At 38.0% G+C, this 144,179-nt stretch overlaps 8 protein-coding genes across 8 annotated transcripts in view; 7 read left to right on the top strand and 1 right to left on the bottom strand.

Annotated features, from left to right (window-relative positions):
- The window catches only part of LOC139727307 (receptor-transporting protein 4-like), a 65,110-nt gene extending 27,492 nt beyond the window's left edge, over positions 1–37,618 (bottom strand). Inside the window, exon 1 of the mRNA XM_071638262.1 lies at positions 36,740–37,618. Within this exon, the coding sequence (XP_071494363.1) occupies positions 36,740–36,846 (107 nt within the window). The 5' untranslated portion in view covers positions 36,847–37,618. The remainder of the gene's footprint in view (positions 1–36,739) is intronic.
- Positions 37,619–50,581: 12,963 nt separating this feature from the next.
- Positions 50,582–52,928, top strand: LOC139727281 (solute carrier family 25 member 35-like). Its single transcript, XM_071638236.1, has 3 exons — positions 50,582–50,971; positions 51,985–52,203; positions 52,608–52,928. Exons 1-3 carry the CDS (start codon positions 50,582–50,584, stop codon positions 52,926–52,928), a joined length of 930 nt encoding a protein of 309 aa, XP_071494337.1.
- A 14,162-nt stretch (positions 52,929–67,090) lies between these two features.
- On the top strand, positions 67,091–80,191 carry LOC139727280 (solute carrier family 25 member 35-like). Its single transcript, XM_071638235.1, has 4 exons — positions 67,091–67,483; positions 68,912–69,130; positions 70,119–70,434; positions 80,139–80,191. The coding sequence occupies exons 1-4, from the start codon at positions 67,091–67,093 to the stop codon at positions 80,189–80,191; spliced, it is 981 nt and encodes a 326-aa protein (XP_071494336.1).
- A 2,789-nt stretch (positions 80,192–82,980) lies between these two features.
- LOC139727279 (uncharacterized) lies at positions 82,981–97,821 on the top strand. The gene is made up of 8 exons (XM_071638234.1): positions 82,981–83,243; positions 85,108–85,246; positions 86,734–86,796; positions 92,652–92,772; positions 94,232–94,379; positions 95,286–95,554; positions 96,768–97,011; positions 97,614–97,821. The coding sequence occupies exons 1-8, from the start codon at positions 82,981–82,983 to the stop codon at positions 97,819–97,821; spliced, it is 1,455 nt and encodes a 484-aa protein (XP_071494335.1).
- An 11,591-nt stretch (positions 97,822–109,412) lies between these two features.
- Positions 109,413–111,465, top strand: LOC139727278 (uncharacterized). The gene is made up of 3 exons (XM_071638233.1): positions 109,413–110,157; positions 110,239–110,428; positions 111,075–111,465. The coding sequence occupies exons 1-3, from the start codon at positions 109,413–109,415 to the stop codon at positions 111,463–111,465; spliced, it is 1,326 nt and encodes a 441-aa protein (XP_071494334.1).
- Positions 111,466–114,719: 3,254 nt separating this feature from the next.
- Positions 114,720–134,719, top strand: LOC139727277 (beta-lactamase domain-containing protein 2-like). The gene is made up of 9 exons (XM_071638232.1): positions 114,720–114,822; positions 120,286–120,379; positions 121,457–121,620; positions 124,256–124,392; positions 124,801–125,032; positions 127,228–127,418; positions 132,168–132,251; positions 133,673–133,840; positions 134,534–134,719. The coding sequence occupies exons 1-9, from the start codon at positions 114,720–114,722 to the stop codon at positions 134,717–134,719; spliced, it is 1,359 nt and encodes a 452-aa protein (XP_071494333.1).
- A 4,172-nt stretch (positions 134,720–138,891) lies between these two features.
- LOC139727276 (beta-lactamase domain-containing protein 2-like) lies at positions 138,892–140,943 on the top strand. The gene is made up of 3 exons (XM_071638231.1): positions 138,892–139,034; positions 139,810–139,973; positions 140,759–140,943. Exons 1-3 carry the CDS (start codon positions 138,892–138,894, stop codon positions 140,941–140,943), a joined length of 492 nt encoding a protein of 163 aa, XP_071494332.1.
- Positions 140,944–141,236: 293 nt separating this feature from the next.
- The window catches only part of LOC139727274 (beta-lactamase domain-containing protein 2-like), a 4,696-nt gene continuing 1,753 nt past the window's right edge, over positions 141,237–144,179 (top strand). Inside the window, exons 1-3 of the mRNA XM_071638230.1 lie at positions 141,237–141,511; positions 142,422–142,612; positions 144,153–144,179. The exon at positions 144,153–144,179 is cut by the window's right edge and continues 57 nt beyond it. Of these exons, the coding sequence (XP_071494331.1) occupies positions 141,355–141,511; positions 142,422–142,612; positions 144,153–144,179 (375 nt within the window). The 5' untranslated portion in view covers positions 141,237–141,354. The remainder of the gene's footprint in view (positions 141,512–142,421; positions 142,613–144,152) is intronic.

The following is a 144,179-nucleotide window of genomic DNA, read 5'->3' as shown; positions in this document are numbered from 1 at the left end:
GAAAAAAAGAAGGAAATCTCAAGACATTATAGGCGCGCTGGTTTGGTAGATATTTTATGAGACGCACTTTCAAAAGAGAAAACAGAATGGTTGTGTTTGGTTGTGTTTATTATTATTATCTACCATCCTTACTTCTACTTCTTTACTGCTTTTATTTCTTTCATCTTTACTGCAGTAATCATATTTTATATTGTTCCTAGAGTATTGACTACGCGACAGATTTCCGTAATTGGATATTCGATTCGTTGTTTTTTTTTTTCATTTCCAACACATATGATTGCAACATTTGAATACACATACTAAAAATACAAAAATGAAAAAATGGAGAAAAAAAAACTATGAACAGTAATACAATTTTGTAACTTTCAAGACAAATACAGACAAATATGGTTGAAAATTTTTTAATTGAAATCTTAGTAAATTTTGCTCTTCGTATAATTTTGTTTCATATTGGTATTTTTTCATACGTCAAAGCGATAGATAAATGAATATGCTGGAACTGTCCACCAAGTCGTTATAATGTATAGACAGGTGGAGGTTCAGTGATCAAATCAAATCAAAAAGATAAAAGGTGTGATGATGATTATTTTCATCCAAAATTGTAATAAATGTTATCATGGCTAACGTTTTCAAAATCGTCTGCAATATCATCATTGGTATCACCATTAACTCTACAATGCAGGGTGCGTGCATGCAACCATAATCAGGATTACCGGGACTTATGCGCACACTTCTTTGACATATGTGACGTCCTATGGATTTTAACGCCGTACTCTCACTGCATTACTCATAAAAATTGATAAATCCCAACCGACAAGCGTCCTTTTGAACTTACTAAGTGTCCAGCAACTGCTGTCATACTTGGCCTAATTTTTATAAATATCCCAAACACTATAAAAACTAATAGGACACACGGGACGGGGGGGGGGGGGGGGGGGGGGGGGGGGGCAAGTCGAATAAAGCTACTCTGCAGGCCATGCTTGCCCCTCTCTATTTAGAGTTCATAGGATCTCTAATTCATGATGACGTCACACTGGTCAATTTTTGTCGGGTAACCTGGGAAGGCATAGGGTGACTAATCATATGGATTATTGCCGCGCGCTGAAGGCAGGAAAACCACGATTATGCCAACAAGGCTGTGTGGGGTTACGTGCTATATCACCGCTGCCACCTTGGTATTGATATGAGAGCTCATTTCGTACAGGTGGATGGATGGTATAATATGGTCGTTACCATCTCTCTTTTTCCTCATGCATGTCATGGTGGGAGAGACCCTCTTGTTGAACTCAAAGAACCGGTTGCGTGAACTCTGTAAAAGTACAAGCCCTATATACTTCTATTCCGTTCGTTGCAGGTGTTTGCGGGAGGAAGGTGCATACGGATGTCTGCCGGTTGTTGCGCGCCGATCTGTGGCGTAGATGAGGACCGATGTTTGGTTGGGAGAACTCGCCGCTTTACATGCTTTCTTCACTTTGAGCTGGTTCAGCGTCTCCAGTCGGACGCTGGACAGCTTATAATGTTCAGACGGTAGAATGCCTTGATCTATAATCCTGATCTAGTCCTTATCTAAATCCATAATGAATTATCTGTATTAGATCCAGGATCCTGGTATATTCTGGTACTCTATATGTTTCTATATGTTGATATATATATATATATATATATATATATATATATATATATACATATTCATATCTATATTACGTTAAGCATATGTATAATATCTGTCTGTAAATATATATAACATCAGATAACGTAAATAGACTTATTTCACCAAACTAATTTTATTTATTCTCATCATGTTGACCAGCTATAGCCTATTATTCCAAGATCAATGAAAACTCATAATTTCCAACAGTTTTTACACAGGTCATGGCGATTACTTAAAAAAGAATAATGAATTGAGTGTATGACCCAATGCAGAGACTGGTTGTTTGTCCTGTGGCAGTGTCTATATGAGCAAAGAAATGAGCTGATCAACAGTGATGATATTAGGCTGTAGGGTTCATTCAGTTTAGTACTTTCAACAAAGACGTGAGGCTGTAAGAGACATACAATTACATGCTTCACCGGCACCGACGTTTGGATGTCTTAACACATGATATCGGAGGAGACGAGACATGAGACAATGTCAACAAAAGTCGCAATTCCACACCCGGATATGGTACGACAATCTGCTCGTCAATAATGTCTCAGTATCGGCACATCATCTGCATGCTACAGGAAGTATGAAAACAAGCAAACTTCCTGCGCATACTTAAATCAATATTTCCCCCGTTTAAATTTGTATGACAGGGTGATTTGTTGCGGAGGCTCAGACAAGCGTCTACCAATCTTCAGCTGTACAACTTCATTAACGCTTCGACTTTAATACCACTCTTTAACTTCTCGTGGCGCAACGAGTAATAACATGGCAAACACAGTACACAACAAATAAAACGTACGGGGCTGTGTATAGATCATGACTAAGAAAAACTGGCATACTGAACATTGCGAACAACTGTGAATAGCAATATTGGGGTGAGCCACATGTTGTCTCGTAATGACGGCATGAAACCGTACCAACATTAGTCACATGATGTTGTATACTTGTGAAACATTCAACTCCCTCTCGCAAACTTAATACTTTCTTTCCACTGGAAAGAAATGAAGAGTATTATTAATTTACATAGGCACATGCACTTGCGGAAGGATGTTTCCCCGTTTCTTCCCCAGTCAAACAGCCCACTGGAACCACTTATACAGCTGCCTCGTGTCTCAATCCCCTGATCACTTTAGGAGAATGAAGAGAAAACGGGAGAACCTACCTATCGGCATAGAACATCGGGCCGGTGCCAACGGGACATCCCTGGCCTGCGATGGGCTCCAAGCAGTGGCTATAATCCGGTACATATTCCATGTCTGCTTGGGGTGAGCAAAGTTGTCGCTCTCTCGTCTGTTTTTCCCTCTCAAGAGAAAGTCCAATACTTCAGTCCCACCGTTTTCCTTCTTCCCCTTTCTTACGGTACGCGTGTTTTTAACGAGTCAACAACTTTTTCAAGTGAAAGTAATGGTCACTTTTCCAGCCGTTCCTTACAAGGAATTATAACGCCGCTGTGTATCCATTCTCAGAATGGATACAGAAGAAGACGGAGAAAGGAGACGCGAACGCAAGGGGGAAGTGAACGTTACATTGACCTCGATTCAGAACAGAGAGAAATAAGTGTGGGATTTTATTGTCAATTACGTTTCGTTGTTTCTCGGCCGAATTGCTCAGTGTTGCCATAGTGAGTTCCAGATGAGAGAAAGCGGTAGAATACTCATTACACAAGAAACATCTTCATGACAGACAGGTTACTCCATCGGCAGATTCTCTCCCTGCAGAGCCTCCTACAATGTTGGCGAACGATGACCGAACCCGACTCCTCTGTTTAAGACGAAGATTTCACACACACTAACAGCTGATCATCAAGAGTAAAGTACAATACGTACAGGTGGTGTTACGCCACAGGAGTTTTGATGACACCCTGACGAACGGAATCTTGGTTCATGAGAATCTCACGCACAGGTCACCTGTGATTTGATTTGTTTTTTTAATTCCCGCCAGAACAAAGCCACTTTTGTCGAATCATTGTCAATTTTCTCCACAGACCGTAGTTACCCCAGGGGTATACAGTATTGCCACTCAGTTAGCAGGATGAATCTGGAGAGGGGGTTTGCTGCACCCTCGTAATCACGGCGATGAGTCCAAAGTGGAAAGATGTCGATTTTCGGGGAGAAAATTCGGGAATAATTTGCCCAAGCAGATTTGATTTCCAACGTCCGAGTAAAGGTTGATATTGAGTCTCGGTCGCAGTAAATTGGAACACTGTATACGGCCAATATAGGCCTGGTGTTAGCGAGAAATCAAAGATTTCCGTTTGTACGTGTCCACTTTAGCTCAGCTATGAGGTGACTAACACAGTTACTGCTTTTCTACCCCCTCCCTGCTACCCCTTCCCGACTATCCCGGCTCTTACCCCCTCCCCTTCCTCTCATTTTCTCTCTCCCTTTCTCTCTTCCTCTCTCTCCCTATCTCTCTCTCTCTCTCTCTTCGATCGTTCGCCTATAAATAGACCCTGGAAATCTTACACACATTCTACGGAGGTTACAACGCTGAACGCGCGATATAAATAGACTGAACATAAGTGTCTTCGTACTTTCATTTTTTTTTTTTTTTTTTTGCAATCAGGCGTGTGTGAAAGAGGAGGGGAAGTACACTAGCGAGCTGCACAGAAGCTTTTTTAATGGTCGACTCCACCTCGTGAGTCAAGTTCATTTATTTTGTGATACTAAATGATTCATTGGAGGACAGCACACGAAACCCTTGATCCATCCCATGATGAGAAATGATGGCCAGAGATTAAAGGAAGGATGAAGACGAAGCAAAACATGGGAGCACGTAGCATTATAGCAGCGAGAGAGAGGGGAAAAAACATAAGGGGAAAAAGAGAAAATCGAGGGAATTTTAGAGGGTAATTTGTTGGAAGATATGACGCCATGTTTGATGGATAGTTTGAAGCTGTGACGAGTGTCATCAGCTGTGCGGATGTGTCTCGTAAGCGTTGCGGGAGCGCAAGGGTGCTTCTGACGGCACTGCACCCCCTTTAGCGTCGTCGGGCCCTCCGTGCTCGGAGGCGTGCTCAAGCAATCTAACGAGGCGACCTCCAGCGTAACAGATCATGATCGTTGATATCATTCAGTCCTTACTACAAAGCCACATCACAGAATGACTAAAACAAGGCTGGATTCGTTCCCGCAGCACAACAATCAACTATACTGCACAACAAAAAAGGCCAATTGCAGGGAAGGCAAAAAAGAGCACAGAAAGTTTGTGTATCTCACACGAGGAGGGGTGGGTTAAAGGAAGGGATTTTTAAAAGGAAAGTTGTAGGGTGATCATAAATGAGCAAGGTAAAAAGATGGATTATAATACCTCTATAAAAAAGAGCGAAAGAGAGGGACAGCGTATGTGTGTGTGTGTGTGTGTGTGTGTGTGTGTGTGTGTGTGAGAGAGAAAGAGAGAGAGAGAGAGAGAGATAGAGAGAGAGAGAGTATGCGTGTACGTACGTGTATGTGTGTCTGCGTGTGTGTGATTGTTGTTGTAATCTTATGTATGTAAGTCCGCATGACAACCTTCTATGTTCCCTGAAATATGAAACAAGTGGATGGGCAGGGCCAAGTCTCTACAATGAAATGGACAAAAAGGTAGTATGTACTGGCAAAGAGCATTCTCGCTTTGAGATCCTGAATGTCGACGTAGGATGTTATGGTAGTAATTTGAATATCCTGAACAAAAACAACAATTTGCCTTTCATTCATTTCCTAATTCGTGTTTGTCGTCGTTGAATTTCATCTTCTGCTTCTTTCTTTCATTCAATCCTCCCACCTTCTTCATGTTGAGCTTTACGAATGTCAGCAGTGAAATTTTATGTTTTATCGCAACCCCTGCCATCAGTATGATTATACCATTACTTTGGAGTTGATTCTGACTGTCAACATCAATATCAATACAAATGACAAATGTTACAACAGTGTAGTTGATGAAAATATTATATAACAGTTGCGGTGATTCAAGTATTGGTGGTTGATGACGTTGTTAATGATATCATGGTGATGAATAGATAGAATTAATTCTAGAATTAATTCTTATTTTTCAAAAATAGGTGAAACGCTTGCTCATGGTATTCCGGCTACAGAACAGAATTTTACTGAATTCTTAGGCCAGTGTAACCCCAACTCTATTTTTTTAACTCCAACAAACAGATATGAGATTATCGATATTGTATCCTCTTTAAAAAACAAGCTCCGGTTATGATGATATAGATAATTGTATCCTTAAGGGTGTTATATCATCAGTCGCAGATCTCTTGGCTCACATTTTTAATCTGTCAATTTCTAATGGTATGTTTCCTGATAAACTGAAATTGGCTAAAGTAATTCCAATATTTAAAAAAGGTAATAATCTGGATGTCAGGAATTATCGTCCAATCTCTTTATTATCTTCATTATCGAAAGTTTTAGAAAAAATAATATACACCAGAATTATCAAATTTTTAAATGTGCACAAAATATTCACAAATTCCCAGTTTGGTTTCCGAGAAAAACATAGTACCATCCATGCAGTTCTTCATTTTATTGATAAAGTCGTTAATGCAACTGACAATCATTCCCATTTAATTAGTATATTCTTGGACTTCTCCAAGGCCTTCGATACAATTAATCACAACATTTTACTCCACAAGTTATCGCACTACGGAATACGTGGGAAGGCCTTGGAGTGGTTCAAGACTTATTTAGCTGACAGAAAACAGTTTGTTTCAATTAAAGATAATAATTCAGTTATAAGAGATGTAAAGTGTGGTGTTCCACAGGGAAGTCTTTTAGGGCCGCTGCTATTCATAATATATATCAATGATTTTTCCTCTGTTTCAGAGGTACTTTCCTTTATACACTATGCTGATGACACCAGTGTTTTTCTTGCCCATAACGATATCGATGTTCTTGTTCAACAAGCTAATACAGAATTGAAAAAAGTGACCAACTGGGTCAGAGCTAACAAGTTGTCATTGAATGTTCAAAAAACAAAATATATGCTTTTCAGCAATACTGTTGATTCTTTGAATTCAGAAATAGTTCTGGATGATTGTAATTTAGAAAGTGTGTCATATTTCAAATTTCTTGGTATTTTTGTAGATAATAAACTTTCTTGGAAAATACATATTGATCATATTTGCAAAATCATCTCTCGAAATATAGGTGTTATGAACAGACTAAAATTTTATATTCCTGAAAAGACATTACTTGTGTTATACTCCTCTTTGATACTCCCTTACCTTCATTATGGAATTTTAGCTTGGGGCAATACACATCAGACGCTGCTGAATAGAGTGTTATTATTGCAAAAGAAAGCCCTCCGTATCATTTCCAATTCTCCCACTCGTTCACATACAAATGTATTGTTTAACTGTAATAAGCTACTAAAAATTAACGAATTATTTTTATACAACTTAGGCCAATTTATGTATATGTATGACAACAGTTTACTGCCACCTATCTTTGGTTCTATGTTCCAAAAAAATCAATCATTCCATAATTACCCCACCCGACGCTCTAACGAGTTTCATTTACCACTTCTTCGAACGATTTTAGCAAAGAATACACTTATTTACACTGGACCTAATTATTGGAATTCCCTGAACCACGATATAAAATCTGCTCCCTCTATATACTCCTTTAAAAGGAGACTGAAGTTTTTTCTTTTGCAATCCTATAATGACGACCCCCTGAATCAGATTAGTTCATAGGCTTATTTTGTTTCCCGTCCGCAAAATCTTTATTGCCGTTTTTTTCATTATTGTTACCTTTGCCTTAGCTTTGATTATGATAAGATCTTCTTTAACTTATACCTCGCAGTTGAAGGGTTTGTTGTATATTCTTCTTTTCTTCTTCTTCTCTTTCTTCCTCTAACCTCCGATGATCGTTGTCTCTGTTGCTTACTCCTGTCTATTTTGTTACCTCTTCGTCGCGCTGTAGTCTTGTTTCCTGTCGTGTCGTCGAGTCAGTTTTCTTCCCTATAAGTAGTCTTGTTGCTGTCCCAGTCTTGTCTCATGCTCATTATTTCGTTTGTTATTGTTTTGTGTGTAACTGTTTGTCCGTCTGTCTCTTAGTGGGCTGCTAAACTTTTTATGCCAAACTTTTCGTGCTGCTTTGTTGCTATATTTAGTCAAATTTTGCATCAAGTTTTTAATACAAGAGGGGCCCACACTCTACAAGCATTGTCTTTTTAGTGGGTCCCTCCGTTTTTTCACACAGTGCATATTGACAATTCTTTCATTTTCGTTACTTCTGCAACAATTGCAATGTATTGATACTATTAGTGTTTCTCATTATTGTTGGTTTCTTTGTACGAATTTACATACATTGTATCTGTCACTCAAGAAAGTGAGATTTATGTCTGTATGATTTTATTGTGGAAAAACGAATAAATTCGAACTCGAAATTCGAACTCGAATCATCAGCATTATCACACTGACAATGATCTCCATATAAGAGTTGTTGTAGCTATCATAACTTACTACAAATTTTATTATGATCAACGTTACTGTCATCATTCCTGTTTTGATTCCTTTCTCTTAGTGTTTTACGGAATTTTCTTTTATCTACTACTGATAACTCCGGATCTTGTATCTACTATTAATCGGCTAGTCTTTGATATATAGAAGTAAAGAGACTGGCACGGGACCGGCCTAGTTGGAGAAATCATGTTGGTGGCCTGTGTCCCAAGAGGGACAATAGGCGTAATAAAGTGAGTAAGTATCATTTTGTTATTTGATATTATCATTACCAGGCATTTAGATACGTTGGACATAGTTCAACTACGAGCAAATACTGCGTTTACAATAGATACACTTACAACAACAACTAAAAGATATCTAATCGATCAAACTTAGGATCAGATAAGTTTGAGCAATTTTTTTTTTTTTAAGTGTGTACTGAGTTTGAAGATTTGATGAGAGTGGGGAGTTTGTTCCATTCCTGTGTTGCTGTTACAGTGAAAGTACAATCCCTAGCACACTAGCTTTACGAGTTTTGGGACGGGAAAGACACATCTTGTCATAGTCTTTTTATTATCATTTGTTATGTTTTATTCCGTTGTATTGTTACTTCTTTGGGCTCCTATTTTAGTAATCTCTTTGTAAGCAAGTGAACGTTCGGAGTCCATTGCCCCTGTGGCAGAGGGTTAAAGTCAGTGTAAGTGGATAATTGAGCAGGGGTAGTACATGTGTGTGTGGGGGGGGGGAGGGGGGGGTAAGGGGTGGGGGAGAGATTGGGACCTGATTCATCAAAGATACAGGGGGGAGCGTGCGATGACAGGGTGGTAATATTCTCATTCCTGGTAATGGGGATGCTAGGATCAACGAGCGCTGCGCCAAGTTCATCTTTAAGACGCGAGTTAATCCGCCATCGCAGTTATCGCAGGGCGCACTAATCGGTCACAAGTAGACACGGGAATTTATCTCTACGGGCAACCGGTGGCTTTGAAATAGCGACGAAAGACACTTGGCCTTTTCTGTTGGTTCCATAATGACTTCAATAGAGTTTGGAGGAAACTACAGGTCACTTACACTGGAAATGATAGAACCAAAGCGTACACGAAACACATACACACTCACATTAGTATATGAGTGTGTGTGTGCGCGCGCGCGCGTGTGTGTGTGTGTATGTGCATGTGTATACATTATACTTTGCAAATATCGACTGCTGGTCGTAGTCATGGTCAAAGATATTTGACGAGAAGTGATTTTCTGAACAGTGTCATGCCCCTCGACTTCGTCGCGGGCTTACATACTGTTGAGAAATCATGGAGGGCAAATAGTTGTAACCATGATCGGAAAAGAAGCAATCGATATTTGTTTTATATACCGCGCACCCCACTTAAATCAAGATAGTAATGCTAAAGAAAGGCATTGAAACGAAGTTCTCGCGCTAACAGTCAGACGAATTACATGAAATATAATTTCTCACCGGGCAAATACAGATACGCGCCCAAGATATATTAATGTGCGCATCTTGAAGAACGGCTGATTGCCGGGCAGTATAGTGAAAACTAAGACTGCACCTTTGACCAATCAGAATCGAGCAGTATTTCATACATATGTATGTACCCACAAATTGATTTGCCCCTCGAGCTGTTAAAAAAAATGCAAATATAAAAAAGAGGATAACATTAGAAAGTATTGCCTAATTTTGTCAACACTTTTTTTTTTTTGCTCTTTTTGTTTTTGTAGAATGACCACTAAGGAAAAATCCGAAACCAATTAGATAACATGGCATTAAGTCGTTAAAATTGTAACTCTTTCGTAAGCTGATGGTACTGAAACAAGGTAGGGAAATTATAGCACTAAGTTCTCTTAATTTTCCTCAGTGAATTCAATCCTTCTGTATGGACCCTTGAAGAGTTGTTTCTCATTTTAATCATTTATGATGTCACTATCGTTTACACTATTACTATTGTTATTATAATTATCATTGTAGCAGCTGTTAAAAAACAAACAAACAGTGCTTTGTAGGTCCTATGTAACATCGAGCATTCACGTGCGTCTGTTCTATTGTTCTACGCTGAGACGTGACAACTGCCAGGTACAGGTAAACCTCGAACTAAATTTACATTAATGAGTCATACTTTTTAAGGTAACGAAAAAAAAAAAATAACGCAATGGCTTTGCTCGGCAGAGTAGGGTATATCTCAAGTGTTTGTTTGTATTCGCTAACTACAGTTGACATGGCAAGACTCTCACCCCACAGTTCTGTTATGTTTCCAAAACATTAGACAATGTATTATATGAAGCTCAAGGCATAAAGAGTTTCACCGCCGTCACGTAATGTCATAATCTTCACGTATTATATACCCAAAGTCGGAAAATGAAAAGTATGTTACTAAAATAAAAAACCTAAAAACAAAGAACAAAAAAAAAGCAAAACGTGGAGAAGCATCTACTGATCATAACACACAGGGCACTCAAAATAGATACAAAAAGTATATAATACTATACTAATGTATTATGCATATGCTTATACGTACGCATATGGTTGGAATGGTTTCGAATGAAACGTATAAGGGGCTTATTCAGGGTCAGACCTTCGGTACGACACCTTTCGTGCATATTGGCCGCTTCCGGGAAGTCATTAGGATTTGGATTGGTCATATCAGTTAGAGAGAGCATCCGTTATTCGTCTGCCACTGATCCGTCTGGTCCTGGGGACAGCAATATCTTATCACATATTAATAGGGTATAATTGCCGACAAAGAAAGAAGCGGTGATTTAATTCAAAGTATAATGAATATTCTTTGTGTATCATAACAACGATATGCCTTATGAAAAAGACATTTACTGTATTTTGTTTCAAATTCATGAAATTCTTCCGTTGAGATGTTTTATTGCAACTGATTGACAAATTGCCCTACATCGACGTAAATAAGCACTGAATTGATCAGTGTTTTAGTAGTAGCCATAATAAAAAAAAAAGCATGGGCGTACATACTCGAGCAGGATTCGAACCTACGACCTCCTGATCACCGGACAGGCGTCATCTCCACTAGACCACCGAGCTCTCCCGACAGCAGTTTAGTGTTAGTTCTGATCCTTAGCAGCAAGCAGCGGGAACTGCGTAATTTTACGCCAATGTAGGGCAACTTGTCAATCAGTTTCAATGTATTTTGTTTGTTTGTTTAAATATCTATTATTTTCGTGCATATCTTTTCATTGGTGGGCTGTTGTTATTGATTTCTTGCGGATGGAACTGAAATAGATTGAATTCAATTCAATTCAACTAAAGTTATATGTAAAAGTGAGCTGTAGTAAGTAATGAAAGGTAAGGAGAAAGAGAAAAAAAGAGACAGAGAGATAGAGGGGAAAATTGTGTATATAGATATATAATTGTATATATGAATATTTTATTTCATCTTGGCTTAAATGTGTCTCCTGCTTAATCCAGAAGGCAACCTAGGCTTTCCATGTTACATTGTTTGTTGACATAATAATGTTGAACTACTTATGCATGGTATCGTTTTACAAAGATTTTAAGTCAAACTTGGATTTGATTGTTTGCCAATGTTTGCGTTAACGTACAATAATCATTATTTGAAAATGTCTTAGTTCTAAGATGATGCATTTTATAATAATCTATTTCAAAAATGTGTTTTCTTCTTTCTTTTTTTCTTTCTGCGACATTTACCTTTGAAAGGTGCTTGAGTTGTTCAAAAAGAGATCATCAAGATTTGCATGGTTTCGTTTTTGTGATAAAACTTAAGTCTAATGTATAGAATAGTTTGTGTTTGTGTGTGCATGTGAGACTGTGTGACACTCGTCGGCATACATACAAACAACCACTGTATGGCATCGTCGTTTGCAAAATAGAACACGGCAGGAAAAGAAAGATTGTAAGGTAAAGAATACGGCTTCGAGACAATAAACGTTTCTATTTATTTGTGTGGTTGGTGTATTCATCTGTATGTGTGGCAGGCTGGCTAATGTCCTTGGTTTTTTAACTATGTTCCTCTATCAACTTGAATTTCTACCCTGATGAGTAGCCGAAAAGTGGCAATCTATCTCGACACAAACAGATCGCAAACTTTCTATACCACCATGCATTGCATAGCACGCCGTAAAGAAACTCAACGGCGTGTCACGTCACGCGCAACCCAAAGTTTTGGTCACGTGACTGGCTGACGCGGCGCCACGCGGTAGACGGTAATTAGCCATGTCAGGCCATGACCCCTAGGCAGACGACACTTAATCTTCTCATCAATTATCGCGCCAAGTTTTGTTCCCTATCTCTCCAAACTCATTCCTTTCTTTTTGAATGTGTGTTAATGTGTGTGTATGTGTGTGTGTGATAGAGGGAGGGAGAGAGAGAGAGAGAAAGAAAGGGAGAGAGTAAAGGAGAGTAATAATATGAGAAGTGAATTACCACGCGTGGACTTATTCTTTGTTACGTGATCGGCTCGGAAGGCCTGAACTTCCAGCGGTAAATTGAGGCAAAAACATTAGCATTAGGCCAAAATAACTCGGAAGGAGGTGTACTAAATGCTTGGTACCGGTTCGTTGTTTGGCACTTCCATGTGATAATTGCTGACAAGAGATAATCTCTTCTACGACAAACCCGATTACGAAGCCATCAGATGTTGCAAAGTTACATAGTGGGAGCGTTGCATGGTTTTAAACGAGGACTAACGGGAGCCGTTCTATCTTCTTCTGCTTCCAAATTAGTACTCAGTGTGTCTGTTTGTTTGTTTTGTGTCTGTCTAACCTCTTGTATTTTCTTATCTTGACCCTCCAGGTTTCTGTGATTACCACTCTTTATAAGAATTGTAATTACTGCCCTGGCAAGAATATGTACATATGATATATTTATTAAATGTACATAATATAATAATTTATTGTTTTGTTGCTTTCGAATGTGCTGCTGTGAGTGATTTAGGAAAAAAATAACATCGAATACGTAACCAGGCTCAATGTATAATTTCTCTTTTCTGTATTTTCATAGTTTTTTTTTTCGACAACATTCTGTCCGTTCAGGCAATCGTGGTTTGAACTAATACATGGTGTAGCACAATGCATGTGTGCGATACTATCTAGAAGAACGTCTGAATTGCGTTTTAGCACACAAAGCTATATACAGTGCACTCCCGTTACAACGAACACGGTTATAACGAAATTTCGTTATAACGAAGTAAAACTTCTGGTCCCAAAATTATCGCCATTAAAGTCTATGGTAAAAATTCGCTTATAGGGAACACGGTTATAGCGAAATTTTCGTTAGAACGAAGTCTTTTCCAAGCGCCACTGACAAAGAAAAACAAAAGAAATGTGCTCCGTCATAACGAACTGAGGATCGCTTTCGAAAATACGTAGGGGAACAAGCATTTACAGCGTCTCTGCATGGGCGAACGCGTCACATCACTGTGTGTTCGTTTGGTGTGTCACGCACAGTTTCCGAGGGGAACTTGCGTTATTATGATACAATAATCTGAAATCGAATAACTATTTGTTTTATTGTTCACATTAGCTTTCCAGTGTATGACGAGGGTCTAGGGCAATTACCCCTTGGGCAATTACCCCGCACCCTTCCCCTGGCCCTAATCCTAAACCTAATCCTGAACCTAACCTTAACCCTAACCCAAACTCCTAACCCTAAACCTAACCCTAACCCTAATCTTTACTCTAACCTTACCACCAACCAGTAATTGGCCAGGGGGTAATTGCCCTCTGGGGGTAATTGCCCGGATACGGTATGACGAGTATTCAACAAACAGAATATCATATATGCTTGGCTTCCTTGATTTCCTTATATTCTGTATTTGTTCAGTTATAACGAAATTTCGGTATAACGAAAGAAAACTGCCGGTCCCGAGCTTTTTGTTATAACGGGAGTGCACTGTAGCAGGAATATTGGTACTTTGGAATCCAGTATCTATCGTACCGTATGGAAGATTTTTCGTTTACAATGGGAAAATTGTTTCAAATCGATGTTTTTAAAAGGAGATCTTTAATTTTATTTCCATGTCACTCTTGTCTTAATGTCCTTCTACATTATAGACCGAAAATGATTTCACTAGTCTAATATTTCGAACGTTAAATTGTCATTATATGACCTTATTGTTAAGATATTCTTCAAAGAGTCTAGTAGTCGTAGTAGTATAGTGGTAGTAATAGTAGTAGTAGCAGTAGTAGTAGTAGTAGTAGCATAGTTAGTATCGTCCTTCATATTATATATCCAAGGTTTAGTTCGTGTATTAATGGTACATTTGCGGTATTCACTGAGTTTGAGCAAATTGATGATGATTATAACGTGATATATAATGCAACGCGAATTGAGCTCTGCCTTTTCACCGATGGCACAGTGCATCATCTCGCGAACTCAGCGTAGATGGCGCATTTTTCCCCGTAATAGTCCCCAACGGTGAACGTCATGTTCAGCCAGTTTGCATTTCCATTTTGAGCAAAGCAATGTCATGTTTTGTAGTTTTATGGGCACGTTGTTGTTGCTTTTTATTCACTATTTAAGATAAGCATCTGTGATATAATGATTACTCATGTATCCTTTATAAATGGTGATTGCCAGCACACCAACCTGACAGCAACAACAGCAACAAAGGGGTTATTAAAGCGTATCAAATTGGCAATGTTGATGGGAAAACAAGTTTGTTAAAGGGCCATTCCAGACGATTTTCATAATTTCACATCATGTAGTACATAAATCAACGGCTCCATGCATGAGTTTGTGGAATTTATTGTGGTTCTTGAGCAGAGAAACAATACTTTGAAAAACCTTAAACAAATTACACTGAACAATGATGATGACATAGGAGGTTCACATATTTCAGAAATGTAGCAGTGTAATTCCATTACAATGTCCGCTTGTTTGCGAGTTCACCTGTGTATAATCTATGCATGCCTTCTTCTTTTGTTCTGCTTCCCTGAGCCCCAACTCATGCATTCTTATGGTGACTCTGCCATGTCATCATCCTTGTTCATTGCAATTTGTTCTAAATTTTGAAAATATTCTTATTCTTCACCCCAATTATCACATATTCCGAATCTCTGTTCTCAGTATAAGTGATTTATAGTTGTTCAAATGTAAAAATCTGAAAATCATCCGGAGGTCTCCTTTAAATCATTCGATGCAAAACACATGTACCTTGGAACACGATATGTTTTTATATACACGCAACCATTTATGTATTTCTTGAAGCACTCTTATCTATATCAAAATGATTAGAAAGTCAATGTTGATTTTTCATAGTGATTTATTGATACAAATCGAGAAATAAAACAAACTGAAACCGAAACTGTTGGAAAACAGAGTGTGTAAATAAGTTTCTCAAAATCCTACCTAATTAAAATCTGAGGTGGGGCGACCATGTGCAATGTTTACATGTAACAAGATCTTCAATATCGTAATGTTGGTGCACACTATGAATTGCAACAATATGTGGCAATGATGGCCTTGTTTATGCTAGATGATTTCTAATTTTGCAGTGAATTTCCTAGAAGTAACTACAATGTAGCATGTGTAACCTCAATCACTTGCAGTAGCAACGTCTTCTTCTCTAACAAGATAAACCTGTTTGTATAATTTTGGAGCCATGCTGGCTTTTATCACGATCACGCTGGTCCGCTGTTGATTCACAAAATTAACAAAAATGTACAGTGGATTAAAATAACCGATGTAAATTTCTTACAGAGTCTTTATTCAATATGTTTCGCATTAATGGTCGATGCATTGCTATGTCGCTGTTTGCTTTTTAAAAAAACTGAATTAATAGAGACGTCCACACCAGTCCTGTCCAATAAGACAATCCAATGAATTTTACTTTAATACATATTATGAAATTGCAACAGATTTTACGAAAATGAGACATTGGTCCAGAAGTCTGGAACGCACTACTTGCTGAAGTTAAACGATATTTACCATTTGCAGATGAAAGAAGAACCCAGCTTTAGTGGTTCAAATTCAAATAGTTCTAGAATGTGAATTAGGGACAGAAACAACTAGTGTAAAAGTATTGATCAGTATAATCGATGTTAAATATTGTTGAATATACAAAATGTGAACAATAGTTAATATGATAAAGTTGTTTCTAGAATAAACCGCCCATACAGTCATTGTTTATTGAGAAAGATAGTGATATTTCCTTATATTTGTGACTTTATTGCGAAATTTTAACATAGTACGATGTTTTATGATACAACCGACCTACACAAATGCATCAAATGTGATAACTTCCAACAATTTTTGAAATCACTGCTCCCAATCGTAAACAATATACATTATTGATATCCTCACATTTATTAATCTATAAGACAACTGTGGTGTTACAAAAATATTGTAAGAAAATTATGTTTTGACAGCTGTAAAATTATTACACCTAATTATGTTGTAAACTTAACGCAAAGTTCCTGTGTTCCCTACGCTAAAATGCTATCGAACGTTGTTAAATAAAAATATTATTTTTGTTGGGGCACTGTGGCTTAATAGATGAGACTCCTGACTCGAAATCGGAGGTTGGACCCGAGTTCGAATCCCGTCCAGTGTTTTTTTTTTTTTTTTACCAATCTCGTCCCTCTTGACCCAGGAATATAAAGGGATACCCTTCAAAGCTACAATGATAATGATGGCAAGGCCTTCTGATAGACTCGTTTAGTGGTAACACTGAAGAGGCTACCCTAGGTTAAAAAAAGGACAATAATTTTTCTCTCGAAGCAAGTCATTTTGAGTCAAGAAGACGTAATATATGCTGCATGGGTGTTTCCAGTCACATCAAAATTAGTTCAATAAAGTTTAGCGTTTCACTTCAACTTACTCCCACATTATAGTCTCATCAACTATTGTCACAATGCCCCCACTGTAGAACCTTTTGTGCATGTACGTGATGATACAGAAATCAATTAATCAATTAAACGAAATCAAATAAAATCGAATAACTCCATATTGCTAACCACTGTTTTTATCTTCCCTGGAAAAATGATGATAGGCCGTGCAACTCCGAGCTGGAAGGCAGCAAGTAATAAAACCTGATGTTTCATTGTCTTTCTTATTGTAATAACTCTTCTGCAAGACAGTGAATTTGAATAGTGTAGGGATTTGTCCAGAGTGTTTGTTTCGGGTTAGTTAGGTTTCCATATCTTAGTTTCTTTTGTAATTTCGCTTTTTATATATAACAGTAGATCAATACTATATGATTTGTTGTATTACACGCGGGGGCAATGCACCCTTCAAGCACTGCTTTTTAGCACTCTTCCCCATTTCCAGCATTTCCGTTTATTTAAATCGTTTTTGTAAACTTCTCATTTGTTACGTAATATGATGTAATATAGGTATTCAATTTCTGTAAAATATTTATATGTTTTTGTTGGAAATGGAAAAAATAAATGAAACAAAACAAAAATAAAACAGAACTATCGCGAAACTCAATTGCACGAAAAATTTCCGCTTTTACAGTACATGTATAGTACCAGTATTACCCCCTTCGTTGTCACCACCCCAAATAGTGTAAGAACGTGTAAAACCATGTGCTTTTTGATTCACTGCAACTGAGGCGGATTAGGATCGTAATGTCAAGGGATTTACCACTATACTGCCGCTGTATCGACCACTTCAAAAGCACAATATACATGTACTATAATGTAAGAACATGGTGGTTGATGGCGCTCGATCTTTTGACGCCGTGTACATAAATTCCTTTGTCAGTCCATCTAAAGAGCTTGATTTCATTATGAGGAAAAGATGGATGGCGATGATACTATTATACTACGGTTTTAGTGGTGAGTCGTTATCAATGCAATCGGCATTAATTTCCATGTATTTATTGTCCTTAAACTTCGCGTACATGCACTCTGAAACCGCATTGTATGTTATCATTTTTTTTAGAAGGGCAGACTTTTGCATTTTTATTTTTGTTTGTTCATTAGCCAAGTGATGACAAAAAATAGGTTGCTCACTTTATTCATGACCTGTCCTACAGCGTTCATGTTTTCCCTTCTCCCTTTCGTTTTCTTTTTGTTTTGTTTTTATTTGCTTTTGAGCATAGTGTGATATCGTAGGAGAGAAGTAATGTGAAATATCTGTAACGCATTTCATCATCGTTAATTCAAGTTTTTACCAAATCAATACATTTGCTATGCGCGGCAAGACTGGAATCACTGGGCAAGATGAAAATAAGAACAATTCGGGGATACTTTCACTCTACAAAATCTGCATGACTACAAAGATAAATGAATAAATCAACGAAAATGTGATACACACAGACACATAGACATATAGGCCTACATACATACATACATATATACATCATATACATATTACATACACAAGTACCTATATAGACATTAACACAGAACAAAACGACCACGAGTATACATACATGCATAATTATGATATACACGTGCATAACTAAACGGATGGATAGATGAATACTAAACAGATGGATAAGCTAATAAGAAAAAAGCAACTCATCGTTAAACTGTCTCAAATTTTATGAACGGTCAAGAGTTTTCACTTTACCATCCTCTCTTATTCTTTTGGGTTACTTTTAGAACGAAAACTGGGAAAAAATAACTCAATCACGGACACAGAATGATTGGACTGCTGCAAAGTTTCTCCTTCGTTATTTGATACGAGAACTAATGACATGGTCGTAAGAAATGTCCGCAGTCTTCTCTGAAATCAAAAGATTGTGTTTTTCATTCACGGAAATGTAAAGGAATAGTTGGAATACCACTTTCAATATACAATATTTTCAACATCTATACATTCAGAATGCGTTGTTCAATTTTTACACTGTTGTTAGTGTTGTTGTTGGTTGCAATAGATATAATTTTTGGATGAAAGCTGAAGCTTTCCATAAGTATTCTTAGTTTCTTGGGAATCCTGTGATTACATCAGATGGTATAGTAGCTCTTAGAGAGAACCGATGGGATTGAAAGAAGAGAAATAACCGGAAGAAGAATAACCGGTAGAAGAACGAACGAAATGGGACTTAAGGAAGCAATCTATATCAGGGCCAAGCAACTTTCCCTCAGCAACGATTAGTTGCGCCACAAACTTCTTATCTAAAAGTCTATGACCCGCTTATCGACGGTCACGTGATCAAGGCGCAGGCCGGTCATTCCGCTGATGAAGGCTGTATAGCGTTGACAGCTGAAAATTTCGGAAGTTAATATTTTGTATTGAGATCAAAAGTTTAACACCAATTTCCAATACAGATGGCTTTCTATTCTAATGAAAGAACAGACATTATTTTGCTAAATATTAGATCTGCGTTTAATAAATGTGCATCGGTGATGTGAAGTAAAAGGTGGACAACGGGAAAGAGACTATTTTATCTTGGAGACACTTCTGAAGAAGAAACATAGAATGTGAAAAGGAGATCAGTCTGAGCTACCGGTCGTCTCGTCAACAGTCTTCTCCTCAACCCAACAGAACTATCTTTGCACAAGTTTTAAATAATGGGGCCTCCCTCCCGGCATGTTGTCACAAAATTATATCTGGGTTTGACTCTAATTTTTCGTGTTGGTTTTCATGGCCTCTGTAATCTCAAAATTAACCCTATAAAGCCCAAGGGGGCTACCAGATTTTCATTTGCCACTCCTTCACCCTTAATCCAATTTCAACCAAATTCGGCAACTTTTCCTTAAGTGTAATATTGCGAACATTTGATTATATATTATATATATATATATATATATATATATATATATATATATATATATATAATATAGCTATATTTGATATTGCTGGTTGCCTTGGCAGCCATAAACTGACAACCATGTCAGTCAGATTTTGCTTTTTTTTTCTGTTCCAATTTCAATTAATAATATTACAGTATATGAAATGAGTGTTTCTTGGCTGAAATTCGCTGAAGAAGCAAAATGTGAAGTAATTATGTACCTGGAATGTTATTCTCATTATTTCCCTTGTTTTTCAGGTGACAAAGGCATAAAGCAATAGATATGATAGAGATAATTGAAAATAAGAGTATTTTCCAAAGATTGCCATTCTATTTTGTGTCATTTTGATTCCTTTACCCTGGTTATGCCTGTAATGTCATTACTTTATCATAATATCAATCTGCAAACTCAAAATTCCAATATTATGCAAATATGAAATGTGATAACTATACATGTATGCTATCCCAAACATTTCATCACAGGTCTCATAATGTATTTCTTTATGTTGTCATAAATAGCGCCCCCATGTGGTGACCTTGAGAAATTTAAACCACAACAAATGATAAGATTCCACTTGTTTGTCATCTGTGGCAAAGATGAAAATGACATATGTATACTGGGGATAAGGAAATTATACAGAAAAAATCATGTTTTTAGCATGTTTCCTATGTATTTCTTTACATTTTGGTAAAAAGCGCCCTCCATGGGTGACCATTAGAAAGGTCAAATGTACGTTCATGTAGAGTATGAGTTGCTCTACCTATGTGCCAAATATGATGATGATACATCAAATAATAAAAAGGTTACAAGGGGAGCACAATGTGACCCCCCCCCCCCCCCCCCGGGCCTTCGGAAGGGTCAAAATAGCGTGGGCTTAATAGGGTTAAGGTAAGGAACTGTACATTATTGAGCCAAGAATAGTGGTAAAAATTGGTATGATATTTTTAGACAGCGCTTCCCTCGTCAGTGAGTACACATGGCTTTCAACGTCTTTAACCCTTTCTTTGCAAGGGACTTTGAACAGTGTATACAAGCCTATGGGATTTCCTGTGCCAATCAACACTCTACATGTTCAAAGCACACAAAGGGCTGATATGTTATGGATGCACCAGATGCAGCACGAGTTGGAACACATGTCCCGAATACATGCTGCCGGTAGTAATTCATGTTCACTCCATTAAGTCTACAGTGATATGGTTGTTTGATTGTAAGATAAAGCAAGCAAAGGTCAAAATAACGTGAGTAGAGCGGGGAATTTGGTGAATAAATAAAACATTACAAGATACTTGTCGCTAGGTACTCTATAACGCACTTCGATGATTTATGCACACACGGATGGGTTGACGATAAAATATGACGACAAAAATAAAAGATGAAAATTGACAAGCATTAGTTTACGCATTTTCACTGTGGCATTCAGTTTGGCGTCGCCTGCACTACTTGTCCAGAACCAAACCCCGACGCAATTCTTAGTATGAGGGTCTAAGTAAATTATATACATATTCTATACATGATTTTTCTTTGTTTTGGTAATTCTATGTTTCTCCAAGAGAGCATGCAGAATATCTAATTGCAGGGAAATGTGCAAGTTATGCTCTCACTGGGGAAAGGTGCAGTCCAATGACTTTTGTCAGTTATAAAGATTAGTACGGTTATGATTTTGCACGTGACGTCATCTGTCGATCACTGTAACAGTGATCGACAGATGTGTCACGTGCAAAATCTTGATTTGGAAGCTTTTTAGTGGGCATACCTAAGTAACCTGAAGAAAAATAGTAGAAAAGTATCATAAAATATGTGGTATGTATCACGTGTTTAGATATTCATTTATCCACATTATTGATGTAGATTTGAGGGTATCCTAAATCAACAAGTTCCCATGGACTTGCTTCGCATGATTCCTTTAATCTATTCGATAAAGTCTATCGCATTGTCCTATGCTTGCATTGCCATACAGATGATGTTACAGACCCATAGAAATTAATTCAAGCATACGCATTCGATCCTGCATACTCCACCCAGAAACTAAGAGCAGGTTTGTATGTCAGTGTGTGTGTGAGCTCGAGTGTGTGTGTGTGTGTATGTGTGTGTATGTGTGTGTGTTTGTTTGTGTGTTCTGCGTGTTTGCGTATTTTCTTGTTGCTCTGGTTGTTGTTTTGTGGCTGCAAAAATGTTGACAGAGATCGCATCAAAAGCAATGCTAGAATGAGGCAGATCGAGGCATCATGGCTTTCACAAACAGCTCGACATTTGCCAAGTTTGCAATACAATACGAATATTAACACTTCGGCATTTCTTTGTTTGTAGGTATTTTGAATGACGCAGTGCAAATGTGCTTGCGTCGCATATTATATTCAAAGTCTTCATAAACAATTCCACTGTTCATGACATGTTCCATCAAAAGGAATCACGCGACACCAAGGGTTTACCGGCGTGCACACTACGTGCTCATTGTTGCCTTTTCGAGTTATGGTGGGAAAAAAATAAAAGACGAGAATGAAATCATCACGCAAACATTGTAAAACTAGAAAAGTCATGACACAGTAATAAAGCAAGGGAGCAGAGAGAGGTGGAGATGGAGGGAGAGAAAGAGAGGGAGATATGGGGGAGGGGTTGGGGGAATAGATCATAATGGAAATTAACCACTCATGAAAGAAACATGAGCTTTAATGGCAAAATGGCGTTCGCCTCTGGGTGGGCCGCGTTTATCAGGGCATGAAGAGGTCGAATGGGGCTAATTTTCTGCAAGCTTTACTTGCTCAGTAACCAATTTGCAAGAGTGAGATAATCTGCATATCTTTTCCTGCGTTGCCATGCGTTGTATTCATATTGATACACCCATTTTTCGCATGCATACGTAATAGGGACCGTGCATATTATAGTGATACACACACCTAACACATGCATGTGAATACGTTCATAATCGCTTACTGTGCAAATCATTTGCGCCTTATCAAAAAGCATAAATGATATAAGAAGTTACCAAAAACGAGGAACATACATGTACACGTGATGAAAACGATTCTAGTAAAAATATATGTTACAACCAAAATGCGTGGCTTTTATATCTATTGAACTGTGATATCTGTCTCAATCTGGTAAGTGTATTGGCTGCTTACACAGCATAGTTGCCGTGCAGTACTTCTTGTAAGGAAATGCATCATGTGAGGATTTGATTTTTTTTTTCAATTTCCATTTTGTTTTACACTGTTAAAGTGTAATAAAGTGCATAGAATTTGCATACTAAAGTAAGCACTCATATACTCTCATATTTCAAAGGCAACGTCTCGTCTTAATTACTTACATATAAGTCATTAATACCTGTTAATTGTCACTGATGGTCAGAGCAGTAAAGTAGCATTCTATTTGTAATGGCAGCTGCTAATCATCATTTCCCCTCCCTCCCTTGAGATTTACTCTTCCTCCTAGGGTGAGAAATCCTACAAACGCCTCTAATCAAGACGGGAAAAAAGAAAAGCAAGAAGGCATAATTTACCATTTGCAGATGAAACAAAAACCCAGCATTAGTGCTTAAAAGAAGTTCTAAAATATGAGTTAGGGGTAGAAACAACGACTGTAAAATTTTGAATCAATAAAATCCATGCTTAGTATTGTTAAATATGCAAAATGTGAACAATAGTTTTACTAAAAAGAAAGCTTTCAGACTGAAACGTCTACAGTTACGGTTTATTGAGAAAAAAAAAAAACCTGATATCTCCATATTTTCCAGGCATTATTGCAAAAACTTCATGGTAGGATGTTTTTTTGGTACAACAGACCTACGCATATGCATCAAAATAATGTGATATCCTGAACATTTTTAAAGTCACTGCTCCAAAAAGTAAGCAGGATCTTTAATAATCATTTCGGAATCAATGCATTATGACATAGATCACTTGCAAGCTCGTATACTGTTGAATACTTATCGAGCCATCACGAATGCTGCTGCTCTCAGATATTCTAGAACAGAACTTTCTATCGGTCACCATATATGTATCTTACTGCATCAACCTTAGCCAATGGTAGCAGGGGACATAAAAGCAAGGGGTCTTCAGACGTTCTGATTTTAAAACTTATGGAAGAGAGCCACAACACATCCCTGCCCCCCCCCCCCCTTTATCTTTCTTTTTAATTCATTTCCGTCAAATAATCATTGGCAACATCTTCAGGTATTATATAGCGATGTGAAGAACTTCAATGCGGCATGATTCTAGAAGCACATTTAACAGTTCTGTAATTTCCATGCGCAAGCTTTTAGTTTATGACATAAAATAATAGTTTCGTCTCTAGCTTACTAAAATGTATTATTCATGGAAATAACGCTGGATCCATCGGCCTTTCTGTAAAGAGCAATCTTCCGAAGAGATCTGGTGGTGGTGGTAGATAAAAACCTCTGATAGGCCTTTGAAATTTGCGAAACGCGGGAAGGTCATCGTGATAGTGGCGATTAATCGATATGTTATCGTTCTTTTTTACACCACATCTCCTGAAGAAACTAAAAAAGAGCATGATTTTGGTCTGGTTTTTTTTGTGTTCTTCTGTCGCCTTACTGACGAATTAATTCCAAAGATCAGTTTTTCTATTTTCTTGGTAGCGCATTTAATATTTGCGGCAGTATAAAGGACAAAAAAAAGACTAATTGTAGACAGACTTAATTATTTTCATTTCAAGATACTAAATTCGTCTTCCCAAGACCTTGAATAATGACGTTTACCAAGGGTCGAAATCTATATTCTAGAATTTCAAATGCGAACAGAAGAAGTATCCATTTTCTTTCTTTGTTTCTTTATATGCATGTTTGTTGTTTGTATTCATTTTTTTTCGGGGGGGGGGGGACAAGGGAATTACTATTCTATTCAACAGCGGATTTTATTTTGTAAAACATTTATATTTGTTGGGTCGGTTAGACTCTAGCAATTTTCTAGGGTAAAGAGTAATCAATAATTCTCTAACAAATGCATTTACTGTATACATTATCATACCAAATCAACATAATAGTTAAAACGTTTAGCGCGATCTTATAGAATTTCCTCTGTGAAGTTTATTATTGAGTACACTCTATCAAACCAAATAAAACAGTTGAAAATAAATGTTAAGCGCGATTTCATAGAAGTTAATTTAACAGGTCCACGATTATTAATACATGTAATATACACTATCATGTGAAGGGAGACCGCAGCACCAAATCAGTTCAGTTCAAATGTTAAGAGCGATTCCATTGTAACCGTCTTCCGTAGATGAGTCATCCATTGTGTGGTGTGTTCTTTCCTCAAATAAGACAATTCCATTTCAGATACAATGTAAGATAATATATTTAGATTTTTATTTCAAAAAGGGAAATTTCCCTGATATTTCGGACATGCTGTCTTTATTTTTTTCATTTATATCATTCGGTGACATAAACGAATGATTCGGATTCATTACAATGACACGAGATTTATTTTTCTCTTTTTTTTCTCCACTTCTATTTCCTTGTAGGAAAGTTGCTCCTTGCAACATCAGTCAAGCACAACTGAAGAAAACTGAAATCTATATATGAATCTTCACAACTTTTCTTTTCTTTTAGTCAGGACTGATATATGCCTGACGTGATCTTTGAAAGGGGAAACACACTACAAACGAGACGAGAAACTTTATAAAGGAATCATTTACAGTTCAACATTAAAGGGTGTGTACAGTTCTGGTCGAGGTGAAGATTTAGCTTTTAAAGTTTTGTGAGATATTCAGAAACCACTCTATGAAATGTCAAAGAGCATGTAGTTCAAAGGGGTATCAAAAGTTTATTCGATGAAAATCGGTTTTGAAATGGCTGAGATATCCAAAAACAAGGTGAAACAAGGAGATACTAATAAAGTTGAGGCATGTCGCCTTTTATTATTAGCATTTTTTTTGGATATCTCAGCCATTTGAAAACCAATTTTCATCAAATAAACGTTGAATTCTTCTTAAAATTACATGCTCTTTCATATTTCATAAGAGGCTTTTCATTATCTCACTTAGGAATGTTCAAAACATGAATTCCCTACCTCAACCAGTACTGTACAGTCCCTTTAAGCTCAAATTAAGTATAGTGATATGTATTAATGAATGAATTCAGTTGAATCCCGTATTTAGCGGCCTTTCCATACTTCCTTGAGCATTTCGAGCTGCCATTGATACAGACAGACAGATTCTCCCAAACAAGTATTACGCAAAACAATACAAAACAATTGCAGATTCCATGGCTGTCACTGAGCACTAACCAATCAGATGCAAATAATTGTGATTATCACTTGTAGCCTAACTCAGCCTCACCTTTTGTGTTGTTGTTATTATTTCCTTCTCATAATGAGTGGTATAAGTATATCAAAAACAGAGACAGAGAGATATAGGGAGAGAAATAGAAAGATATAAAAAGGGAAATGCAGTATATTCATAGTCCTCATCAGTGCAGATGGCTTTAATTTGACTTCACATGCACACTCACACAAAAAAAAAATCATGCAGAACGTCTTCAGTTTATCATTGTTTTATTTTCATGCATTACAAAACATCTTTATGTTTCAAAGCTGTACAATATGTTGACGTGCTCTTGAGACTGTCATCTGCTCGGCCTGAATTTGATCAAAGTTGAGCTTTGATTTAGAAGTGCACATTTCCAGTGTATTTCAAAATTGACATGAAATTCCTTCCCACAAATGAACAACTGAAAAAAGTGTAAAAAGAAAAAAAAAACTTTACATCAGCAAGGATCTTCGTGTCAAAATTGTTAGAAGTAACTTTTTTTCATTTTTTTTTGTGTGTTCCTATATTTTCAGTCAAGCACGCACATGGGCTTATACACACTCGAACACACATAATGATATAGAACAATGTATGGATAGATAGGTATTCTAACATATTTGAAGTTGGAAATACCATAAATCCTTAAGTCCATTCTCTCCCGCAGAACGCTGAAATGCTGGAAAACCCCATTATATGTTCCGGCACAAATTTCCCAGCCATAGAAAGACATCACACGAAGATATTTCAAATAATATCAACACTGTAATAAAAGGAAACACTTCACGACAATGACTATTCTTAAATTCTTAGAACACTGAATCATGAGGAGGGAGAAATCTCTTTGCATAGTCATGCACTGAACATTCACTTAATTTCAATTACTTTAGTTTTAAGATTTGTTTTTGAAGAAACAAAACGTATGTAGGAATTATGATGAGGAACATGCAGCTGTTGTGCCGAGGCATGCTATTATAACACTATAATCGCCTTCCACGTAAGTTACACTATGAACGTGAGCGGTCGCTTCTAGTCAAAATATTATTCCGTGTTATCATGACTCGCACGAGACTCTCTCGAGTGGATGAAGTGTATGTTTCGCATGGTGATACCAACCGATTAGATTGCAAGTAAAGACGTGTTAGGCGGGGAGAAGGTACGGGGGGGGGGGGGGGAAAGTCTGGACTTCTTTGTATTTTTACAAAACTCAATAATCCGGAGCCAAGAATAACAAAGAGTTAGGGAAGAGACTTCTCCGACGCCAAGTACATCGTTTTCGATCTCTTCCGCCTATACTAACGTGATTTTTTTTTTGCCGTTTTCTATATGGTCATTGTAGCTTTTGCATCTGTGAACAAACTTTAAAGCATAATTTACCATTTGCAGATGAAACAAAAACCCAGCATTAGTGCTTCAAAATAGTTCTAAACTGTGAGTTAGGGATATGAACCAATATAATCGATGTTAGGTGTTGATAAATATACAAAATATAAACAAAGTTATATAGTAAAAATGTTTCCAGACTAAACCTTCTACAGTTAAGGTTTGATAAGAAAAATAGTGGTTATATTTTAGGCTTAATTGTAACAATTTTATATGGTAGGGTGTTTTGTGATACAACTGTCCTACACATATTACGCTTCAAAAGTAATATCTTGAACACTTTTTAAATCACTGCTTCCAAAGGTAAACAGGACCTTTAACGACTGATGCTCCGTATGGTGCCTTTAATACGTGTAACTTGCTTATGTTCTGTGTATTGCAATACTAGACTCAGAAATGGAGTAATGGCAACTAGTTAATCAAGAGCTTAACCCTGAATCTTGACTTTAAGAGTAGGCTTTAATAATAACAGCATCATGCACTCAGTTGTACACATGACAGACGTTATAAGCATTCATCAAAATGACGTGGCATATAATGTCTCAGTCCAAAGTCTGCAGATACCGCACTTTGTGAACAGATTTAAGAATATTGGTCAATTTTTGCAGCTAACTAGCTAAGATGTTGGGAAATTCGACGTAAAGGGCACTGGACTTCACATGGTATCTTTAGTCACACGACGAGCCTTCTTTACCGGAAATGGATGAAATGAGAAGATAGTTGAACAGAAAAAGAAAGGAAAAGAAGAGTTGTTGTGCATAATCCGTAACTTTACAAATCAGTTGTTTGTTGTCTTCTTTAATTCTAAAAATATCTCTGACGTAAACTGTTCCAAAATAATGGGAAAAAACATAAAAGGAAGACAACTAATAATAAAAGTGTGGAATTTGATATTTTCCAATCTGCCATGTCTGCTTGGCACATGGAAGCCCTGCTTTTTAACAGTCACCTCCATTTCCAGCGATTTCTTTCGGTATTTGTCATGAAAATGTATGCATTGTATCTCAGTTCACAGTTCACAGTTTGTTTCATTACACTGTTGTGTTTGTATGTGGATTCATATTTTATGCCTATATTTGCTGGAAATGAAATAAACAAAATGAAATGAACGAAAATGAAAAGATATTTGGGATTCGCGAAATAGATTTCCCTTCTATATAAAACAACAATACGTTATGTCGTCATGATCATAACAACAGGAAGAGGTAAGCGGAGAAGGAATTTCGACACACATCACAGATTGTTTCTATAAGGAAAAAGAAAGTCTGAACAAGGGACAGGTGTCTTTTTGGACATCGACGACTCGCAATTGTGAACAACATGTGGCTTCACTTGGGCCTACGTGCAGAAGAAATGAACTTCGAACGCATTTATCGCGATCATTTTACGATCTATTTGAATTAATTCAAGGACGCGATCATGCCCGCTTCGACTATAAAGTCGTACAAAAGGGATTAGTATGAGAACATTCTAAGGACCCTAGATGTTGCCTATGAGTCGATGAACAGCAGGTCCAACATTTATTGCTCTGGTTGAGGGGAAAGGTAATCAATAAAAATGAGCAAATAAAGTCTGATACAGACATCAACATGCGATATAATTCTTGCTTTCACCTTGGGATTTCCATCGATTTGAGTAGAGTTTCAAACTTTGTGCGTAAATAGCCGAGCATGTTTATATTTTTCTTATCATAATAGCGATCATCGCTTAAGCCTCACTTCGCAACATTTCTTTACCTGTAGTCATGATAGTTCTCAGTTGTCCAGTTTAGAAGAGATCAAATAACATGACGTGCAAGTAGATTCGGTCCAGAAAGGCATATTGCCTGAGCACTCTTGGTTGGGTAAATCAAATTACTGACCAAATATTTGTCTTTACAAAGGAAGTGAGTGTCACGTGATTCCTTTCCCCATGCAACCATGCGAGGAGATTCCACTTAACAATTCTTCATCTTGCCTGGTCTCATGGATTTCTTGTTTTAGCATAGCAATTGGAATCCTTGCTAGTCCACGTGTTACTTCAATGGACAGTTTTCTTCTTAACTCACTTTAAACTTTACAACATGGCGCCTATATCAAAAGCCATTCAGGAGTAACACTATGATAGAACGGTGCATGTTAGGCATAAGAGATATCCCACGATATCGTAATGAATTCAAAATCAAGTTTCTTTCAATTTCTTTATTTTATCATCATTATCTATTTATTCTTATTATCAATCTTGGGGGAGGGGGTTATCACACAATTCTCTTTAGTGTAAATAATATGACTATTAATCAAGAGTGAAGTAACCTTTTGGCTGAACTACCTTTAACGCGCGGCATATGAACGTTCAGACATCTGGCAGGTTATGTGATTTTACTTCGAGTTTCTTTCAATCAATTCCTTAAAAATACTGGCATGCCTTTTTGCTCGAAAGTACTTTCTATTTCATATAACGATCTGCTTAAGGCACAACTGCCGAGCAAATAACTATTAAATGATTCTTGAGTTTTACATGTTTTCATTCGTATACGTATATTGATTACATCATAATCGATTGCTAATAATAATAGTGATAATAAAGTAATAGGAATAACAGTGATGATGATAATGGTAATAATGATAATAGTCATCATTATAATATTCTTATTATTATCATATATATATAATATATACATATACATTTCATTTCATTTCATTTCATTTCATTCTCCTTTGATATACAGTAAAAGTTTGAACTCTTGTGCCTATCACAACAGCAATTCTGCTTTTTGCCCCACCTTATGTTTCATCCTACTGTTCCAATCTATGCCTTTGTTTTTTTTATTTCTTTATTTGACCTAATATACCCACTGCTCGCTATGCCCCCTATTGCAGTTATTCTCATTACTGATTCAATTATTTGCTATTTTGTTTACCACTTCCTCGTACTCACTGATTTATAATGCTTTGGATTGAGAAGTTTGTAAACATTGAATCTTCAACATGTGTTTCATGATAATTTCCAGGACAAACTAATTGTAGAACTAGTAGCTAATCGTTTTCTTATCTTATTTGAACATTTTTTGCAACATTAAATATTACTGCTTTCTCAACTCATACCCGATTTTGTCAACACTTCTACCATTTCCTTTGCCTGCATGGTTTTACTCTGTACTTTTGCCAAAGTCATCTTGGCTATGGATTCGAATTTATGAAGCTTATGGGGAGTTTAATAGATGATTTTGATCGCCGTTATCGAATTTTGCTTGCTTGGACCAAGATAATTCTTCCTATCTTCTTCCTTCTTGTCGGTAAAAAACTGTTGAATCTGTTACACGTATATCTGAGGTGTGTAATGTGTGTGTGTGTGTGTGTGTGTGTGTGCTTATGCTAACCCATAGTGTAAATCCGAGGGCTTTAGCGCAATGTAGGACTATAATGTTGGCCAAAATGTGAAATCTGTCACGAGATATTTTTCAAAAGCTATCTTCGATTATATCTCCGATATATAGTATTTAGAATGCAACGTTCATGAGTAGACAATTAAAAGTGTACAGGATTCGATAAAGTGCGTTGTTTTTCGATTGACCGAAATGACAGTAACGTCTAATAATGATGACAAAAATGTTTCCATCTCCAAATGATAGATTCATCAGTTTAATTCAGAGTCTCTTTTTTCTGCAGTTGTTTTGGTGGTGCGTAAGTTTGAATCCATTTTTTTTTATTGAAACCAGAATAAAAGTATCATAATCACATTTCTCGACATGTTTTCAATGTTGTTGCATGCTTAAACACTGTAAATTCATAATAGAACAGACAAAAAAAAAAAAAAAACCACACACACCAGAAACAAGAGAGGGGGGACTTCATTGTATAAGTACATAGTAGCTCCCAACATTCATTCCCAGCCTTTGAAAATTTAAAAAAAAAAATCTATTTGATACTATGTTACGTAGACTATTATACTATATTAGTTTGCCATTTGTATGTATGTATATTTTTGGAAATGAAAATAAAAAAATGATGAAATGAAAAACTGCAAAAGGAAGCATCAACCTTGTTTGTGTTAAATCATAATTTTGTTGTGTCATTATTCCTTATGATATATGAAAAAGGTAATACGAAATAATAATTACAAGTATTTTGATGATAACACTCATGAGAGTGCGGATAATACATACGCTCCCATGTCTTCATTAAAAGTCAACTATAGACTATTACAATAGTGGATAAATATTACCTGATGTCTCTGTCAGCTATTATATAGTAAACTGAAGCGGATACAATGCACATGTGCAAGGCTCATCTATACTCAAAATTTTCTGACCGTCTATTAGAACTATGATCATGGAGACTTCAGTGATTATAGAGATCACTAAATCACTTTTCATCATTGCCCATTATAGTATTTCAAGCAACCTCGGGCTCCTTGTCGCGAAAATTCCGCCCAGAGCATTTTTGTAGAGTGTACATTAAAATGAAATGCATTACGTAATCATCTCTTACAAGTGGCTATCATTGCGGACATTGTCATTATCATTAACTTCCTATAGTTACTCCTACAGCTATGATCAATACTACTTCCAGGACAAGTCCAGAGTTCTCAAGGAACCAGCTGAGAGAAACAACAATTCATAACTCTGAACCGTGAAAACGGAAGTAACTTAAAGATTGCAGTAATCGGCATTAAGAACGTGTATAACTGAACGTTCTTCAAGTTGCTATATTCTGTAAGAAATAAAAGCAAGAAATCACAAATATTTACGTATCGAATCGCCTAAGTCGTTAAAAGTTAAACTTTCAGTCAACAAACTGCATCAGCAATCAAGAGAAGCGGGAAATTTCTGTGTCAGTAATAAAGCGATGTAACTTATTTCTATCTTCAGGAAAAAGCTTTGATTGGAAAACGATTACTCTGCTCTTGTCGAGAGAACTCATACCCCCACAAGCATCTGCTTCCATGTAGATTCCACCGCACATAATCTTAAGCATCGAATATTAATGTAACGTACTTCAAACAGTTTGTCACATTGATTCAAATTCATTTTACGCCATGTAATTATATAAAGCCCATGTATACTGAATTTACAAATATGTGTTACTTGTCATTGATCTCTATGGATGTATGTTGCTTATACAACTTTGTATAATATGTGTGGAAACTTGATAAATGAAACAAAATGAAATGAAATGAAATGGAAATGAATACGGATCCATGATTTCCAGCATCAATTCAGCTTTTGGTTTGCGAAATATCAAGGCTGTCACAGTACTTCAATTTTCTAGAGAGTGCAATGCATTTATTTTTGTGTTGTTTTTGCTACTTGTTCTTACTATTGTGGGCAATGACTGAAATGTCCTTCCTTTCTGTCTGTCTGTCTCTCTCTCTCTCTATCAGTCTGCTATCACCTGACCAATGTCTTTTGTGACAAGATACCGTTTAATTTGTTAATTCACAGGTCAGCAGTTGCGATCCTAGTAAATTTAATTTGTAGAGGGAAACAAGTTGAAGAAACTCATACTTGAAGATACGGTTTAGTTGTAACAGTGCATGGAGACTGCGAAACAAACTTGTTACGAGAAAAATGATAAAGATTTCTGTTTTCTGAAACTTTTAATTAGTTTGCGATTTTACGTCCTATATAGGACAATACAGTATACACTGTTAGAAATAAATATCCTAATATGCTTCAAAGAATGTAGAATTTGGCCTATGATATTAACAGAGAATTTGATCTAACAAAAAAAAAATATGAGATTCCCCTTGACACTGACGACCATAATAAAAACTATTTATGGTCTAACATAGCTGTAAGATTGATTCCAGCTATCCCGATCTACAATCCACACCTAAAGACTTAATTGCCCAATTAAATTTCCGAAGGGCATTATCATACCACAATTGTCGCCTCCTTTCCCGGTCAGGAAGAGTAATGAAACTTAATGAGCAAATTAATAAGCAGATACCCATGCTGCTTCTTTGTTGAGGCCGATCTAACTATAAATGTGCTTATGATGTAGTCTCCTGCATTACATTCTCACTTTTGCATTTTTGATTCATTTGATTATTATATCTAATATTTGCCTCCTTAATATATTTCTTTTATCATTCATTAAGTATATGCTTTGCTTTGATATACGTTACATTTTGGTGACATGTGCATGGAAAACAAGTTTAAAGACAAATAAAGAAGTATATCAATCCAACCATACCAAATGTGTCTTATCTACACTCAGCAAAAAAGAAAGAAAGTAAACACTTTTCCAAGCTCATATTCCTCATAGAACATTAGGCTAAATATAAATTGTTATTATGGTAAAGACAATTTAATTGGTTATCAACCTGATAGGCCAATGAAAAGGGAAACTTTACGCATGAGTGAACATATTCGTTTTTCTCTTCCAAGGCACAAAAGTAAAAATTGCAAAAATGGACTATTTCTCATTCATGCGTATGTGCTCTTCCATCTTTATAACAATGAGAGCAAAAGACAAATCCAACTCACGAAACACAAGTTAATATGGAAAATTACTCATTGATCTGTATGTCTTCGTAACATGTAAAGATAAAGAAAGGCAAAAAATTGAGAAAATGAAGAATCTTCTGTCAAATCCAAATCAAATGACATCAGAAAAGGGGTAATATTAACAAAAATGGTAGAAATTCGAAATGTTATTTCGAATTAAGCACATTGAAAATGATATCTAGTTCTTGAATTTGTCTCATGAATTCTTAAATCCCTAAATTAAAAGAATAAAATTTTAAACAAGTCTGTCCATTTTACCACATTTACATTTTACTCCCTATACATTTGAATTTGAGTAGACAGAACATTCTTATTTCCTTTTTTTAGTTTCCCACTTTGTTTTTGTTTGAGGATATAAACAAATAAGGGAACGAAAAGTTATTTTTTGCTATTCATTCATGTTTCTCATCGTGTTAGATTTGTCTTTTGTTATCCTTGTTATCTTGAAGGGCACCTGGAAATGAATTACTACATGTTGAATTCTGCAATTTTCCCTTTCGTGCTTTGGAAGACAAAAATTATTGTGTTCACTCATGCATAAAAGTGTTTTGCATTACCCTACCAGGTCAACAGCCAGTTAGATAACCTTTAATATGGTATTAGACACAAAGATTTTTATCAAAATCTTCTATGTAAAATTTACACTGGAAAAGTGTTTACTTACTTTCTTTCTTTTCTTTTCTTTTTTGTGCTGAGTGTATTTAGTTAATTTTTAGTATGTCTGTCATTTTTTTTTAGTGTAAATGCATTAGCAAAGAATAGATACACCCACCCTGATATCATGATAATCTTCTTCGAAGATCTCTTAAAAACCAACAAACAATAGGAATGTGAAAGAAAATTCCAGCCCTGTTGTAGATTTTTTTATTTCTAGGAAAGCAATGGCACATTGCTGTTTGCTTTTCACGATCGGTATTTTTGCAATTCCTATACGGTCTGCTGGCAAATTACACAAGTATCTTAAGTAAGAAATTGATCATCCATGTCCATGCTCTTTCAGCTTCAAAATAGATGAACTGCTGGAACTCAAACAAATTCGTCACTTTAACGCATTCGACAAACAAGTGGTTGTTCAATTCAAGTTGTCTGACACCTTGATGTCTATACTAGAACATTTTTTGGAGTTCGGAATGAAGTGTAGCTTTTCGGACAGCAAAAAATCACAATTAAATAAACATGATATTTGAGTCAATATAGACGATCACATTTTTTTTTTTTTTTTTTGGGGGGGGTCTATTCTCCAAATTTTGTATTCAGAAGAAACGATGGGATTCCCAATACACTGTTAAACCATGGTGGCCGATTTTGCATTTGTTGCTGTTGTTGTTGTTTTTCAAAACAAAATTCGGTGCCCTGTATATTTTCTGTCTTCTTTTTACATTCACATTCTTTTCCTGAAGTACGCGATGTGATTTTACTTCACGAAAAAGGGAAAATATTTCGTAGAACCACGTTAAAACTTCACCTATATTATGACTTATAAGAATTCAGGAGACATCGACCGTCTCTTGTAAGTCTGATGATCTCATGTTATAAAAGTGCTTAATCACCAAAAGAGAAAATATGTGGTCACATTGCCGTATATTGTACTTTATTTCAAAATAGCATGTAAGCTTTATGAAGAAAACAACTTGACTATGGATGCATTAAGACTGAAACATCGTGATCCCAGATATGTCTGTAGTAGGTAGCACCAGTATTACGTTTTGCGAAACATAACAAAAAGAAATATATACTTCAACACCGTAGCATCAGCATAGATGTATATGTATATATATATATATATATATATATATATATATATATATATACATATATATATATATATATATATATATATATATATATGTGTGTGTGTGTGTGTGTGTGTGTGTATGTGCGTGTGTATGCGAGCGCGTGTGTGTGTACGTGCGGTATGCTCTGATGTTTTATGATACGGGAGAGAGTATAACTAGGAAGGTCAGTATGGGCATTTATTTATCACTCGAATTTAAATACTTCACCGCTTTATCGTGATCGTCACTTTACAAACGTGTTCAAGAAAATGAAAAGAAAGATTTAAATCATCATGATTATTACTGATATCATGATACTTCTGTTATTTTCCCCTTTTTATGAGATCCGAACTGTATAGCATCGTTTAGATTATGCAAATAAAACAATTAGGAAAAGAACGAAAGTTTTCGATAGAAGCAATCCTTTCGTTGCCAAGATTTATGACAAGATAATTATTGTGGTATATTTTATGTAGTTGACCTTCCTGGTATAGAGAGTATGGATAAATGGTTGTGATGTAAGAAATGTTTTAATCGCAGTGGACATATTCCTGTATGGACCACATGATACAGATATCATTTGCATGAATTCTCTTTCTGTTTCCAGATTGTATCAAGAAATGGTGAAAAAGAGAGAGACAAAAACGCATGCCACTAGTGCTTTCTTAATATACCTCAAGCGAACGTGCGAGAAAGAAGAAAGCAATATAACACACATGGGAAGAAACAGCCTTCATAATTCTTGCACACTATTAGACAGCTCTATGTCATTATGTCGTTTGGTTTCTAAACTGAATTTAATGACTGAGTGAAAGGTAGATCAAATGAATGAATGAATGAATGAATAATGACCTCATGAATAAATTAGTCAAAAGGTACATTAAGGAATGTGAAACCGAATGAGCTATAATTAAATAATTAATTGGGCAAAAGAATAAGAGCATGAATAAAAGAATGAATAGACAAATGAATGATTGAGTTGATGAATATTATGTATTAAAGTGTGAACACAAAAAATAGACCCCCCCAAAAAAAAAAAAAGAAAAAAAAAGAGAGATGTAGATATATAGACTTACATGGACAGGCTTGGAGCCGCTAGTTGAGAATCCATCACTGGACCTTGCATGCCTATGTTCATCTGAGACTTCAGGAGAACTATCGGCTCGGTGAGAACAGGCAGCATTATCAGGATGACAGAGTGTTTAAAGTCGTTGCCAGAGACCTCGGATGAAGTTTTTCTAATCGGCAAATCACGGTGATATGAAGGATTTATTCTAGGCGTAGGCCTATTTATAAACTTTGTTAGTTTGTTCACGCGTCAGTCGGAAATCTTAAACTTATTTTTCTCTCATTGTTTTGTTGGGAAGAGAATGTGAAGAAAATTTGTTTGTTTTGTTTGCATGTATGCAATGAATGCTTTTTATCTTATTTGGAGGAGAGGTGGGCACAGAACAATCCCTTTACCAAAATCAGTTACTACTGGTCGCAAGATTTAATCTTTGGTTCGAAATTAATGAAGTAGACACAAAGAACAATACATTCAGCAGGAGAAATCGGCGGCTGCTCCCAACGTATTTCACGCCGAAGCTTGAAGGCACTTTGTGGAAATTGAGCGGCTGTGGCGCCAAATGTATCCGGGACTTGCCTCGGTGGGTGTCCGTGGCATTTACGCGGGTGAATAGAGAGTCATCTGGTTGCCACTCTTTGGTAGTCAGCAGGTCTTTGAGTTGTACGGAGTCGGTTACCTGGCGATTTGGCGTCGCGACCATCAGTGATTCCAAGACATGGATGATGATACCGATCAGTAATTGCTATCGGCTCCTCTCGCTTACTTTCAGCGCACACAAACACGTGCTCGCAAAGCCAACCGACTTGGCGGGCTACAGGTATACCATCCGATGTTTCGGCACCAACTCTGGTTCCTCGCTATCCTACATCACTCACCCCTCGACATAAGCAGGAGGCTCGTGCGCGCGTGTGTGTATGTGTGTGCTCGCACGAATCAATCAGTTCAATAGGCCTATGTGACTATACCAGTCCTCACCAGATCAGGAAGCATTTCACATGAAAAAAAAGAAAACATTGAGAAGAGGTGCTTCGCGTATGGTAATGAATCTCTCTTGTCTTGCGGTTGTGTATGCTGTGCTGAGGCTTCTATAGCAGTCATGAGTTATGCAAATAATCAAGCACGTCAAGTGGTGACATTGCCACGCGAGAATAGGAGATTATTCAGGCGATACTAGCAAGTGAACACATCGCTGGTTTCAATATGTCCCTTTGGAATGGCAAATTCATTGTGGTAATCACAAAATCACAAATACATTGGATGCATGTGATGACATGGCGGTTACACAACGCAGACACAACCATTAAGTCGAAACTCCATCGGGTTTGCAGAGACTATGTTTATGACGTTATTCTCCAAAATGAATTTACTGTAGAAATCTTCTCGCCTCATTGATGAAAAGAAAAGAATATGTTAAAAAGTTGATTTTACAACCTCGCCAGATTACACGGGGTCGCTGCCCTCCGTCGTCTTCCAAAGCATTCTGCACCGCATATAAGCGCAAACATCAGAATAATAAAGAGATGAAGAGAAGCGTGGTTGAGCTAATAGTACAGCGGTCCCTTGTAAGAGCAATAGGTTGTTTTATGAATGGCGTACTTTTAACTAGGTCTTTTGCTGACGTCATGGCATAGCTCGCGACTTGGTACCGCATCGGGGAAAACCCCACTTTATTGTGCGGCTCGCACATTGGAAGGGCGTAGACTCAAAAGTGCTATGATGCTTAAAGGATATAGTTGTATTGTCAGCTCAATGCTTAAAGGACCAGTGTCATGTCGGCTGGCTACAGGTGGTGTTGGGCTGTACATGACATCATCTTATAGATTGTGTGATGTTTTGTGGGGACCACATCAATGGCGAGTTCTGTCAGACTGGAGTATTAACAATACTGTTTGCTATTGGGAGCAGTGATTTGTGCTCGAGATATCACATTTGGTGCATATGTGTACTTTATTGTATCACTAAACATCCTACCATATAAAAATTTCGCCATAAAGCCTAAGGTATGAGGGCATATCACTATCTTCATTAATAAACCTGTAGACGGTTCATAACTGTTCACGGTTTATTCTACAAGCATTTCTATTCTGACTATCTTTTACATTTTTTCTTAACATTGATTATACTGTTCAAAATTTTACATCGATGTTTCTATCCTTAGCTCACATTTTAGAACAATTTTAAAGCACCAAACCTGGACCTTTTTTTTTTTCGTCTACAAATGGGAAATGATGCTTTTAATGTCTGAATTCGAGAACACTGCGCATGTGGGCTGTGTATGATTTCATTGACCGTATGAGTGTCTCAAAATACAGATAACTGAGTATTTACTCAAGATTTTGAAAGGTGACAGAGCAACGTGGTCTCAGTGTGTGGCTGATTCAGATAAATTTAGAATAACGTATGGGGGAAGGTGGGACAAAAACAACTTACAAACAGACATAACAAAAAGAACCCACAGGTGAGAAGTTTGTATCGTGGCGTGATTTCAAATTTGATGAACCGTGACACAGTTAGTTCCTCTTAGGTCATGTCTCTCATTCGATAATGCTCTCTCCTCCCTCCTCCTCCCCTCTTTCTATCTCTCTCTCTCTCTCTCTCTCTCTCTCTATCTCCATCTCTTCTGTGCTCTACTGTACAGAAGAATTATATCTACACTCAGCAAAAAAAAAAAAAAAACACACCTTTTCAAGCTCATATATCTCATGGAATATTTAGTTAGATATTGATGTTGTATACCATGTTAAAGGACAAGTCCACCTCCATATGCATAAGGATTGAGAGAATGCAGCAATATTAGTAGAACACATCAGTGAAAGTTTGAGGAAAATTGGACAATCCGTTCAATAGTTACGAATATTTTAAGTATCTGCGCAGTCACTGCTGGAAGAGAAGACTACTATACAGTGTATGATGTCACATGCGTACAACTATATAAGGAAAATAAAAATAGAATTTCACAAAACTTTACTTTTTGAATAAAGTGCACAGTTCTTCGACTTGCTGCTGACGTATGTTAAGGGTAATATTATTCCCCCTACCTTCTGAAAGAGAGAAGTCGAGTGTTCTTTTGTTATGCGAGAAAAATGGAAATATGTTGACTTTTCTTTATTCTTTCTTTATATCGTTGTACTCATGTGACATCACAAGCTATAGTAGTCTTTTCATCCAGCCGTGACTAAGCAGAAACTTCAACAATTCATAACTTTTTAACGGATTGTCCGATTTTCCTCAAACTTCCACCAATGTGTTCTGCTAATACTGCTTCTCTGAACTGGTGAACTTGTCCTATAAAGGTAATCCAATTGGCTATTAACCTGGTAGGTCATTAAAAAAAGAAATTTTGCGCATTGGTGAACACTAACCACTTGCGTTTTTCTTTTCCAATGCACAAAGTAAAAACTGGAAAAATGCACAAGTTCTCATTCATGCTTATACGCTCTTCCATGTAATAATAAGAACAAAAGACAAATTTAATATAATAAGAAACGCAAATTAATTTTCAAAAATCACCTACTGACTGATATCGACAGTGTCTTTGTAGCCCCTTAAGATTTAAGAATGGGGAAAAATAATGGAGAAAATAATATAAAAGTAATACTAAAAGAACATTCTGTCAAATCCAAGTTCATGTAACTTTGGAGAAGAGGCAATATCAACAAAAATGGTAAAACTTAAAATGTTATTTGAAATAAAGAAAATTGAAAATTGTATTTGGTTCTTGAATTTGTCTCATGAATCTTAAAGTTCCTGAACTGAAAGAATTGAATACAGAAAGTCTTTCCATTTATCGCCTTTGCGGCTTACTCCCTATATGTCATTTGAATTTGAGCTGACAAAAAAAAAAAAAAAATTTAAAAAATCTTATTTCCCCCTCCCCCCTTTAGTTCCCACTTTGGTTTTATTTCCAGGATATAGAAGGATACAAGGGAACAAAGACCTATCTTTGCTATTCAAGCACGTCTCTCATTATGTTAAACTGATGTTTTGTTATCAATGCTATCGTAAGGGGCATTTGCAAATGAATGACAAACTGTCACTTTCTGCAATTTTACTTTAATTTGTGCCTTGGAAGACAAAAACGTATGTGTTCACTCATGCATAAAATGTTCCTTTGTGCTAGCCTACTGGGTTGACAGCCAATTAGATAACCTTAAATATGGTATATGACACAAAGATTTTTTTTACTAAAATTTTCTATGAAATTATGTCGTGGAAATAATGTTCACTTATATATTATATAACTTATATATATATATATATATATATATATATATATATATATATATAAGTGCATATGATAATCTTTCTATACCTTCGTCACACTCCCTGATATAGACCTTTGATTTTCGTGTTTCACTTTTAGACTATATGGCATGAAAGATACAAATTCATTTATATATTCATGTTGATGAGAGAGCAAAATCACGCAAAGCGTGATCATCATAAGGTATTTCCATGTTATTCAATTATTTAACAGGTGTGAAACCCCGCTTTTTGTATTCATTACTTAATATATATAACCCTATATAAAGCACAGTCCGATGTGAAGAATATGAATTAATCAATCACTTGAATCTATGTCTAATAGGGGATTTTTCTTTTCCGAAGATATGTGTGCAAGCCAGTGAATGACACTGTCATCTGAGTCATCTAATTGTCTAATCTGATTTTATGACTTAATTCATTCTGAAAAGGAAACATGTTTATAAACGGGACATTCTCGAGCTACCACGACACGACATTTGCTCCTGCGACAATTTCTCCGGTCTTATATTTTCTGCAAGGACTTGGGGATATGGGGATAGGGTTGTGATAGGATTTTGAGGTTTAGTTTGGCGTGAGGATAGGATTAGGGGAACTGTTATGTTTGTGGGTATAATTTAAGTTTGGCTAAGAGTGCAGATAATTCATGAGAGCAATCGTTGCAGGAGCATAAATGTCATGGAACCACTATAATTATACCAACACGTCCATGCCACTTTTATTCTAAGGCCGTGTCACACCTTTCCGGGCAGGCTTTGCGTGTGACTTGTGAAGAACAATTTTTACTACCCGGAGGTTTCCACAGATGATCGCCCGTAATCGCCCGGAGGTGCACACGCAAATCTTTTTACCCGCAACCATGTTTACGCCCTGTCACACCTTTCCGGGCGCGGCATGCTACGCGGGCTTGTTGCGTGTGGTGACTTTCCAGCATACCGGACAATTTCTGAGGGCGGGCAAGGATTATTCAGAGTATGTGTCTTACTTGTTGGACGCGTTCTACTTAAATTCTACTTGCGAGTATACTGTGTAACCTGTGTGCCAGGCTCGTGGGGACTCACAACTCGGTGAAGGAATTCCTCTGAAGGAATGGCAGAAGGCCAACAGAATGTCATTATCTTGGCTGCATACGGGGAATGCGAAGTACCTGCGTGGGAGTTGCCTATACGAGGTGCTGCCGCTAAGGGCCTCCTACTGGCGTTCTGCGTGCACCTCTCCGGGCATCCCCGCGACTCACTAGTCCAGGCTAGGCTCCATAGAAAGTGCACCTAACCTTGTTTTTTGATATATACAATGTTTTTTGATGGTTTCTTGTCAATTCGAGGGTGCTGATTCCAAATCCGATTGATGCCACTCGCGTAACCTTGAGCATTTTCGGCAAAACGCAAAAATCCAAAATGGCCGCCAGATATGCTAATTTGGCCATGATAATCCTATTTATGTCAATTTTATGACAAATTATTCCATCAAAGTTTTTTAAATTTTTGTTCCTTGAGTAATTCTACTTGCACATGCAAGAAATTTTTCATTTGAAGAGGTACATTTAGTATTTTAAGCTTATTTTCAATTCAAAATGGCCGCCACTCCTATACTCATGTACTATATGAATGGCAAAAAATATGCATAGAAATAGAAGACGAATTTTCAGTCACATACCTACGCTTTTATCAAGTTTTGCTTGTGCAATGCAAATCTGATGAGTGCCACTAGCAAAACAAGCAAACAAACAAGCAAAAAAACAGAAAGTTTATTGTTTTTAGGCTTATTATATTCTTCTTAATACAAAACTTCAAAATGGATGCCACTCATATACCCCTGCACAATATGAACGGCAGAGCGTGTGAAATAAAAAAAATAATCTTTTTTTTTTCTGTCACTCAGGTACACTGTTTTTCAATTTGTGTGCTGATTATAAATCAGAAGGTTGTTACTAATAAAGGCTGTTTTATTTTTTTGTTGTTGTTGATGCAAACATCCAAATTTGCTACCTCAATCTGAATTTTTCCCTAGGTATTTGGAAAAATCCACCAAAACTTGAATTGACGCCAACATCAAGATCGTTTATCAGGAATTATTAGATATGAACATTTGATACTTACTCTCTAAAAAAAAAATCGAGTGAAAATATTCACTCTTAAAGGAGTGAATACAAAGAAGAGTGAATTTAGAGTGAAATTGGAGTGAATTTTGAGTGAAAATGTTCATTTTCACTCATTTTGGAGTGACCTCAGGGATCACTCGAAGATTTTGGAGTGATCCCTGAGGTCACTCTAAAACGAGTGAAAATGAACATTTTCACTCAAAATGCACTCCAATTTCACTCTAAATCCACTCTTTTTTTATTCACTCCTTTAAGAGTGAATATTTTCACTCGATTTTTTAGAGAGTACTTGCCTTGAGATGTTCAACATTAAATCATTCATTCTGATTTACTGAATTAAAAGGCTGAATCCTAGATGATGACACAAATGAAATTTCCAATTAACTGTCCTGTTCTATATTATCTAAAAGCGATATTATACAAACTTTTCAGTCCCCTCATCCGAGAAAGAACATGAGGCAGGGGAAATTGGAAAAAGGGACCACCTCGCTTTCTGTTGTCAAATCTCTGAAATGAAAACAATGCCCCAAAGTTTTTAATGTTAACCCAGATGAATTATATATGGTATATAGATGAATTTTACCACCGTTTTTTCGGAGTGAATGTGTTTGAGTATAGGCCTATGATGTCGAGGGAGACTCTGAGATCTGTACAGTGCTGCCTCATTCTGAAAGCAGTGTTATAACAACTTCACACTGCTTGTCTTTAATCTTCAGCATTTGCAGATTCAGGATTGCTCTCGGTAACCAGACCAGCTGTGTTAGGACTCGGAATGATGGCCTCCTTACTTGTGGCTGTAAACTAACTCCACTAGAGGTCTTTTTAACATAGGCTATGTGGTGACATTACATTCATTTCACGTAGGAAGTTTGCAGATGATCTTGCCTTTACGTCTCATAGAAAGTCCTTGGATGACATGAGCCGAGTACTGACCCATCTCAAGACAATAGTGGAGTACATCATCTTCTGGAGACTTTGCCCCAACCTTTGTTAGATTATCATCAGACCCATGCCTTCCATCTTAGTAACCATCTTGCCAACGCTATGTTCAAGGTAGCTCTCTGTGGCAAGCCTTCCAAGCATAGGCTAAGGAAGTCCACCCTCCTTCACTGACACTCGATCACTCTCCCTCACACTGGAAGGAAAGGATGGCCAGTGTCACCAGTGCCGTCAACACATACCCTGACCTTCCAAACACGATAGCATGGGGGGGGGGGGCATTTCATGAAGCGTTTTGTCTGACAAATTTGTCTGACAAATTTGCTCTCAGCCAATCAGATGCAAGGATTTAATAGCTTATAACAGTTTGTCAAAAAGAAAAGATCTGACAAAACACTTCATGAAATGCCCCTGCCATCAATGCGCCTGAAATCCCACAAGCCTAGATTTCCCTACTGTAACTAGAAAACATTGACCCCAAAACAAGTTGGTGCAGATGCTGGTCTGATGTCATCTCTGATACCACCCAAGTTACCTACAACACTGTCTCTGGCCTTGCAACAAAGCCACAGGGCTTCAACGGGTGGTAATCAAGCAAGTCTTCACGTCTTCATCCTATTTCTATGGCAAGTAATCGCCCTCTAACCCCTGAGGAAGTGCTGAACATCACCAGATGTGGTTGCAATTAAAACAATTGCAGGACTAATATGCATCTTTAGCCTGAGAATTCTGCACATTTGGGGCTGATGTCGCCTGCTGCTAAACATACAATTAAAGGGTTCTTTAAAGACAATAAAAATGACAGTTTTAGTTTTAGGACAAGACTGAATGAGATCATGATGTCAAAGTGTATATTATCAACACCTAGGAACTGTGAGAGAACTGAAACAGGTATCTCACATTGCTCCTTGGGTGATGTTTAATGAACAGTTTGTACGGTATTGCATTAGGACAGTTTCGTTTATGCCTTCAATAGTTTTTGTTGTTGTTTTAATTCAAGAAGAAAATCAGGTTTGCTCGATAATATCAAGGCGGCACTCCTAAATTAAGTCATATCAAAGTGATGGAGGTTATGATCAATTTCGAACTCGCCTCAGGACTGCTCCCTCCCCCCCCCCCCCCCCCAACTCGCATGCTCCCATCCGATCTCTGTGTGCGCGCGAGTGCACCCGTCCGTCCGCCGTAAGCGAGTCCATTGCGAGCCGCCTTTGCAAAAGGCTAAACTATGGACAGTGTCACTGTACATATCAAATCCCTTTGGGAGTGCATTAATTTATGTAGGTCCTTCACAAGTACTTCCTTCAGCTTTTAATGTATTTTCTTTTTAAGTAGAATCACCGGGTCATAATGCTGCCGCGAATGAGCTCTTATAGTAAAGAACACTTCCATGTAGTCTCGAATGACTCCTACTCTCATATTGCGTGCAGATAGTATAGCAGTGACGAGTGGCTATACTCTCTGTGAAATAGTAGTAGTTAATAAATAATGACGAAATTTTACACCGGGCAAATCTATGTTATCACAGTGAAAATCAATACTACAGATCGGATGGGCTCGCGTTACTAAAACAACAACAACAACAACAACAACAACAATCTATATCTAACAGGCGATAAAAGTTCATAACAAAATATAAAAGAAACTATGTAAACAGAGAATAGATAGAGTATAATATATTAAGAGTTTATTTGCAAAAGGGGCTAGATCCACTTTTAGTACTTTGGAGAAAAATCGGTTTGTTTGTGAAAATTTGTACACAAGTATAATTAGAAAATCTAAATCTAATTTTGCGATGATTTCTATTGAAACGGTTGTCTGGAGTCGAAATTTTCAGTGTAACTAACTCAAATGGAATTCTGTGCGGTGATGCTAATAACTAAATTTCTATCATAAGTGGATCTAGCCCCTTTTGTAAATAAGCTCTTCATATATAAATCACATATTTTTACATAATTGTATTATAATAATATGTAAAACATGTGTGATTTATTAAACTTACAGTCCTGTTTGATTTTTTTGTTTTAAAGTCATTACAGTAGTTCAAATCAGCTCTCTCTCTCTCTCTTTCTCCGACCCCCCCCCCCCTTCATCTACTTGTGTTCACATTGCTCCATTTAATATGAAGTTTCGTGTTGAAGAGGGCAATTAATGTAATCCATGAGAGGAAGCGTATGCCTCTTCTGAAAAATAAGAATGCATGCCTGTTCATGCAAGCTAACTGCATGTACAATTTCCCTATACTTGTTTTAATGAACAGACTGGGAACCTAATACGATTGCAGTTCAGCGGTGTGTTACGTTTTCATTTCCGGGTTTCGATATACAGCTGACTAACAAAATGTACGAAAGGCAAATAGATCCATTCGAATTGAATCGTTTGTCTTTCAAAATAACAATATGTGTTCCATTTAGATTTCCATAAGCAGATTCCATTGCACGACAGCCGTTGTGTCACTATACACCGTGGCACTTGCTCCATAGTCGTGTGTGTGTGTGTGTGTGTGTGTGTGTGTGTGTGTGTCTGTCTGTCTGTCAGTCTGTCTGTCTGTCTGTCTGTGTATGTGTGTGTGCGTGTATTTGTGTGTGTGCTTGTGTGTGTGACATGTGCGTGTTGTGTGTATGTGTGTGCGTGTGTACATGAGTCTGTTGGCGTAGTTAGCATAAAGCAATGTTTGCTAAATGCTATCATAATTTGTGTTCGTAATTATTATGCGATAATAATTGTCAATGCTTCCCAATTAACAAGATCAAATTAAGGGTGAGAGAGCAAAGTGTATTTGCGTTAAAAAAAAGAATGAAGAGACATACACAGAGTAAGAAAGAGAGAGGGAGAGGGTAGAGGGAGTGGGGTGGGGGCGAGCGGTGGAGGATCAATAATGCTCGCGTCTATAACCGGAAGATAATTATCAAAAGCGGGAAAATGCTCCTCTCAAAAGATAATTCTATTTTACTTTAGACACTTCCTCTTTCAGCTCGGGGAGGGAGAATACTACGAAATGTTACGTTCATGGTAGAAAGGATGAATTCGAAAGCATGGTACTATATTGCAAAACCTGAGTTTCTTGGTTTGTTTATTGTGATGATAATGCAAGGCTAGCTTAACTTTAGTCTACATTGCCGTAATGACCGGCGTAATGATAGGTCTACATCAAAACAAAAATAAATAAGAATAATTCTCTTCAGCAGATTTACAGCCAGTGGTGGTCGCCATATCATTAAAGGACTTGTTCATCCAAGATGTGTGGATTGAGTAAACGCAGCAATATCAATAAAATACATCATTGAAATTTATTCCAATGTTACGAATATTAATGTCGTATAAGAAGACTGCAACAGTTTGTGATGTCACTGCAGGACAACGATAAAAAGAAAATATCAACAGACTTCATTATATTATTTCAATATTTCTAGCAAAATGAAAAAGCAATTGACTCAACTCTTGAAGAAAGCAGGAAATGTACACTTCTTATGGAAAAAAAAAAGAAGTTATTGTTGTCCTGCTGGGACGTCACAAATCTGTCGTGTAGTCTTCTCATCGAGCCAATGAGGCACTGAACTAAGAAATCATAACTTTTGTGAACGGATCATCTGATTTTCCTCAAACTTTACTCATGTATTTTCCTAATATTGCTGTGGCAATCCACACATATAGGTTAACTTGTCCTCTAAATCACTGTTGAAGAGATTATTATCTCATTTCAGGCGGGGGTTAACTGAGACTATGACTGGGCAAGACAGTTCACTAAGTACTGCGACGAGTTGTCATGTTGGACCTATATACAGCATTGGATTTATATGATATAGCCCACACGGACCCAGTTATCACAATAAATTTTGGCATGACCTAATTAGGACCAATACCATCAATTTTGCAAGTTGTGTCAAAAGAAGTGCAAATGAAATGGATGTCAGCAACGTGATATCCACAGCCAATTGGTTGTGTTATACACAGATACTCTTCCGTTCTAGGACGCATGGCTAGTAATCTTATCTCATTATCTTGTCGGGGTTTTTGGCTCTGTCCTGACAACGTCTGATGATGGACTTATATCTAACATGTTAAAAATGGCACTTAACACTATTTTGTGATCAAACTTTACTTGCACATAATTATTATCGGTGCTAAGCTTAAAGTCATTTTTTGTATTTTGTATGGTGTGTGTGTGTGTGTGTGTGTGTGTGTGTGTGTGTGTGTTTCTTTACTCTCTAGAACACACTAGGCTGAGATTACATGAGTGCAGCAATCTTGAGGGGACAAGTGGAAGTTATTCTAGACTTTGAAACAGAGCGTCGTCCAGGGTTTGAAACCTACCCGCCTGATAGGCCTTATCATAGGACATCACTTACTTTATAGGGCCTATTATTCATTTTTTTTTTTTTGGGGGGGGGTACATTTGTATGTTATTTGTTTGTTTTTACAGGCAGTTTCCTTGTTCAGGCTTCTGTCACATGAACACATTTTTTAAAGTTTCTCCTCACTACTACTACAACTTCTTCTTTTTCTTTTTCTTCTTCTTCTTCTTAATATTATTATTATTATTATTGTCATTATTATTATTGTTATTATTATTATTATTATCATAATTATTATTACTATTATTATTATCATTACTATTATTATTATTGTTATTATTATTATTATTGTTGTTGGTGGTGGTGTTGTTGTTGTTGCTATTCCTCTTCGTCTTTTTCTTCTTCTTCCTGTTAAAAAACCACATCACCCCTCCCATATCTGAAGAATTTTCATATCCATACTGCTCTCGAATGCTGATTGACTGGTCCGTCTCTGTTTGGGGCGGACCGATTAATTCCCCTGGTGTGCATTTGAATAATTCAAGGACCCAAGTCCATTACAGAAAATTTAGAAAAAAAAATGGAAATCATTCTGTACATTCCTAATGTTTTTAGAGGGTTTTTTTCCCAGTGTGTGGAATGTTATTTATACAAATTCAAATGTAAAACATTTATTTGACTGATCATATAATCTTTGCATGAATTCGTAAAGGGTCTCCAAAAACGAAAGCCAAATTTGGACTTGGGTCGTTTTACATTCAGGTATTCGTTTGAGTTCATAGTTTAAACCGTTTATAATGTGATTATAAAAATGCAGTTAAGCTTAACACAAAAGTAAACAAACTTCACACGGGTGGACAGCCGCATCATTGGCTAAGGTACACTGTCACAAGTGACTAGCAGCTAGAGGCAGGCTCTCTTATAGGGCTTACACATGTAAATAAAATGGAATGTCCCTGACCGCTTCACAAAATAGTATCAAAGATACTAAAATAAATGAAGAAAAAATAATTAAAAATCAGAACAGAATGCAGTTTGGCAAAACACTGAAAAGCTGCAAATAATGAATATGTGATTCCTCTACAAACTGCACTTTGGTTAGAAGATGAAAGCTTTTCAGGGAATTTGGAGGGACTATATTTCATTGGGTGCATGTACAGAAAAATAGGTGATTTTTTTTTTTTAAATAGTGAAAAGAACTCGTAGTTTGGCTTTGCGAACCCTTGGACAGAGTTTGAGCCGAAGAACCCCCTTGGAAATTTGATGGATGAAAGGGTAGGCTATATCTCACTTATCCAGGTTAGTGAAGATAAAACACGTCATTTCTCTTAGCTATTTTACAGAATGTTTTGAATTTTGAATTTTAAACACACATGTCTATGGGGAAATATTTATCCGTGTGCGCCCTATAGTGTATGTATGTAATGCACACAAGTCAATGGGAAGTATTCATCCCATACGAGCTCTTTCGGTTTATGTTGATCTACAGTTGTATTCTGTCAAATCCCCCCACCCCCTCCCCCAACTCTGGCTGCCTTTCTACACTTTGTTTTCTAATTATGTTCTTGTGGTACTAGATCTCAGTACAAAGCAGTTGAATTCATAAATAACAAAGTATTCATTATCGCACACCTTTGAATGATTGTGGTATTTCAATGTATTTCTTTGTTTTAGCTACCACTGAAACAGTTCAAAATACATCAAGTTAATCTGTAAGGTGATGATGATACCCCCTTATGCAAGGATAAATCCCTGTATTATTCATCTTATGTAGAGCTAATCAACACTACAAGTATCATTTTTGAAAAAAACAACAACAGTGTGCATCATTTTCAAAAGTGTCCCTTTGAGAAGCTTTACAGCGGTTACCCTTCAGTGTTTCAATAATTTTATTTCTCATAAATTATGAGGGAAAATGTTGGAACCATTCGTTGCAAAACATAAAGAGGGCGCTGTAACACATCGCCCTTAGAATCGTCACATGGCATTTTGTGATGAGAGGTAAATGAATGACGCAACTTGTGTATGCGATCCCGCGATAGTCCTGCACGGTATCACACGCACGGTATCTACGTATGACCACCGGAATCTTGTGTTGTTCTCTTCGAACGCAGCCCACGCAGACCAAATGGCCAAAGTATGTGAATACTACATCTCTACACGTCTGTTTTGTTGCGGTGTTTTATAGCATCTAGTGTGAAACTACTACAGTTTTCAGCTTAGCAGAGTAAAGACCTGTCGAACGATACTGAACATGACTTCGAACGTGGTTGAGTTTTTCTTGGGTGGAATCGCTACCTGCGGCGCGTGCCTGTTCACCAACCCGCTGGAGGTGGTCAAAACTCGAATGCAACTGCAGGGTGAGTTAAAAGCCCGCGGGACGTATCATCGCCATTATAAGAACGTTTTCCATGCATTCTACACAATCGGACGCGTTGATGGACTCGCTGCCCTGCAAAAAGGTCTGGTCCCAGCACTGTGGTATCAGTTGTTCATGAACGGTGTGCGTCTTGGGACTTATCAGTGTTTAGTGAACTTGGGACTGACGAAAAATTCGAAAGGAGAGTTGAGCTATCCACGAACCATACTGGCAGGGGCGTTCGCAGGAAGTTGTGGTGCTTGCGTGGGCAGCCCGTTTTATCTCGTAAGGTTCTCCCTTTATTAGCCTCATTGTTCCTTTGTTAATAACAAACAAACAAACAAACAGCCAATGAAGCTGTTACCATATTTCATTTAACTAAACTAGGTTCTAGTCTAATCATTTTTGTTTTCTTTCCCCAGGGTGCATATAGATATCCCATGCTCTGCATGGCATGGTCATCATGGATTTGTCATTTAAAAGAGCATCAAGTACTTACTTGCATGACTAAACAGACATCGAGGCCTAGATTCTGTTATTTGTTTGTTTTTATCTCATGCACTAAATTCTGATAATTTCCACTTTGCTTAAAATTAAACGCATATTTTAAGTAGGCCTACTGACTATCACTGTGTAGACTTCTGATCAGTAGTGCGGTAAAATATAATTCAGTCTTAAGAATATTTCAGACAGTATAATTTAGAATGTCTAGTCTGTCTGAACATGGACCTACAACATAAATCCATGGTCTGAATAACGTTAGACCTCTTTGTAGATCTCTTCTATAGAGGTCTAGTTACAGTCTACAGTTGTACTGTACATCACTGACATTATTATAGCAATTAGGCAAATACTCGACAGACCTACTACAGTGTACTAGTATCTCTTATTTCTGAGACCACATGGCTACATTGTACCTTTTCTCTGCAGCTGCCTGACAAATGTTAACATACTGTATGGTGTAATACAATGTAGTTGGGGTACGTCATGGAGACAAAGGACAGAAATATCAATTGTTGTAAAGTACTTGTTCTTTAGACTGTAGGTATGACATTTTAAATCGCTAAGTTTTATATGAAGTGGTAGCCTGTTTGATCTTGGCTACTCTAAATTCCTGAGAGGAAAGAGTAAATCATATTTCATTATTTGAAGGGAGGACGGCCCTTTGGTGGAAACAAAGCAAAAATATAACAGTCCACGCATTTGCGTACTAACTACAGTACATCATCCAAACTTTCCCCAACTTCCCCTGTGCCATTCACATTAAATTTCATGCATGGTGCCCTTCCCATCCGCAGGTTAAGACACACCTCCAGGCTCAAGCACACGAGGCCATTGCAGTCGGGCACCAGCACACCCACCACGGAATGGTCCATGGCCTACGGCTCATCTACTCCAACGGCGGCTTCTTGGGACTCTGGCGTGGCCTGTCCGCTGCGGTTGCCCGGGTAACCATCGGGTCTGCTGCCCAGCTGACGACTTTCAGCGCTGCCAAGGAGATGGTCATTAAGAGCCAGGTGTTATGTCTATTTCCTGTTGTTTTCTCTCTGTCTCAAGTGCACAGCTGCTAAGTCTTCATAACTTAGAAGAGTGCTTCTTTAAAAACTTTATAGGTAAAGTGAATATCTCATCATGTCATAAAAATGAAAATGATAAAGCCTTTTTGATTTGGGGATTACTGTTGTCTAATTGGGATTTACATGTATGACACATTAGTATATCCTTGATCACTCTTAGGAACGTTCCTGATTTTGTTGTATATTGTTATTCACACATTGCTCCAGTATGGTACTCTCTGAACATTCTTCAATCTAAGTATTCCTAGCCAAGATCTAATGACTACAAACTCAGACTCAATTTCTTGTTCCCTGTCAACTGACCTTAGATTGACTGTGATGCTACCACAATCATATCTTTCCAGGTATTCAAGCCGGACAGCCTACTGGTGCCTCTGAGTGCCAGCATGGTGGGCGGGGTGGCTGTGGTGTGTTGCATGACTCCGTTTGACGTAATGAGCACCCGTCTCTACAACCAGGGCGTCGACGCCCACGGGCGGGGCCTGTACTACAGGGGCTTCCTGGACTGCTTCTTGAAGATCATGCGCAAGGAAGGTCCACTGGGCTTCTACAAGGGCTGGTCGGCATCCTGGTTCCGTCTCGGACCCCACACTGTCCTCAGTCTGCTCTTTTGGGACCAGACGAGGAGTTTGTATAACCACATGCAGGAGAAACTAGCAAGGTGACATCCGCCAGGGAGTCAGAAAACCTGTAAAAAAAAAAGAAGTTAGTGAATCCAGCGTACAGGACCATTGTGGTTTCATATGCCACATGGTGCAATACAGTTGGCTCCTGCTTTTATAACGAATTCATTTGTGCCTGCCTTTTTAAATTTGTTATAACAAAATGTAGTTTTGTGGAGTGATAGTTGTGTTTGTTGGGGGTTGGGATTGGGTTGTACATGGTTATTTGTTGTTTGTTTTTATTTCCCTCTGAGCACATTTAATCTCAGTCTTTTTAAATATGAGATATAGCACTTTATTTTGTATTCTTTGGATATTAAATCCATTAGCTGTATTCCTAGTACCAGGAGTTAATTGTACTGGGGTCTTCCCTTTTTTGTCTGGAAATACAAACTGTAGTTGATAAGACAGACAAACAAAACGCTGTTGCAATACAGGCGACTTCCATTTTGACAAATTCTTTGTAACCGGGAGTGTTCTTTCGTTACATCATTATTTCATTGTTATTGCCAAAGGAATTAAGTATAAGTACATAAAGATATATAGATGATAATATTGGGACCTGAATTTATACTATGTCAGAACAAAATTTCATGGCAGCCTTGTATTTTAAGACAGGAGCACAGAATAGTGGCTGCCAACATTGCATGCCACTTTTTAAGCTGTAACTGAAATATGTCCATCATGCACAAAGCTTGAAATTACTCAGTTGGCAATGAAAGTACTACTGCCAAAAGGCAATTTCATATTTGACCTGAAAGACATAGAATTGAAAGTCAAGTACATGTGTGTTCGTTTGTAGACTGATATGATCAGACCACTCCTTTGTATACCTCAGTGATTAAAATCTGTTTTCTACTCAAACTTTAGCTTACCCCTTTTGTCTCCAGATGCAAAGCTGATTGTCAAATTTTAACCTGTTGATGACGAGTCCCGAGTATACTCGAGCAGGTGTCTATGGAAAATGCGTCTTGTAGCAAAGTCAGTCCATCCTCAACGGGTTAAAACCAGCAGGTGAAGTAGAGTACAAGAAATATCATCATCCCTCATAGAAGTTAGTGCTGTTGTGAATTAATGTGAGGTTCTCATTGTTTAGCCTCAACAGCAGCCATTTTTGTAAAGAAACTGGTTATCGGTATAGGGGGAATATCTTACAGTGTTGTGCAAGTGTCATATTGATTGGCACATGTATACAGTGAATGCTTCATAGTGAAGGAGTTTACTAAATGCTCTGTGAACTAAACTGATGTGGGCTTAGTCTTGATCAATGGGACGATGAAGTCTCTTTACAGACTTTCTCATTTATTATATTTACCTCCGCCAAGGGAGGAGGTTATGATTTCGTTACCACTGGTTTGTGTGTTTGTTCGTTAGTTACAGTGTAGTTAGTTTGTATGTGTGCAAAATAACTCAAAAAGTAGTTAACGGATTGGGATGAAACTTGCAGGAAAGGTTGAGAATGACACAAGTACCAAACGATTAACTTTTGGTAGTGATCCGAGAATTTTGGGGGAATTTATAAAGGATTTTTGATATTTTGGCAGGTAGGGTCAATGAACTTGGGGGTTCAGGCTGCGCGTATTTGAGGTTTGTGTGCGCGCACTAAAGTGTGTGCTCTAGTTTCTGCTAGGGTGAGGCGCGCCGTGCAGCTGAGGGTTTCTGACGTAACAATTAAAGGCTTCTGTATTGGGAAATCGGGCGACTTTCAGCACACTATAAACACTTTCAGCATGCTATAAGTACGTATGGGTGGAAATCACTGATATCTCTATGGAAGAGCAAGATCAGTGATGGAAATGAGCTGCATGCTTGGCGGAGGTCTGCGCTCTCAGAGTGCTTCTCTAGTTAGACTTGTGATATATCAGGAAAAAGGCAATTTCTATGTGTCAGGCCAGTATTGATCGAAGCCAAAAATGGACTAACTTTCCACCCTCGAGCGTTTCTGTGACCAAAACAAGTGGAACACATTGTGCCATGTACCAGTATTCAGCCAGTATGCTTTTATGCTAAATGCAATAGCTGTGATGCACAAATGTATCGAAGTGTTCAGTTTTTCCTTTAGTGAATGCCTTGTTAAAAGTTTCTTTTTCTTTTCTTTTTTTTTTTACCTTACATGGATATGGTGAGTACCCATGTGGGCTTTGTTAAAAGCAGTATGCATTTTGTATGTGGGATATACATTATTTTGCATATTGCTGACAGTGATGACAAAGGCAGTACCTCCTTGGACAATGCAAATTCGTCAGTGCTCAAAGAAATTACATTGCATTCACCTTCTCTAATCAGATATGCCGTGATAAATCTGCAAAGTATCTACTAAATGCTCATCAAGATGTTCCCTCATGGCAAACAGTAAATATACCCAGCACTGTGTATGAGAAGAAATTTTACTTCTAGAAGCAAACACTGGATCTACATGTATAACTGACACTTATGTAATTGTGCAGTAATCAAAAAAGAAAAGAAAAAAGGAATGGAGTAAGTGGGCTAGCCTGTAGCAGCCTTAATCCACATGTTAGCCAACATGTAGTTTGCATCTGTCTGTAAAATTTTCTGTCCAGGTTGTGGAGGTGTATGAGGTATAGTGTTTGGATTTTGTATGAGCTGTTTTTTAGCCTTCGATATTAGTATCACTATTTTTTTCTCTCTCTTTCCCAATTTATCATAGAGGAGGGAATTCAAGCCCTTTTAACCCCTAGTCCATCACCGTCATGAAACTAAGAGCTCAAAGTAGATGTACATACCACTTATACAACTGCCAGCAATTTCTCAGGGGAGACATACATGTATTGTTCCCATCTGTATAGCTTCAGCATGCAAAGGAAAGAAACGATCTATCAAAGACCATATTGTGCTTAGTAGCAATCCTTTGTGAGGTCATTATTGCTTCCGGGGAAACAGTGCAACATTCCCTGTTCTACAGGAGAGGCACAATATCCTTTCTCCGTTTATTCCATTTGCTGTCATAGCCTCCTTGGTATGTCCATTTTCCACATAACACTTGTTTCAAAAGAGAAAGAAAGAACCGCTTTTCATCACAGTGTATAGAGTTTGTTGAGATGATCCTGCTCCTCGTGCCAAAGTGACAGTGGGTCTCCCTGGGTCACAAAATTTGTCCAGTAGCCCTAAATTTAGGGCAATCCCTGCAAACCTCTGTTATATTTTCTATTTGAGAATGAAGTATTCTAGAAAAGTCTTGCATTCCACTCCCTTGACTACCAACCGAAACATTTATGAGCGACGACATCGCTCCACCCAAGAGCCAAGCAGGATGTGACTCACAGCATTGCACTGTGGTGACTGTGTTCACATTTTGTTTCCTTTTACTCCAAACAATCTCAAATGTGTTCATTCCCCAAGAAGTTTTTGGGCATTCCAATTGGGCAGCAAACAACTTCTGTAGTACAATGTAAAGAAACTGTTCAGGTGCTGTCCTAGACTTCGCTCATTTCAACTCCGTATTCCCCTATGTCGCTGTTCTCAAATGACAATAATCATATATGGCCTTTTTTACGATCAGTGGTGTAACTTTTGTACTCGGAGGGTCAAAATTTCAAACAAAATATTTTTTCATTATTCTGTTTGATTCCTGTTTGAAAGTATTCAAATTTTTGAAAAAATAACATTTCAGACCTTAAAGCTGAAGGGTTATTGGTGTAATTTAAGGAAGACCCTGGCTCCTGAAGTAAATTTAAGCAAAATTTTGCTTTCATGAATTGCACTATATTGACAAAACTCTGTAATCAAATTTCACCATGCAAAGTTTATATGGTTAACAACAATATATAGTTTGTGAATCAAAACTATTTGGGGGTTGAATATAAAGTGAATTTTTAAAAAAATACATGAGATTTATAAATTTTTGCTAAAAATACCAATTGACGTGTAATTTTTAAGATTTTAACTATTTATTGGAGGGCAGGCCAGGTCAAACCCTTACTATAACAAGTCTTTAAGAAGGGCTACCTTCCTATGTAGGTTAAATGAAATTCCAATCATTTCTTTAAAACTTGGATTTTTCACACATGGATGTTTCGGAGGTGACAGTTAACATATTAGAATGTTTCGGAGGTGACATTAATATTAACACTCACTTTTTTTGAGAATAAGTGACAATGACACAAAAACTTCTTCTTTTTATCAATGTTTTTAATGATTATAACTCGAGAACAAGAAATTAACTCCTGTTTCAAGCAGATAAACCACACAGAACAAGTGTTTTTTTACACTTCATTAATTAGCATGGGTACCGGTAGTTTGCCTTCCATTTGGACGAAGGATGTAAGCTAAATATTGTAATCTGAAGAAACATGGCATTCCATTTTCTACCTTAACTTGAGATGAGGGTGTGAGATCATTTTAGTAATGTTTCTTTGCTCTCTGAACATTTTATTCCAAAACACCAGGGAAGAATCACTTCGTTTCGGAGGTGACATTCAATGTTAACATTGTGTTGAAATATTAATTTACAGTAAGAATATGATGGACATAAGCTAGATATTGTAACCTGAAGAAACATGGCATTCCATTTTCTACCTTAAATTGAAATGAGGGTTTAAGATCATTTAAATGTTTCTTTACTCTCATAATATTTTATTCCACAACACCAGGGAGGAATAACTTTGTTTCGGAGGTGACATTCAATGTTAACATTGTGTTCATGTATTCATATACATGTACATTGTAGTATGTCCCCCCCCCCCCCCCCCCCCAAAAAAAAAAAAAAAAAAAAAATGTACAATTAGACTTTTGCATTGATAGCACCCAATATGATTAAATCAACTAAATTCTACTTTGGGGTCTTAAATTATAACATCTTAGCTCTATTTTGCAGAAAGCCCCAGTCAATTTGGTTAAATGATCTCAAAGAAATGTGGATTGTTATAAAGGATGTTAGGAGTCTGATTCTTCCAAGTTCAGCACTTGGATGCTCTAGGAACTGCATATTAACGTGTAAACACATGCAGAACTTGGAGGGAAGGGATTCCTCACATGCTCTACAAAAATACTCAATTCTCTTTGACCTCTGAAGCAAATTGAATGGGGTTTTCTGTAAGGCGTGGGCAATGAGTTATAGTTTCAATCCCTTACAGATTTTGGATTGATTCACTATCTTTAAAGTTATCGTTGCGGAGGGTACCACTGTAATTTTTTGGCGGGGACATACGGTATGAATACCAAAAGCAAAAATTCTTATTTGACTTGTGTACGTTTTTGTTTGCACATAGTTTTTATAAATAGATTACGTGTAATTCAAGGATGTTCATGAATTCTTCATCATCCTTTATAGCCACAATACAAATGTTATAATACTGGTGAAAGGTGTTTGGTTCATCTGGGATAAATTTTCTATACACCAGATTCATTTAAACTGTTGACATTACTAAAATGTATTTTACATATCATTTGAATTGATTGAAAATTACCTGCAAATCATGCATATTTAACAGTCACTTTTGAGAGTAAAAAGTACATGTATATGATAAGAAAAAACATTTTATTGTTTTTGAGGTGACACAACACAAAGACAACCCAACTTCTCAGGTGTTAACTATTTAGTGAACATTCATGTCTTTCCTCATGGCTTTAATTTTCAAATATAAGCTCTTTCTTTCAGTTCTTACTTGTTATTTTGTTTGGTTATTCTCTTTCATGATAATGGATACCAGCTAATGTTGTTTGAGATTGTAATTCATACTAATCTTTAACAGGTTTTTACAGTTTGGTTAAGACAACAGTTTGTGTTTCCCAGCTGAAGAGAGCAGCATAATGCTTTTCTGTGAACTTGAGGGGAAAACTTGTTTTTGTTCAGTAATTTTCCCCATCAACTTCACAGAAGGTCCCGGACACAAACTGGTCTCAAATAAACCTATAAGGGACCGAAACTGGAAAAGGACAAGTTCACCTCAATAGACATGAGGGTTGAGGAAATATATAATAGCAATATTAGTAAAACACATCAGTGAGAGTTTGAGGAAAGTAAGGCAATCCATTCCAGAGTTATGGATTTTTAAAGTTTCTGCTCAGTCAAAGCTGAATGAGAAGACTTCTATAGCTTGTGATGTCACATGTGTACAAGGATATAGAGAAAGTATCAAGAAAATTCAACATTCTGTATTTTCACTTTTCTTGCATAACAAAAGAACACATGACTTCTCTCTTTTGGAAGGCAGGGTGAATAATATTGCCCTATAATACATCAGAAGCAAGTTGAAGAAATGTGCACTTTTTTCAAAAAGTAAAGTTTTGTGAAATTCACTTATATTTTCCTTTATATATCGTTGTATGCATGTGACATCATACACTGTCGTAGTCGTCTCATCCAGTAGTGATTGCGCAGATACTTAAAAAAACCCATAACTTTTGAATGGATTGTCCAATTTCCCCCAAACTTTAAATGATATGTTTTTATTGTTGAACATTTGCATTCACTCAATCCACATGTATATGAAAGTGGACATGTCCTTTAAGAAACCATTTTCTTTTCCTTGAAATTCCAGTACTTAAAGCCAAATTCTAAGATAAAGCATAATAACAAAACAAGGTAAACACCTAATCAAAAGTACTGAAATAGAACTACAAATCTTCTTTTTTTTAAATCTTTCCCTTTCCAGTCCTGAGGACTTGTTCCTCTGTTCACTTTAGTTGTCACATAACTTCAATAATCTTGAAAAATACAATGTCATAAACAGTCGGTTCAACTTGGAAAATGTAATAATTATTGTCGTATTAAAAAAAAAAAATCACATAATTTTGTTTATGATTACCACGTTGTACATTGTATGGAAAAACAACAACTATGAATTCAAGAACAAGTTGTGCACCAGCTATTAGGCATGTGGCCTTTTTGTGGAGTGTGATTATTTGATGATTTTTTTTTAAAGATTGTGGACTAGGGCATGCATGAACTGCCACATGTATTACTTTGGTATCAAGGGAATTCTGGTGAGCTATGTATACAAAAGTCACTTCTGTTGTGATGATTTTGTAGATATTAACTGTATTAGAAAATGTTAATAGATAGTGAAAAGGAACCGAAGTCTTGCCTTTCACTATCACATAACAATATGGTGTTAACAAACAATGTCACCTCCGAAACACAAGAAAAAGCAACCTACAAGGAAAGCTGTGATTGGTAAATCTTCCCAACTAAATTGCTTGTTGGAAATCAAGCTTCTAAGATGAAAGCATAGATATGTTTACTTAACTAAGGCAGGAGAAATGATTTTAATTACAATATTATATATACAACAGATGGGTGTATTTTGTGCATTCTCATTGTTAAAAAAGTGAAAAAAATGTAAATTTGCCCTAAAACGTACAGTCTGGTAATAAAAAAAAGAGTGAGAGTGTGGTAGTTGACTTCTCCACTTTGAGACTTATGTTACTAAAATAAATGAAACCATTGGTGTACATGATATGGTTTCTCTTCAACAGAAATGAACAAAAAATCTTGTTAACAGTGTTTTGTCACCTCCAAAACAGTAATTTTTAGTTTTTATTGAATCTTTTATTAATCCCTAGAAAATTCTCACTTCCTGTTGCCATATTACTATTGTCATCCAAAAGAGATTCCTGTCAATTGGAAAGAATCAAACAAAATTGCTTTGTCTTCGAGAAATTGTCAAATATAATATGCCTGTTGTTTCGGAGGTGACAATTGTTTCGGAGGTGACAAGTGTTAACGGAAAATTGTAAATTGCTCCGAAATAAAAACAACAGGCTATATTTCTACTACCTTCCTTCAGAGATAATGTGAGGGGATATGTTACATTTTTGCAAATGTAATGTATAACTGATGTCAACAATAAAAAAATTAAATACATAAATCTGTTGTCTCGGAGGTGACAGAAATGTTAACGGAAAAGTTACATAAATTTATAAACGCTCACCAAAAAATTATAAGTTATTTGAATTAAATAATCTTTGGTTCAAAGTTAAGTCGGATTGATTACTATTCTGTTTTGATGGAAATTAGCAAAGTTGAATTTTATAATTGTGAACAAGAGCTAACTCAAAAGAGGGGTTAATTGTTAACGGAAAATGTCACCTCCGAAACATAAAGTTTGGACAATTTCAGTATCTAAAGAAGACAAAGCAGAACCTGGTAAACATAATAGTTCTTAATGTTGGATACCTGTCTATCACAACAGCAACAAAAATAATGAAAAGGAATAAACAATTTAATATGCTAGCTCTGACAAAAATACTATGTCAGAGTGAGTACACCAAAAGTGTTGGATTTCAAGCATGTAAGTGCCTGCCACATCTGAAAGAAAAAGAGAGGAAAGTTCATTAAGGTACCCAAGGTAGACACTGTGGGTGGTAAGTTTATGAGAAAAAATAATGCACATCTGTCAGTGTATAAGAAAGTTATACACCAATTAGTGCCAATACTGCGTTTTACACCACTGATTGTAAAAATGGCCATATCTTCTCATGCACAGAATGTAACTCTGAACTGGCTTAGTGCCTACTTGCCCAGGGCAGGTAAATTTCCCTGTCAGGCAAGTGAAATGTAGCACACTTGCCAGTTTTAGCCCGTAATTTGCCACTAGGCAAGTGAAAAATTTATTTGTAGTGCAATGTTTGATGGTTATGCCAAGAGTGCCCATGATGTGGCTTTTCTTATTCTGTGACACAATGGATTTCAGCTTTTTATCTTGCTATTGGCTCTTTAGATATGATAAAATTAGTATTATTGTTATTGTTATTATTATTATTATTGTTATTATTATTAGTATTACTGTTATTATTATTATTATTATTATTATTACTACTACTACTACTACTATTATTACTATTATTATTATTAATATTATCATTATTATTATTAGTATCACCATCATCATCATTATTGTTGATTATCATTATCAGTAATAGTAGTAGTAGTAGTAGGGGTACTAGTAGTAATACATGTAATACCATTATCATTGTTTAGTATGGTTACTATCTTTATCGTTATCATCAATCATCTCTACCTGTTGTCATTAAATGACCAGTTATTCTACTCTTTCTGTCAAGAGAGTTTTCACTGTGAGGTAAATTATCCACGAAAGACATGTATACAGCTTGTCTCTAATTCTGCGTGTTTGCCCTTCTCTGCAAGGTAACATGCAGTTTCATTCTTATTCTGATTATTATTAGTATTGTGTATGGCATTATTGCTATTATTATAGTATTTTTACTAATTATTGTTATTACAACTTACTACTATTTCTATTGTCATCATCAGTCAGAGTAGTACAGTCCAACCTGTCTATAGCGGCCACCCAAGAGAGACGAAAAATTGACCGTTGTAGACAGGTGGCCGCTGTAGACAGGGTATTCGTATACGGCAGGTGTCCGCTATAGACAGGGTGTTCGTATACGGCAGGTGTACGCTATAGACAGGTGCTTGCTATGGCAGGATTGACCGTTGTACTAGTGATATCATTACCATTACTGTTATTTGTTACAATTATCATCAACATTATTGCTATCATCTTTGTCTGTTTGCAGATAAGAACACTGAGTATAAGAGTATGATATACGTGTCCAGCATCATATTTCTCAACCACAGCTACCGTTACATAATTATTCAGATTTCTTTGTCCGTTTTGCGATACTCTCACACTTTTATGAGAAAAGAGAATGTATCGAAGAGAATGTATCGAAGATGATGCGCCATACGGTTGGCAAGGAAATGCTGTAGTAAATAGTGAGTTTGTGTCAAGTTATATGACAATAGAAAATACGTGAATCTCCTGCACAAAAAGATATATAATGATAACAATAGCAATAGTAATGTCTCCATGTACGCTGTTGACGATGTTTTCTCGGAAATATGACATTTGCTCCTGTGACAGTTGCTCCGATCTTATTTTCTCCAAGGACTCGGTGTTATGGTTAGGGATGTGATATGATTATGTATTTAGTTTGATGTTAGGGCTAGGATTAGGGTTAAGGTTATGTTTGTGGGTAGAATTTATGTTTGGCTTAGCGTGTAGATATTTCATGGGATCGATTGTCGCCGGAGCAAATGTCATGGAACCGTTTTCTGAAATCCCATGAAGTGGCTGACACGTGTTAAGTGCAATATCCCTGGTGAAACGCGACCAAATCGACGCGTAAATATTGTATGCATTCAGAAAAAAAGAAGAAAACAATTATTGTCACATTTTGAAGTGCAGACAGTTAAAACAAAGTAGGAACGTTTTTTTTTTTTTTTTTTTGTTATTGTTTTTTTTTTGGGGGGGGGAGGATAAACTCATCTATCCCAATTGCAGATGCTACAGCAATATCAATCATTTGTACGCATGAAAAAGCAAACGTAACATATTCGTTTGCAACTGAAATTCGTCTTTGACTATGTTTTACATCGTAACGTGTGTCACGTGTTCTCTCATAGGGTAATCCCAAATAACTCGGAGTCGGAGAGTTTAGCGTTTTATTTGTGGACACATGAATGATGCAGTCCCCTCCGGAGGACAGAGCCGTAAGGAAAAAGATGTCTTACCGTACTGCGCAGTCACTGCTTCTCACGCAGACTCGAACGAGGAATAATAAGTCCATGATCTTGTCCACTGACCCACTACACCTCATCATAAATGTCATGTACAATGTATTCCAATATTTCTGTAGGAAATGAAACTTTAATGACTGCGCTACAGATGGTAAACTGTTCAATTTCCGTATCCCTTCTGTTCACTTTGTCATCTCCTATCTAATATCTTTCGGTAAAATACCCTATCTGTTCAACGTTGATCAACCATTATGTACAATTTATGCTTACTCAAGAATTTTTTTTTTATTTGCATTTTTAAATCATCCTGCAGGGTTGAAAATGGTAAAATTATATCAATGTGATTGTATATAGTGGTGATTGTATGTATGTCTTTACTCTGTAGTCATAATCGTGAAACGATTAATATGTGCGCTGTCGGTGCTAAATGTGTTCTGTAAAAGCATTACGGAAGCAAATACAGAATTCATTCTAACGTGCATTATATTTCCATGTTTCCTTCATCTTGTGATGTTTGCCCAGTCATCCCAGGAAATGCTCCTGTGTTATAATGTCCTGTGTAATAATGCACAGAATAATGCTGCGTGTTTGAGTATGTGTGTGTTGGGAGGGTCTCCAATAATTTTCAGCTGATAATTTCATGTTTTTATGCGTTACAAGCATACGTGGACACATAGACACTGTTTGAATTAATTTTGTCACATCAAAATCGAAAGAATATTCCCATTTCATGACAAAATGTGGTGAAACAGATCATGGATGTGACCCATTTAAACAGAACGTAACGATTCTATTTGTCGATGGCGTTGCAAACAAACTTCCTGAGAGATGTATCGGCTTTGTGAGATGATGTGTGCTTGCGGAATATGAAACACGTTCGTATTGAGAGATACAATGAGAATAAGCAGTATAGAGCATCATTCAAAATTGCTTTGCATCGACACTGGATGAATAATTATATCTGTAGTCACCAAAGTAAGGGTTGAAGCTGGCGATAAAAACCCAGAATTAAAAAAAAAAGAAGAAGCAAAAACTAGTTTTACTTATTTCATATGCAGCCAATTAAGTTGCCTTGAAAAAAAAAATGAATTAAAATCGGCTACATTGATATAGGGATCAATATTTCAGAGATATTGAGCATAACATAAACATGTACCATTATATTTGCGGTTTCTGTCGTACATTGCGTCATAACAGGTATGCCAAATTCATCGCCTTATACACTCAAGCCTAATCACTGTACCTTAAAGGGGATGGCTAGTAACTGATCAGTGGGAATGTTAGGGGGATGAATGGTCCAATCCTTGTAGGATTCATTTAAGAGTACATTATGTATCTATTATTGTGTGATAATTATTTGCTTCAGAACGGTCTCATATTCAAGTAATGTGCAGTTTAATGTTTCCAGGTTAGCATGCCTGTACAGTGACGGGGCATTAAACTGCACATTACTTGAATATGAGACCATTCTGAAGCAAATAATTTTCACACAACAATGAATATATAATGTACTCTTAAATGAATCCCACAAGGATTGGAACAATCATCACCCAGCATTCCCAATGATTCCCATTGATCAGTTACTAGCATTCCCCTTTAAACTTGCGCAGAAATCACCTTTACTTTGTTCTTGTTGGAAAAAAAAAATCACAACTATTACTTGTATTAGTTTTGTCCATGTTTTACGAAAACCTGTTGGTGAGTATAAATGATCACGCTGTATATTCCCCATACAAAGGATGTATCCATAAGCATGATAAGAGCTGCGAATGAAAAGTACAGGTAAAAGTGGGAATTTCATACACCAAAGCCATCGGAGAAAAAAAAAAGTATGTAGGTGACGTCACAATAACGCGACTTTAATGACCAGTCGACGTGCTCCTTGCAAATTACAGATAGACCAGGGGCGGATCCAGGAATTCTGTAAAGGGGGGGGGGGGCGCAACTAATATTTCTGGGGCCTGTCTTATAAAGACTTGTGATAGAAATCAATCACAAGTTTTTTGAGAGCTGCAATGCAAGTTGCGATTGATTTGGGGACTTGTGATTGATTTGAAGGCTTTATAAGACGGGGCCCTGGTGCCACTTCCGGGTTTCATTTTTTTTCTTTTTATTTCTTTTGTTTTTAACGAGAAATAAAGGGGAGGCGTGCGGCGGTTGCGCCCCCCTCTGGATCCGTCACTGTAAACGACCGTGTACTACTAGTATACATGTATTTTATTTCTGCATAGTGCACTCTGTTCGTTATATGCACTGTTATTGGTCATGCTGTTGTTGGTGCAGTTTCCGTGAACTAAAAATCTGTTTGTGACTATTCCCCCCTCAATTAAATCTGCAAAGTTGGGTAGATAAGCCTGTCCTGGTTTACATTCTAAATCATTAACAAAACAGCGATCAAAATACACCGACATTTATAGGTGGAAGTTTCGTTTCGATCGTTATAAGTTTCGCTGTCTCGTTTGCCTTTTGTCCATTTCTGTGCTGATTGCAGCTGTGTGTTTCGATTCGATTTTCATGTCAACGTTATCTGTGGTTGCACTCACTGTGATTTCAGAGCGTATACGAGACGGGTAAGAGATTGTAAAATGTAATATGATGCTTTTGAGTATTTGTCAACGTTTGGGTCATGATCCCTCGATCTACCGACAAGCCCTGTACATAATCATCGTAATCAGGAAGTGCCGCAACACATGTAACATGCACGCTGTAGTCATGGACACCTTTGAACCCGTATTGTTTGTCCAAGGAACTTAAGCATGAAGGGCTATATTTGTAACTAACTGTTCTGGTTTGTTTGGTGTTTAACTTGTTTGGTGGAGTAACGGGGCCGCACATTCTAGTGCGCCGTACAGTATATCTTGACCCGAACGATGTAATACATGTAGTAAATTCAAGAGTTGGTATCTCGTTTTGTATTGGCTAATACAGTAGGCTACCTCTGTAATGATAGTAACGGAAATTATCATATTTACTGGGAATCGTATCAACGTTCTTGGTGGTTGTCACAGTTTGTAATTTAAAGCTGATTGGCACATTGTTTATTCGTACATGTAACTGACTGTAATGTCAGCGATATCCACTAATGTCTTAGAAAACATTACAAGAAAGCAAACAAACTACCGCAACTGAATTAAGTTTTGTGGTGTTTTTTTCTTGACCAGTTTGTGATAACGGTGTCTTAAATTATCCATGAAGTACAGGGGATACTGACAGAAAAAATAGGAGTGCTCATTGCAGTCTTCAGACGATTTATTAATCGGAGTCTCACTAGGATTAAGCTGATGTATGGCTGACCTCCGATATTGTTCAGCATGTGTAGCAGATTGCATTTGATCTCTATAACCTTGTACGCGCTACACCCTCTCAAAGGAAGCAAACTTTGGAATAATTCGCAGGACATGTAGTTCTCGGCAAAACACATGGTTTGACGTCTGTTCATTAAAATTGCACTATGGCGGGACTCACATGGCATGCAACAGCAAACGTGTGTGACTTATACACTTGATCTCAAGCAGCTGTACATTGTTTATTGAACCTTCCAATGTGGCGGCGGTTGACCTGGATGTCATGAACAGTTACTCATGAACTTTATGAAGGGGGCGTATAAAACGACAGCGACCGGTACATCCACAAAATCCCCTAGCAGCTATAGTTGATTCTCATGATGCCGGTCGACGTGGTAGAATTCGTTCTCGGTGGTTTGGCAGCTTCATGTGCGGTCGTCTTCACCAACCCGCTGGAGGTCGTAAAGACCCGCTTCCAGCTGCAAGGCGAGCTACGAGCCCGGGGCACCTACCACCGCCACTACCGCAATGTATTCCACGCCTTCTACATCATCGGCCGCTTCGACGGCCTCGTCGCCCTGCAGAGCGGCCTGGGACCGGCCATCGTCTATCAGATGATGCAGAACGGCACGCGACTGGGTACCTACCAACTCATGCAGGATTTTCTGACCAAAAACTCTGCTTCCAGCCGTGCTAGGATAGTACCAACCATTCTTGCAGCTGGAATAGCCGGATCCCTCGGGGCGTTTGTCAGTAGCCCAATGTACCTCGTAAGTGACCCTGCATCATACATTGTATTTACAAACTGAGAGAGTCTCTTGCGTTAAATGATGATATTATTGGCAAACATATACTTACAGAAAATGAAATAAAACAATTAATATAGATAAAGAAATTATGGAGATTGGGTAATAAGAATACAGGTTTGTGAAACTCCGTAAGCCTTACCAAAAGTAACACGGACAATAACAGATACAAAATTAATGTGAGATGCACCAGTGGCTGGGTTGTTAGCTGTAAAAGTGATAGTCAAAAAGTTCTCAATACCATGGAGCAACTCATGACTTAGTAGTAGCTCCATGGTAATGCATACACCTGTAGATCTGAATAATCCTATCTCTGAATGCCTTGATGAGCCCTTCGCCTTCTTTCTCTTCTCTTTCCCTCCAATATCGATCTATACATCTATCTATCTATCTATCTATCTATCTATCCATCTGTCTATCAATATATCTATCTATATCTCTTTCTTTCGTCTTGCATATTCTTGCAAACCATTTACTAATATTTTTTAATGCCTGAATATAACAACGACTCAAGTCCAAATTTTGCTATACAAATTGTACATGTAGTCTTTGCATTGACATACAGATAATCAGTCAAGGGACAACAGGAAGTGATTTATTTATTGCTATCTTTTCTAAATTTGACTTTATGGACTTTATGGCTCGTTCTTATCTTCAGGTATTCATTTGTCAGCGAAGGACGAACATCATCATCATCATCATCATGAGTCTCAAAGTCCGACTGTCCTAGATACAATTCCACTGGTTTAGCGAAATAATCTATTGTACATTGATGATACAGGGTTGTACCATGCATGCAGAGTGAATCTAACCTGCGAGCTATGTGCTCATTGACAGTGTGGAATAACTTCTGTAATCACAGTGAAGTGATTATACACTCATTTAGGACTTCATTTCTTAGTCCAAATTATCAAGCAGATAGTTGATATCACCAATTTACTCGTATAATATGCTGAGGGTTGACGGTAATTCATGTTATTCAATTTGATTTCCGATCAGACTATACTTGACACAGATAAAAGTCCAGACAATAACCATCCTCGAATATAATTATAAACATTGGCGTCGATGACTCTGTTTTTATTTTCCCTGCATGTTCACTGCTATCCAGTCCTATCCATCTATTTCCGCAAATGAAACTATGCACGAGAATCATTATCTTTATGTCTTATATGATAGGTTAGATAATGTCAATATTTTGATAGTTACTTTATATCATTCAGTATTTTTCTGATTAAAAAAACAACAACAACAAATGCAGCAAATTCAAGTAGGGAATCTTACCACAGCACGTCATTTTTTCCCGGTAGCTCCTTCACCCATGTATTCAAGTAACTGCTAGATCAATAAATCAATCAATCAACCAATCAATTAATCAATATAATATCTTAGATTAAGACACAGATGCAATCTCAATCCGTCGAGGTGATAGCGGTGGGACACCAGCACGAGCACACGAACTGGATGCGGGGTTTGCGACGTGTCTACGTAGAGGGCGGCATACCAGGTCTATGGCGAGGCGTCAGTGCGCAGACGGCTCGTAACGGTATCGGCTCTATGGTGCAGCTGCCCGCCTTCACGGCCAGCAAACAGTGGGTTGCAGACGCACAGGTACGTTCGCTCATTTGATTTTTATAATAATTATTATGCACAACACGTTTTTGAACTTTGGCGGGAAACACCTTTCAGGCTGAATGTATCGAGGTGCAGCTATAAGCTAGTTCATTCTCGAGATATGCAGAACGCAATTCCCTTTCATTCTTTTCTTAGCTGCACTCCATGTCCGTTTGAAATCACGTGAGTTCAAATCGAGTGTTTCTTTGCGCGTCCCCGGCACTTCTCGAAAAACTGCGCCTTTGTCGGTTTGTGTGTTTTCTGTCTCATCAGCTTTCTCAATGATGCGTGGCTTCGATGAATTTGTCCTTATCGATTACAATGAGCATGGGCATAATTAGGCCTATCCTTTTCACCAACCCAAAGTGTCCCTTACCTCAGTACCATCACCATGATAAAAAAAAAAAGAAATGAAACGATGATCTGACAGATAATGTGGATAATGATAGAGACAGGTGAATGAGTCCACAGTCCTATTCGAGTTCTCTTTCAAATTACTTAGCTAATAGGTAGATTATTGTGGAAATACGTTAAAAGAAATAAACTTTCCGCCCTATTCAATTTGATAAATCATCTCAAGCAGTCAAGACTGCTTAGCAGAAGTATGTAATGTCATACTTAGTCACTCAAAGAATAGATGACCGAATAAATAGGGTAATGAATTAAGTCTCCACCATGTGAACTTATGACATTTGTAAACTACCAATAGAGAATACAACGCTTATTAGATGTTCGACCGAAATCATAATCTACTGATGGAAATCGTTGAATGGATATGACCGATAGCACCGGACGATTGTAGTTTTAAAGCTTCTGATGTCTCGACGCACATTTTTTTTCCCACTAAAAGTAGGCCTATATCACAATCGACCTGACAACTTCTAGATATTGTACTTTGCTAGATCACATTGTGGCCAAAGTTTGACAGAGACAGTTAAGCTGATATACCACGGTCTTTTAAATTTCTTTCTCCTAAACTCGACAGGTGTTTTCACCGAACAGTTACTTTGTCCCAATCATCGCCAGCATGATTGCAGGCGCCGGAAATGTGGTTGTCATGACACCACTTGACGTCATAAGTACCCGGCTGTACAACCAGGGACTGGACAATCGTGGCAAGGGTCTCTTCTATCGTGGTTTCTGGGACTGCGTCGTGAAGATCTTGCGACAGGAGGGACCGCTTGGATTCTACAAGGGTTGGTCGGCCTCCTGGTTTAGACTCGCCCCACAGACTGTCCTCAGCCTGTCGTTCTGGGATGTGGCGAGAAAACATTATCATCGTCACTTGGAGAGGCGGGAAAAGTTGGTGGCAGATGGCGTTCCTTGAACTTTACTTTACCAGCAGCAAAGCCCCAAAGTATCATTCATTGGGTTATCTGATACTAGCCTTTTGCAAAGGCAGCTCGCTATAACATAATTTCAGCATACGCACACAGAGAGCAATGGATTCGCACACACAGCGCGCGACCGGCGAGCTTCGAGTGTAGCGAGATCGCTCCCATCCGATCGCTGTGTGCGCGCGAGTCCACCGCCCGCCGTATGCGAGTCCATTGCGAGCCGCCTTTGTAAAAGGCTAATCTGATGCAAGAAAGTTGCAAGCAGTATGGAAAGGAAACATTTTGAAGGAGTGGTTTAAGTTATGTTGGACGCGCACTGTGGAAGGAATACAGCTCGTCGGTAACTGTTACGTAAAGTTTGACAAATATGACGACGAAATACCTTGACGACGTTTTAAAAGGCTCCAGCATGGCTAGTGTATCGCGGTTACTGCTGCGCAGTCTTTCAAAATATCGCATATAGGTCATGTCGCAGTTATGTTGTCGTCGGATGGTTTGTTTTCAACTGACATTAATGCATTTATCATTTTAATACTATCGTCATTATCAATATGATTTTCTTTACATTTCATCATCAGCAGGATTATGCAACATCACTGTTTCACTAGCAAATATTTCTAATATTAGTGATGGAACACGTTTGTAGGCGTGATGGCAATTTGTATTATCGTTGTCAAAATCTGGGTTTAGATAAATCCGGTCTATGCACTCTTGACACAGCTTTGTGTTAAGTTGATTTTGTGATTTTGTAATTTTGTGAAGATGCTAAGGATGAAGATGTTATAGTGAAAGAATGATAAAGAGAGAGAGAGAGGGGGGAGGGGAGAGGGAGGGGGGAGAGGAAGAGGGAGGAGGAGAGAGAAAGAAAGAGAGAGGGAGGGGGTGTACTTATCTTAATTTCTAATAGTTTTTTTGGACTCGGCGTTGGCAAGGGCTCATATTAGGCCCTACCGTGATCAATGTGGTTAACGCTATCGTCATAACCTGAAAGCGGCTAGTACATGTCTCTCTAAAAAAAATCGAGTGAAAATATTCACTCTTAAAAGAGTGAATACAAAAAAGAGTGAATTTCGAGTGAAATTGGAGTGAATTTTGAGTGAAAATGTTCATTTTCACTCATTTTGGAGTGACGTCAGGGATCACTCCCAAAATCTTCGAGTGATCCCTGACGTCACTCCCAAATGAGTGAAAATGAGCATTTTCACTCAAAATTCACTCCAATTCACTCGAAATTCACTCTTTTTTGTATTCACTCTTTTTAGAGTGAAAATTTTCACTCGATTTTTTTTTTTTTTTTTATAGAGAGTATACTACTATTACTAACAGGGCTGCACAGATTTGTTTGGTATTCCCAGGACCGGCGGAACGGGGGGGGGGGGGGGGGGGGGGGGGGGGGGGAGGCAGGCACTTTTTTTTTTTGCACCATACAAATGAATACATAAGGTGTCACCACTTTGCACCCCCCCCCCCCCCCCCCCCCATTTTTTTTTTTTTTACCCCGGAAGTGCGTAAGTGGCACTAGAAAGAAATGGATAGAAACCGTGAAGTGTCAAGCGCGGTAAGGCTTTGTTTTTGTTTTGTTTTGTTTTGTTTTGTTTTTGTTTTTGTTTTTGTTTTTTCTTGTCAGCTGCTACAGATGTTGCGCTGAAGACTTTTTTTATTTGTTTTTATTTTATTTTATTCTATTTTTATTTATTTATTTAGATGAAACCCGGAAATGGCACCACAACTCTGAAGCGGGCCCCCACTTTTGAAAACGTGGCGCCGGCCATGCTATACGATAGAAGAGTAGGATTGTAAATAATTTTGATGGTTATGTGTTGTACTTCTACACACACCGTCATGTTTTAAGTTCCCATTATTTATTTTGTATGACATTATTTGGTGTCAATCAAGAAAAGTAACACTTCTCATTCATAAATAAACCTTTGAAAACATCATGAAATCGTTCTTTATTTCAGTATAACAGTGTAGGCCGATATGTGTATACATTAATATGGAAGTTACCCCTTCCCCAACCCAATACTCTACAGACCAAGGTTGTCAGCTGTACACACGGATACATTATCAATCACAAGCAAAGAGATAAGACCTACACAAAGACGCTCTATATCATTCGCTTGACCTCACAGATTGAGGATAAGCAACGAATATGACTATACACCCGTACATATAGTATTTCACGAACAGCAAAATGATAGATAACATGGCCGGCGTACAAAGGAATATAAGGGGCCCGTTGCATAAAACTCCAACCGGATTTTTTTCCGGTTGAAATCACAAAATTCCGGTTGGAAGCTCCCAACCAGAGTTTTTATGCAACGGATTTTACATTCTTAGATTAGCAACCTTAAAAAATTCAGGTTGGGCAAATCCCAACCAGCTTTGGGCACCCATCCCACTTTTTTTTTTTTTTTTTTTGACATGATGAAGACTTTACTAGGCTTACATGTATCGTCACATCCACGTCATAATTATGCGAACATGCGTTTATGCGCGAAAAGCGTGCGCATTTTCTATTGTTTTGTATACTTGAGGCACACGCCAGAACAACCGCATGAGCGCGCTTCGCGCCCACTTTTGTTTACAGCAACCAGTAACCACACTTTTTTATGTGACCATCATTTCACACACGATCAATAGCAGGCAAACGATCGAGCTATTGTATTGGGAGTTATCATCACTTTTCGAGTTTCAATCGACAGAATCTGTAATGCCAAGAAAATCATGCAAGATACCACAGCAATAAGTTCTCTTGCTGAGGTAAAAGGTAAGCTGTTCAGGTCATTCTGTTGGTTATTTTCGGTTATTTGAGTTACTTATTCTTACTGCAACTGATTGACAAATTGCCTTACATCGACGTAAATAAGCAGGATGAATTGATCATTGTTTTAGTAGTAGCCATGACAAAAGAAATCATGGGAGTATATGCTCGAGCAAGATTCGAACCTACAGCTGTACGAACTCTTGCTCGAGTAGAACTCTATGATTTTTTTTTGTCATACTAAATACGCTGATCAATTCCGTGTTTATTTATGTCGATGTAGGACAATTATTTGTCAATTATTTGCAGTATTCTCCATTAGCAGAAAACAGAATGTAGAGATTTACTTGCACTAGCAACTTATGCTTTTATTTGTGATTAAGTCCTCTTCCTTTTTATTTCCATCCATGATCCATACAATACAACTGTCATTACACCGATGTGATTCTTAAAAGAGCTGGATCTTAGCTCAAACATCGACGGCTCGTGCACACTGCCGCCACTCGATTACAACGCCAGCATCGATTTTGATGAGCCGTTATCAGCGGGGTGCAGCGGTGAGATGAGTTGGGCCGACACGGTCCAGGCCGAGATGGGAGACCCAGCAACCTCGACAGGCGTAGACAAGGATGTTGCAGAGAGGTATACTAGTAGCTGTCAATGAGCTTTAGACATATTTTGGTGCCCTTGTCTCTTTTGTTTGATTACGTTACAACCCAAAAAATACCAGTGGGGCAGTATTCTGAGGGCTTAATGAGCGTTCGATTAGATCTATATTAGCGAATTGACATCTAAGTGTAGTTTCAAGGGAACTACGATGGAAACTTCTCTCCTAGTCCTACTACAGGTATAGAGATGACAAAAAATAATATGAAACATTTTAAGTAAACATAACAAGTGACACAATGTAACAGAAAGTTGTAATCACTACCGCTAATCAAGTGAATAATAAATGGGACAGTGTCAAACGTTTCATAATTTCCATTGGTTTGCAATCTAATGTAGAAATATCGTATAATTCTGTTATGATCAGTTCGTCTATTGTTGCTCTCCTAACTGTACAAAGTCATCATCGTCGAATGCGAAGGGAAGAATATATATATAAGCCAAACTCTACATCCATATCAAAAGGAGGGGGAGGGGATATTCAGTGAACTTTGAGGCATGAATTTTTTATAAAGATACTCTTAGTTGTAAGATTGCTACGTGTATATTCGTGAAAGGATATTGTGCAACGTTTAGACCAATTTCTATGAAACTGTTCAGTTTCTGCGATGTCATTCCTTAATTTAAAAAATCGATTCTAAAATGGGACAGGATTTAACTTTGACTTCGTAATTCTTCACCAATTATTGTTTTAATATGTTACAAAGTAATTACATGTATTCGTTAATATTTATAGGCTTGCACACAGCCTGTGTATCAGGTGTTTGGTTTACGCAGCACCTCAGAGCCTGCTAATCTTGATGTTTATACTTCAATGTACTCAAAGCCAATGGATGGCTTTGTTTTTCTTTAATCTCATCTCGTCATTGACCAATTAAGTAACTGTTGTAAGACTTTCGTGAATAATCATGTCAACGTGATATTTTTATTGTCTTTAATGAAAACTCTTTCCGTTATGATCTTGCCTTTGGTTGTTGTTCCCTGCATGTCCTCATCACAAACTGTATAAGAAAAAATGTATTTACCTATACACTCATTAAATTGTTCCAGTAACATGTCCTACCTTTCCTCATTATTTAAATGCATATGTACGACAGTTTTAGGGAGCTGGCCCTGCTTGACTCTCCCGTCGGAACTGTGCAGAAAAATTACAAGTCATCCCATATCCAGAAGGTAATTAACAGGACAGAACATAAATGATAATATAGAATTGAAAGTCCGTTTGGTTACTCGTTCGCTTCTTTAGCTTACTTCATTTAAGCAAATCCAATAAATGCAATAACACGTGCTACTCTTGGCTTATCGGTGAAGCTTTAGCAGCTTTTTTTTTATTTCGGGATTTATTGGTTATTCAATCAAATTGTTATGTCTTAGATGCAGAATTGAGGCGGAAATATTTGGTATAAGCGTATAATGATAATCAATAGTAAGATAAACTGACTGTTCAGAATACACGATGTATTCACAATTAGGAATGAATTAAACCATTGCTAAAAAAAGTTTATATTATTTTGACGATTGCACATTGCTGTTACTTGTGATAGGTCATAATTTTGTAATGCGAACGGTCACTCGACAAGAAGTTGCCAAAGTGGAATTCATCACAAACTTATGCGCCATGTTATAGTTTCTACCATCCGTTTGCAATTTTTCTGCACAGCGCCCTCCCAGGCAGAGAGCTGGAGACGAGAACAAAGTCCAGCTGCCGAAATCAGCTAGGAATGGGAAGAAGGCTCGGCGGCGATCCAAACTTTCTCAAACGGGGAGTAAACCCCAAGGGAGGACGGAAGAGACAAACTCTAACAATTATTCCTCTCCAACAAGTCACTGTCTACCTTGGGAGGCCAACAAGAATGAACCTAAGCAGGAGTCGAGAGACTGGAGGATTCCTTGGGATGATGATGGGAACAGGTCCTGGAGGACGAGGACTCGGGAAGAGAATGAAATCCAAGGCTCGGCTTCTCGAGGCGAAGTGAAGCAAATGACAAACGACCAAATAGCACACAAAGTGATGGAGAAAGAAGCAGCAGAGGAAAAGAAGAAGAAGAAGAGAAGGAGGAGGAAAGTCCGGCAAGGTGATTCATCCCATTCGAGAGACCGGAGTCTCCTTTTAATCTGACCATCGGGAGGAGATGGCAAAACAATGTCCACCTTTTTAAGACTGTATAAGAGATCATGAGGCGTTTACACAGAATTTAAGTCGATCTCAAATGCTAGAATCCACTTGAAATTATGTTACGCCATTTGTTGCTGTATTCAATTCTATTCATTTTTTTCACTTATTCACTTCAAATTGTTTTGAAATTTATTAGAAAAATCCTGTGCCCTTTATTTTATTCTGTATATTAATGCATGTATGAAAAAAAAAGGCTCCAAACTTTTTATTTTCGATTGGAACTTTAGAGTATCATACAACGCACACACGCAGCGTGCACCATAATTTTAGGTTGATCCTAATCAAAACTTAAGATCGACTTAAATTCTTTGGGTAACACTCCTCAGATCCCCCAACCCGAGCATGAAGACCATGGTAATCATGATAGTAGACGCAAACCAAACTGCGGCAATGACATTGGTTAAGACGCTGAAGACACTCACACAATATCAATGCCTATCTGAAATCGTTCATTCAGCTGTTCAAGAAGCCAATGTTGTGTTCAACTATCTTTCAGCTCATCAAAATGCTTATTGAAAAGGTTTCTAAACTGCGGAGAATTGCAATTAAAAATACCTTCAGAGATACTACAGCAACAAAAAAAAAAACATCAACAAGGCTTTCGTTGACCATTTGGAATGGATTCAATTTTGAAAGTTGCTCGCGAGCAGTCATTTTCCTGCTGTTATGACGTACAGCGTAAACATTGTGTCTATGTGCAATAAAATCTGATTTTAATCTGAACAACACAACTCCAGAGAGCAAATAATTATGTCATACTATACCTCGTCCTTCATGTCACGCTTTCTCTTCTACTTGTAGCTTTCTGAGTTGAAAGAGCCTAAAATGCTTCTCCCCATCAACTCCGCCCCTATAACGTATTGTGTTTAGCCCAACATTAATGCCCAATAATTTTTATGCGTACGAATTTAGTCATCTTAGTATTTCTATGGAATATTGAAAACAGGCGAGTTATAGTATCTCACCGCACATCGTCTTCTGTGTTGCCGTCTTGTAAATTAGAAGGTGTTCTTATGACTATGTACGATTCTCCAGTCATGATCGTATTCATTGTCAGTATAGTAGGTCTAATCATTGTGGGAAATCTCTCTTTTTTAAATCATTAGCATTTATGTCCATCATCTATGCCATAACACAGAGTTATCAACAGCTACATTATGGCTCATTTCATTTTGCTTTCCAAAATCATGTATGTATCGAGTCTCCATAACTCGTCAGCTCCACCTCATGGAAATAAAAGTACAGTCAACTGGCACCTAGGAGTGTTTTCAAAACACTGCTTGAGTATTGTTTCTTTGGCTTAAAACAAAAGGAGCTGATAGGCTATCAGTCTGTTTTGTCTTGTGTTTCCATACCATTAGATTTCGTTGTAAACAAATTGCCTCTACAAGTGCAAATACACTCCGCGAAGTAGTTAACTCAGTTTTTGTTTTTGTTTTTGTTTCAAACGTCTCCGTGCAGATCTGACAGCTGTAAAAGCTTTTCCACGGTAGTGAAAAAAGTAAGGGTTTTTTTTTTTTTTTTTTTTTGCTTTGTTTTTTAATGGGAGGGAGCTTGTAGAACATTTTTAGAATTGGGCAGAAGAAAAATATATATATTTGAACTTAACATGTTTTCGGGAAACAATGGCAAACACCGGCCCTTAAATCTAGACAGTTATCATGCTATATTTAAACAAGAATTCTATGAAATAATGAGCAAAAATTCAACAACCATAACCCCCCCCCCCCCCCCCCCCCCCCCCCACGCATCCTAGTATAGAAATTGTTAATTCTGCATTCACAATTCTGATGGATCATCAGTGCTCGTTAAATCGCTCTATTTGCAAAAATATGACCTCGAACGTTGGGGAAATTGAAAAATGGTAATAACTCATTAATCTCGTAAGTACTTCGTACTTCAGTGGGGAAAAATTCAGTGCGACGAGGATATGGACTCCTAACTACGCCGTGAGCAACGATCAAGAGAGAAAAGATTAAAAGGGAGAAAGCAACAAACGAACATTGGCACAGACTCGGAGACTGTAGAATACTTTACTGAACTGCTGAAGGACACCTGAAAATCATATTGGCCGTGTGGTCGACAATTATGGGTACTCCCGAGAATAATTTAAAGGTTTGACGTGTAGGAAATCACGTGTACAACCTATCGGATTCAATCACCAGACACTATAAGCGACGCACGCATGAGCGAAGCTCGCAGGGCGAAACAAATTTACACCCCCTCTGTGTCTGTTTCCGGGCCTTTGACTTTGGGGAAGGCTTTTCAAATTTCGGTCGGTGAAGTTGAGGAGTGCACCAAAAATTACTGTTACGCATGTTTAGTCTTCCATGTTCATGCTCTTCCAGGATTTTTATTTACCTCTTAACATGGAATATATAGATTAAATGGCAAACTTAAAAAGACTGGAATGTTCCTATTATCAAAAGTACAATGTATCACCAATTTACTTCTCACAACATGATGTAACAAAAGCAAGTTTTCAGTGCGATTTGGACACTGCATGTTCAATCGTTCTCTCTGACTAGGAACAATCTCGCTTCGCTCAGACAACGCTCACATGGCGTTATAAAAGAATTGCATCAGAACAAGCTTGCACGTTGCTTGCCCAAAATTTGACCCTCAACAAATTATACAGAATCCGCCAGCTAATTTTCCAGTGAAGTCAAAGACACCTGGATTTGATGTGTCGATGATGTTTTTACATCATTATAGAGGGAACTCGGATTAACATGACGGAAAAGGCAAGATAAATATCAACCTGATTTTGACCACCGTAGACTCTATCCTGTACTGTCGACAAATTCGGAACAATAATTTCATGACAGAGTATCATCATTAATTACATAGCCTAAATTCTCTTCATATTTGTTGCTGTTGTTTTGTTGTTCTTTTTTTGTGTGTTTGTCTTTTAGTGCGAAAGAGAGAAAGAGAGACATCCCAAGTACATCATTGGTAGGAATATCATGACTAACCATGGGTGAAACCCCTGAAAAGTTTCAAGGGAGGATCGAATTATCAAAAGCTACAGTATAAAAACGGTTTCGTTAGATGAAACGACTTAATTGCTCGCATTTCATTTGTTCATATCCGTCTGCGACCCTGGCCTTTAAACACCAACATTTTGCTTGTCACTTTAGGATATGTGTTCCTCCGTTGCCACTATTCATGACCCCATCACTACTCCAGGGAAAGACGTCAAAATTTGGTTGCTGTGTTTGTGTGGTGGGGGATATTATGATATACGGTATATAGGGGGCCTATATTCTTTTAAAGTGTGGTGTATGATGTCAGCCTTTCAATATATCTTTTACAGACGAAATATTGCTTCGAATACGTTGAACCGATATAAAACGAAATCACAAATTTACTTTGAAAACTTGACAACTTGTCTTCTGCCTTGACGCTGAGCTCATTAGAATATTTGAAAGCTTTTAATAACTTGTTGACAGTTGAATAGGTCCTTTGAATAACTATAGATGATACCACACAGAACCAAAAGAGGTCTTTTCTTTATTTCTGCTACTACATTATGGACTTGATGACAACGAATCATTGATTATTGGTAAATACAGGAAATTGTAAAGAAAAAACGGTGTTTGAGGCTAAGACCAGAATATTGTTGCAATTCGGAAAGTACGCTCTCTTTGTTTCCCTTTATTTCTCTCTTCCTTTCTTCATGTTATTCTTTGTTTTGTTTGCCAGAAAGGAAGGGTGTTATTTTCATGTTTCTTTACATGCACCCTGATGTGTATGTGATAAACACTGCATGTCTGTATATTCTGATAACCTTCTAAATTTAAGCATTGAATAACATCAGTATAATGACGCAAGTAATATGTAAGTATATTTGATACAATCAAGAGTAATTTTGTTTTCTACTCCGTGAAGTGGTCTGATAACTAATGAAAAAAAAACGTGCTTGTATAAAACACGACACGAGCATTAGTCTATAATTGCCTCAACACGTTCAAGGTGAAATTCACAATTTTGTCACCAAAAATGCAAAAATATCGATGCCGATTTCATCATACATCGTGTTTCTGGTCACCCCTCCCCCTTCTTCCTTCCTTTCTTCTCCCACCTCCCCCCCCCCCCCCCCTCCTTGTTTATGAATTATTTTGATCGTGGTACTTATAGCGTTTCATAGTGATGTCAACGAAGGAAAAAAAAAATGAGATTGCTGCATACGTCGAGTTCGACCCTGTTCAGCCAATCGAAGAGCCACCCCTACAGTCCGCCCACTTTCCCAACCACGCCCACCTCCGGACCGTTCCGCGGGGATTTCATCATCCCTAGATGAACCAGTCAGATTGCTTTTGAGTTCTCCTCGATTGCGGTTTGTCACGTGATGTTGCCACCTGCAGGCATATGACAGTTTTCGTTATCGTTGATGGCGCTGCATACTCAATCCCGTTTATTTGTAATCGCCTTTTTTTTTTCATATAGTCATAATAGGCACTGGAGGTACAATCCTGTATGTAACTAATACCAGTGACAAGCAGATGATACCACTTGAAAGTCACAACAAGGAATTAAACGCATTCTTTGTTTGTTTTTGTTTTCTTTTCTTTTGTTTGATTTTTTTCTAGCGGAATCCATTATTTTTGGTGGTCTTGTGTGATACTTTCTGAGAACTAATCACAACGTATCATGCAGTGGGCTATATAATTTATGTATACAAACATGCATATAAGGTATTTTTGAAAAGAGGGTTGTTTGTTTAAAAGTGTTATGGGAGACCAAAAGAATCAGTTAACCCTACCATAAAATATATTCGTTAAAACCCCTCACATTTCCTGAACTGTTTACACGTATCTCCATATCTTGAATCTATGACCGTTCTATCCTACGATGTAACAGTACATCGTAAACTGGGTTGCCATTTCATTTGTTGTTGTTGTTTTATTTGAAATAAACTTCATAAATTATCATGCAAAATATTATTCCCTGTAGAACTGCATGCTATTTTGAAGATTATAGCAAAAAAAAAAGGGGGAAGAATTATCCATATTGATGCATATGTTTTGATATTTAGTTATGGGGTATTATCTTTTAGTTTGTTTTCTTGGCAATTTTCCAGATGGAAGTATCAATTGCAAGTCATCCTGCAGTACTTTCTCTTGTGTGACAATAAGAGTTGCATGATAGATAATTTCCTCATTCCAATGCACGACTGAACACAATTTGCATGTTTTGCACTTCTCTTTGTTACCTGAAAATCGAAAGAAAAAGAAACGGCCCAGTGGAAGAAAAGATATATTTGAAGAGTTTGTTCGCAAAAACCGATAAGTCCATATTTGACAAATGGAGATATTTGCGATTAAAGGTCAAGAAAAATAAAGAGAATAATAAGAAAATGTTTGCTTCTTTTGACCATAACTTCAAAAATATACCTTAAAGTCATAATTTACCATTTGCAGAAGAAACAAACCCAGCATTAGTGCTTTAAAATAGTTCTAAAATGTGAGTTAGGGATAAAAACAACCACTGTAAAAATGTGAATCCGTATAATCGATGTTAAGTATTGTCAAATACACAAAATGTAAACAATAGTTATAATAAAAATGTTTCCAGACTAAACCGTCTACAGTTACGGTTTAGTGAAAAAAAAATACTGATATCTCCTTATATTTTAGGCTTAATTGCACAAATTTTATATGGTACAATGTTTTGTGATACAATAGACCTACATATATGCATCAGATGTGATATCTTGAACATTTTTAAAATCACTGCTCCCAAAGGTAAACAGGACCTTTAATATGTAGTGACCAATATATCATTTAAAAGGTATTATTTTGTACTTTATGACAGAGACCGTACTTCAAAAACTTCAAAAATGGACTTATCGGTTTTTGCAAACAAACTCTTCATTTGTCGGTCTTTATTCTAATAAGAGATGAATAATGAAGACACTATTTCAACATGCAGCCTGTTTCCCGGTCCAGTTCGCGTAACACGAAACAACATTGTCATCAACCTCAAATACCAGAATAGCATTGCGCTGTTATCAACTTCCAATCGAACATGTTTGTACAACTCGAAAAAGAAAGGGCAAATATTGGGTTCATTCTTGTATTACAAAACATTTGAGGGACTGAACTCAATTCGAACATGACACCGTCGCTTCAGTTGCTAAATTTACCGAGAATGCAAATACTCGTACTCTGTTCCAATGGATGTAGAACTATTGAACCCTGGAATGTTCAAACGATTACACATCCATAACTTCCGCTGTTTTTCTTCTATTCGTTTTTTACTCTCGTTTCATGAACTGAAAAAGTAGAAGATTCCAGGATATAGAATGACAGTATGTAGGATTTATGTGGCTTTGATTTATTTTAATTTCAGACATTACCGACAGCGATTCTGGACCATGTCGGGCATGTGGACGCAAAATATCAAGCACGTGGGCTCCATGCTTTTAAAAGTCACTCCATGCTTTTAAAAGTCACTTTCAGCTTTGAGGGTACCAACCGCACACGCACCCAGTCATACAATAATTAGGCCTACCCACATTCTCTCGTTTTCCTCACCCCCCCCCCCCTTCTCTCCCTTTTGCACTTTTAAAGTAAACTAATATAAAGCAAAGCCTGTGGCAATTGAGTAAAGCCATATTTGTCACAGAGAGCATCGAGGATGGAAAAGGTTACCTTCCGTGACACAAATTCACACGGAGCAGACTCCTATATATAAGCGAGCAAAAAGAAACTCATCCAGCTCACTCGACATTGGAGTCCCAGAGGCGCATCGAGGGGGTCGTAAGTTGCGAATTCGTTCGACGGCTCGAGGAAAAAGTCTGTTGAACTCTGTCTCGGCCAGTTTTCAAGATAATCCCTGGTAGTGTCAATGTCAGGTGTACTTTCTTTGTGTGCATGAGGTGTGTATGTGTGCGTTAAGGATGATGCAGCATCGTGATATACAGTTAATCCTGCTCGTTGCAAGCGTTTCCCTGGCAGCCTCGACGCCCCGACATCAGCCTCGTGACCACCAGCAACTGACGTCGCCGTCATCGTCGTCGATGACATCGCAAGGGAGACAGAGCAAGGGCTATCACGGTGGTGGTGGTGGTGGTGGTGAAACTGTACCCTCTTCGTCTCCGGGCTCACGGAGTTCGTCGATCACGGCTAGCGAGCGTGACGAAAATGTGCAGGCCGACGACTGGTAAGGCAACACCTTTCTTTTGTTTATTCTTTTTTTTAGACAAATAATGGGCATCAAATCAGCCAATTACATTTCTTTTTCTTCTGAGATTTGTTCATTCCAGACTTGTTTAGTAAAATCACAGCTGTCACAGTAGTAACGGATATTTCATATGCAATATATTCCTCTTGCCACTTCGGAGCAATGCGAACTATGTCCAGTATAGAGATAGAGATGTTATACCACCCCCTCCCCTCAAAAAAAAAGTTTTCATCAGATCTATGATTTATTCATTAAATAGCACATGCGAGTGTCGGTTCCATTACATGTCCTGCGACGATTGCTCCTATGAAATATCTGCGCTTTACGCCAAACATAAATTTCATCTACAAACATAACCATAACACTAATCCTAATCCTCACATCAAACTAAAACCAAAATCCTATCAACCCCAAGGTTAAGTCCTTGGAGAAAATAAGACCGGAGCAATAACGTCGCCGGAGCAAGTGCCGTGCCACCGCGAGTGTTATACCGGTGGGTGATGTCAAAGTTTCGCGCGCATTTACGAAATAACACGTAACTCGAGATTTACTTGATTCATGGCTATACAATGATATTTAAACTTCTTCTGTGAAATCGGTTATTTCGTAACATCGTTTGCGGTTTGAGGCATTAGAGCTATTTTGCCCCAGCTGTTACAAGTACGTGTCCCTCTGATTAGAGCCAGTATTAGTTAGCAATGGTCGTCTGATGCGTCAAGCTAAAATGATGTACAACTTTGCGAGTTACCGGATTTCACCGTACTCGGCATTTTTCATAAAATAATCAAGAAATATTTCGAAACTTGAACTATATTTCAGATACTGTCTACCAACACGGTGACTTTTCTTTTGTCATAGATATTTTGACAGTATTAACATTATTGTTTCGCATCATTCATATGCTTCAATGCTTCATTTAAAATTCGACAATCGTTAGAATCAGAATTTAGTTAGTGATGCTTCTTAGAAAAGTCAACGATTTCCATCAGTTACCATCAATGGCAAAGATTGCATTTAGGGATATTCGACTCCTCTTTCAGGAAGATCCTGGTGTTTCAAATGAGAAGATCTTAAAATTGGCAGGCTATGTTTCTAGCCTAAGGATTGTAAGTCAGGATTGTAAGTCTTTATGGACATTTCAAACAACGGTTTGGCCCCAGTAAACAGTGTTCCTGATAACATACCCGAGGCAATTAATTATGCCAAGTTTCCACTGTAATCATAACTACGAGAGAAAGAAAATACAAGAGACTGCCACTATAACTTTACATCAAAGAGATATAATCTCTTTGCTTTACATCTTCTTTGTCTAGTAGCCCTTTGGAGTCGAGTGAAAAATGATGGTTCAGTGGTTGCTTGTTCAACGGCATTTGACTGTAATAATATGATCTTGCTCCTACATGTAACAGTATTTGAATACCCCCCCCCCCACCCCATTTTGGGTCATAAAAAGGAAGCTTTAGATTTGCGAAGCTGACGTTAAGATGATGGTTGGCTTGACCGTAAAGACAGTTGTTTGCAAAGTCTCAAAGTAGCATTACATTTCGCGAAGACGCAGCTTATTCAAAGTAAAAAGCGTCCCCATAATTACGTCGTTCGTCATTTTGGCACCCGGTACGTATCTCTCTGCGTCATGAATACGAACGGACGCTATAATGGGCCAGAACCAACGTGAAAACTCAGACGAAACGAAATTGATTTTGATTAGCTGTCATGCGCGTGCGCAGAACAGGTTTTTTTTTTTCTCTTAAAGTCCGCGTCACAGATACAAAGCTCCCTATATACTAAACAGAGGGCCCCAAATAGTTCAGTTCTCTTCCCCCGTTCCCCTCCCTCTCATCAGGAGATGGCACACTACAGAGGATGGTGAGGTTGTCCTGGTAACGGATGAGCTGAGCGCAAACATGGTACTGACTCCGGCTAGCCGTATTCAGCTCGGGACAGTGACATTCACCTCCACTGACGCCATAAAGGGAGAGAAGGTATGTCACGTGATTTGGCAGCAGCTTGAGCAAATCGAAATTTTGTCGATAGAAATCACCACGCCTTGGTGTTACCGTGCCCTTAAAGAGAAACTCCACCCTTGAACTAAAACTGGATAGTAAAAACAGGCACGCAGAAGACTGCTCTCTCCCTCCCCCTCTCTTCCTCTTTATGTTTTTGCATTAAAGTCGGATTAATACGGGGATATTAATATCGATCAGCTAATTACGCAAATCAAGTGCGGAAATGATTACTATTATCTCACGAACTACTATTATCTCACGAAATCTTCACTAAGTTTCGCTTGATTTTTGTCAGTGTTACTACAGGAAAAAATGTTTTCACATCAAATTCTACCGGTGACATGGTTTAGCAAGGCTTTATTCTCTAAAGAGACATAATATTCAATCTATGATCTTGAAGAAAAATACATACTATCCAGTAAATGCCAAAAGAAAAGAACCACAGAGATTTGTGAGGATTTTTATCTGATGGAATCAAATTCTTGCAAATTTGAGCACCTTGATCCTTCGAAAAAAATTCTTAGAATATCAATGAGATCTACAACTCTCTTCGTTTTTCTTCGATAGAATGCAGTTCTTACTTTATAGATTTTTGACCTTGATATTTATGTATAATGACGACAAACTTTCCTGCGGAGTGGAGTTTTATCTTCAAAAAAGGTTTGATCTTTATTTAGGTGAGTTCGTTTTCCATTCGCAGCTTCCTATAGTTCTTATCAAAGCAGGCATACGACAGACCAGTGTCGATGATTATATGCTTGTCATTATAACGCCAACTCATGGTCGAATATTTCAGTATGTTGACAGCGACTGATGCAGGTAAAGGGACTTATACTACTCCGCGATCAATAATATTATTGAACGATTATTTTCCAAACAGAGATAATTATCATGGTCACTGTACCCAACTGACAACTGATACAGGCTTCGGCGACAAAACAGTATGCCTATTAATGTAAAGTCAGCGTTTCTTTGCTTGCACGTTGCTGAACAGAGAAAGGGGGAGGGGGAGAGGGTCACTGCCATATCTGATGCTCAGACAAGAGGATCCTTTGAACGCTTTTAAAAACGTCTGATGTATTTCCAAAGTAGGATAATGCGTATTCTATTTAGTCGTGACGCAATTTAACTCAATTCAAATCTTATTTCATTTTTCGATGAAATCATAGACATTTCACTTTCTTTGGTAACAGAGGACATGGAGGATAAGGTTCCATAAGCAATTTATGATGAACATAATGATTATGACAGTGTTCATTGTTATCATTGCTTATTCAATCATGAACATTAGGCATACAATAAATCATTTTGACTGAAATTCTTTCATTCACTTTCTTCTTCTTCCTTCCTCACCCCCCCCCCTCTCTCTCTCTCTCTCTCTCTTTCTCTCTCTCTCCCATTCACTGTCTGTCACTCGATCCCAAAGTATTCATATTTATCTTCAAATTCTTTCAAATATTTAGGGAGACACAGGAACAGCCGGACTAGAAGGTCGTCGTGGATTACGCGGCACATCGGGTCCACAGGTCAGATATATCACAATGAATAGTATACCATATAGTACGTATACTACCCCTTTCAGTAACTCCCCTGGCTAGCGCCAGGCCCGAGCTAAGTCGTAAAATTTTGAGTTTATGAATGGGTCGGACCAAAGTGGCCCGCGCCAGGAGCGGGCCAGGAGCGGGCCAGGAGCGGGCTATTTTGGCGCTGCTGCAGCTAGCACCAGGTGCGGACCAGGCACGGGCCGCGGGCCTGGCGCTGATCGAAGAGTTTATGAACGATAGCAGCGCCAGGCGCGGGCCAAAATTCCTTTCACGGTCAAAGGTCACAGCTTACGCTGCTCAGCTCATAAGCACGCAGCATGCACATCAAATATCGCGCAAAAATGCACTTCCGCTCTATCCATGACGTGTTCAGTTACCATGGCAGTTATCCCTTATGTGACCAAGTTTATGAATGGGTCATCATAAAAGTAGCGCTGCTCTGCTGTAGTTACTGAACGCAATTTTTACTGCTTGGCATGGGCCAAATTAGCTCGGGCCAGGAGCTGGCCAGAAATGCATGAGTTACCGAAACGGGTATAAGTGTAGAAACTGTTTTACAACGATACCTCCACCCCATCCCCGCCCTCCCCTTCAGCTCCTCAATTGGTAACCATCACTCATTCACGATTACACCCTCGATGTCTTTTATTTTGGTACAGAAAATGAGAGAACTTTGTACGGGTAAAATAAATTCCAAGTGTTACCCGACCAGGACAATATAAATGAAAACCGAACAATAACATTACTGACTTCACCCCATAGGGCCTCACCCTCCCCCACCCCCACCCAACCCCCTCTCTCTCTCTCTCTCTCTCTGTCATGCGACTTCAATCGTATCTAGATTTGTTTCTTTCATTATTTCATATCATTTAATTTATCCATGTTCTACAACCATTCCGGACGTTAAGGCATAGAAGACATTCATTACCTGTACAATCTAATCCTGTACAACCTAAGACACTAAGTTAACACACGTACTCGTTTTCGTGCTCTTTCGACCAGCATTTTACCCCAAAATTACATGTTCTTTTGTCATCACGAGTTGAAATAACTGGTCTCTGCTACTGACAGTGGATATTGGAAACTACAGTTGTCATCAAACCATCATGCCGAATCGTAAATCTGCGACAACACAGAAGGGGAAATCTCGAGGTAACGACGAGGAAAATCAAGCCGAACAGTCCTCGACTGCGTCGCCTGAAACATCGGGATGGGCAGCAGCCAGCAATGGGGGTACAAAATCTGGTAGCCCTGCTGGTCAATCACCCGAAGACCCACAAAGAGATTCCCGCCAAACATCGGATCTAGAATCACCTGACCCGGTTCTAATGCATACCATCCGAGAACAAGTCGACACAGCACTGAATAAGACCGACACGCGTGACCGACTGGTGGAATCTATTGTCGCAGCAATCACGGAGCAGGTGACACAGGATGTCTACAAAGCCATTGAACTTGACCTTCATCAACAAAAACAGCAGGTTGCGTCACTGACCGAGACTGTCAACCGGCTTCAGGGAAAGGTCGATCGTCTGGAACAAATCTGTGAAGAACAGGAACAATACACTCGCCGGAACTGTCTACGTTTCCATGGCATCACGGAGCTGAAGGACGAAAACACCGATCAGCTGATTGTTGACAAAGTGTGAGAAAAGCTCCACATCGACATCACCCCCCTTCACATCGACCGCAGTCATCGAGTCACGCCAAGAGACTGGGATGGAGCGAAAACGCGCCCGATCATCATGAAGTTCACGAGTTACAACAAGAGGATGGCCATCTACAGAAAACGAGCGGACTTCAAAGGATCGAACATCTACGTCCATGAAGACCTGACATCGAAGCGCCAACGTACCGTTGCTGAACTCCGCGAGCACGAGAGAGTCAAGAAAGTGTGGACATCGGACGGTCGCATAACAGTTCTCACACACGACAACAAGAAAGTGCCAATCGCGTCCTTTGCTGACATCGAGAAACTGGACCAAACCGAAGGAGTGAGAAGCAAGCGTAAGTGAGAAATCAAACCAAGTTAAACTACACCTCGTCTCATCATACAATATGACTGTTGAACCTTTGAATTCGAACCTTCGTTCTAGTCACATATATCCATGTATCATATGTAAAAAATCGGTTACAAATAATCAAAATAGTATTCTTTGCGTTAAATGTTTGCACTGGTGTCATGTGAAGTGTGGAGTATCACTCAAAACCTTTCAAAGTGAGAAGGATTGGATTTGTTCACTTTGTATTTTTCAGGAATTACCTTTTTTCAATGTATCTCATGAGAAACAGACTGAGTCAATTCGGGCCACAGTAAACTCGTCCCCACCTCACAATTATCATACTGAAGAAAACATATTTGGATGTAATAATGGTCTCAATATTTCTCATCTTAATGTTCGAAGTTTAAGGGGTAAAGTCGACGACATTTGTCAGTATCTCATGTCAAATCCATTTGATGTATTTACAATTTCTGAAACGTGGTTAGATAATGATGTATGTATTGATCTGTCTGTTGATGGCTATGAATTAGAGAGGAGAGATAGAAATTCCCAAGGTGGAGGTGTTTGTTGCTACATCAAATCCTCCCTGTCACATATACGCAGATTAGACTTTGAAAGTGACGGACTTGAACTTCTTTGGATAGAATTACAAATAAAAAATGCAAGTTCTTTATTTATCTGTGTGCTTTACCGGGCTCCGAATTCTCCAGCTGACTTTTTTGCAAAATTGGAGAGGAATATTGATGAAGTGAATTTGATATCAAATAATATAGTGATTTTGGGAGATTTTAATTGCAATATGTTGGTGAAAAGTAGACTGAGTCAGAATATTATTGATTTATGTACATTATTTCAATTGGATCAAGTAATCAATGTACCCACTAGAATTACACCTAATAGCAGAACATGTATTGATTTGATTATATTACCTAAATGTAAACGTTTTATTAGAAAAGGTGTTATATCGATTGGAATAAGTGATCATTCTCTTGTATATGTAAATCTGAAAGATTCAATAGTTCGTAAAAAGCCATTTGTTAGTAAGTGTCGATCATTTCGAAATTTTTGTACAGATCATTTTTTGAGAGATTGTGAAGATACGTGCTGGGAAAATGTTTACGAAAATAATGATATAGAATCCGCTTGGAGTTATTTTTTGCAAAAATTTACCGCATTGTGTGATAAACATGCACCTGTTGTTTCTGTTAGGAAAAGGTCGGGAAGAGCACCCTGGATAAATGAGGAGTACATTGCATTAGCACGTCAACGTGATTATATGAAGAAGAAGTTTGATGAAACACACCTTGATTCTTATTGGACTGAATATCAGAAAGTACGAAATAAAGTCAATAATTTGAATAAATATTTGAAAAGAAATTATTTCACTAAAGAATTTACTGATCATGCCAACAATCCCCGTAACACATGGAAGAATTTGAAAAGGTTGACCGGTAACAAAAAGAGTCACTGCGTCGAATTACGTAACGGTGGAGTTGTTACTACTGATGCTTCTGAAATCGCTAACGAATTCAATTGCTTTTTTACCCACGGGGTTAAAAGTGCTCGGATAGACTCGTCTCACCAAACCCCTTTTATTAATAAGTCTTTTATTTTCTCGGATGTTACATGTGAATTTGTACAGAGGGAATTGCTTAAACTTGACAGTGGTAAATCATGTGGTCTTGACAACCTACACCCGTATCTTTTAAAGATTGCTTCGTCCTTTATCTCCGAACCGCTTACTTATTTGTTTAATTTGTCACTTCATTCATCAATTATACCTTGTGATTGGAAAAAGGCTAAAGTTACACCTGTATTCAAGAGTGGAAATAAGGACAATGTTAGCAATTATCTGTTATATGTCACGTCATGAAAATTTTTGAGAAAGCTGTATATGAGCAAGTGTATAATTACTTCATTTCAAATAACTTATTAAGTGATTGTCAATCTGGATTTCGCCCAATGCATTCAACAACAACTGTATTACTGGATTTAAATGAATATATTCTAAGGAATATTGACGAAGGTTATGTTACAGGATGTTTGTTTTTAGATTTCAAACGAGCTTTTGACTCAGTTTCACATATTATTTTACTCAATAAGTTATTAAGATATGGTTTTCATGACGTTGAACTGAATTGGTTTAGAAATTATTTCCTTGATCGCCAACAATGTGTATTTTTTCAGGGAATATTGTCAGAATCTCGAAATATTGAAGTAGGAATCCCACAAGGGTCAATATTGGGACCTCTGCTTTTTTCTATATTCATAAATGACATGTGCAAGTTGTCATTTTTACATAGTACAAAATTGTGTTTATATGCGGATGATGCTGCAGTTTTTTGTAAGACAGAAATATTAATGTTGTTTCTAAATTGTTGCAAAAGGAGTTTAAGAAGATATGCAGATGGGTGGAATTTAATGATTTAGAATTGAATGTTAAGAAATGTAAATGTATGTTGATTGGTACAAAACGGAGAGTCAATAATGCTGTTTTAGTTATCAAATATAATAAGGACATAATTGACCAAGTTTATGAATTTAAATATTTGGGTGTTGTATTGGATGAGTGTTTCACATGGAATAAACAAATTGAGAAGGTATATGTGAAGGTTTCTAAAATCATAGGGTATATCCGACAGTTAAGAAAGAACATTCCACGAAATATTTTAATTATGTTATATAATGCATTAATCTTGCCGCATATTGACTATGGTCTTGTAATCTGGGGCAGAAGTTCAAAGTGCAATATCAAGAAATTACAAAAATTGCAAAATAGATATGCTCGTTTGGTTTTAAATGCTGATTTTTCAATATCCAGTACTACTCTTATAAGACAATTAAACTGGCAAAAGATTATACAAAGGAGGCAATATCAAACGTATCTTATTATGTATAAATTGATCAATGATATGGTGCCAGTGTATTTAAAAGAAATAGTTGTTTTTCGTCAAGTCAATTTGCGAACTCGATATGCACTCTCTTGCCCACTAAAAATCAATACACCCCGTACGGAATATTATAAGAGATCTCTGCATTATCAAGGATCAAACCTTTGGAACGACTTACCTCGTTTTATGCAAGTTTTGTCATCTTTTTCTATATCTAAAAAGCAGAGTAGAATCTTATCTCTCAAGTTTTAACCCTATTGTGATATTTTACGAGGAAGAACAGAGTGCAATACATATCATGTTTATTTCTATGACACCGGTAACTGAGATATCATTTGTTTTGTTGTTGTTGTTATAGTTGTTTGTTAACTCGCGTTATATTCTCTCGGTTTCTTTCATTCTTATTCATGTTGTATTTTTATCATAGTATAATTTTGTAACACACCCTTTTTTTTCTATCTGGTTGATATGTTTACGTTTGTTTTGATTGATTGAAACGTTGTGCATTTGAATATATGTTTTGTATCTTTTTATTGTGCAGGGCCCCTTGGTAGAGCAGTTTTTTAACTGAAAGGGCTACCCTGTTGAAATAAAACGGAAATAAATAAATAAATACCTCAAGCAGGGCTGCACTACTAACCTATTTTCCGTACTGACCCACAGTACTTTTTTTTTTCAACTGGCCCTACAATGTAATTTTTGTTATTTTGCCTGTCATATCGGACCAATAAATCTAGCAATCCCTGAAAAGTTGCTGGTTCGACAGTGATTTTTACCCGGTCTAGCTCCGTCGAACCAGTGCTAGTGTGCAGAGTCCCCTCAAGACTCTAACAAATTTTGAAATCAATCACCTTATTGGCTGTTTTCAGCATATCCATGTCGAGTGGTATTAAATGAAATTTGATGATTTGATGCTTACATGGTGACTTGATGTCGTCCACAGGGTCAAAAAGGCGAACCAGGTGATCGAATCTCCTTCAACGGGCCACTCTTCGTCTCCTTCGCCACCTCATCGGATGCATGCGAAGAATCGAGGACCGGGACCATCAGGGTCGCTGAACTCGGTGAGTCTTCCCTGCCGTGGTCGATATACCACAAACCGTATTATCAGGGCAATTACTCCTTGAGGACAATTGAGTATATGAATATAAGAACGACCCAAGTCCATGGACGACCATTTCGAGTAAACTAAAAAAAACCTTCATATCTTTTTTATTTGTCTAATTATATTCTATTTAACTGTGATGGGAAGGCAACATTGTATATACAAATTAGAACATATATTATTATGACAATTAACATTTACATTAATTGTGGAGAGGCCATTTTGTGTGGTGGACTTAGGTCGTTCTTTGATTCATATGGACTTGGGTCGTTCTTTGATTCATATACATGATATTCTGCTATAGAGATGAGAGAAGGATGAGAGAGGGCGCTATAATATGAATGTAAGAATAACCCAAGTCCTTCATTCTTACATTAATATAAGATTTAACCCATTCATTTCAGGCACTTCCGGGGGTGATTAGGATTTATCATTTATACACAAGATGAGTCCATGCATAAGCTACAATTTCCCATGTCAAACTGAATTTGGCCAAAAATTGGACTTGGGTCGTTCTTATATTCAGGTCTTCAATTACCCCGCAGCTAAATACTGGTTAGCGATAAGGTTAGAGTAAAAATCAAGGTTAGCGTTATGTTTAGGGTTAGAGTTTGGGTTAGGGTTAGGATTAGGTTTAGGTTTAGGTTCAGGGTTATATAGGATTAGGGTCAGGGGAAGGGTCTGGGGTACTTGCCCTGCCAGTGGGTAAAATTGCCCTAGACCCCATACCATGGAGCTACTAAATAAAGTATTTAGTAGTTCCATGCACATACGCTCTTTGAAAGTCTTTTCCTCTTCTTCCTGTTATTGTTTGCCTATTCGTTTGGTTGCGTGTTTCTTTGTTTGTCTGATTGTTTGTTTGTATGTCTGGCTGTTTGTTTGTTTGTTTGTTTGTTTGTTTGTTTACTCGTTTGTGTAAGTTTTTGTTTGGTTGGACTTACCAGTTGTCCCTTTTTTGGCTTCTTATCGTTTCTACCTGTTTTGAAACATTTGCCTTTTCTTCAATCACTACGATTTGTACTGATTCGTTCGCTCACCAATCCTAAACATTGGAGCAGTAATTGATTAAAGATACTTATTTGAGAGCTTGAATACCTGTGTAACCATATGAATGAGATACATGCAGAAAGATATCGTCTACACATTTAGAATGACAGACATGACAGAGAAGTCATAATGCATAGGTCAAGTACGATAAAGTTCGATCGCAAACGACAAAGTTAAGGAAAGGAATCTTAAAGACAGCTATCAGATCATTCTGTCATTGATTATGTCTGTATGAGTGTCCTTAATATTCTGCGATACTTCGTTCTCCTTCAAAAATTGCAGCTATACTTTTTTTTTCCTGATGTCCTGATTTTGATTTGTCATCAATCAAATGTTTGGTAATGATTGCTGGCTGCTACTGACACCTATAGGCGACTCCCTTGAGGTGTGCACCGGGCGTGGCTGGCGAAACATCGGCACTGGTACCAAGCCCAAGAAGCTTCGACGGAGCTGTCTGGAACTCCTACTCGAAGATGATATCACGGAAGACGGGGTGTACTGGGTCAATCCGTCTTACGGGTATGACTTGTATCCACTTTGTTATTGATTACGTGCCCAAACTTCTTGATCAAAGATTCAACAGTTTTTGTTTTCTTTTCATTTTGGCTAACTGTTATTTTGTTTCAAGAAATCTATTCGTTTACAAGATAACTCTCTCATAAGTTGACTAATATCCCTGTATTCATTTTATGTGGTCTTTTTCAGAACTAAGCTGTTTGTTAAGTGTTCTATCAATCATAAAAACTTGAAAACTTTGTCATAATTATCTTTTTTCAGATTCAGTCTCACGAACACATGCCGAAATCTAAGTTTTGATTAAGCTTTGATTTTTAAAGGGATAGTATAGTATTAGTTGAGGTGAGGATTCAGCTTTTAATTTCTTTTCGAGATACTTAGAATCCACTTAAGAAAAATTGAAAGTTAACCTGATGAAAACCAGTTTTGAAATGACTGAGATCTCCACAAACTAAGTAAAACAAAGCGATCCTGACCCACCGTTTATTCGGATCGCTCATTTTTGGATATCTCAGGCATTTGAAAACAAATTTTCATAAAATTTAATAAACTTTGAATTCCGCTTAGAATTATATATGCCCTTTCATATTTCATAAAAGATGTCACATTATCTTTCAAAATATTACCAAAAGATGTTGGAAATCTGAAGCCCCTTGTCAACCGATACTGATGTACCAGTCCTTTAAGATTCAAAATATAGCAATAAAATATTTCCCTACGACTACACACATGAGGTTTACGTGAAGAGTTATCAAACTAGAATTTCAAACCACTTTCTACCCAAATTGTACTTTTACCTTTCAATCCCCCTTTCACGACAACTACTTCGTGAAATCTCCTTTTAAGAATGATACCATCGCCAACTAGACGGCCAATGAATGTTCGTCCATTCTCCATTCCCATCTACAGAAGAGATACCCAGCATGCAACGCGAGTCTACTGTGACATGACCACGGCGGGAGGTGGTTGGACTCTCGTGGCAAAGGTCACGGACGGCTTCCGGTGGATCTGCCCCGAGACGTCGACCGGAAATTGCGAGCAGTCACTAGTGGACCCACTCCGGGCGAACCTCTTCCATAAGGTTCACGAGAGAGACCTCGTCGACCTCCGCGTCGGGTCCGGGGCGGACACGGGCGTGCACGTCGAGAACTCGATTGCCAGACACATTTTCAAGACAGGTGTGATTAAGTTCTCAGTTTTCTAACGTTAGTCATAATCATGGACCGATATCAGTAGCAAAACTTCCGCCCACACATAGTATTGTATACAAATATGCCTTGAAAGCTTCTGGTTTAAACTATGGGCACCGAGGCCTATAGAAACTCGAAATCAGGCGAGTATATTTGTTTTATATTTTGGATCAATATAGAAACAAAAGAAGGGGGAAATGGGAAAAATGCGAGGCGAGAAGCCATGTGATGGATGCGATGTTGTGAAGGACCCTGAAAAGCAGCACACGATGTCCGAACTGCTTTGTGACGTCACAATTGCATTGTGTTTTAAAGAAAGAAGAGAGAAAAAATGGGGCCCTATAACACAAATAATTTGCTCCAGACAATACTGACATAAATGAAACGTAATGAATCTTAAAAGTATCAAACAAGAATATTAGATACACCATATAATGTCTCAACGAAGGAGCTCATAAAGTCTCCAACAGAGAGCTCATATTGGAAGTTTCCACAAGGGAGCTCTTTAAAAAAATAAAAGATCCACAAAGGAGCTCGTGCATTCTTTTTTTATTACGGTAATAATCATTCATTACCAAAAACAATAGTCGCCATCGCTTTGTTACAATTGTTTTATCACAATTGTTTTGTAAGAAACTATTACAATTCACAGAGTGACTATACGACGCAGTGCCAGATGTCAGAATTGCTTTTTGATGTCATAATTGTTTTGTTAAATTAGTCATGTTAGTTACATTTCACAGAGTGACGGTACGAAGCTGCACACAATTTTAGAATACTTTGTGACATTACTTTGCAAATAGCATATTATTTGCAGAATGTCGTCATAGGAATGACGTCATTTTGCAAATAGTACTTCATAGAGTGTCAAACATACCAACACTCTGACATAGCTGAAAATACCTATGATCACATGAAGCTCTTTCAACCAATCACGAGAGGTTGAATTCTTTATCTAAAATATAACTACAATTATTATTGATAAATCGCGCAAACTGATACTTATTACTCTCCCAACTGTTACAGTAACCAATATCAAATAATATTTACCATGCAATGACCATTTCATTCGTCATCCATTGCTCATAGGCCCTACGTGCTGTCTTCACCTTGAAGGTGTAATGGTAGCTTTTAATGCGCTTATTCAGCTGCAGATTAATGTGAGTGATGTTGTTGTTTATCTGTTTTGTTCTTTGAAAAGGTTTGCAGCAAATTCGGTTTTCCTTCGTCAGCGATCCCAACGCTGACGAGTGGAATTTTTCAGAAGACGCGTACGCCACCTTCCGGCGAGATGTAGAAAACGTCATGTTCAAGGACGGAAGTTGGGCGCAGTACACTCAGAGCAGGCTTAACTACACATGGAATATCATCCGGCATGAAAGGGAACATCTCTCCTTTACGGGCGAAACCATTTGTTGGGGCAACAAGATCTCAACTCGATATAGGTAATAATGACATAACTCCCCAGAGTGTACCTGCCTTGAAAACGTGTAATACGCTAGTTTTCATTTCCTTACCTTTGACAGCAAGTGTGAACTCTATTGTGTAATTGTGAATTATATGCCTTAATTACTTAGTTATTCAACCTTAAACACATAATCGATAAAATTAATGTAGAGAGAATTTGAATTTCTTACTGATCCACATCACTTTGGAAAACATTTAGTCAGACAAACAGACCATTCAGATTCTCTATATTAATAGATGCTTGGTTTAGATTGCTGAAATAATTCAAGTAGGCCATCTATGTAATAAAACGATAAGTGAATGGGAACCCAAAATATTCAACAGCAAATGCCACTAAAGTACCTGAAATGGCTACAATAGTGATGATAATAATACGATTATGGATTATCAAAGATGCATAAAGTATTTTGCTCCTTTTCCTCTCATGCTTCGCTGTCCTTATTACGACTATGATCATCTATGTCATTAATGACAATGAGATCTTATCCTTTACTACCGTTGTCCGCATTATTCTTTCAGTTAACAAAATGTCATCATGTCACTGATATCCCATTATTATACTGTCACTACTGCATTCCAGGTATCACGAAGGCGGGCTGCACATGGGCATACCTTCGGCCAGCACACCTTGCCAACTGGAAGTCAACAGCCACGCCATCATGCTGAAGAGCATCTACGCATCTATGGGTGAAAACGGAAACTCGGAGTGGGTCAACGGTCAGCGCAGCTACCTGGGTGACGGATTCGTTGCCGCGCAAAATGGCCGCGTCGCAATCTGGGTCAGATAGTAACTGCTGAGTTTTCGAGCGGCGCCCTAGGTGACACTCGGGGATGTTATTACTTTTATAGGCTGTTTCCTGTCCTGAACTTCTTATACTTGATGATCCATGTGTAAATGGATATCATTATGAGACTTAAAGGTAGGGAATCCCATTTGCACGCCGTAAATGAAGAGTTGTATAAATACAGTGGTATGTTGAAGAGAAAATCATTTTAGAAAATCCCATAAAGTATTGAAAGTGGAAGGCAACATTTAGTACATTTTTTTGACGGTTAGATTTTGAATTGAATTGTTTTCGGGGCTCACCGTAAATTCCAGTACATTACTAGGCTACCTTCGCAGACCCATGTACTGCATGTGTGTCCATCATGTATATTTTGTGAAGAAAGTTCATCAACACTTACAAACATTTCTATATACATTCTTACCACACACTCTATATGTTATTACATCAGCTCTTGTACTTTTAGATTTGTGTTTATAGATCACAAATACAGAAGAATGCAACAAAAAGGCTTAAGTGTGGCTGACACACAGAACTACTGAGTAGTTGAGTTTTGTGCATTATTCAAATTTTAGATAACTGTTGACTTCCAAATTTCTAAGCAGTGGCCTAAGCAAGTCCCCTGAGGTTCATATTTAATGTTTTGCTGCATTTTGGGAGGTCTGTAAAAGGTATCCTCTACCTTTAAAACTGCCATGGGCAATAATGGGCAAAAGATTCTGGTTTTCCTATCGCGTCCGATGCATACTTCCTTGGAAGAGACGTTTTACCGAATTTAATCCTTTGAACATTCTCTGTAGTGCGGCTATGATAAAAAAAAGGGACCTTATGAATAATTATTGGCAGCACGTACATTGACGATGCTTACATTTCCATTTGAGGTTATGCATTCATTATTGTCTATGTTATTACTGTTTATGTTGTTACAATTACTTCCATCATCATTGCGAGGTTCCATTTCTCTCAGATGCAACTGTCTGATTTTCTGTTTATCTTTCTCAACATTTTATTATCATATCCGATACAATCAGCAAGCTATGTGTGAGAGTAAATGTCATGCAAAACATCATCATCATCATCATCATCATCATCATTATCATCATCATCATTATTATCGTTATCTTATTCTTACCATTATCATTAATTCACTATCTAGTCACGATTATGATTACCATTGTCAAAATATGCTATACACGTGTATAACTTTTCTTTTCGAATTTGTTCTACGGGTGACGTCATAATTATTCCAGAAACATGTAAAAGTAACATATATTTTCTTACGTTTGCTGTTATTATCATTCACTTCTTTCCTACAAAATCTGAGGATCTGTTAGTCGCAAATAGAAAACAAACAAAAACATCAGGAAGTTAATTGTTCTATGATACTAGTTTACAGTTTATTGCAGATTTTAAGACATGTTCAGTATTGTAATAGCAAGTTAATGGCATTTAGATTGGCAGAGTTTAAGTCATACAGTGTCTGTCAAATTACATTTGACATATCAGGCTTTTGATCATTTGCAATGAAATAGCGTCGTTATCTTACGTATTTCTCAAAGAATGAATCTCGACAAAGCCCATAATATTTCAATGATATTCTTCTTGTACGTCCTCCGGTTATTGTGTAATTCAAATTGCGATGAGGTTTATATTGCAGTATCTGACATTGGAAAACTTTGCTGAACTAATCCCTTGATTATGCACAGCAAAACCACCATCGAAATTGCCACCACATGCCAAGCTCCTGTGATCGTCGCCATTAACGATCACGGTCATGACGGTCGTCATTACTTTTGTTACTGTCGTCTTCCACACCAATCGTCACCATCTGTCTTCCAGAACTTGTTCTGCTTCAATTTTCACCGTGGTCATCATCACCGGTATTCCTTCCAAACTACTGTTACCTAAGATTATTAGGTAACATCGGGTTTCTGATGATGTTTGCTGATCATAGCGTGTCCAGTGTTCCCAACACTGGTTCAATGACACATCTACTGTTATTCTGTATAACTTGCACAGTTGCGAAATACGATAATAGCATATAGGTCAGGCCCTATACATCAGGTATCTACGTCGTCAGAAAAAAAAAACGAAGAAGAAGAAGAAGAAGAAGAAGAAGAAGAAGAAAAAACGAAGATATCTTAACTTCTAAATCTCTACAGACCGGTCCTAGCAATCAATCCCATGAGTGGCAATCAGGAACATCTCGTAACCAAAATGTGTGTGAAATAAATATTTGCCTTCCTGTGAATAATGTTCCTTCTTGCATAACAAATTTACATTGGTATTTTTTTCTCCTGGAACCTGCGTTTACAAGCTCTGCTTTTGCGGTTCCATCATATTTCACATGTTGTAGAGAATTGTCTTTTGTGCATGTGTATGCTGACACACTTTCTATTTATGACCCGCTTTACATCATTTTATCTTGCTTGTTTTGTATTCTTTTTGTTTTACTTAGTATGATGCCAAGTGAAATATGTAAATAAACGTGCTGGAATTGTTCACTGTGTCTCGAGTGTAAGACCTGTGCAGTTTCGGTTATTCAATTCAATTCAATTCAATTCAATTCAATTCAATTCAATTCAATTCAATTCAATTCAGTTCAATTCAGTTCAATTCAGTTCAATTCAATTCAATTCAATTCAATTCAATTCAGTTCAGTTCAGTTCAATTCAGTTCAATTCAATTCAATTCAATTCAATTCAATTCAATTCAATTCAATTCTTTATTAAGCGACATCTATAGTATCTTCATAGTAGGACACGTGATTCCTTTGCAGTAAATTACATTCGAAGTGACTTCGTTTTTAGTAAATTTATAACCTCAAGGGAGAAATTCTTCTATAAATGTAAGTTTCTTTCAGCTTTCTGTGTTAGCATTATTTAACATATGATTATACGTATACATATAATGAAAGAAATCAGACTTGAAGGGGACTAAACATTTCTTTCACTAAATGCTACCCACAATGAGGCACCACGTACGTTTGGGAAAGGAACTATCTCTCGCACTATACATACTTATAATATATATTATGTATGGGCTAAAAGATGCAGGAGTTTGTCTTTTTTGATACAAAGTCTAGGAAAATTGAAAGTGTAGGTGAATAAGAGTGTCAGTTACCAACACATAAAACCGTGAAGAGAAGTGGTTAGAGAAAAGAGAAAGGAAGATAAAAAGGTTAGAGAGAGAGGTCGAGAGAAAAACAGACAAAGAAAGAGACAGTGTGCACGTGTGTAAAAAAGAAAGAAAGAAGAGTTTGAATTAAAGACAGATTTTAAGAAAGATAATCCATCTTGTATACCATCTACTACGTCATCGGGCTTGTTCACTCATCCCGTTCTGACAGTGCGTGTGTGCATCGCCGCATCCCATTCTTTCGAAGTAATACCAACTTGAGACGGTCTATTCACTCCACGCCAGTCCAGCACCCCTTCACGAAAATCCACACAATGGCCGTATTGAAATCGTATCGACTTTTTGGCCGTACCGTTATCCCGAAGAGGTCTCTACCCTTATCCCCTTGTGTGCAGGGCCGAGCTGGCAGCCGAAAACTGTCCAAATTGGCACTCGTCCCCTGACAATATACACTTGTTACACCATGTTCAAGTGTTTGCATAGGAACTTCAAAAGCATGCGTCACACAGCTCGTGCGTCAACAAAGTTAAGAATCAAAGTAGGTGAAATGTAATCAATTTGTTTTAGCAAACGTCAGCACAGACTACTTTTAATGTTTATATCTCATGATATTTATATCAATTGACATGAATAAAAAGCGAGCTAAAGGTTTTTCGAATATGACGCAGATAGATGGTTACGTCGCTGAGTGTTCAAAGAGTGACAAGCCCGTCATTTTACAGACTTTATGCAATATGATAATATTCACCAATTAAAAGTACAATTGGATCAACATACGTAAATGGCACTAAAGTCTGATACAGTAATTAATATGCTATAAGCGAATGCTGGCAGAAAGGAGAGGTTCGCTGTAAATATCATTCGATCATTTCAGGTTATTTTTTTTCTACCTATTGGTATTTACTTTGATCTCGTATATTGTATTTATCTTTTAGTGTGCTTAAAAATATCCGAACTTAGATCTATAGATACTCTCTTCGACTGTAGTAAGATTGTATCCTTTTTACAATGACACCAGGGGCCCGTTGCATAAAAGTTACAATGATGGTAACTTTGCCATCCAATGGTAACTTCCATGGAATTCTTGATTTTGATTGGCTGTTCAGTATTGTTGCCATGGTAGTTACCACTGGATGGCAAAGTTACCATAATTGTAACTTTTATGCAACAGGCCCCAGGAAAGAATTCATAAACCTCTCTCAGTCATCCGAAGATTTTTCTTTTTACTATGCTTGTGAAAATATGAGCGTCATATATTTGGAAATAAGCGCATTGTTTAACTTCTCCTCCGTACCTGATCCTCACTCCCTCCTCCTCCTTTTCTTTCTTTCTTTTTTCTTTCTTTCTTTCTTCCTTCCTTTTGTTTGATCCTTCTTTTCACTTTCCCTTCTCTCCTGTCAAAATTCGCTATCACTATATTCGTCAGAGTTAATTTCACATATCGTTTTTTTCTTTGTTGTTGCTATCATAATACTTATCACCATTCATAACACAGAGCGACAGAAAAGGTGGAATTAGCATCACTTTAACTATTGACGAGTAGGTCAACTTTTAATGCCTGTGTCCATACTACGTCCTCCTAATTTGTTGCATTACCATGAATGAAAACGAGGAGACATTAACATTATCTAGGTCTATTTTTTACCGCTGTTTTTCCATGAGAACATTACTGCTCGCCACCAATGGTGACACACTCAGTCCTAAGGTTAGCTGCAATAATAAGATTTACATTGCTAGGTCTTCCTGCGCTGACTTTCCTTTGTTGATCTTCGATACGGGCGAAACCATATTGGCCCCCGAGAATCGATCGGTCACGATTCTCCACCTCGACTTCTTGTGTCGTCTGCCGACATTACTATTTCGCTGTCCGCTCGCAGTCACTCTCTGGGTGACCCTGCTTGCAAAAAGTGAATTTTTGACTATCTGGAGGCATGTTGATTTGTTACGATCGTCTGTCTGTATCGAAGAAGTTTACATTTCTCTTCAGCGATAGTATCGTCGCAGAAGGCTGCTATTCTGGTGGATAATTCTACTCTCATCACTGACCAAATCGACGGAATCGTTGGGTCGCAACGGTAAGTACTCGAGTGGTCACGCGCGTGCGAATTCAATGTGTGTGTTTGCGAAAGATACACGCCGCTTAGCCCTAAGTAAACAGTATCATTACCTTTGAGTGTTGATCATTAAGTGCTACTCATTTCGCGGAGCAAAACTATATGAAATATATCTCAGTGGGAAGTGTTGAAGTATGCGATCTCGTTCAGATGGTGACAACACTTTCGATATTCTTGTGTCTTTTAGTGAAAGGGAAATGAGGAGGGTAGTACAACCGCGACTTTGGTAACCATGGGCGAATGTTGGTAACCAAGCGTGTTCGCTCGACCGGAGGACAATAGGTTACAACATAAATATCCATGTGTGCACTGTGGCACGTGTTTGCTTGAAATAATCATACAGCTATTAATAGATAAACTGATACACAGTTAATGTTTTTATTTCGTTACAGTACTGTTTATACATTAACTTAAGACCATGTACATACATGACATGAATTAAGCATGGCTTTTTCCTAGTCGGCATTGTTATTCATTTCGTTGACAGAGATACTCGTACACATTGCAAAGTAGGAATCGAGAAGATAGATAAAGCAGGCCATTTTCCAACAATTCATGCCGTTACATGTGACCCGGGCTTCATTTTTACTGTCAAATAGAAGATGTTGTTGATATTAAAGTTATCAATCTGTAGCAGATAGCATCATCTGGACGTAATACTACAAAACTGTACGTTGACGTTTTAAAAACGAATAAAACAAGTCGACACCATGTGTTTGTGCGTGTGGTTACATACAAAATAAAATGGGTACTGTATATATTCGCGGCATGAAATTTCCGCGAATTGCCACTGGCGTTCAATGCATGTAGTGTAGACAAAAACTTTCGCGTGCATTTTAATTTCGCGAATTTCGGCGCTCGCGAAATTCGCGAAATTAAAATGCACGCGAAAATTCCTCGTTTTACAGTATTCATGTTTACACGAAGGACACGCGGATGAGATCCTTTTTGCGATAAATAATTTCCCTATCTCGAGCCAACTTTGTTACTAGATAGCATTACATTATGGGAATTTTAATTATTTTGGATCGTACTTCCACAGGAGTAGAATTATTAAAATCAGAAAATGAAGTCTTCATTTTAAAATGATTCATTTCATGGCTCCCCAAAACGTGTCATTTGACACCCAACACTTTTTTTTCATAGTTTCCTTAAATGATATGATATTTTCTTCGACATTGGTGCTACAATGCAACTCACTCATGATATAATTTTCACATAACAGCAATAAAGTGACTGTCATCTAAAACCATACGTACTCCGCTGTTGACCTATTTTGTCTGCGTCTCTATCTCCCTCCCCCCCCCCCCCCTCTCTCTCTCTCTCTCTCTCTCCCTGTCTCGGCATAAGAATCTGTATGTATATAATTTTGGATCAAAATTCATCCTTTAGTGATTTGTTGAAAGAGCTTCACGGGATTATAGGTATTTTGAATGGTGATTAGAATGTTGAATATTTAGAATATTGGCGTGTTTGACACTCTGTGGCCTGTACTATTTACAAAATGACGTCACTTCTTTATGACGACATTTTCCAAATAGTATATACTATATGTAGTAAATAATATTATACACACATAAATAGATTATGGTGTTGTTGTATGTGCTTATCATTATTATTATGTATGTATGTGTGTAAGCTTACACAATTTATGCTTTTATTGCCGTGTTGGATGAAAGGGGGAATTTAAGATGCTTTTTGTGGGATCGAACAAGCTTTTTCTTTTTCATAAAATCTTACTTAGTGGTTCTCCTTGAAACCACAAATCCCACGACGAACACAAAGTTTACAGTGACTGGGGTGTACAAGCAGGAACACACTTCAACAAGTACCACAAACGTATATCGGGGTCCATCGAACACAGGGTCAAAAAGCCATAAAAGTGAACTCACCTTAGATTCTTCTTCAAGAATGCAAGCCCTGATTCCTCCTAATACTCCCTACCACGTGACCACAAACCTATTCAACTTAAGTTCGATCTATCGGTCAAGCGAATCACACCTTGGTTACCATGGCAGGTAATTAGTGTGTTTGTAAGCCAATTCTGGACAGCGCTTGCGATTTCTTAAAAGCTGTGATTCTCATCCCGTAGAAACCAACGATCATCTATCTAAGTATCTATCTATCTGTCTGTCTATCTATCTATCTATCAATCTATCTATCTGTCTGTCTATCTATCTATCTATCAATCTATCTATCTGTCTGTCTATATCTATCTATCAATCTATCTATCGATCTATCTATTTATCTATTTATTTATCTATCGATCTATCTATCTATCTATCTATCTATCTATCTATCTATTTCTTTATCTACCATCTTTATATCTTTATACTCATGTCATTTCACGAACACGTTGCTGTTAAACATATATTAATACACACATTATATGAAATGCACACCAGCTGCGCGTTTATACTGCAAGATACATTTCATGTTTACGTTAAAGGGATGGTACAGTATGGGTGGAGATGAGAATTGGGCTTTTAACTTTTTGCAAGATACCAAGAAAACACTTATGATATAGTACAGAACATACCATTTTAAGAGGAATTCAAAGGTTTTTTTTTAATGAAAAAAAGCGAACGTAATAAAGAGTGGGTCCCAAACTTTATTACAATCGCTCTTTTTTGGATATCTCAGCCATTTCAAAACAATTTTCATCAAATAAACGTTGAATTCCTTATAGAATTACGTGCTCTGTCATATTTCATGAGGTTTCTCATTATATCACCAAAGATGTTAGAAACCTTAAATTAGGTCTCAACCAAAACTGTACGGTCCCTTTAAAGTGTTTATAAGGAGGAAGGAATGACCAAACATTCATTCACTCCTCATCCACCTTTCGATGTCAAGGTCCCTGTCACGATGCCTCACAAACTTTATACACAGGTCTATGATAGTATTTAGGCTAAGACGCAGAATCCTCGAATTCTAGTATGTTAACTTGTTACAGTCAAAATGTGTGTCTTTTCTGAGTCATTAGACTTCCTGAAAACAAAACACAGAAGCAGAAAAAGAAATAAATAATGTTTGAAGTATGATTTTGTAAATAACTAACAAAAACAGCAAATGAACAGTCCATCTACGCAGACTGACTCTTAAAGTCCCTATGCTTTAACTTCGGCACAACAATTCAAAATTTCAAACAAACATGTGTCATTAGGTGCTCTACAGCAGCCTCATCAACTAAGCAACGACATGTTCATTTTCGTTTTGCATTTTCCAATCCTGTAAGCCTGTAATGATGGTATCCCCGTGTGTTGACATACTTGACAGCCATGTCAAAGGGGAAAGAAACATTCCCAAGCCTTCCTCATCAGTGAATACAATAGCGACGCTCCTGGCCATTGTACTTGCTAATCATCATTACCTAACGCGTCCGCAATCGTTATTGTCTCGCCCAAAGCCATTACCTCCTTCGTACCCTCTGTATAGGAGAGAACTCGCAATGAAGAATGTGCGATGTACCCGAGATTCAAAGCCTACAGTGTACGAGTTAAAGAAGTGTCTTGTCCATCTCATTAGTGCCCCATTGTTCGGTCTAAATAATGTGCGCCAAAATCTCGGGTTTGATGTGCTGCTTCCAAAGCCGTAGTTAGTATACGGAAAAGTAGATTCCTATACACAATCTCGTCTCCCATAGAGTCGTCAGTGAAATGACGGGTTATTATGTCATTTTTGTATGGAACTCAGATATGTTCCAATGCTCAATCATTCATTCGAAATCTGTTTTCCAACGCTTCTGTGGTCATCCAAACGCGATTTTTTTCCCATACTTCAAAACTGTAAAATATTAGCAGTACATTATGTGGTTATTCCTTTTCCTTTCATTCTTGTTTAGAATATCATACAGATAGGGCCTAATACAATAAAAACCAAACTTTATAAAACTTTCAATTACACTGTTGATTTAAAACACACACAAAATATCTAAGATACCATGAGTAAGTGTGATTCGATTCCTTAACCGAGGCGTAGGAATGTTAATGTACTACGAGCTAGAAATAGTAACATTTCTACAGGTCTTGACTTACAATCGGCAGAGTCCTGGCAACCATTCTGACTGACGTGCCCACAGATCAACTATGTCAAACATGTCAAATAAGCACGTATTGTTAGTTCGGGATAGTGATCAGTACCTCTCCATTCAAATGTATCCAAACCTCAATGTTAATCCTGATCATCCTGCTTGAAGATGCCTAACCCTCTAAACACAAACCCTTTCTTCTTCTCTTCTATCTCCCTGTCGCCTCGGTAGTCGTCGTACATGTTTCTGTAATCTTCTTTGCCCAGTCGTTTCATTCAGTATGACTGATGAGACTAATTGATCTCGTGAATATTCATGAGAGCTTCAAAACATTATAGTGTCATTGAGTGCATGACTGGACATCTCTTACTACAAGTGCGATAAACAAAGGCTTTTCTGCCACAAGTGAAATTCCGACTCCTCTCCGTAATTCATTGCTCCGCTGGGCAGCTGAGCTTCTTCTTTTTGTTGCGCAATTCCTTTCCTAATTTGCATACAGTTTGGGAGAAGTTCAAGACTCAAGTGGCCCTTGACGGTTATTGTCCCCGTTCCCAAAGTTTGTAACCGCAAGCCTCCCAAGAACAATGCACGTCCCGTAGCTCTGGGAAAGGTTAGCAGAGGCGATTTCTAGATTCCATGTTCTGCTGTCCCTTGGTATTCTGCTGGAACTTCTTTATCATGTTTATCATAGACCTAGCGTAGGATTTCGTCACTGAAACCATCAGTTACCATGGTTACTGGCATTCAAAATCTATCAAACGCGCGGTGCGACAGGCCTAATAATCATTGTCTGGCCAAGAAGGGCCAGTGGAACGTTTCATAAAAGTCTTATGAGAGACTGTTTGCTCAAAAGGAATAAGACACACTTATGAGAGATTTCATGAAATGAATTTTACTTCTCTACATAACTACATGTGTACATAGAAATAGGTGACTTTGGCCGATCTCTGAGATTTATGTACAAACTTTTATGGGATAACTTCATGAAACGGACTCTGGAGAAGTATTCAACTGAACATAGGATATCAACTGACTTAACTTGATGTTGCTCATGGAAAACATGTTGGTGTTCCTGTTGTTGATAAAGATAGGATTTAGATCAACTTTTAGTTGTTTATTTTAGGACCGAAATACTTGAAATCAATAGTGTTGTATGAGTCCTTCATATCTGTTGTTTAGTGGCAGGCATTTGTGGTTTGATTTCGGTTCATTCAGCATTATGGTTTGATGATATCATAAGACATTCAACAGACCTGTTGACTATCTGTTAGTAGGTACAGCTGACAACTTACGAAGCACAAAACCCTGTACCTCTAAAAAAGTAAGACTGTCAAATTCAGGTCTTATGAAGGATCGTACCAAGACTCCTCTGCAAAGTAGAGCGTATGTTTACTGTGGTTTTGCACCCCCAAAAATATGGCTTTCATGTCCTTTTTCTAAGTACTAAAAGACTCATCCAGGGTCGAAATCGATATGTTTCAAAGTAAAATGATGGCAACATTATGGACTTCAACAACCTGAGAAAGTGAAACGAAACCAAACGTCTTTCCAAATCTTTGTGAAAATCAGTGTGCATAGTGATGTCGAAAGGTGATATTATTCAAAGTCACATGTATTATGCTTGTGAATTATTCAAAATGTTGCGAAGTCGGTAGGATAAAGATAAACTGATGATTAATTTCTTCGCCATTTTCTTTCTCTTTCACACTACACAGGACCTCGATCTGAAATATACGGGACGTGTTGATGAGAGCGGAGTCAGAAAGCAAACCACTCGAGTGATCGTAGCGGCACAAGAACACGCAAACAATCGATAACGCCATTCGTTGAAGCAAGAGCAGATATAGATCGATAGCCCAGATCCGTCTCTCCTTGGCGTCAGAGGACTCGGCAGGACAGCTGGTCACGTGAATACACATTTTGTGAGATGACAACCTCTCAGTTGATGCGCTCGTCGATAGTACGCCTGTGAGGACCTGGTAGAAAGTTTATTTGACGTCATTTTCGACGACCACCGCTACAGAAATATAATTGCTCACAGAAGTTAACAGGTTCAGATGATTTTACGTACGGTGAAGGATATATTAACTTCTTCTCACGTCTTCATTTGCTCAAGAAAATTCCTGATATGAAGAAAAGACGAAACAGCTTATTTGATAGTAAAGCACAATGAGAGAATGTTAGCTCAACCTAAGCGTGACGTGTAAGAGACTTCTTCCATTTGAGTTTTCTACTTCGTCTACAGTTGAACTTGCCATTTGGAACAGGAAGTGAGTAATATTTGTGTACGCTTTGACTGAAATCGACCAAGCATGGATTTCAACTACGACCAACACATGAGATTCCTGCAGCTGTACAATGCTGCAGTCACAGCCCAGGAGATAGAAGATCGATCGCGGCTGTCCCGACGACTCAGTCGCCAGAACTCGTTCAGCAATCCACACCACGACCGCATCTACTATCCTCCGCCAACCCGACGTTCGGAGAGCAGCGGGAAGCTGGAGCTTCGACGCCGCAGCCGCACGTCTTCCGAGTCGGGGTATAACTCCAATCGCAGTCACTCGCTGGATCGCAGAATGTCGAAGAGCTCGTCGATACACAGCGACACATACGAGGGTTACCCCAAAATTCGACGCGTCAGCAGCACACGACGAGACGAAAAAGCCGGAAGGCCGCCTTCTCCGACCATCATCAAGCGGAAGTCATCCTCGAGATCCACGGGTAGCAGCCGGGGTAGGGATTCGCCTAGCTCCAGTGTGCGCTTCTCCACTGTAGAGGACATCATGTCGGCGTACGAGAACGGAAACGGTTGGAGTGGGAGGTATGCGCCAAGGCTATCAATTTCGAGCGACAGGGAGTCGTACGTGAGCGCCCATTCCATGAACGACTACGATCAGATCTATCGTCGCCGCCCATCCAGCGCAAGCCTCGCCCGCGAGTACGTCGACGCTAGACGACACTCCAGTAAGAGTCCTCGGAGGAGCTCGTCATCAAGTCGAAGGGATTCTGTATCTAGTCGGAGAGATTCGGTTTCTAGTCGGAGGGACTCGGTTTCTAGTCGACGTCCTTCCGTATCGAGCCGAAAAGCATCGACCTCCAGTCGGCGTGACTCCGTCTCGAGTCGGAGATCTTCGGTAGCCGGATCCAGACGAGGTAGTGTCAGCAGTCGCAGATTGTCATCATACGAGCCTCCCTACGTGGCCCTTGTCAATCCAAATGGCATCGAGGGAAGCCAGATTATGCGGCGGCTGTCCCAAGGAGGTGACCTCAAGGAATGGGAGAGATCCCTTATCATGAGACGGAGTTCAAAGGCTAGTAGCAGAAGAAGGTTAGTTTGATTCATCTCCTTTGATCAAATGCGGTACTTAGACACTGACATCACTTCGTACTTTTTGAAATCGATGTCTCTTGCTAAAACATTTCACAAGCTATTATGACAATATTAGAATCAACAGGCTGACACGCTCCAGTGGCATAATGTTTGAAATAAATGTTAAGATTGAGCTTTTGATTGAACGATTGAACGTTGTTTAGTAGGCACACCGTGCAGTTTCCAGTAATTTCTGCTTGGACATTAATGAGAGATACGTCTAAAGATGTTTAAAGCCATTGGACAATGGATAGCTTTGTAATCTCAGATATGTTTAGTAAATAATGATATTGTTTTCTTGTCAATATTGGATGATTTCTCAGATATTCCAAAATCCTACGAAATTACTACGAATCAATCTACCAATGTCTACGCCATGCATGGTTATTTTCCTTCGACAAGCAAATACAACTAAAAATCACGTACACAATAGACATGCGAACTGCCTTTTAGCAGTGTTTAGTTGGTGGTAACTGTAAATCTATCATTGAAAATTGGGTTTGTTCTTTTTTTCTAAGAATAATCAATCTGCCTCATTTTTTTTTTTCACGGAGGAAAACAAATTCATCATTTCATTTCAATCATTCATCTTTTTTTTCTATAGGTCGTCGGTAGGTCAAGCTAGTTCCAGCGGTTCGGGCTCTGATTCGGATTCAGATTCGGATTCGGATTCTGATGACTACTCGAGTTCGTCGTACGACTCGTACGATTCTTACACAAGCAGTTCCGGATCCGGATCGGATTCAGGAAGTGAGAGCGACTCCGACGGCGATAGGGAGCGAAAGTCTTCCCGGAAGTCATCATCAGTGCCAAAGACAGCAGCACAGCAGCAACCTGCCAACGATGTGAACGCAAATGTGATTAATGCGCCACACGGGGCGGCAACGTCGCACATGAACGGCGCCGCGGTCTACGCCGCGGACGGTGACGCGGGCTACCGATACCAGAGACTGGACAGTAACGACGCCTCGTCATCCGTTTGCGTTATCCTGTAGGCAAGACGAGGCGTGCTTGAGTGCGCGTCATACACTTGTCGATGTCTGTGCGCAGACTTTTATACATGAAGGACAATCCTTAAACTGTTGCTGTATGTTTCGGCATCAAAATTATGAACAATGTCCTGCACAATGATTGTGGCAGTTTCAGTAATAGTCGCATTTAAATGCTATAATTATCTCCAGATCTCGATTACTGCTACACAACCCTGCAATTTTTTTTAGAGAAACGGTGATGTGATTTAGAATGTTATGTCCGTGGGACGATCTTGCAAACTGGACTGCACCAAAATGGAGCCATTGAAATATGCTATTGACCTGTGTACGATTCGGGTTGATCGGGAAACGAAGAATGGAATTCGAGGAGCACCTATGAGATGATTCCATGCTCAAGACCTGTAAAAACTGTAAAAACAGTTATTGTTTTAATGCGGTTGTTTGCTACTGTTTGTTCTTCCATTGTAAAGATTCGCCAGCCACATCGGTCGGTATCCTTTTCGTTCGTATGATGATAGGCAAGGGCCATGGTGTGTGTTAGATGTCAATTTGTAAAGCTCATAATGTAATGAACGCTAACCGTGTAAATCCACACTATGAATGTATAAGCAATTAGAATAGCATGTTTATCAAGATGGGTATCGGTCAATCATGATTCTAAGTACATTGTACACAGTCATGACAGCCACACAGGGGTAGGGAGAACGGACGGGGAGAAACTAATGAAAAAATAATGTTGCCGACCATCCGACTGGTGCGACGTTCTAATTATCGCGCTCAGTGAAAGAAAGAGAGAGAGAGAGAGAAAGAGGGGGGGGGGGGAGAAAGGGAGAGGGGAAAGAAAGAGAGGGGGAGAGATGAAATGAGATGGACAGCCCTGCAACCCCTGTCATGCCTGTACATGATGTGTAAACTTTAAATACATTATTTACCATTTGCAGATAAAACGAGAACCCAGCTTTCGTGCTTCAAAAATAGTTCTAAATTGTGAGTTCGACAAAGAAACAGCCAATGTAAAAACGGCAATATGTATACATATATTGAATTTTAAATATCGTTAATTATACACAAAATGTGAACAATAGTTATGATAAAATTGTTTCTTGAACCAACAGTCTACAGGTATGGTTTATTGAGGGAAAAAGTGATAATTATCTCCTTATATTTTAGGCTTTATTGCGAATTATTTTTTATATGGTAGGATGTTTTGTGATACAACTGACCTACACATATGCATCACTGTTATGTGATAACTCGAACATTGTTGAAATCATTGCTCCCAATGGTAAACAGTACTTTGAACGCTATAAAAAGGAATAATGATGATTTGAATAAAATTAATTGTAACATTCCATATGCCTTACTTCCGACTGCTTCCAAAATTCGATAGACTTGTATAATTCATGATATCATCTTCTCTCTATTCTGCGTGTTTTGTATATGACACACAGGAGACGGAAACTACGGAATTACACCAAAAAATAAACACTTATCCATTATCATATCTTTCCAGAGTAATTTCGTGCTTCCAAGTACTAGTACCAAATCCTCCGTAGGAAAAAGAAGCTGCCAAAACTCTTCACTCTTGACGATGAGATGTTATGCGGGCACTATTTCAATTTAGACAAGCAAAAGATAAACTATAAAAAAAATACAGAGTTACAAAAAGGTACACCTTTACCACCCATATTCCTGAAAACCATTTCAGTATCATAATGAATTCCTTTCTAAATGCAATGCTGCGCCTGCATTGTGTTGAGGCAACGAAACACTCACTCGCCCACTTTGGAAATTAATGACAAAATAATGTTTGATTATGTTGACTGCTGAATTAAACACCAGTATTGTACAAAGATATTTGTTTCTCGTGTGCTATGAATCAATGTCAGAAAATGTTTAGGACTTAGTTGTTTATATTTTGATGTAAGCGTTTTTGACAGTTCTATGTTTGGTAAAAGAATTTAGTAATTGTTATCAACTATTGATAATGCTACTACTACGGCTACTACTACTAATGAAAATAATAATAATAATAACAACGATAATAATAATAATAATGATAATAATAATAATAACAATAATAATAATTATTAATATTACTATTATTATTATTATTATTATTATTATCATTATTATTACTATTACTATTACTATTGTTATCATCATCATCATCATTAACAACATCAGAATGATAAGATTTATGATGATGATGATAATTGTTGTTTTTATTATCATCATTCTTATCTGGACTATTACAACGCATTGCAATCACAAATTCGTGTTAATGAGTAGGAACCCTACAAGTAGAGACCAAACTTTACATTATCAGTCAAGCATGTCAGTTTCAGTACTGCATATAGGGGCCTACTAATTCGTCCTTAATCACACAGCAATTAATTTACTTGATAACATATAGGAAATCATAATAATTATGAAATTTAGCCGTTAGGAACAAGGTCGTAGAGCATGTTCAGACAATCTGAAGATGTGCGTGTGTGTGTGTGTGCGTGTGTGTGTGTTTGTGTGTGTGTCTGTGTGTTGTGTGTCTGCGTGCGTATGACCCTTTGTGAGAATTAAGATGATGATTTAGCTTCACTCATTTCAAAAATTAATGTAAAATACGACTTCTTCATCGTGTACTGGTCAGGATATTGCAGCAACCACGACCCTGGACAAGGAGAATGTTCTCAGTCTCAAAGTTTACTCTTGTCACGTGAATTTAAATCACTACTATTTTCACCCGAATGAAACAAAGACCTCGTTTACAGTGCAGGGCTGGGCCAAGCCCGGGCCGAGCCGCGGCTGAGCCCGGCCTCGGCCCCGCAATTTTGTCCGTTTGCAGTGGAGGGCTCGGTCCGGGCTTTTAATTCAAACCTTTCAATATTTTGTCGTAGTGGCGCTCTGCTTGTAAACAAACGACTGCTATTGGGAGCGCGCCGGTCGCAATTTGGTACCGCATTTGGCCCAGTTTGCGTTTACAGTGAGAAAAGGCCGGGCTCGGCCGCGACTACCTCCAGAGCTTGGCAAAATGCGCGGCCGATTGTGGTACCGCATGTGGCCTTTTGCGCGTTTACAGTGAAATGAAGGCCGGGCTCGGCCGCGGCCTTCATTTCGCAGTAAATCTGTTTCAGATTATTATTATCACAAGCTCGACATTCTTCCCTTACTATCTTGTGCTAGAATCTGCAGCGGTTGCAGTGTTGCAGTGCAGTCGGGTGTAGCGGCAGGGCCATTCCATACAATGTATAGTTGGCTTAATGTGTAACGGCGCCATTTTCTGTTGCTGCATACACGAGCTGGGACCACAGACTGACAAAACTGAGAGTTCTGTAGCTTTTGTTGCTGGGACGGTGGATGGAGGTAAGACTGCATTGATATTACTGTCAAACCAGAAATTTTCGTCAATCAGAGCTAACGGCCTGTTTCACGGCATGAAACTTTCGTAAATGTCCACTGGCATTCAACGCTTTGAATAGGGAAAAAATGTTCATGATATCATATATGTATGTATTTCTTAGATGACGCGATTCTTGACTCCTCGCAAAATTCGCGAAAGTTTCATGCGCGCGAGAAATCTGGTTTTACAAACAATGTACAATACTAGTGTGCAAACAGGTGGTTGACGGTACAGTGCCTGTCTGCGTTTACCCTTTATGTACACTCAGCAAAAAAGAAAGAAAGAAAGAAAGTAAACGCTTTTTAAAGTTTAGATTTCTCTTAGAATATTTGGTTGAAAGCTAATGTATTACATATCATATTGAAAGTAATTTAAATGGTTATCAACCTGGTAGGTCAACAAAAAGGGAAACTTACCTCATGAGTGAACACCATTGTTTTTCTCTTCCAGGGCACAAAAGTAAAAATTGCAAACCTGAACAAATCGTCATTCATGCGTATGTGCTCTTCCATAGAACAATAAAAACAAACAACAAATTTCACACAAAAAGAAACATGAATTAGGTTGCAAAACAAACCTTTGATCTCTATGATATCTTTAAAGCCTAAAATACCAATCAAGGCTACATATAATGTAGGAAAATAAAGCATCTTATGTTGAATTTAAATTCAAATGAAATAAGAGAAGAAGCAATAATTAACAAAAATGGTACAAATTTGAGCTTATTTTCCAATGAGGAAATTTGTAAATAATATTAGGTTCTTGAAATTGTCACATGGATTTTAAATCACTAGTTTAAAAGAAATAAATAAAAAAATTCTGCTAATTTAACCATCTTTATGCTTTTTATTCCCTATGTCATTTGAAGTTTGACTTGATAGAAAATTCTCATTTTTCCCAATTAGTTTCCCACTTTGTTTTTCTTAGAGGTGATAACGAGATAAAGAGATCAAAAACTTATTTTCCTATATACTTTTTTCATGTCTCTCATTGTGTTCAAATGGTCTTTTGTTCTCAATGTTACCGTGAAGGGCATTTGCAAATGAAAGAGCACATGTCAATTTTTGCAATTTTTGATTTTGTGCCCTAGAGGACAAAAACGAATGTGCCTACTCATGCGCAAAGTTTTCTTTTTAATTAATCTATGAACTTAATAGCCATTTAAATTACCTTTAATATAGTACATAATACATTGATTTTTGTAAAAATCTTCTATGAAAAATATGAACTCGAAAAAGTGTTTACTTTCTTTTTTTGCTGAGTGTATGTGGTGTGTGTGGTGCCTGCATGAGTGTGTTTGTATGGGGGGGGGGGGGGATTGCTGAGCAGATGGCGTTGTAACATAAACTTTAAAATACTTCAAACTTTAAAAAAGTTCAAGTAATTATGCATAATACCAGTCAAGCATATATTGGTAGCATGTCCTGTTATTTTTGTCACCATAGCATTCGATTTTTGCAATCAACGTCTGGATTTTAATCCCTCACGCTCTTTATTCCTATAATCTTTTCTTTGGTTCCTCTTAATACTTGAAGGCAATGTTTCTTTTAAAATCATGAAACTGACGCTGTGCGCGACACCCAAGACCATGTTGTGTAAACATGCTAATATTCTAGCGATGTATATCGAAAGATAAACCAAAGATGTGTACAAACCATGGATTGAAAACATGGGAACAAATTCGTGAACACTGTCTCACACACATACAAACACACCCTCGCACACTTTCGGCTATGATAACATTATTGTATAGGAAAGACGGGTTTTCTAAACCTTGATGTATCAAAACGTGTAATAGGGAAGTCTTCTTTATATACTACGCGATAATTATATTCGCGGCATGAAATTTTCTCGGATTGGAGCTAACGGCCTTTTTCGCAGCATGATGTTCGAGAATTGCCACTAACATTCAACATCACGCAAAATCTTTCGTGTGCAATTTAATTTGGCGAATCTTTTCTCCCTCCCTCGAGAAATTCAAATGCACGGGAATGTCAATCGTTTTCCAGTATGTCTGATATGTCTGATCGTGTTGTTTTTTGTTTAATCCCCCCCCCCCGCCAGCTGAAAGGGAAAGAAAGAGGTGTGTTTTTTGTCTAATCTCATATTCCATACTTATACTGTGCTGAAGCTATGATAATAATGATGATGATAATAATAATAATAATAATAATAATAATAATAATAATGATGATAATAATAACGATGATAATAATAATGACTACTTGTATAGCGCACAGGTCCACTTTTCAGTGCTCATGGCGCTTAAAAAATGAAAAGATATATACATGCATAACATGTTCCAACATGTCAACAAAGAGGAAAATGGCAAACAAAAAACAATTACACTGCAAAAAGTCCGGTGTTAAATAGCGAACACCGAGCTGGTGTTAAATTTTCGGTGCTCATTTATGGTGTTAAATTAACACCTCCGGGTGTCATTTCCAAATTTTAAACTGTTTTTTAAAGAGTTTCTTAGTAGCTGCACTTCTTGTTGATTTTTAATTTAAACAAGACGATCAAGAATTTTACATTAAAATACTAGATTTTTGAAAAAAATGTGAAAATAAATTTACACCAAAGCAACGCCAGCTGGTGTGGTCTCTTATTGAAGCTGGACGGGTGTTAAACCATTGATATTAACACCAACAAATATCAAATGAACACCATGTGGTGTCATTTTTGAATTAACACCAGTACAGTGTCAAAATAACACCAGGTACAGTGTCAAATTAACACCACGAAGTGTCAGGTGAACACTTTTCAACACCATTACAGTGCATTTTTAACACCTGTTGGTGTGGTCCTTTATTGAAGTTTGATCGGTGTTAGATTTAACACCCGTGATGTTAAATCTAAAACCGATGTTTTTACAGTGTATAATATACCAAATAAAGAATACTACATATACCAATTAAAAATACAATATTGTTCCAACATTAATGACATACAGCAATCACAGTCCTTCGTGTGAGAGGAACAGATAAGTTTAAAAGCCCCCTCACACCTGAGCGAATGTTAGGGGAACGAAGGGGGACGAACGGGAAAAACGCACGAAATGCCCGCGAATTCAACGATTTCAAATAAAATTGCCTTCAAATCATCCGATTATAAACTAAAGTCAAATATGATTAACGAACGGTAAGCGAAGGATAAATATGACATGCGAAGGATAACGATTTTTCGGTTCACTTCTTTGAGTAAATTGCGGCCGAAGGCGAGCGAAGGGTTGATATGACCCGATAACACGAACGAACAATGAGCAATGGTTTGATATGGCGTGCGATTGGAAACGAAGACGAAAGAATATAGATCAGGCGTTCTCGTACGTGTGTGTGCGCTCCTCGGGGAGTATAAAAGCGACCAGGTCAGTCCAGATTTCAGTGCGGCCAGAGAAATCATCTACGCAACATTTACATTTAAAGGACGTCAAAGATAAACAGTAAAATCAGCCGGAAGATTCCAGTATTTTTGGCACTGTAAACATTAATGTTTTTTTCGCAAAAATTGTGCGAGTACGTGGAAGGTGATAGCCATCACGATGACGAGTTGGGTAGATATGAAGAGAGTTATTTTTTATGAACATAAGTGCAAAAATGTCAGGAAGCTCATCAATTGAAAATTTATACATAAAAATACCAACATTATAATGAAACAAATCAATCAATCAATTTCAGATTTTTGCTTCTACACAAAAGATCATTTGTGTGAAATAGATATCCAACATTATTAATTATTCTTAAAGCACGTTTTTGAAGAAGAAAAAGGGTATCAAGCAAAAACTGAAATGAATTGCCCCAATTGCTATCATTTTAGCAAAAAAAAAAATAAATATTGAAACAGTAACAATAGAGGTGAGGTGATAACAAATCTGACGTACCCCTAAATTGACTCGACCTACCCCCTTTCCCCTATTGTATCATACCTACCACCAACATCGCACCAGATAAATTTGTAGTCACTGTCCACTATAGCCAACAGGATTATACTAAAAAGCCCTTGTAGTTTTAGCATAGCGAGCCGGACAGAGGAGGCTTTCTGATGGCCACATGCTTGCCATCAATAGCTGCCACACACAGACACAGTGGGGAAAATTCCACCGCTTGTAGAATCCACCAGCAAGTTGTTTCCATCCATCAGGGGTTGAAGGGGCTGTCATGACTTCATCTGCATACTCGTCACATATGGCCTGACACACTTCCCTGGCCACTACAGATAGGGCGTTTTCAGGCACCCTTCACCCATACTGCATGTCGGAGTACTTGGTGCCAGACACAAAATGACGGAGAGTAGCTGCCAACTTGAGACCTTTACCAGCGGCTCCCTGTACCAGGTGTACTGCCTCCTGATTCTTCCACTGACCCTCTCCAGGATTTCATCGTAGAGTTCAGGGAGCATGCAGAGAAATTTCTTGAAAGTCGAAGGGTCTTCTCTTCGGAGCTCAACCAACAGCTGGTCGTAGATTCCAAAAGCCCTTCTTCTGGCAGGGTTCAGCCACGTCCTTCTCCAGATACGACGTCGTCTGAAGCCTCGTCTCCATCTGAAGCTGCCTCTGATGAACTGGTGTAGGTTCAGCTGCTGATGTATAATATCATTCTGAGCCATTGCCAGTAAATACTGGACTCTGAGGCGGGCTGCATCTTCCATTTTTCTGAAGAAACTTTGAAACTTTCAGGTGGAATGTTTATGAAAATGTATGAGTAGCGTGGTAAGTGGCTGGTCACATAGAGCAGCTCAGCATTCGCCAATTTTTTCGTCAGGTCATTCGCTCGTATTCGTATCACTTCGCAATCCGTAGTTTGTCATAGTATCTCTTAGACTTGCCTTCGTGTATGCATCGCCTTTCAAATTTAGTAAAAGTCAATCTTAGTTTCCCTTCGCATAGAAGATGGCAAGCGAAAATACGTTTGTCATAGTATCTTCGTTTCTATGCGAAAGTCATATTTAGTCATCGTGTTGCTTCGTTTAGGGTTCTTTCGAGATCGGTCCACCTTGGCAAAAGCGCGATGAGGGACTATGCGTGACAATAGCTCACGAACGATAAACGAACGATTACCGCAGACTAAATCAGAGATGCGAATGACAGACGATTTTTCAATTCGTCGGGAAATTTTAAACATGTTCAAAAATCCCGTGCGAATTTGAATAATCGCAACTGTTAGTTCAGAACGTGTACGAACCCAAACACGAAGGGTAAATATGACTTACTATCAATTACCATTGAAAACGATTTTTCCAAAAATGCCTTTCGCCAGCCATCGCAAGTCATATTTCAGGCAATTCACTCAGGTGTGAGGGGGCCTTTAACTTTGGATTTGAATTTCTCTGTAGATACAGTTCCCTTATAGTAACTGATTTCACAATTTTGGTCCCATAACGGAGAAAGCACGATTACCCCATCCATGTTTTACTCTGGGTGTTTGGAGTATACCAAAAAGTTGTTTTCTGTCAGACTCCACCACCTGTCATCACAGAGGGTTATGTAGCTCCTGGATTCGAAGACGTCCTGGAGGCTTTCAGGTGAGTCGTTGTTAAAAGTGTATTTATCTGGTTTCCTGTTTAAAGGGGATGGCTAGTAACTGATGATCAGTAGGAATCAGTGGGAATGCTGGGGGATGATCGTTCCAATCCTTGTGGGATTCATTTAAAAGCGCATTATGTATACTGTTATGTGAAAATTATTTGCGTCAGAATGGTCTCACATTCAAGTAATGTGCAGTTTAGTGTTTCAAGGTTAGCATGCCTGTACAGTGACGGGGCATTAAACTGCACATTGCTTGAATATGAGACTGTTCTGAAGCATAATTATTATTTTCACACAACAATAGATATGTACTCTTAAATGAATCCCACAGGAATTGGAAAAATCATCGCCCAGCATTCCCACTGATTTCCACCGATCAGTTACTTCCCATCCCCTTTTAAATGAGCATCAGGTTCAATGAGATCATTATGTGTTTTTAAAACTCATCTAAACTGTCAACATAAACCAAAGGCAGATTATTTCATTCCACTGTGAAACAATGAAGCAAAATCTGCAAAAGGTGCTGAAAACTGACATCTCTAAAAAAAAATAAATAAAAAAGTTGAGTTCCGTTCAAATTAATATTGGAGGTTACTGTCATGAAGAGTGCTGTACAGATTGTAAGCATAAAAAGAAATATTAAAAAAGACTAAATTTGGAATTATCTGCCTACTTCTTGAAAACACCAGCATGTTGAGAACAATCTCGATCTGGATCTATGAATATTTCAAGTCAGATTTTGTTGACAGCTTCCAAGGGCCAAAAGGGGATGTGAAGTCATCTGATACCGTGTCAGGAACAAAAATGGACTGTATCAACTCTTTTCATCCCGATCCTATAAAAGTACTCTCCAATAAAGATAATAATATGCCTCTTAGCATTAGACTTCCGCAGGTATACACCCAAGAGAAAGGAGAAAGGATCAGTTAGAAGAAATAGTTAAAAGCTCAAGGGAGCGAACACTGAAACGTAGGTATGTGAGTGAATGAGGAACAGAAAGTCGTCGATCATATTCTGTAAAGTTGATCTTTAATTCAAATATTAATCTGGAATGAATCAAATCTTTGACACAGAGCAAACTTTGAGAGTGGCCGAGATCCCCGTACAGGAGGATCGGCATTTGCTGCCTATCATCGGGGGAAGAAAGTCGTCGACATTTGGGGTGGATTCGCAGATTATGAGAGCAAGCAGAAATGGCGAAAAGACACTATCTCCATTTTCTTCTCATCAACGAAAGGTTAATTTCATATTCGTTTGTCTTTTTTACATTTTTAATGTATACGTCATTTTCAGGTATGATGATTATATTAAACCTGTCTTCAAATTTGCAACAGAAATGGGAAGAATCTTTGTCCAAATACCCCAGCGAAATTAATTTTATCAACACAATGACAGACGTGCAACAACACGAATGATCAGATGCTTGCATACTTCTGTAGCAAGGTACATGTATTACAGCAGGACATTTAAATAGAGTAGAGAAAAATACTCCCCGGACCCCTCTTTGTGTGAGGTATTTTCATTATACGCAATCATGTTGAACCACACACGTACTCTGATTCAGAGAGTAGTATCGTTCTCAGAGTCACACATAGTCAATGGGCCAAGACCCGAAAAATGGGTTGTTGGTACCATCTGAGGTGGCACAACTTTTTTGGTGTCAGTTTGTTTGTCGGGCATAGATATGCTTATCAAGCTATGATAGCATTTCCAAATGAGTAGCTTAGTCATAATAAATGAATTTTTAACCAATTTGGTCTCGTATTTATATTCCTATACTTCTGAATCGAAACTAAACCGCTATACAAAGAAGAGCACTGCCTTCTGTATGTCCACAGGTGCGCTTAGTCTTTATTCAAGGCAGCGAAGGGAATATCCAAAGGGTTATGATGTCCACAGCTGTCACGCGGTGCGCTTAGTTCTTTATCTAGACCAATGTACCGTTATCATATCTAAAGTTCCTCGTAAAAGGGATTATCTATACTGTTTTTATACTACCCTATCAACAAATACATCAGTTTTAAACAAAAATCACTCTGTTCATTTACAATATCATTCATTATAATGTATCGTAGTGTACCGGTACATTGTTTTTGCATTATCTTATATTGTTGGAGGGAAATAAAGCGACATTGGCGTGGTATCAGCATTTTCACCGTAGCGTTTTCACCGGAAAATGATAAATGATTGAAAAATACGGTAAAATTTACTAGGAATTGCTTTTGTTGTTGTTGTTGTTTTTAGATAAAAGGATATACACTGTATCATACGCTTTGGATATTCCCTTCGCCGTCTAGAATAAAGACTAAGCGCTGTGGACATCATTACCTTTTGATATTCCCTTCGCTGCCTTGAATAAAGACTAAGCGCACCGCGTTTACAACAGAACACCTGTGAACATACCACAGAGCTGCATTTTACAGCTCTATGGAACATACAGTAGACAGTGCTCTTCTTTGTATGGCGGTTAGTTTCGATTCAGAAGTATAGGGATATAACAACGAGACCAAATTGGTTAAAAATTCATTTACTATGACTAAGCTACTCATTTGGAAATGCTATCATAGCTTGATAAGCATATCTATGCCCGACAAACAAAATGACACCAAAAAGGTTTTGCCACCTCAGATGGTACCAATATCTGGCCTGGCCCATGGACTAACAGGCAAAGTCTGGAGATGGAATGAGGGGTGGGGGGGGGGGGGTCGCCCCGACGTCTCTTGCTGCGGATGGAGTGATTTGGCAACATACCAATTTCTTGTTATTCTGGCAAAATTTCACAACTTTAAGGTAAACTTATTGTTACGCAAAGCTATTGATTTCAATTCAATTCAATTCGATTTTATTTTCGGTTTCTGGAAATTTGTTTTGTTTGCATGCATACCCGGTTACATCAATGATTATAAGTATACAAAGCACACATATAACATAAATACATAGACATGATAGACATACAAGAGACATACAGCAATACAATATCGCTATCATTGTCAAAAAACCAACATAAAATACAATTAGATTTTTCATGAACATTGATAATTCTCAGGGAGGGGTCTAGGGCAATTACCCCCTGGGCAATTACCCCGGACCCTTCCCCTGGCCCTAATCCTAATCCTAATCCTGAACCTAATCCTAACCCTAACCCAAACTCCTAACCCTAAACCTAACCCTAACCCTAATATTTACTCTAACCTTACCACTAACCAGTATTTAGCCGGAGGGTAATTGCCCTCTGGGGGTAATTGCCCGGATACGCCCAGGGAGTATTAGGCCTATAAGTTAGTTCTCTCCTGCCTTTTATCTCAGCTTTGCCAGGGGTGGAGGTGCGGTTACAGCTCGTTATTCCGAAGGGTCGTTATTCCGAAGGCTCTTTAGTCCGAAGATTCGTTATTCCGAAGGTTCGTTATTCAGAATTTCATTTTTGGATTAACGAATCTCCGGAATAACGAACCTTCGAAATAACCCCACAAATGTTCGGATTAACGAACCCTTTTTCATTTTCGGATTAACGAACCTCTAGGTATCGGGGATTTGTGTGTTTCGGATTAACGAACCTTCGGAATAACGAACCTATCAAAATAGCAAACCTTCAGAATAACGAACAGCACCCGGAGGTGCGGCCCCATACTCCTATCTAAAACGATACCTCTGGTCTGTTATTTGCTGTTTGTGTGTGTGTGTGTGTGTGTGTGTGTGTGTGTGTGTTTTGTTGTGTGTGAGTTTTGTTGTTGTTGTTTTTTAAGGTAAACGTGCAGTTCTCAGCTTGCCTTCATGTACTCACTGTATGTGTCCTCTATAAAAAATCAAGGAGATTATTACTACAAGCCTTATTTCCCGTATTGAAATTATCATTCTTTTTTCCCCCGATGTAGGGGTTGCGTCAGTGTGCATTGCCATGCTTGTAGATCGAGGTTTGCTGGACTACAACAAACCAGTCGCCCTCTATTGGCCGGAATTCGCACAGAAGGGCAAAGAGAAGGTTACCGTCAAAGACATGATGGAGCATAAGGTTATTTAACTCTTTTATAAGGAAACTTGAACGGCCTGGTTACAAGTAATCAATGGTAAAAAAGACTTTAAATAAATCTGAAAGGGAAATTCGAACGCATTTATAAGTTAGTCTGATAAGTAAGAGTAAAATTCACTTGAAACAACTGGGACTGATTGATAAAAATATGATGGTAAGGTGAAATTATGTATAAACGAGTTTATTAAATTTGTTTTTGAAACACATTCACAAACAATTAAAAGAATGTACAATTGAGAATGACACTAAATTTTGCAACGTAGATAGTAATTATAAACGTGCTATTACATCTTAATGATGGAATCCATTCTTACGCGAATCGCTTTCACATAATGGCATGTATGATGTGATTGACACGTGATTGCAAGAAGTTTTACTTACTCTTTTAAGGCGGGACTTGCCGTATCCGCACCACCTGGTTTGAGCCTCGAGTTGCTACAAGATGTTGCCAAGGCAGGTGAACTCATGGCAAAAACAGAGCCACAATGGGAGTATGATGGCCACACCCATGGTTACCATGGTTTCACATTTGGACCACTAGCCAATGAGCTTTTGCGGCGAGTTGACCCTCAACATCGAACTCTGGGACAGTTTTTCAAGGAGGAGATAGCAGAGCCTTTCGGTAATGTCAATTGATAGCTCCTTTAGTTAGTCAAATTGATTCCTTATTCAGAAAAGGGACGAAATGGTATACCTTCATTCCGAAGGTTCGTTGATTTGAAAATGAAAGAAGGTTCGTTTTTCCGAAGGTCCGTTTTCCGAGACACAATCTCAATAGGCATACTTAAATGGTCATTAATCCGAAAATAAAAATCATAAAAAGTTCGTTAATCCGAAAATCAAATGAGGTACGCTATCGTTATTCCGAAGGTTTGTGAATCTGAATTAATGAAATAAGGGTCGTAATTCCCAATTAAGTATTTTTTTTACCAGAAAATGAAATAGGTTCGCTGTTCTGAAGGTTTGTTAATCCGAAAACGAAAAGAAGGTGCCTCCTTACGAACCTTCGTACTAACCATGCTAACGAACCTATTTCATTTGTTTAACAAAAGACATTGGAATGCACCTTACCCTCGAGTCAGAATAACTTGCATGTTCCCTCACCATAGCTGCATTCAGACTAAGGCAGTTTTGGTCGGAGTAACTTCGGAGGAAGGGTTGGAGGAAGCTTGGTCGGAGTAACTTCGGAGGATAGGTCGGAGTAGTGCCCGTCTGAACAAGGTCGTGGCAACTTCCTCCGATAGTAGGAACTTACCACGACCTCTTCCTCCGAACGAGATACTAGCGAGTATCTCGCTACCACGACTAGCCGGTCGGAGTAAATTGCCCGTGCGGACAAGCCCTCGGAGCATCTATGAACTTACATGCCGTACTATAGGTAAAACTTCCTGGGTCAAATCGCAATGTTGACATTTTGCGACTACACGTGCGCGTGTAGTGCAATATTCTAACCTAGTTGATCGCGACGAAGAAGCTAGCGCTCATGCAGAAATTTCCGTTAACAAGAATGGAGAAGACAATGCAACTGGTAAAAAACAATCGCATGGTCGACGAGCGCGGCGCTACCACTTCCGGAAGTTACACCGACCCTCGCACATATTATTGGTCGGAGTTTCTTCGCACGACAGTCGTGTGGACACACGGGTCGTGGTAAGATATGCATTAATTTGAATTTTAATTGCCGTGCCATAAATTTTTACTCCGACTAGAAATACGTGTGAACATGGCTCATGCCTTTTGTTAGTCACATTAATATCACATGAGCGCTAGCTTCTTCGTCGCGATCGACGAGGTTAGAATTGCACTACACGCGCACGTGTAGTCGCAAAATGTCAACATTGCGATTTGACCCAGGAAGTTTTACCTAGGTCGTACGGCATGTAAGTTCATAGATACTCCGAGGGCTTGTCCGGACGGGCAATTTACTCCGACCGGCTAGTCGTGGTAGCGAGATACTCCTGAGAAAACTCAGGAGTATCTCGTTCGGAGAAAGTTGCCACGACCTTGTTCAGACGGGCACTACTCCGACCTATCCTCCGAAGTTACTCCGACCAAGCTTCCTCCGACCCTTCCTCCGAAGTTACTCCGACCAAAACTGCCTCCGTCTGAACACAGCTAGAAACATGCAAGTCATGATGAGTCGAGGGGAAGGTGCATAATTCCAACGTCTTTTGTTAAACATTTCAGTACTTTAGCAATGATTGACAGATGAGGTCATCTGAGGAATAGTGGTTTCGGAGGACTTTTTGTGGCGTTCCCAAGTAAGTTGAAGGAAAATAGAAGAAAAACTCATTAAAGATATACCATGGTGTGTTTCTAGATATTCATTTCACCGCAGAAGTGATGTTGAGGATATCATAAATCAATACAAATCAGCATGCATTTAGATTTCAGGAGCCCTTTAAGGAGAGGGAGAGAGGGGGAGGATTTTTTTTTTTAACGCTACCTGGGTGTACTATAACGGCAAATCTGTTTCCCAGTAAGAACGAAATTCTACAGTAACTCATAATATCATATTTATATCTCCTTGATGAAAATAGTCTTTCGTGATTTCCCGCGGCTATTAGCGCCAAATTCACCAATGTGCAGTATACACGGGCGTAAAGGTGATCGCGTTTCATATTATCTATTATATAATCAAGTCCTCAGGACTCATTCACTGTTCAAACTTTGATATCTGTTTTTGTAATCATTGACATTTTAAAGTACAATTTCTATATGCCTTCACAAGCATACATACATCCTCTCTCATGAACACATGCACATTTTCCTTTTCATTTTTTTGTGCTAATAGTGTTTAAATCTATTTCCTCTCAGGCATAGATTTCCACATCGGTCTTCCATTGGAAAGCAACCACCGTGTCGCCCGCCTTCTCGTGAACCGTCGCCCGGCATTGCTGCGAATCCTAAAGAGTATACAGACTTCGGATGGAAGACAAGTTCTAAAGCACATGATAGCCACCAACGCCTTTGGAGAAATGATGGACAATTTGAATGAAATGGCAGATGTATGTATACAGGCACATTCAGCCCCCCCCCCCCACACACACACACACATACACACAATGTTGCAAAGGTCGAGGATGTGAAGTTTGTATTCAAGCGCTCTTTGGCCCGCTCTTAGCCACGCATTCTACTTTTTTTTTTTCTTTTTTTTTTGGGGGGGGGTTCTGTTCAGGAAACTTAAAGGGGATTTCTAGTTACTGATCAGTGGGAATCAGCGGAAATGCTGGGGGATGATTGGGGATGGGGGATCCTTGTGGGATTCATTTAAGAGTGCATTATAAATCTATTGTTGTGTGAAAATTATTTGCTTCAGAATGGTCTCATATTCAAGTAATGTGCATTTTAAGCATGTCTGTACAGTGACGGGGCATTAAACTGCACATTTTACTTGACTAAGAGACTGTTCCGAAGCAAATAATTTTCACACATCAATAGATCACTATGTATAATGTACTCTTAAATGAATCCTACAAAAATTGGAACAGGCATCCCCCAGCATTCCCACTGATTCCCACTGATCAGTTACTAGCCATCCCCCTTAATGTGAGATCGTACTACAATATTGTTACAGATCTGGTCATCATTATTATGTCGCAATACACTGAAGCCTGCGAGTGGATCGCCCTGTACCAGCCAACTCCATCACACACCAATCTCTATTTTTTTTTTCGCCTTAAGTGTTTTTGCCCCTCCATCATTCTCTCTATTCAGGTATATACCTGTGCTATCTTATTCCTTGAATTATTCAAGAACTGTTTCGTACAAACACGGCAATATCTAGACATTCATTATTTTCTCATTTTTTTGTCAGATTTTTGATGAAACAGGTAATGTTCTATTGACATTCATTTTTTGTTTTGTTTATTGTTGGTGGGGGACTATTATTAGTTGAGATGTCTATCCTTTGTTGAGTCTAATCCTCATTTTGCTCGGCATGTTTATTAAAACGTCTTGTTGTGGGCAGTGTCCTGCTGTAATGATTTTTTCATAATTAGTTTGTTGTTATACAGGGTGTATCAAAAAAAAGTTACACTTAAAAAAATGTCTAAATTACATTTAAAAATATTAGAAGATTTTTTCATATTTACGGATGATATTTATCGATCTCATCTATCAAATGCAATCAACAAAACAAATTTTTGTTCACGCTTGGCTGAACACTGACGCTCTTTGTCCAAGGTGTAAAAAATGACTTGCGCCAAATTGAAAGAAGATGGAAAATTCAGCCAGCAGTCCAAATAATGCTCCCATTAAAAAAAATGCTCTTTTGCTGGTGGTAGAAACAACAAGGGAAGAGAGCAGTGGCCAGTTTGGATGAACAAAATACCAAAAACCTAAAAACAAAAAACAAAAAACGAGCCTTTAAGTCACGGGGGGGGGGGGGAGGGAGGTTATTCCCTATGCCTATGTCGATCTACAACTTTAAACATGCAACAATTGTGACTGACTGATTAATTGATTGATTGATTGATTAAATGATTGATTGATTGATTGATTGATTGGATTGGATTTGATCGATTGATTGATTGGATTGATTGTATTGATTGAATGATTGAAAGGTGATATTTCCTATGTCGATCTGTCACTTTAAACATGCATACAATAATGATTGTGACAGATTGATTGATTGATTGATTTGTTGATTGATTTGTTGATTGATTGATTCTTGGATTGATTGATTGATGTATTGATCAATTGATTGGACTGATTGATTGATTGGATTGATGGTATTGATTGAATGACCTGAGGATGCATTAATTTTGTACTTTCCTTCTTGATTGAGGGACTGGCATGTGGGTTCGATATGTCTGTGCATGATTTTGATAATCAACCTTCTATTACACAATGGAATCATTTAAAACGTGACAGAAAATCGCCAGAAAATTCCTAAACTATCATAACATGATTAAAATTGTGAGCAAAAGAGCAATTTGTTTGAATGAGAAAACTTCTTTGGACTGCTGGCTGAATTTTCCATCTTCTTTCAATTTGGCGCAAGTCATTTTTCACACTCTGGACAAAGAGCGTCAGTGTTCCACCAAGCGTGAACAAAAATTTGTTTGGTTGATTGCACTTGAAAGATGAGTCTATTGGGCATCCATGAATATGAAAAAAACTCTCCGAAACATTTTGAGATGTATTCATGAAAAGATTTTCAAAATTTTAACTTTTTTATACGCCATGTATAGGTTTCCCCCGCCTAATTTCATCAGATTTGCATTCGAATTAATGAAAAGGCATTCAAATTCAAGCGATTTGGGTCACTGCTCTACTCTTACGGTCCATTTTAATTCTTTGAGTATTCTATTTCATTTCTTGTCATTCCTTTTATATTTCATGTCATTCAATTTAGGGGGAAATTCATTCAATTCAACGACTCAAAGTTGGCGTTCAATTTCGCGCCAGCTGGATAGACATTTAAATTCGCGCCAAATACCACTTTCAATTTCATTTATAGGAACACAGCTTTGCATTTTGAAAGTTCAAATTCAGTCAACATACACAGTTTCTACGGACCTTTTTTCACTGTCATACAATCGGATGATACAATTTCATTTTCATTTCAAAGTCTCATTTAATTATCTTAATTGTTTTGGATGTATTTCTTTCCTGGCTACCTTTCTATAATTTTCAAGTCATCGCTAACAGTATATGTAACATTTAGGAACTGGCCATATCCTAGAATATTTTAGGGGTCCTATGTACATCCAAATCCAAATTGATTCATTTTAATTTCATTCCTTAGTTTCCCGTGTCCATATTATCGATCATAAGTCGCCGCAATTGGCTCCGCTGTAAATGGTATAGACCCATTTACCAAAAGATAATATCACCAGTTTCTGGTTGTCATGCTAGAGTCACACACAGCCGGATTTCCTACCGAGACCATAAGGAATTAAAACCGTATCGACCCGGTTCGAGCCGTAGAGACCCGAATTGACCCGCATCGTAACCCGTGTCAATTCCTGATGGATTCCGGGGGCTACGATACGGCGCGGCGGTGAAAAAAAAAAAATTGGTCATGTTCAAAATTTTTCACGGATTTTAATTCCGTATTGATATCCAAATTGACCCTGTTCGAACAGCGCATTGACTCGCATCGAACCGCTGTAACGCGCAGCGTAAAACCGTATGGACCCTTGCCGTATACCGCATTGCCTTCATGCAACAGATGATGACAAGGTTTACATCTGGGTAGGTACGGGTCGTAGAGGGTTGACACGAGTCGATACTGGGGTCGAAAAGGATGAAAAGGATTTAAAGCGGATTTTTATATGGTTCGTTACGGGTCAATATGGGTCTCTACGGCTCGAACCTGGTCCATACGGTTTTAATTCCTTTTGGACCCGATTCGAAATCCGGCCTTGTGTGACTGTAGCATAAATAATTACCCTCCATTCCGGGACTAATCCGGCTCATTTTCAACCGAATCAAATCGTTTTGTGACCCGGCTGTGTGTGACTCTAGCATGAAGGTCGTGCTTCATCCACCATTATTGTGTACGTATTGAGATGTTCACGCATACTCTGTATTGTAGCAGCTGCTAAATAATATTACTCTATGAATAACGTGTAAATGCATTCTTATGAAAGTGAGGTTATACGAGTTATTTAGTATGAGTCAAAATCACATTTGAAGGTATATCAAATTTGCATACTTTTAAACTGCTGAGTAACTACAAAGAATAAAAGCAACAACGAAAAAGACTGCCCATTCTTTGTAGTTGTTTGCCTTGTCGTGACTTTAAATTCCGTAAGCCTCTCCACGGAGGTGCTGATTCGAATTTGAATGCATTGACTTACATTTTTTTTTGAATGCCCTTTTTACACCCTTGTGTGAGAAACTCATGAAATCGCATGCTAATGAAATTAAATTGAATGAACTAGTTACCTTTTTGAATGTCGATCTCGGTGATCATTCAAATTCACTCCAACTTGAATGACCGCATCGTTAAATCGAATGCGAATCTGATGAAATTGGGCAGGAAAACCAACTATTGTACGTCTTTCAAAATTTTCCTTTGTTGTTGATTTATTAATTTATAATAATGATCATCACTGATACCACTTAGTTTTCGACAAGGGAATAATCTCAGCGTCAACATCACAAACACTGAGAAAGTCATTTGCATGGACTATAAACTTTACAGGGGTAGGCATGCCACGATGTATGCATTCACACACGCTCTCTGTACACCATTGCATTATAAGCGTTACTGAGGCGTTCTTGTCCCCAATTGTCTGTGGTCACGCAATTTATTTGGATGTGTATACTGCATCCAAACTGTATTACGCTGTGAAAATGGGAACACACCCGATATAAGCATGTACACATACATATGCATTTATATACATATACAATGTACGTATATTTTTTTTTTTGTGTGTGTGAGTATGCATGACTGTCAAAGAAATGCTCATGAAAAACGCTTTATCTATCAGCACTTATGCGAAAATTAAAACTAAACTAAACTAAACTACAACTGAGCAATAACCTGATACAATAATTGCATTACAAAATACTGTTTCAAGTACATCTAAAATGTACATATACCTGGTACACGGAAACACATACAATAATCACCCCTTAGATTGTTTTTATCATTACGTCTTCCTATTCACCTTAGATAGTTACCCACTTCACTTCATTAAGGTCAAAATGATACGTATATATCGAGGCAAATTGCCTGAAGGCAGGACCCCCAAAAAAAGCCAATAACGGCATTTAAAACTTTTGCGTCTTTTCGACAGTTCGGAGTCTTCAACGATCCCGCTTACAGAGCCATCGAATTGCCTTCAGCAAACGGTATTGGGTCTGCGGCTGGTCTTGCAAAGGTTCGTATGAGAAAAAAAAAAACATGGCGGCAATGTCGAAAACGTTGTGCTATCTGCACTTAATATGCTTAAGTTATCAGTATGAATAGCTTGTGACTATTTCCATGGTGTAAAAGTGGCAAAAATGAAGTAATTAGTTTACAACATGAGAGATTATCCTCAATAATTTTTACCGAAGGATTGGCGAACATTTTATAATAAAATTAATCCAAAAAAAAAGAATAAGTGTGTGAATATAAAGACCAATAATTTTCGGTTCCATTTATCCTTCTGATGTATTATGGAGCAATTCACTGATAAATGGTTGAATGTAGTTGTATCAAACTTTATTTGTCATATCCTTTATTATTTTGTAAGATTTTCATTGAATGATTAATGTATGTAATAATGAATTTGTTTATTATCTGTTTTTCTTTTGATCACATTATATCATATTGCAATACGCAATTGAGTATATGGAATCTATATGGTGTGTAAATTCACAATTATCATTACCACTTTATTATCATTATCATCATAATCATTATTAGTTATTAAACTATGGGCTTAAATACTATTTTCATAAAGCAATGGCGTAATTCAGAGGATAATCGTTAATCGTTAATGTGTCCAAAGTAATGATAACTTGCACCTCCAAGTGACTAAACACACCATCAAGAAAAGTAAAATGATAATGATGTTTAATCGTTGTCTCAGTTTAATCCCATCTTTTGTTGTGTTCTCCATTTTCTACCTAATATTTCGTATTTTAAAGGGGTGGTACAGTTTCGGTTGATATGGGGATTGATGTTGCAAACGATTTTTGATGATTTTTTTTTTATTACAAATCTCGTATGAAATATGAAAGAGAACATTATACTTAAATGAATCCAAAGTTTATTTGATTTTTAAAAAATGGTTTTGAAATGGATGAGATATCCAAAACAAAGTTATCCTTATCAAAGGTGAGACCCAGCTTCTATTCGGATTGCATCGTTTTACTACATATATATAATATATATATATATATTTGATATCTCATCCATATAACCCCATTTTTATATGTATGCTTTTCAATATTTCATATAGTGGTTTTTAAGTATGTCACAAAATGTAAAAGTTGAACTGTCAACTAATGAATATTTTACTATCTTGCTATTTTACTATTTTGCACTTACAAATTACTTAAACAAGCTGGAAATTTGATCCAGTAGTTTTAATGTATATATATTTGTTGTTTATCCAGCGTTTTTCGTTTACTTAAAATATTTTGTAGCCTTATCCTTAATTATGTATTATGATGAAATCTATGTATTCCATTTCTGTAAAACATTTATCTGTTTCTGTTAGAAATGGAAAAATGAATGAATGAATGAGAGAACGAATATATCAAATATATATGTCCATTTCCGGTTTATAATGTGATGTTCTTCTGTTTTCAGCTCTATGGAATAATTTCATCCGGTGGCATAGACCCAGTTACTAACAGAACTCTGCTGTCGAAGGAGAGAGTCGACGATTTTCTGAATTTCGAGCCTCCTTCTGTCGACAGGACTCTTGGTCTTCCTCTCTCCAACAGTCGCGGGATGATGAAAATTGATAAGTTTGTGGTATGTTACCAATCAGGCTTTAAAAGATGACTCATGTTATACGTATGAAGACAAACCTGTCTACAGCGGCCACCCAAGGGTCAAGAGGGAAAAGACCGTTATAGACAGGTGGCCGCTGTGGCCAGGGTCGTTGGATTTTCTCTCTGAGGAATTGTTTATCTTAGTGGTCGTATACGGCAGGTTACTGCTATAGATAGGTGACCGCTACAGATAGGTGGCCGCTAGGGCTGGTTTGACTGTAACTGGTTTCGTATTTGAACACAATGGCACTACAACAGTTTTTATAGTGTGATTTCATTTTCAAGTCAAGTCCTAAACGTAACATCTCGTTCCACACAATACCGGATCATATTTTCTCCGCTTTTCCGCATCTTGCTTGGATAATGTTTGTGTTATACAGCCTTATTCTTTTTTGATAACCCTCTCATTAATAATTCTGTCCTAATTGATTAGCGTACATGATACCCTCGCTATTGTTATTTGATGAGTCAAAGTAATGATATAAACATCACGATAGCTATTTCGAAGGTGAACATTCCTTTGCTATAAAAGGTAATATAAAGTTACCCCATATAAATTTCACATTTCTTTTTACATAACTGAACTTATGCCCGTGATTCTAATGTCTATATTCGAAGGATCGAGTTATGATTTAATATGTGAACTGACCTGACATTCTCCTTCTTTTTGTAGGACGGAGTGACAATGTTTGGACACCCAGGAGCTGGCGGACAACACGGCTGTGCAGACCCGGGGCATCAGGTTGGATTCGCCTACGTCAGTAGCACCATGATTCAAAATCTTGTCGGTGAAGATCCCCGGACTAATCAACTTGTGCAGAGTCTTTATAAATGTGTCCAAAAGCTTGAAAATCATTAATCATTATTTTTTTAAGGGTTTTTTACTATTAGTAAACATTTGTTCTCTCTCTCTCTCTCTCTCTTTTTTTTTGAAAATCGGTGAAGGCGTTTGTACCAATTCCCTTCATCACATATATCGAAAATATCATAATTCACAAGTAATACCCAACCAACACTAGATTGACATGAATCTTTAGGCATACAAGAATTTGTAAGAAGTATAATATTTGTGAAAATTACCAAGGCATCCATATATTGGAGGGCGAGTTACGATAAATGATGAAAGAAAACAGTAAAAATAAATCATTGAATAAGTTTGAGACAACAACAACAATGGAATTGCTTCGTCATTAAAGCTAAATGGTTTAAAGGACAAGTTCAACTTGATATTTCACACTTGTTGAACTTGATGTATTGAGTGTGTGCAGCAATATGATGTAAAACACATCAGTGAAAGGTCGAGGAGATTTTTGAAGTTCCGTTCAAAATTTTTGAAGTTGTAGTGCCATAATCGCTGGATAAGAAGACTATTCTATACAGCTTGTGATTTCACACGGGTACAACTGTACAGCAAAGATTTCTAGCTTTCCTTAAACTTTCACTCCTGTTTAGTAAACTGATATTACTGAATTCACTCAATCTACAATAAATTAAGATGAAATTTTCCTTTAAATGACTATAGAATGCCAAAAAAAAGAAAGTGAATGTATTAAGTATAGTAGTAAAAATACATAAGATATTGGTAAATAGGGAAAGCTTATGATAATATACGTCTAGAGAAACTCTATTTTTCTGCAGAAATCGCTAACTTTAAGAAACCACTTAAAGAAAGGAGGACGGAAATTGGCGTGGTTGAGTTATTTCTTGAAACATTTTGATAATGGTAGCTTGGTGATGCTATCTGAAAATTTCGATATTCAAAGAATCATGGATGGTGTTTTGGAGGGATATGCCACTTCCATAAATTATATTAATGCATTATTGGAGAACTGTAATAATACTGTAGAAAAGGGAAACTGTAACTTCGAAGGTAAGAATAAAACATCGATTAAAAAAAAAGTAGATATTGGTCGGGCTTCGCTTTGTTTGCCCGTGTTAAATGATATGTTAATTCCTTAAAGGCATACGATCGTCATCCCTTATGGTACGTAAACTCCGAACGACCGAAGTTTGTGCATGCAATTGCGCAATGCCAGACTCGGTGCTATATCCATAAACGTGTGGGACAATGCTGCCACTGAGACACGTGTGTGTGTGTGTGTGTGTGCGTGTGTGAGTACGCATCATACACAAACATTGTCACCGCAAATTGCGGTGAATGGAGGAGAGAGGCCAGAAGACGCATGGCTCTTTTGGCCTCTCTTCATGCGCATGCGCACTGAGAGTGTGCGTCCATTCGGAAGCTCTCGTGGCTCGCTCGGACAGCCATTTTGGGTTAGGAAATTTGTAGCACAGAGCTCTTGTAGTCTAGCGTGTTGTTCGCTGACCCATTGAGTCAGCGCTATTCTCATTCGGTGTCACTACATTACCCATTTGATACAGAATGGGGGAGGCAGCGTGTTGCGTTCGTCTCCGTGCCGCACAAACCACTCGCCACGATTAAGTGCCTTTAAGAGTGCAGCTACAACAGTAACTGTTGTATTCCTTTATCTATTATCGGAGAGGGTTGGTATATAACCGTATCTACCGTCTCGGAGATTGATTAATGTGCATACTAAATCCTTCACCATGTTCACCCATTTTACACGCTTTATATGATGAGTGATAATATTAGACGCCATTCGCAATAACGTGACAGTAACGTGACACCGCATCAATAACGTGCTTTTCGCTTTCCTTTACTCTGTTGCAATTGGCGGAAGGGGGCATTCGACATAACACGCTTCTAACAATATGACGCCACGCTTTTTTTTTAAGACTGGGATTGTGTCCAATGGCAATGTGTATGTTTTGATTATATATATATAACACGGTTGCAATATATTGTTATGGCTTAATTTTGTTATTGTTCTCTCAGTATCAACACTTGAGAAGGGCGGCGAGACGCCCGAAAATTTGTGTCAAGAATTAAACCGTTGGTGAATACAGCATGAACTTTGTTGCAGCTTTGTTACTTATATATATATATATATATATATATAAGGTGAAGTGGGTTCAGCCTCGTGCGTTGTGGGTGCTGCATTATCTTTATGTGGTGTGACGGAGGAATGACTGCTCGCAGACGTTGCAGTATGTTCACCAATAGCCTTTTATTCTCCCGAGCTTTCTACCGAGTTACCGGTCCGGCGTTTCAAGGGTTTGAGACGTAACACAAAAGCAGAAAAGAAACCAATTTCCATACATTTGAACAGTTTCCATACATTTGAACAGAATAAGGCAAAAAAAAAGGGAAAATAAAAGCCAAAAGAAATCAACGGATATAGACAGTAACATGACATTCACTTCAACGGAGCTGCAAAATTATGACATAAATAGTATAAATAGCAATAACAGCAGTAATGATTGCAATGAAATCATTCGAAATACATCAACCAACGTATAGGTTAAAACACACTGGTTACTTTTTAAAGCGTTGGGGGTATGCCTGCTGTGTTTGGTGTCAGTGGGATGAGTGTGAGGGGTTCGCAAACGTGATGTGGGTGTAGTGAAGTGTGAGGGGGTGTAAATTGGACTGCTTTGTAATAATGGCTGGTCTCCAGGCAGGAATGCGTCGTCTGCATCACAAATAAGCACCATGTCCGTTAGAATACGCAGAATAAGCAGTAGCTGGTCAGGATACATCTTCCTCACTTCAAAATCCAAGCTCTTTCCAATAGCTGGAGAGTATCAAACTCAAACCAGCTGTTGCCCGCGAAACTTCAATAATATTGACAACCCATGCACCCTTCCTATATCACATACACTCTACACATCACATGACATCATGTTCCAGCGTTTTCCACTCCTCACTGATTGGTCTCTATAATACTGAAAACTTGTTAAACTCACCCAAGCTTACACAACTATTTTACATAATAATACTATCATGAATATTCACGTTCAGTTCACAGGATAGATTCATAGATCCCTAGATCAAGGATCAATGATGGACTTTTTTTTCTCATGCAACGCTAGAGTAGGGGCATACGGCGATAGGTATAATTACCCCCCCCCCCCCGAAATTGGAGAAAAAATAGCAATTATTCTGTGCATGCCTCTATCTTTGTCAGTCTGACCAGATAGGAAGTCGTTTGTTTGTTTGTTTGTTTGTTTGTTTGGCTGGTTGTGTGTTTTTTTTTTTTAAGTTTACATCTGAGAAGACGGCTGGATAGCCCATATGAAGTTGCACTATTGTAGCTGGTCTTCCATGGGGGTCCAGTTGGGTGTAAGGCGGGACCACTGCACCCGAGTAAACACTCTGCTCATTGATAACATGAGGAATACATGAAGAGGGATTTTTTACATGCATGAGTTGCGACTGTCTCACACATGGGACCTTCATTTTACGTCCTTTTTGCGAGGGACAGAGCTTTTTGCCTGTTACAAGAGGGGACAGTGTGATTACACACAACATTGCTCAGTCCAGACTCGGGAATCGTCCCTTGGATCGTGAGGCAGACGGGCTGCCGACTGAGCTAGCTTACTGCCCAAACATTGAACTTTAATTTTCAAAATCATGCCGATGTAAGATTGAAGGCACACACTCACACGTGCGCGCGCGCGCGCGTGCACATACACACACACACACACACACACACACAAATATATTATATATATTACATTCCCATTAATGATAATAATGGTAAATTGTAATGACAATCACAGACAGTGCAATTCATGGTAAATATTCTTTGCTGAAAAAAAAATCACAGAAAGAACAAGCGACAAGAATGCGCATGATACTTCTTTTCTCAGTCTGAGTAAGGTCCAAAGTGCATGCTTTTCTAATGGAGCTTCGTCCTGTTCCAAGGTACCCTCTGGGCGGATTTTTTTTTTTTTTTTGCTATATACATATATGTTATGCCAGGTAAATATTTTAGACAAGTTCTACTGTGTCTGGTGAAGCGCAAAGTGTCTGTTCTTTGATCGAACGATAACAGAGCGGTGGGCCTGACACTCCGTTCTGGTTCTTGATCGTACACTGACTCGCAATTCTTGGAGTGAAGTCAGAACTGCCGAGTCACTGCAATCTGGTAACTCCTTGCTGTAATTATGGGGCTGATGAAGAATGCTGCCCTTATGGGTGTGACAGCCATCTTGGTGGTGTTCCTGCCAAGATGCTTTCAGACTCCACCACCTGTCATCACAGAGGGTTATGTAGCTCCTGGATTCGAAGACGTCCTAGAGGCTTTCAAGTGAGTCGTCGTTAAAAGTGTATTCATCTGGCTTCCTGTTCAGAAAGACCATATTATTCACTTAGATTATTAAAAGTACCTTAACATCGATCTACCAGTCACTGCAAACCAAATGCATGATACATTATGTATTTTGTTCCACTGTCAAACGATAAAGGAAAGTCTACAGCAGGTGCTTTCTCATCGTAAATATTACAGCATGAAAACTAGATTTCTTTCAGAGAAATGGGGGAAAAGTTGAGTTTGATTCCAAATACATGTAGTATCGGAGATTACATGTAGACTGCTGTGTATGCTGTTAGCATAGAAATAAATTGAAAATAATCTAAATTTATACCTGCCTATACTTATTGAAAGGAGCAGTGTTTTGAGAACTATCTCGATCTTGAACTATAAATATTTCACGACAGATTAATCAACAGTTTTCAAGTGCTTAGAAGGGCTGTGAAATAATCTGAAATGGTGAATGAATGGGACAACGGACTAAATAAACCATTTTCACTCTGATCCTATAAAATTCCACTCCAATCAAGATAGTGCAGTGCAACGTGTCTCCTAGCATCGACTCTTAGCAGCTACACTATAAAGAGCAAGGAGAAAGGATTAGCGTGTACCGGCAACAACAGGCAACAACAAGGAAGCATCAGACACGGACACATAGTTATGTAAATGGATAAGGAACAGATAGTTCCAGATTATAATTATTTCGTGGATGATCTTTCATTCAAATTATAATCGTCAAAAATAATTAACTCTTGTTCTATCTTTGACACAGAGCAAACTTTGAGAGTGGTCGAGATCCTCGTACTGGAGGAGCGGCATTTGCTGCCTATCATCGGGGAAAGAAAGTCGTCGATATTTGGGGTGGCTTTGCAGATTATGAGAGCAAGCAGAAATGGCGGCAAGACACCATCTCCATTTTCTTCTCATCAACGAAAGGTGAATTTCATCTTTGTTTTTTATTTTTTCAATTATTGTAAACGTCAATTTCAGGCATGATGATTATGGTAAACCTGTTTTCAAACTTGCTAACAGAAATGAGAAGAAGCTTGATCGAAAATACCCCCGCGAGATTTATCATCACAATGACAGATGTGAAACGACACAAATGATCAGATGTTCGTGTTCTTACCAGTGTAGCAAGGTATTAAATTGCATCAGGGAATTTAGATAGAGCAGAAAAAAAATACACCCTGTGACCCTCTTTGTGCTGATATAAGGTATTTTCATGATACACAATCATGTTGAACCACACACGTATTCTAATTCGAATAAGAGAGTAGTATCGTTCTCACACACAGGCAAAGTCCGGAAATGGAACGGGGGGTCGACCCGACGTCTCTTGCAGCGGATGGAGTGATTTGGCAACATACCAATTTCTTGTTATTCTGGCAAAATGTCACAACTTTAAGGTGAACTTGTTTACGCAAAGCTATTAATTTTCCATGTACATTGATAATTCTCAGGGAGTATAAGTTAGTTCACTCCGGCCTTTTCAACTTTGTCAGGGGTGGAGCTGCGGCCCCATACTCCCATTTAAAACTGCACCTCTGGTCTGGTTTTTGTGGTTATATTTTGTTGGTGGTGGTTTTTTTTAATAGGTAAGCGTGGAGTTTTCTGTTTGCCTTCATTTAGTCACTGGACATTCCTCTAGCAAAAATCAAGGAGATTAGTACTTCAACCCTTATTTCCCGGATTGCAATTATTTCTTTCTCCCGATGTAGGAGTTGCGTCAGTGTGCATTGCCATGCTCGTAGATCGAGGTTTGCTGGACTACAACAAACCAGTCGCCCACTACTGGCCGGAATTCGCACAGAAGGGCAAAGAGAAGGTTACCGTCAAAGACATGATGGAGCATAAGGTCATTAAATCTTTTATAAGGAAATGTGAACGGTCTCGTAACAAGTAATCAATGGTGAAAAGACTTTAAAAATCTGAAAGGGAGGAAGACAAAGCGTAAAATTCATTTGAAACAAAAGTGACCGATTGATATGGTAAGGTGAAATTATGTACAAACGAGTACATTAAAATGTTAATTTGTTTTTGAAACATACATTCACAAACTTAAAAGAATGTGCAATTGAAAATGGCACTAATTTTACAATGTAGATAGTATTTATCGACGTGCTATTACATCTTAATGATAGAATCTATTCTTACGTGAATCGCTTTCACATTAATGGCATGTATGATACATGTTTGTGATTGACACATAATTGCAAGTAGTTTTACTTACTCTTATAAGGCGGGACTTGCCGTATCCGCACCACCTGGTTTGAGCCTGGACTTGTTACAAGACGTTGCCAAGGCGGGAGAACTCATGGCAAGGACAGAGCCACAATGGGAGTATGATGGCCACACCCATGGTTACCATGGTTTCACATTTGGACCACTAGCCAATGAGCTTTTGCGGAGAGTTGACCCTCAACATCGAACTCTGGGACAGTTTTTCAAGGAGGAGATAGCAGAGCCTTTCGGTAATGTCCATTGATAATATGTTCAGTCAGTCATATTGATTCCTTATTAAGAAAAGGTGGACGTAATGGTTTATCTTGGTTATTAAATTCCTATGGTTCTTTGATTGGAAAATGAAATAAGTTTCGTTATTTTGAAAGTTCATTATTCCGAAAATGTAAAAAAAAAAAAGGTGTTCGTGTATCCATAGATTTTAGGCGTTATTCAGACGGTTCGTTAATCGGAAAGTCAAATAAGGTTCGTTATCATTATACCGAAGGTTTGTGAATATGAAAATGAAGTATAAAGGGTCGAATTTCAGTATCAGGTACGTTTATCCCAAAATGGTTTGTTAGTCCGAAAATGAAAAAAAAAATAAGAAGGAAAAGTACTTATACTTACAAACCTTCGTAATTAGGTACTTTACATTTCGTTTTCGGCTTCACGAATCTTATTTCATTTTCGCAATAATGAACCTTCAGAATCACGAACTGTAACCGAAGGGCGAGGGGCGGTAGACAGTGGTTGAAATAAGAGAAAGCAAACAAAACGATTGAATATTATGACAAAGAGAGAGAGAGGGGGGGGGGGGATTTGTGTTCTTTGCAGCCAGTCACGTATCATAATTGTCTGTTATCATTTCCAATAAGAACCTACTCCTACAGTAGCTTAACATATTATCTCCTTGATGGAAATGGTTTCTCGTGATTTCCAGCTGCTAGTAGCGCAAATTCACCATTGTGCAGTAAACACGTACGTAAAGTCCTTAGGACTCATTCACTGTTCAAACTTAAATCCCTGCTTTTTTAATCTTTGGCTTTTTAAAGGATAATGTCTATAACATGACTTAACAAGCACACAAGAACCCTCTCGCACAAACACATGCACATTTTTTTTTTTTTGCTAATGCTGTTTAAATCTATTTCCTTTCAGGTATAGATTTCCACATCGGTCTTCCATTGGAAAGCAACCACCGCGTCGCCCGCCTTCTCGTGGACCGTCGCCCGGTATTGCTGCAATTCCTTGACAGTATAGGGACTTCGGCTGGAAGACAAGCTGTAAAACACATGATAGCCACAAACGCCATGGGAGAAATGCTGGACAATGTGAATGAAATGGCAGATGTACGTATACATGAACATCCCCCCCCCCCCAACACACACAATGTAGCAAAGGTCGAGGATGTGAAGTTTGTATTCAAGCGTTCTTTGCCCCCGCTCTTTGTCACACCCTCGACTTTTTTCTGTTCAGAAAACTCGATGTGAGATCGTACTGCAATATTGTTACAGATTATCTGGTCATATTATGTCGCAATACAAAAAAGCCTCCGACTGGATCGCCCTATACCAGCTAACTCCATCACTCCCGAGTCTCCATAATTATTTGTTCCCCTTACCCACCCCCTCCCCCCGTCCCGTCCATCTCTCTTTATATACAGCAAGTTGTGTTATCTTGTTCTTTAAATTATCAAAGAACTGTTTCGTACATACACCACAATATCTATATAGTTCGTATTTTCTCATTTCCGTCATGTTTTTGTTGAACCAGGTTGTATCGACTTGCATTTTTTAATGTCTTTCTTCTTCTTTTTTTTTTTTTGGGGGGGGGGGGCTAGTATAAGTTGAGATGTCTGTTCTGTGTCATGTCCAATAATAATTTGCTCTACTCTTCATGTTCATTAAAACGTCTTTTTCTGAGCAGTGTATTGGTATTTCTATTGTGTTTTTATACGTCTTTCAATGTTTTCCTTCGTTGTTCGGTTAATTTAAGATGATGATCATCACTGATAGCACTTAACTGCCGACAAGAGAATATTCTTAGCGTCAACTTCAAAAATATGAAAGAAAGTCATTTGCATGGAATATTAACTATAGAGGTTTAGGCATGCCACAATGTATGCATTCACACACACTCTCTGTACACCATTTCATTATAAGCATTTGTCATTTGACATTTTGAAGTTTTGCTTATTTCTGCAAAACAGTTCTTGTACAGTGGATATGACTATGCAAATGAATAAGCTAACACGTTATACCCTAACAAATTTCCATTGATCGTGTATCAAAAAGAAATGACGAAAATTCAATTCTTCTGTCATTGAAGTCTGAAACATGATGTTATTCCTGTCCTGGTTAAATAACTTCAGAATAGTGATCAGTTAGAGATACGAGGATTTGAGTCTCGGGCATAATTGCGTTTGAATGAAAAACAGGAAACTTCAAAATTTTATGTACAAACTATATGGTAAGTTGTGAAGGGTTGACATGCTCACTTTTCCATTTGCATATTCATATTGATTTTTCAAGAACTGTCCCCCCCCCCCAAAAAAAAAAAAAGAAAAAGAAAAAGAAAACATGATAGCGAAAACTTCAAAATGTCGTAACTTCCTTATTTTTTCCGATTTCGATCAATATATTTCAATATTTTACTCTTCCTTATCAGACTAACTTATATTTGGACTTGATTTCCCCTTTAAATTGTTTTTATCATTATACATAGGATTATTCCACTTCACCTATAACATAATCACCCACTTCGCTTCACCTACATCAAAATGATACGTATCTGACGGGGCAATCTGCCTGACGGCACGGCCCCAATAAAACCCAATAACAACGAAAAGAGAGCATTAAACTGTTAAAAACGTTTGTGTCTTTTGGACAGTTCGGAGTTTTTAACGATCCCGCGTAC

The sequence above is a fragment of the Diadema antillarum genome, unplaced genomic scaffold, assembly GCF_040938485.1.
Source record: "Diadema antillarum isolate AM-2024a unplaced genomic scaffold, OU_Dant_1.0 seq00000124_RagTag, whole genome shotgun sequence".
Taxonomy (NCBI): domain Eukaryota; kingdom Metazoa; phylum Echinodermata; class Echinoidea; order Diadematoida; family Diadematidae; genus Diadema; species Diadema antillarum.
The sequence above is the reverse complement of the archived record's forward strand: the minus strand, read 5'-3'. Positions and strand labels throughout refer to the sequence as shown.

What these genes read in the sequence shown, in the direction of transcription:
- LOC139727279 (XM_071638234.1), top strand. Translation starts at nt 82,981, where the DNA reads ATGATGCAGCATCGTGATATACAGTTAATCCTGCTCGTTGCAAGCGTT. An exon ending in ACGCCATAAAGGGAGAGAAG is followed by an intron (nt 85,247 to 86,733) that starts GTATGTCACGTG and finishes TCAAATATTTAG; the next exon opens with GGAGACACAGGAACAGCCGG. An exon ending in CATCAGGGTCGCTGAACTCG is followed by an intron (nt 92,773 to 94,231) that starts GTGAGTCTTCCC and finishes TGACACCTATAG; the next exon opens with GCGACTCCCTTGAGGTGTGC.
- LOC139727278 (XM_071638233.1), top strand. Translation starts at nt 109,413, where the DNA reads ATGGATTTCAACTACGACCAACACATGAGATTCCTGCAGCTGTACAAT. An exon ending in TCGGAGGGACTCGGTTTCTA is followed by an intron (nt 110,158 to 110,238) that starts GTCGACGTCCTT and finishes GATCTTCGGTAG; the next exon opens with CCGGATCCAGACGAGGTAGT. An exon ending in AAGGCTAGTAGCAGAAGAAG is followed by an intron (nt 110,429 to 111,074) that starts GTTAGTTTGATT and finishes TTTTTTCTATAG; the next exon opens with GTCGTCGGTAGGTCAAGCTA.
- LOC139727280 (XM_071638235.1), top strand. Translation starts at nt 67,091, where the DNA reads ATGATGCCGGTCGACGTGGTAGAATTCGTTCTCGGTGGTTTGGCAGCT. An exon ending in TCAGTAGCCCAATGTACCTC is followed by an intron (nt 67,484 to 68,911) that starts GTAAGTGACCCT and finishes ATAATATCTTAG; the next exon opens with ATTAAGACACAGATGCAATC. An exon ending in TCACTTGGAGAGGCGGGAAA is followed by an intron (nt 70,435 to 80,138) that starts AGTTGGTGGCAG and finishes CCCCTCCCCCTT; the next exon opens with CTTCCTTCCTTTCTTCTCCC.
- LOC139727281 (XM_071638236.1), top strand. Translation starts at nt 50,582, where the DNA reads ATGACTTCGAACGTGGTTGAGTTTTTCTTGGGTGGAATCGCTACCTGC. An exon ending in TGGGCAGCCCGTTTTATCTC is followed by an intron (nt 50,972 to 51,984) that starts GTAAGGTTCTCC and finishes TCCCATCCGCAG; the next exon opens with GTTAAGACACACCTCCAGGC. An exon ending in AGATGGTCATTAAGAGCCAG is followed by an intron (nt 52,204 to 52,607) that starts GTGTTATGTCTA and finishes ATATCTTTCCAG; the next exon opens with GTATTCAAGCCGGACAGCCT.
- LOC139727277 (XM_071638232.1), top strand. Translation starts at nt 114,720, where the DNA reads ATGTGTAACGGCGCCATTTTCTGTTGCTGCATACACGAGCTGGGACCA. An exon ending in TGCTGGGACGGTGGATGGAG is followed by an intron (nt 114,823 to 120,285) that starts GTAAGACTGCAT and finishes GGGTGTTTGGAG; the next exon opens with TATACCAAAAAGTTGTTTTC. An exon ending in GACGTCCTGGAGGCTTTCAG is followed by an intron (nt 120,380 to 121,456) that starts GTGAGTCGTTGT and finishes TCTTTGACACAG; the next exon opens with AGCAAACTTTGAGAGTGGCC.
- LOC139727276 (XM_071638231.1), top strand. Translation starts at nt 138,892, where the DNA reads ATGGGGCTGATGAAGAATGCTGCCCTTATGGGTGTGACAGCCATCTTG. An exon ending in GACGTCCTAGAGGCTTTCAA is followed by an intron (nt 139,035 to 139,809) that starts GTGAGTCGTCGT and finishes TCTTTGACACAG; the next exon opens with AGCAAACTTTGAGAGTGGTC. An exon ending in TTTCTTCTCATCAACGAAAG is followed by an intron (nt 139,974 to 140,758) that starts GTGAATTTCATC and finishes CTCCCGATGTAG; the next exon opens with GAGTTGCGTCAGTGTGCATT.